The sequence below is a fragment of the Lolium perenne genome, chromosome 5 (genome assembly GCF_019359855.2).
Source record: "Lolium perenne isolate Kyuss_39 chromosome 5, Kyuss_2.0, whole genome shotgun sequence".
Lineage (NCBI taxonomy): Eukaryota > Viridiplantae > Streptophyta > Magnoliopsida > Poales > Poaceae > Lolium > Lolium perenne.
The window spans coordinates 211,178,617-211,322,795 of record NC_067248.2 but is presented as its reverse complement, the minus strand read 5'-3'; the positions used below and the strand labels follow the sequence as shown (position 1 = coordinate 211,322,795).

Genomic DNA, 144,179 nt, shown 5'->3' with positions numbered 1-144,179 from the left:
AGAGATGGCGTCCCCAATCAATTTTAACCAGTTCCTAGAGAAAGAAAAGCTTAAGAGCAACGGTAGCAACTTCACCGACTGGTTCCGTCATGTGAGGATCTTCCTCGCTGGCGGAAATCTGCAATATGTGCTTGATGCACCGCTAGGTGACCCTCCTGCAGAAAATGAAACCGAGGAAGTAAAGAATGTTTATGCAACTCGGAAAGCTCGGTACTCTCAAGTACAGTGTGCCATCCTGTGCAGTCTGGAATCCGATCTTCAAAAACGTTTTGAGCACCACGATCCTCATGAGTTGGTCAATGAGCTGAAAGCTATATTTGAGACTCATGCGGCCGTGGAATGCTATGAAGCATCGAAACATTTCTTCAGCTGTATGATGGAAGAAGGCAGCTCCGTTAGTGAGCACATGCTCGTTATGACCGGGCATGCGAAGAAACTCAGTGACTTGGGAATAGTGATTCCTAACAGACTGGGAATTAATCGTGTTCTTCAATCACTGCCACCAAGTTACAAGAACTTTGTGATGAACTACAATATGCAGAACATGAACAAGGAGTTACCTGAACTCTTTGGCATGCAAAAAGCTGCTGAGATTGAGATCAAGAAAGAGCACCAAGTGTTGATGGTCAACAAGACCACCAGTTTCAAGAAATAGGGCAAGTCTAAGGGAAAATTCAAGAAGGGTGGCAAGAAAGCTGCCACGCCTCCTATGAAACCTAAGAACGGCCCTAAGCCTGATGATGAGTGTTATTACTGCAAGGAGAAGGGACACTGGAAGCGTAATTGCTCCAAGTATCTGGCTGATCTGAAGAGCGGCCTTGTCAAGAAGAAGAAAGAAGGTATATCTGATATACATGTTATAGATGTTTATCTCACTGGTTCTCGTTCTAGTACCTGGGTATTTGATACTGGTTCGGTTGCTCATATTTGTAACTCGAAACAGGAACTAAAGAATAAACGAAGACAACTGAAAGATGAAGTGACGATGCGCGTTGGAAACGGATCCAAAGTCGATGTGATCGCTGTCGGCACACTTCCTCTACATCTACCTTCGGGATTAGTTTTAAGCCTAAATAATTTTTATTTTGTACCCGCGTTGAGCATGAACATTATATATGGATCTTGTTTAATGCAAGACGGTTATTCATTCAAGTCTGAGAATAATGGTTGTTCTATTTTTATGAATAATATCTTTTATGGTCGAGCACCTGAAAAGAATGGCTTATTTCTGTTAGATCTCGATAGTAGTGATACACATATACATAACATTGATGCTAAACGAATTAAATTGAATGATAATTCTACTTATATGTGGCACTCGCTGCCTTGGTCATATTGGAGTGAAACGCATGAAAAAACTCCATACCGATGGATTACTTGAATCACTTGACTTTGAGTCACTTGATAGATGCGAAGCATGTCTAATGGGAAAAATGACTAAGACTCCATTTTCTGGTATGATGGAGCGAGCAACTGACTTATTGGAAATCATACATACCGATGTGTGCAGACCAATGAGTGTAGCATCGCGCGGTGGTTATCGTTATGTTCTAACCTTCACAGATGATCTGAGTAGATATGGGTATATCTATTTCATGAAACATAAATCCGAAACTTTCGAGAAGTTTAAGGAATTCCAAAGTGAAGTAGAAAATCAACGTAACAAGAAGATTAAATTTCTACGATCTGATCGCGGAGGTGAATATCTGAGTTATGAGTTTGGCATGCATTTAAAGAAATGCGGAATACTTTCACAATTGACACCGCCGGGAACACCACAACGAAACGGTGTGTCCGAACGTCGTAATCGAACTCTCTTAGATATGGTTCGTTCTATGATGTCTCATCGATTTGCCGTTATCATTTTGGAGTTATGCATTAGAGACAGCCGCATTCACTTTAAATAGAGCACCATCAAAATCCGTAGAAACGACACCGTATGAATTATGGTTTAATAAGAAACCTAAGTTGTCGTTCCTTAAAGTTTGGGGTTGCGAAGCCTATGTAAAGAAGTTACAACCGGACAAGCTAGAACCCAAAGCGGAGAAATGCGTCTTCATAGGATACCCTAAGGAAACTATAGGGTACACTTTCTATCACATATCCGAAGGCAAAATCTTTGTTGCTAAGAACGGAACCTTTCTTGAGAAAGAATTTCTCACTAAAGAAGTGACTGGAAGAAAAGTAGAACTCGATGAGATTGATGAATCTTTACTCGTTGATCAGAGTAGCGCAGCATCGAAACTGTTCTGTACCGCCGCACCGGCAACAGAGGAAGCTAATGATAATGATCATGAAACTTCGAACGAGGAAACTACTGAACCTCGCAGATCGACAAGGGAACGTGCCACTCCTGATTGGTATGATCCTTGTCTAAATGTCATGATTGTGGACAACAATGATGAGGACCCTGCGACGTATGAAGAAGCGATGATGAGCCCAGATTCCAACAAATGGCAAGAAGCCATGAAATCCGAAATGGGATCCATGTATGATAACAAAGTGTGGACTTTGGTAGACTTACCTGATAGCTGCAAGGCTGTCGAGAATAAATGGATCTTCAAGAGAAAAACAGATGCTGATGGTAATATCACTGTCTATAAAGCTCGACTTGTCGCAAAGGGTTTTCGACAAATTCAAGGAGTTGACTACGATGAGACTTTCTCACCTGTAGCGAAGCTAAAATCTGTGAGGATTTTGTTAGCAATAGCTGCATTTTTTGATTATGAGATTTGGCAGATGGATGTCAAAACGGCGTTCCTTAATGGAGACATTGAGGAAGAGTTGTATATGGTAACCCCAAAGGTTTTGTCGATCCTAAAAATGCTGACAAAGTATGCAAACTTCAGCGTTCAATCTATGGACTGAAGCAAGCATCAAGAAGTTGGAACTGACGCTTTGATAAGGTGATCAAAGACTTCGGGTTTATACAGTGTCATGGAGAGGCCTGTATTTACAAGAAAGTGAGTGGGAGCTCTGTAGCATTCCTGATATTATATGTAGATGACATATTATTGATTGGGAATGATATAGAACTATTAAGCAAAGGTAAAAGGTTATTTGAATAATAGTTTTTCAATGAAAGACCTTGGTGAAGCATCGTATATATTAGGCATCAAGATTTATAGAGATAGATCAAGACGCCTAATAGGGCTATCACAGAGTACATACCTGGACAAGATTCTAAAGAAGTTTAGAATGGACGAAAGTAAGAAAGGGTTCTTACCTATGTTACCAGGCAAGGTCTTGAGTAAGACTCAAGGACCGGCTACGGCAGAAGAAAGAGAAAGGATGAGTAATATCCCCTATGCCCTCGGCAAGAGGATCTATCATGTATGCCATGCTATGTACTAGACCGGATATAGCACATGTTGTTAGTTTGACTAGCAGATATCAAAGTGATCCAGGAATGGAACACTGGACAGCGGTCAAGAATATCCTGAAGTACTTGAAAAGAACTAAGGATATGTTTCTTTGTTATGGAGGTGACCAAGAGCTCGTTGTAAGCAGTTACACCGATGCAAGTTGGAACACTGATCCTGATGACTCTAAGTCACAGTCTGGATACGTGTTTATATTGAATGGTGCTGCAGTAAGCTGGGCAAGCTCGAAGCAGTGCACGGTGGCGAAGTCTTCAACAGAATCAGAGTACATAGCGGCTTCAGAGGCTTCATCAGAAGCGGTATGGATGAAGAGGTTCATTGTAGAGCTCGGTGTGGTTCCTAGTGCATTGGACCCACTAGTCATATACTGTGACTGTAGGATAACGTTGCATAGAAAACAAAAATTTTCCTACCGCGAACACGCAATCCAAGCCAAGATGCAATCTAGAAGACGGTAGCAACGAGGGGGTATCGAGTCTCACCCTTGAAGAGATTCCAAAGCCTACAAGATGAGGCTCTTGTTGCTGCGGTAGACGATCACTTGCCGCTTGCAAAAGCGCGTAGAAGATCTTGATCACGATCGGTTCCGGCGCCACGAACGGGCAGCACCTCCGTACTCGGTCACACGTTCGGTTGTTGATGAAGACGACGTCCACCTCCCCGTTCCAGCGGGCAGCGGAAGTAGTAGCTCCTCTTGAATCCGACAGCACGACGGCGTGATGTCGGTGGCGGTGAAGAAGTCCGGCGGAGCTTCGCTAAGCTACGCGGGCAATATGGAGGAGAGGGGGGCGGCTAGGGTTTGGGAGGGGTGGCCGGCCACTCTATGGGGGGGCGGCCAGCTTGTGGTCTTGGGGTGGCCGGCCCCCTCCCTTGGCCCCTCATTATATAGGTGGATCCCAAGTGTTGGTGTCCAAGTCTTCGAATAAGACCCGAAACCAAAACCTTCCATAAGAGGGGGAAACCTAGCCCAACTAGGACTCCCACCCAAAAGTGGGATTTCCACCTCCCATGTGGGGGGTGGCCGGCCCCCTATGGTGGAGTCCACTTGGGACTCCACCCCATCTAGGGCTGGCCGGCCATGGAGGTGGAGTCCCATGTGGACTCCACCTTCCTTGGTGGTTTCTTCCGGACTTTTCTAGAACCTTCTAGAACCTTCCATAGAACCTTCCGCGACATTTTATTTCACATAAAATGACATCCTATATATGAATCTTATTCTCCGGACCATTCCGGAACTCCTCGTGATGTCCGGGATCTCATCCGGGACTCCGAACAAATATTCGAACTCCATTCCATATTCAAGTACTACCATTTCAACATCCAACTTTAAGTGTGTCACCCTACGGTTCGTGAACTATGCGGACATGGTTGAGTACTCACTCCGACCAATAACCAATAGCTGGATCTGGAGATCCATAATGGCTCCCACATATTCAACGATGACTTTAGTGATCGAATGAACCATTCACATATATTACCAATTCCCTTTGTCTCGCGATATTTTACTTGTCCGAGGTTTGATCTTCGGTATCACTCTATACCTTGTTCAACCTCGTCTCCTGACAAGTACTCTTTACTCGTACCGTGGTATGTGGTCTCTTATGAACTCATTCATATGCTTGCAAGACATTTAGACGACATTCCACCGAGAGGGCCCGTAGTATATCTATCCGTCATCGGGATGGACAAATCCCACTGTTGATCCATATGCCTCAACTCATACTTTCCGGATACTTAATCCCACCTTTATAGCCACCCATTTACGCAGTGGTGTTTGGTGTAATCAAAGTACCTTTCCGGTATAAGTGATTTACATGATCTCATGGTCATAAGGACTAGGTAACTATGTATCAAAAGCTTATAGCAAATAACTTAATGACGAGATCTTATGCTACGCTTAATTGGGTGTGTCCATTACATCATTCACACAATGACATAACCTTGTTATTAATAACATCCAATGTTCATGATTATGAAACTAATCATCCATTAATCAACAAGCTAGTTTAAGAGGCATACTAGGGACTTCTTGTTTGTCTACATATCACACATGTACTAATGTTTCGGTTAATACAATTCTAGCATGATATATAAACATTTATCATAAACATTAAGATATAAATAATAACCACTTTATTATTGCCTCTAGGGCATATCTCCTTCAGTCTCCCACTTGCACTAGAGTCAATAATCTAGATTACATTGTAATATACCTAACACCCATGGCATTCTCGGTGTTGGTCATGCTTTGCCCTAGGGAGAGCTTTAGTCAACGGATCTGCTACATTCATATCAGTGTGTACTTTGCAAATCTTTACTTCTCCATCTTCGATGTACTCGCGAATCGAGTGGTAACGCAGCTTGATATGCTTCAGCCTCTTGTGTGACCTAGGCTCTTGTGCATTGGCGATGGCACCCATGTTATCACAAGAATGATTAATGGGTCCAATGCACTAGGAACCACACCGAGCTCTACAATGAACCTCTTCATCCATACCGCTTCGATGAAGCCTCTGAAGCCGCTATGTACTCGATTCTGTTGAAGACTTCGCCACCGTGCAATCGCTTCGAGCTTGCCCAGCATCGCAAGACCATTCAATATAAACACGTACCCGCATTGTGACTTAGAGTCATCAGATCGTTGTTCCAACTTGCATCGGTGTAACCGTTTACAACGAGCTCTTGGTCACCTCCATAACAAAGAAACATATCCTTAGTTCTTTTCAAGTACTTCAGGATATTCTTGATCACTGTCCAGTTGTTCCATTCCCGGATCACTTTGATATCTCGCTAGTCAAACTAACAAAGATGTGCTATATCCGGTCTAGTACATAGCATGGCATACATGATAGATCCTATCGCCGAGGCATAGGGGATGTTACTCATCCTTTCTCTTTCTTCTGCCGTAGCTTCGGTCCTTGAGTCTTACTCAATACCTTGCCTGGTAACATAGGTAAGAACCCTTTCTTACTTTCGTCCATTCTAAACTTCTTTAGAATCTTGTCCAGATATGTACTGTGATAGCCCTATTAGGCGTCTTGATCTATCTCTATAAATCTTGATGCCTAATATATATGATGCTTCACCAAGGTCTTTCATTGAAAAACTATTATTCAAATAACCCTTAACATTGCTTAATAGTTCTATATCATTCCCGATCAATAATATGTCATCTACATATAATATCAGGAATGCTACAGAGCTCCCACTCACTTTCTTGTAAATACAGGCCTCTCCATGACATCGTATAAACCCGAAGTCTTTGATCACCTTATCAAAGCGTCGGTTCCAACTTCTTGATGCTTGCTTCAGTCCATAGATTGAACGCTGAAGTTTGCATACTTTGTCGCATTTTTAGGATCGACAAAACCTTTGGGTTGTACCATATACAACTCTTCCTCAATGTCTCCATTAAGGAACGCCGTTTTGACATCCATCTGCCAAATCTCATAATCGAAAAATGCAGCTATTGCTAACAAAATCCTCACAGATTTTAGCTTCGCTGTGTGAGAAAGTCTCATCGTAGTCAACTCCTTGAATTTGTCGGAAACCCTTTGCGACAAGTCGAGCTTTATAGACAGAATATTACCATCAGCATCTGTTTTTCTCTTGAAGATCCATTTATTCTCGACAGCCTTTCGGCTATCAGGTAAGTCTACCAAAGTCCATACTTTGTTATCATACATGGATCCCATTTCGGATTTCATGGCTTCTTGCCATTTGTTGGAATCTGGGCTCATCATCGCTTCTTCATACGTCGCAGGATCCTCATCATTGTTATCCACAATCATGACATTTAGACAAGGATCATACCAATCAGGAGTGGCACGTTCCCTTGTCGATCTGCGAGGTTCAGTAGTTTCCTCGTTCGAAGTTTCATGATCATTATCATTACCTTCCTCTGTTGCCGGTGTAGGCGGTACAGTACAACTTCCGATCAAGCGCTACTCTGATCAACGAGTATAGATTCATCAATCTCATCGAGTTCTACTTTTCTTCCAAATACTTCTTTAGTGAGAAATTCTTTCTCAAGAAAGGTTCCGTTCTTAGCAAACAAAGATTTTGCCTTCGGATCTGTGATAGAAAGTGTACCCTATAGTTTCCTTAGGGTATCCTATGAAGACGCATTTCTCCGCTTTGGGTTCTAGCTTGTCCGGTTGTAACTTCTTTACATAGGCTTCGCAACCCCAAACTTTCAGGAACGACAGCTTATGTTTCTTATTAAACCATAATTCATACGGTGTCGTTTCTACAGATTTTGATGGTGCTCTATTTAAAGTGAATGCGGCTGTCTCTAATGCATAACTCCAAAATGATAACGGCAAATCAGTAAGAGACATCATAGAACGAACCATATCTAAGAGAGTTCGATTACGACGTTCGGACACACCGTTACGTTGAGGTGTTCCCGGCGGTGTCAATTGTGAAAGTATTCCGCATTTCTTTAAATGCATGCCAAACTCATAACTCAGATATTCACCTCCACGATCAGATCGTAGAAATTTAATCTTCTTGTTACGTTGATTTTCTACTTCACTTTGAAATTCCTTAAACTTCTCAAAAGTTTCGGATTTATGTTTCATGAAATAGATATACCCATATCTACTCAGATCATCTGTGAAGGTTAGAACATAACGATAACCACCGCGCGATGCGACGCTCATTGGTCCACATACATCGGTATGTATGATTTCCCCTAAGTCAGGAGCTCGCGCCTTTATACCAGCAAAATGGAGTCTTTGTCATTTTTCCCATTAGACATGCTTCGCATCTATCAAGTGACTCAAAGTCAAGTGATTCAAGTAATCCATCAAGATGGAGTTTCTTCATGCGTTTCACTCCAATATGACCAAGACAGTGCCACATATAAGTAGAATTATCATTAAGTTTAATTCGCTTAGCATCAATGTTATGTATATGCGTATCAGTACTATCGAGATCTAACAGAAATAAGCCATTCTTTTGTGGTGCTCGACCATAAAAGATATTATTCATAAAAATAGAACAACCATTATTCTCAGACTTGAATGAATAACCGTCTTGCATTAAACAAGATCCAGATATAATGTTCATGCTCAACGCAGTACATAATAGCAATTATTTAGGCTTAAAACTAATCCCGAAGGTAGATGTAGAGGAAGTGTGCCGACTGCGATCACATTGACCTTGGATCCGTTTCCAACGCGCATCGTCACTTCATCTTTCAGCAGTTGTCGTTTATTCTTTAGTTCCTGATTCGAGTTACAAATATGAGCAACCGAACCCAGATCAAATACCCAGGTACTAGAACGAGAACCAGTTGAAATGAACATCTATAACATGTATATCAGATATACCTTCTTTCTTCTTCTTGACAAGGCCGCTCTTCAGATCAGCCGATACTTGGAGCAATTACGCTTCCAGGTGTCCCTTCTCCTTGCGTAATAGCACTCAGCATCGTGCTTAGGGCCGTTCTGAGGTTTCATAGGAGGCGTGGCAGCTTTCTTGCCACCCTTCTTGAATTTTCCCTTAGACTTGCCCTGTTTCTTGAAACTCGGTGGTCTTGTTGACCATCAACACTTGGTGCTCTTTCTTGATCTCAATCTCAGCAGCTTTTAGCATGCCAAAGAGTTCAGGTAACTCCTTGTTCATGTTCTCGCATATTGTAGTTCATCACAAAGTTCTTGTAACTTGGTGGCAGTGATTGAAGGACACGATTAATCCCCAGTCTGTTAGGAATCACTATTCCCAAGTCACTGAGTTTCTTCGCATGCCCGGTCATGGCGAGCATGTGCTCACTAACGGAGCTGCCTTCTTCCATCATGCAACTGAAGAATTGTTTCGATGCTTCATAGCATTCCACGGCCGCATGAGTCTCAAAAATAGCTTTCAGCTCTTTCATCAACTCATGAGGATCGTGGTGCTCAAAACGTTTTTGAAGATCGGATTCCAGACTGCATAGGATGGCACATCGAACTTGAGAGTACCTAATTTTCCGAGTCTCGTAAACAGCTTTTACTTCATCGGTTTCAGTTTCATAGGAGGGTCACCTAGCGGTGCATCAAGCACATATTGCAGATTTCCGCCAGAGAGGAAGATCCTCACATGACGGAACCAATCGGTGAAGTTGCTACCGTTGCTCTTAAGTTTCTCTTTCTCTAGGAACCGATTAAAATTGATTGGGGACGCCATCTCTACAACATATATTTGCAATAGTTTAGACTAAGTTTATGACAAATTGAGTTCAAATTTTAATTCAACATAATTAAAAACCTAAGTGAACTCCCACTCAAAACAATATCCCTCGCATTGTCTTAGTGATCACACGAACCAAATCCACCGCACCTAAACCCGATCATCACGAGAAAAGGTGTGATTTCAATGGCGAACACTCAAAATGTTCATCATATCAACCATATGATTCATGCTCTACCTTTCGGTATCTCGTGTTCCGAGACCATGTCTGTACATGCTAGGCTCGTCAAGGCCACCTTAGTATCCGCATGTGCAAAGCTGTCTTGCACCCGTCATATGTACTTATTGAATCTATCACACCCGATCATCACGAGGTGCTTCGAAACGACAAGACTTGGTAACGGTGCTACTAAGGTTGAACACTTTATTATCTTGAGATTTTAGTGAGGGATCATCTTATAATGCTACCGTCGCGATCTAAGCAAAATAAGATGCATAAAAAGGATTAACATCACATGCAGTTCATATGTGATATGATATGGCCCTTTTGTTCTTGCGCCTTTGATCTTCATCTCCAAAGCACGGACATGATCTCCATCATCTTCGGGCATGATCTCCATCATCGTCGGCGTAGCGTCAAGGTCAATGGCGCCGTCTTCATGATTGTCCTCCATGTAGCAACTATTACAACTACTTTGAAATACTACTCAACATGAAATTTAAAGACAACCATAAGGCTCCCGCCGGTTGCCACAATACAATAATGATCATCTCATACATATTCATCATCACATTATGGCCATATCACATCACCAAACCCTGCAAAAACAAGTTAGACGTCTCTAATTTGGTTTGCATATTTTACGTGGTTTAGGGTTTTCGAGAGAGATCTAATCTACCTACGAACATGAACCACAACGTTGATACTAATGTTTTCAATAGAAGAGTAAATTGAATCTTCACTATAGTAGGAGAGACAGACACCCGCAAAGCCTCTTATGCAATACATGTTGCATGTCGAACGAGGAACAAGTCTCATGAACGCGGTCATGTAAAGTTAGTCCGAGCCGCTTCATCCCACTATGCCACAAAGATGCAAAGTACTCAAACTAAAGATAACAAGAGCATCAACGCCCACAAACCATTGTGTTCTACTCGTGCAACCATCTATGCATAGACACGGCTCTGATACCACTGTAGGATAACGTTGCATAGAAAACAAAAATTTTCCTACCGCGAACACGCAATCCAAGCCAAGATGCAATCTAGAAGACGGTAGCAACGAGGGGGTATCGAGTCTCACCCTTGAAGAGATTCCAAAGCCTACAAGATGAGGCTCTTGTTGCTGCGGTAGACGATCACTTGCCGCTTGCAAAAGCGCGTAGAAGATCTTGATCACGATCGGTTCCGGCGCCACGAACGGGCAGCACCTCCGTACTCGGTCACACGTTCGGTTGTTGATGAAGACGACGTCCACCTCCCCGTTCCAGCGGGCAGCGGAAGTAGTAGCTCCTCTTGAATCCGACAGCACGACGGCGTGATGTCGGTGGCGGTGAAGAAGTCCGGCGGAGCTTCGCTAAGCTACGCGGGCAATATGGAGGAGGGGGGGGGGCGGCTAGCGTTTGGGAGGGGTGGCCGGCCACTCTATGGGGGGCGGCCAGCTTGTGGTCTTGGGGTGGCCGGCCCCCTCCCTTGGCCCCTCATTATATAGGTGGATCCCAAGTGTTGGTGTCCAAGTCTTCGAATAAGACCCGAAACCAAAACCTTCCATAAGAGGGGGAAACCTAGCCCAACTAGGACTCCCACCCAAAAGTGGGATTTCCACCTCCCATGTGGGGGGTGGCCGGCCCCCTATGGTGGAGTCCACTTGGGACTCCACCCCATCTAGGGCTGGCCGGCCATGGAGGTGGAGTCCCATGTGGACTCCACCTTCCTTGGTGGTTTCTTCCGGACTTTTCTAGAACCTTCTAGAACCTTCCATAGAACCTTCCGCGACATTTTATTTCACATAAAATGACATCCTATATATGAATCTTATTCTCCGGACCATTCCGGAACTCCTCGTGATGTCCGGGATCTCATCCGGGACTCCGAACAAATATTCGAACTCCATTCCATATTCAAGTACTACCATTTCAACATCCAACTTTAAGTGTGTCACCCTACGGTTCGTGAACTATGCGGACATGGTTGAGTACTCACTCCGACCAATAACCAATAGCGGGATCTGGAGATCCATAATGGCTCCCACATATTCAACGATGACTTTAGTAATCGAATGAACCATTCACATATATTACCAATTCCCTTTGTCTCGCGATATTTTACTTGTCCGAGGTTTGATCTTCGGTATCACTCTATACCTTGTTCAACCTCGTCTCCTGACAAGTACTCTTTACTCGTACCGTGGTATGTGGTCTCTTATGAACTCATTCATATGCTTGCAAGACATTTAGACGACATTCCACCGAGAGGGCCCAGAGTATATCTATCCGTCATCGAGATGGACAAATCCCACTGTTGATCCATATGCCTCAACTCATACTTTCCGGATACTTAATCCCACCTTTATAGCCACCCATTTACGCAGTGGTGTTTGGTGTAATCAAAGTACCTTTCCGGTATAAGTGATTTACATGATCTCATGGTCATAAGGACTAGGTAACTATGTATCAAAAGCTTATAGCAAATAACTTAATGACGAGATCTTATGCTACGCTTAATTGGGTGTGTCCATTACATCATTCACACAATGACATAACCTTGTTATTAATAACATCCAATGTTCATGATTATGAAACTAATCATCCATTAATCAACAAGCTAGTTTAAGAGGCATACTAGGGACTTCTTGTTTGTCTACATATCACACATGTACTAATGTTTCGGTTAATACAATTCTAGCATGATATATAAACATTTATCATAAACATTAAGATATAAATAATAACCACTTTATTATTGCCTCTAGGGCATATCTCCTTCAGTCTCCCACTTGCACTAGAGTCAATAATCTAGATTACATTGTAATATACCTAACACCCATGGCATTCTGTGTTGGTCATGCTTTGCCCTAGGGAGAGCTTTAGTCAACGGATCTGCTACATTCAGATCAGTGTGTACTTTGCAAATCTTTACTTCTCCATCTTCGATGTACTCGCGAATCGAGTGGTAACGTAGCTTGATATGCTTCAGCCTCTTGTGTGACCTAGGCTCTTGTGCATTGGCGATGGCACCCATGTTATCACAGTAAATGATTAATGGGTCCAATGCACTAGGAACCACACCGAGCTCTACAATGAACCTCTTCATCCATACCGCTTCCGATGAAGCCTCCGAAGCCGCTATGTACTCTGATTCTGTTGAAGACTTCGCCACCGTGCACCGCTTCGAGCTTGCCCAGCCATCGCAAAGACCATTCAATATAAACACGTACCCAGATTGTGACTTAGAGTCATCGGGATCGGTGTTCCAACTTGCATCGGTGTAACCGTTTACAACGAGCTCTTGGTCACCTCCATAACAAAGAAACATATCCTTAGTTCTTTTCAAGTACTTCAGATATTCTTGACCGCTGTCCAGTTGTTCCATTCCTGGATCACTTTGATATATGCTAGTCAAACTAACAGCATGTGCTATATCCGGTCTAGTACATAGCATGGCATACATGATAGATCCCATCGCCGAGGCATAGGGGATGTTACTCATCCTTTCTCTTTCTTCTGCCGTAGCCGGTCCTTGAGTCTTACTCAATACCTTGCCTGGTAACATAGGTAAGAACCCTTTCTTACTTTCGTCCATTCTAAACTTCTTTAGAATCTTGTCCAGATATGTACTCTGTGATAGCCCTATTAGGCGTCTTGATCTATCTCTATAAATCTTGATGCCTAATATATATGATGCTTCACCAAGGTCTTTCATTGAAAAACTATTATTCAAATAACCCTTAACAACTTTGCTTAATAGTTCTATATCATTCCCGATCAATAATATGTCATCTACATATAATATCGTGAATGCTACGAGCTCCCACTCACTTTCTTGTAAATACAGGCCTCTCCATGACATCGTATAAACCCGAAGTCTTTGATCACCTTATCAAAGCGTCGGTTCCAACTTCTTGATGCTTGCTTCAGTCCATAGATTGAACGCTGAAGTTTGCATACTTTGTCAGCATTTTTAGGATCGACAAAACCTTTGGGTTGTACCATATACAACTCTTCCTCAATGTCTCCATTAAGGAACGCCGTTTTGACATCCATCTGCCAAATCTCATAATCGAAAAATGCAGCTATTGCTAACAAAATCCTCACAGATTTTAGCTTCGCTACAGTGAGAAAGTCTCATCGTAGTCAACTCCTTGAATTTGTCGGAAACCCTTTGCGACAAGTCGAGCTTTATAGACAGTAATATTACCATCAAGATCTGTTTTTCTCTTGAAGATCCATTTATTCTCGACAGCCTTTCGGCTATCGTAAGTCTACCAAAGTCCATACTTTGTTATCATACATGGATCCCATTTCGGATTTCATGGCTTCTTGCCATTTGTTGGAATCTGGGCTCATCATCGCTTCTTCATACGTCGCAGGATCCTCATCATTGTTATCCACAATCATGACATTTAGACAAGGATCATACCAATCAGGAGTGGCACGTTCCCTTGTCGATCTGCGAGGTTCGATGGTTTCCTCGTTCGAAGTTTCATGATCATTATCATTAGCTTCCTCTCGTTGCCGGTGTAGGCGGTACAGTGCACAACTTCCGCATCGCGCTACTCGATCAACGAGTATAGATTCATCAATCTCATCGAGTTCTACTTTTCTTCCAGTCACTTCTTTAGTGAGAAATTCTTTCTCAAGAAAGGTTCCGTTCTTAGCAACAAAGATTTTGCCTTCGGATCTGTGATAGAAAGTGTACCCTATAGTTTCCTTAGGGTATCCTATGAAGACGCATTTCTCCGCTTTGGGTTCTAGCTTGTCCGGTTGTAACTTCTTTACATAGGCTTCGCAACCCCAAACTTTCAGGAACGATAGCTTAGGTTTCTTATTAAACCATAATTCATACGGTGTCGTTTCTACGGATTTTGATGGTGCTCTATTTAAAGTGAATGCGGCTGTCTCTAATGCATAACTCCAAAATGATAACGGCAAATCAGTAAGAGACATCATAGAACGAACCATATCTAAGAGAGTTCGATTACGACGTTCGGACACACCGTTACGTTGAGGTGTTCCCAGCGGTGTCAATTGTGAAAGTATTCCGCATTTCTTTAAATGCATGCCAAACTCATAACTCAGATATTCACCTCCACGATCAGATCGTAGAAATTTAATCTTCTTGTTACGTTGATTTTCTACTTCACTTTGAAATTCCTTAAACTTCTCAAAAGTTTCGGATTTATGTTTCATGAAATAGATATACCCATATCTACTCAGATCATCTGTGAAGGTTAGAACATAACGATAACCACCGCGCGATGCTACGCTCATTGGTCCACATACATCGGTATGTATGATTTCCAATAAGTCAGTAGCTCGCTCCATTATACCAGAAAATGGAGTCTTTGTCATTTTTCCCATTAGACATGCTTCGCATCTATCAAGTGACTCAAAGTCAAGTGATTCAAGTAATCCATCAGTATGGAGTTTCTTCATGCGTTTCACTCCAATATGACCAAGACGACAGTGCCACATATAAGTAGAATTATCATTAAGTTTAATTCGCTTAGCATCAATGTTATGTATATGCGTATCAGTACTATCGAGATCTAACCGAAATAAGCCATTCTTTTGTGGTGCTCGACCATAAAAGATATTATTCATAAAAATAGAACAACCATTATTCTCAGACTTGAATGAATAACCGTCTTGCATTAAACAAGATCCAGATATAATGTTCATGCTCAACGCAGGTACATAATAGCAATTATTTAGGCTTAAAACTAATCCCGAAGGTAGATGTAGAGGAAGTGTGCTGACTGCGATCACATTGACCTTGGATCCGTTTCCAACGCGCATCGTCACTTCATCTTTCAGCAGTTGTCGTTTATTCTTTAGTTCCTGTTTCGAGTTACAAATATGAGCAACCGAACCAAGATCAAATACCCTGTACTAGAACGAGAACCAGTGAAATGAACATCTATAACATGTATATCAGATATACCTTCTTTCTTCTTCTTGACAAGGCCGCTCTTCAGATCAGCCAGATACTTGGAGCAATTACGCTTCCAGTGTCCCTTCTCCTTGCAGTAATAGCACTCAAAGATCGTGCTTAGGGCCGTTCTTAGGTTTCATAGGAGGCGTGGCAGCTTTCTTGCCACCCTTCTTGAATTTTCCCTTAGACTTGCCCTGTTTCTTGAAACTGGTGGTCTTGTTGACCATCAACACTTGGTGCTCTTTCTTGATCTCAATCTCAGCAGCTTTTAGCATGCCAAAGAGTTCAGGTAACTCCTTGTTCATGTTCTGCATATTGTAGTTCATCACAAAGTTCTTGTAACTTGGTGGCAGTGATTGAAGGACACGATTAATCCCCCGTCTGTTAGGAATCACTATTCCCAAGTCACTGAGTTTCTTCGCATGCCCGGTCATGGCGAGCATGTGCTCACTAACGGAGCTGCCTTCTTCCATCATGCAACTGAAGAATTGTTTCGATGCTTCATAGCATTCCACGGCCGCATGAGTCTCAAAAATAGCTTTCAGCTCTTTCATCAACTCATGAGGATCGTGGTGCTCAAAACGTTTTTGAAGATCGGATTCCAGACTGCATAGGATGGCACACTGAACTTGAGAGTACCTAATTTTCCGAGTCTCGTAAACAGCTTTTACTTCATCGGTTTCAGTTTCTGCAGGAGGGTCACCTAGCGGTGCATCAAGCACATATTGCAGATTTCCGCCAGAGAGGAAGATCCTCACATGACGGAACCAGTCGGTGAAGTTGCTACCGTTGCTCTTAAGTTTCTCTTTCTCTAGGAACTGATTAAAATTGATTGGGGACGCCATCTCTACAACATATATTTGCAATAGTTTAGACTAAGTTTATGACAAATTGAGTTCAAATTTTAATTCAACATAATTAAAAACCTAAGTGAACTCCCACTCAAAACAATATCCCTCGCATTGTCTTAGTGATCACACGAACCAAATCCACCGCACCTAAACCCGATCATCACGAGAAAAGGTGTGATTTCAATGGCGAACACTCAAAATGTTCATCATATCAACCATATGATTCATGCTCTACCTTTCGGTATCTCGTGTTCCGAGACCATGTCTGTACATGCTAGGCTCGTCAAGGCCACCTTAGTATCCGCATGTGCAAAGCTGTCTTGCACCCGTCATATGTACTTATTGAATCTATCACACCCGATCATCACGAGGTGCTTCGAAACGACAAGACTTGGTAACGGTGCTACTAAGGTTGAACACTTTATTATCTTGAGATTTTAGTGAGGGATCATCTTATAATGCTACCGTCGCGATCTAAGCAAAATAAGATGCATAAAAAGGATTAACATCACATGCAGTTCATATGTGATATGATATGGCCCTTTTGTTCTTGCGCCTTTGATCTTCATCTCCAAAGCACGGACATGATCTCCATCATCTTCGGGCATGATCTCCATCATCGTCGGCGTAGCGTCAAGGTCAATGGCGTCGTCTTCATGATTGTCCTCCATGTAGCAACTATTACAACTACTTTGAAATACTACTCAACATGAAATTTAAAGACAACCATAAGGCTCCTGCCGGTTGCCACAATACAATAATGATCATCTCATACATATTCATCATCACATTATGGCCATATCACATCACCAAACCCTGCAAAAACAAGTTAGACGTCTCTAATTTGGTTTGCATATTTTACGTGGTTTAGGGTTTTCGAGAGAGATCTAATCTACCTACGAACATGAACCACAACGTTGATACTAATGTTTTCAATAGAAGAGTAAATTGAATCTTCACTATAGTAGGAGAGACAGACACCCGCAAAGCCTCTTATGCAATACATGTTGCATGTCGAACGAGGAACAAGTCTCATGAACGCGGTCATGTAAAGTTAGTCCGAGCCGCTTCATCCCACTATGCCACAAAGATGCAAAGTACTCAAACTAAAGATAACAAGAGCATCAACGCCCACAAACCATTGTGTTCTACTCGTGCAACCATCTATGCATAGACACAGCTCTGATACCACTGTAGGATAACGTTGCATAGAAAACAAAAATTTTCCTACCGCGAACACGCAATCCAAGCCAAGATGCAATCTAGAAGACGGTAGCAACGAGGGGGTATCGAGTCTCACCCTTGAAGAGATTCCAAAGCCTACAAGATGAGGCTCTTGTTGCTGCGGTAGACGATCACTTGCCGCTTGCAAAAGCGCGTAGAAGATCTTGATCACGATCGGTTCCGGCGCCACGAACGGGCAGGCACCTCCGTACTCGGTCACACGTTCGGTTGTTGATGAAGACGACGTCCACCTCCCCGTTCCAGCGGGCAGCGGAAGTAGTAGCTCCTCTTGAATCCGACAGCACGACGGCGTGATGTCGGTGGCGGTGAAGAAGTCCGGCGGAGCTTCGCTAAGCTACGCGGGCAATATGGAGGAGGGGGGGGGCGGCTAGGGTTTGGGAGGGGTGGCCGGCCACTCTATGGGGGGCGGCCAGCTTGTGGTCTTGGGGTGGCCGGCCCCCTCCCTTGGCCCCTCATTATATAGGTGGATCCCAAGTGTTGGTGTCCAAGTCTTCGAATAAGACCCGAAACCAAAACCTTCCATAAGAGGGGGAAACCTAGCCCAACTAGGACTCCCACCCAAAAGTGGGATTTCCACCTCCCATGTGGGGGGTGGCCGGCCCCCTATGGTGGAGTCCACTTGGGACTCCACCCCATCTAGGGCTGGCCGGCCATGGAGGTGGAGTCCCATGTGGACTCCACCTTCCTTGGTGGTTTCTTCTGGACTTTTCTAGAACCTTCTAGAACCTTCCATAGAACCTTCCGCGACATTTTATTTCACATAAAATGACATCCTATATATGAATCTTATTCTCCGGACCATTCCGGAACTCCTCGTGATGTCCGGGATCTCATCCGGGACTCCGAACAAATATTCGAACTCCATTCCATATTCAAGTACTACCATTTCAACATCCAACTTTAAGTGTGTCACCCTACGGTTCGTGAACTATGCGGACATGGTTGAGTACTCACTCCGACCAATAACCAATAGCGGGATCTGGAGATCCATAATGGCTCCCACATATTCAACGATGACTTTAGTGATCGAATGAACCATTCACATATATTACCAATTCCCTTTGTCTCGCGATATTTTACTTGTCCGAGGTTTGATCTTCGGTATCACTCTATACCTTGTTCAACCTCGTCTCCTGACAAGTACTCTTTACTAAATACCGTGGTATGTGGTCTCTTATGAACTCATTCATATGCTTGCAAGACATTTAGACGACATTCCACCGAGAGGGCCCAGAGTATATCTATCCGTCATCGGGATGGACAAATCCCACTGTTGATCCATATGCCTCAACTCATACTTTCCGGATACTTAATCCCACCTTTATAGCCACCCATTTACGTAGTGGTGTTTGGTGTAATCAAAGTACCTTTCCGGTATAAGTGATTTACATGATCTCATGGTCATAAGGACTAGGTAACTATGTATCAAAAGCTTATAGCAAATAACTTAATGACGAGATCTTATGCTACGCTTAATTGGGTGTGTCCATTACATCATTCACACAATGACATAACCTTGTTATTAATAACATCCAATGTTCATGATTATGAAACTAATCATCCATTAATCAACAAGCTAGTTTAAGAGGCATACTAGGGACTTCTTGTTTGTCTACATATCACACATGTACTAATGTTTCGGTTAATACAATTCTAGCATGATATATAAACATTTATCATAAACATTAAGATATAAATAATAACCACTTTATTATTGCCTCTAGGGCATATCTCCTTCAGTGACAACATGGGTGCCATCGCCAATGCACAAGAACCAAGGTCACACAAGAGGCTGAAGCATATCAAGCTGCGTTACTACTCGATTCGCGAGTACATCGAAGATGGAGAAGTAAAGATTTGCAAAGTACACACTGATCTGAATGTAGCAGATCCGTTGACTAAAGCTCTCCCTAGGGCAAAGCATGACCAACACCAGAATGCCATGGGTGTTAGGTATATTACAATGTAATCTAGATTATTGACTCTAGTGCAAGTGGGAGACTGAAGGAGATATGCCCAAGAGGCAATGATAAAAGTGGCTATTATATATCTTTATGTTTATGATAAATGTTTATATACCATGCTATAATTGTATTAACCGAAACATTGATACATGTGTGATATGTAAACAACAAAGAGTCCCTAGTATGCCTCTTCACTAGCTTGTTGATTAATGGATGATTAGTTTCATAATCATGAACATTGGATGTTATTAATAACAAGGTTATATCATTGTATGAATGATGTAATGGACACACCCAATTAAGTGCAGCATAAGATCACGTCATTAAGTTATTTGCTATAAGCTTTCGATACATAGTTACCTAGTCCTTATGACCATGAGATCATGTAAATCACTTATACCGGAAAGGTACTTTGATTACATCAAACGCCACTACGTAAATGGGTGGTTATAAAGGTGGGATTAAGTATCCGGAAAGTATGAGTTGAGTCATATGGATCAACAGTGGGATTTGTCCATCCCGATGACGGGTAGATATACTCTGGGCCCTCTCGGTGGAATGTCGTCTAATGTCTTGCAAGCATATGAATAAGTTCATAAGAGACCGCATACCACGGTACGAGTAAAGAGTACTTGTCAGGAGACGAGGTTGAACAAGGTATAGAGTGATACCGATGATCAAACCTCGGACAAGTAAAATATCGCATAACAAAGGGAATTGGTATCGTATGTGAATGGTTCATTCGATCACTAAAGTCATCGTTGAATATGTGGGAGCCATTATGGATCTCCAGATCCCACTATTGGTTATTGGTCGGAGAGAGTACTCAACCATGTCCGCATAGTTCACGAACCGTAGGGTGACACACTTAAGGTTTGATGTTGAAATGGTAGAACTTGAATATGGAATGGAGCTCGAAGATTTGTTCGAAGTCCCGGATGAGATCCCGGACATCACTCCTCCTTCTCTCCCGCACGCTTAGCGAAGCTCCGCCGGAGATCTCCACCACCACCGCCACCACGCCGTCGTGCTGCCGGATTCAAGAGGAGCTACTACTTCCGCTGCCCGCTGGAACGGGGAGGTGGACGTCGACTTCATCAACACCGAACGTGTGACCGAGTACGGAGGTGCTGCCCGTTCGTGGCGCCGTGATCAAGATCTTCTACACGCTTTTGCAAGCGGCAAGTGAACGTCTACCGCAGCAACAAGAGCCTCATCTTGTAGGCTTTGGAACTCTTCAAGGGTGAGTCTCGATCATCCCCTCGTTGCTACCGTCTTCTAGATTGCATCTTGGCTTGGATTGCGTGTTCGCGGTAGGAATTTTTTTGTTTTCTATGCAACGAATCCCTACACAACCCTGGCAGTCAAGGTTTTTGTAGCAATTTTAAGCAGGACTTGAAGTAGGAAAATAGGCCTAAACTTCTGTATTACTGATGCATCATCACTTTTTGGAATTATAGTAATAATCCCATAATTGATTTTGTTCAGGGAAACTTTATGTTGATGGAAATCAGTAAAGAATCTCATCATATCATTCTTTATGAGCTCCCAACAATTCTGGAAAAATTCAATGGGAAAATCATCAGCACCTGCAGCCTTATTTTTCTCCATCTGGAAAACAACCTCATTTGTTTCTTCTTCAGTGAAGGGTTTATCTAGCTCACTGTTCACTCAGTTCATCTCCATTGGACCACATATATTCCCTTAATCTAGTTCCAGCAGTTACCTGGGGCCCAAACAAATTCTTGTAGAAAGAAGTGGCATGTCTCAGGAGATCAGGGGTCCCTTGGATTGTTCTTGGTCGATCTTGTAGGGAGAAAATAGTTTTGTTCCTTTTGTGTCCATTAGCAATTCTATGAAAATAATCAGTGTTATTATATCCTTGCAACAACCAATTATCTATGGATCTTTGATGCCAGTAATCCTCCTCTTTTTCATATAAATGTAGGAGATCTTCCTGAATTTTGATTTTTCTCAGTAATTGTGCATGGAAGAGACTAGAGGATTCTTCAAGATTTTTCAAATCAAGCAATTCACTAGAAAGCTTAGCTTTCATTTTTATCCTTGCCTCTAAAGTTGGCTCCCCAGCCCTTCAAATCATTTTTGACTCTTTTCAATTTGATTTGAATTACCTCCAAACTATATTTAACAATAAATAGAAGAGACCAAATTTTGGGAACTCTTGCCAGAAAATCTTCCTCTTTCAGCCACCTCTTATCAAATCTTAACTCTCTATTGCTGGGGATGGAACCTTCTATTGTATCCAGGATGATGGGATTGTGATCAGAAATTTCTCTAGAAAGTTTATGGACTATGGTGAGAGGAAAAGGCAACTCCCAGTTCTAACTGACCAGGAATCTATCCAGTTTTTCCAAAGTGGGGAAATCATGGTTATTGGACCAAGTGAATTGGACGCCAGTCATCTCCAGTTCTCTCATATCATAGGTATTAATAATATAATTGAAGATACCATTCCATCTGATGTGTCTAATCGTTTTGTTTTTTGTCTGCAGGCCCTCTGAGTAGGTTGAAATCATCACCCACACTGAGAGATAAAGCTTGATTACTACATACAAGCCCCAGATCCAGCAGGAATTGTTCCTTGTCATCTTCCTGAGTAGCAGCATAAAAAAATAAAAAAGGCACCATTTCTTCTGAAATTTAATGTCAAGCACAACCACCTTAATGTAGAATCTGCTGACAAAAGTGTCAAATATATCAAATCTGGAAATCTTGAAGCCACCAAGGATTCCCCTCCCCCTACCGATAGAAGGCGACCACTTCCAGCAGAACTGATTGAAAGGATCAATTTTTCTGAAAAAAAGCAGGAGAGTAATCCTTCTTAATTATCTCTTGTAGAGCCACCAAATCCAGCCCCTGGTTCTTGATCAAATCTTGAAGGAAGACACTCATACCCTTCTTACCAACACCCCTGCAGTTCACGCTAGCACCTATCATTGATATCTAGAGTTTTGTTTCCTCACTCTGGATCCAGACACAATCCCACTCAAAGGGTGGTTATTGTGAACTTTCACCGAGGCAGCACTTGATTTTGCATGTGCTCCTCCAACATCAGCTCTAGATCTTTTTCCTGTCACACTTTTGGTTCTGGAAGCAGCTTTCATTCTCTTCCTTGATCTTTTTGAAACAACAGGAGTGAAATCATCATCATCAGAAGCTTCTTCATCAAATCCTAGCAGAAGAATCTCATTAACAATGTCATCATCTTTATTAGCATCAGGATTTTTTTTCTTTTATTTCAAGGTTGTGTCTGGCTATCTTCAGATCTTTCATGCAATCAATTTTTTCAAGTGAAAGGGAACTACCATCTATACCCATTTCAAGAGCTCTAGCAAATATATCATCATTATCAAGTAAAGCAAAAGAATTATGGGAATTGAGATTAGTACCTTCTAGATTCCTGGAAGCAACTCGGGCTTGAGCTATCTATTAACATTCATGTTGCGGATGGGCTGAATTGCCAAACGAGTACTGGCTTTGGCTTTCTGAGTTTTCACAGTATCTGCATTTCCATTGTATCTACCACCTGAGAGCAAACATCTTCCGGTGTGCCTTCAGCTTCTGGTTGGGATCCATCCATGGGGATAACTGACTGTGTACAACTGGCGCGTGGTTGAAGAGGGAGGAAATCCCTGTGTGGAAGCTTTTCGTTCCCCGGCAACGGTGCCAGAAAATAGCTTGATGTCTACTCACGCTTCTTTTCCTGTAGACAGTGTTGGGCCTCCAAGAGCAGAGGTTTGTAGAACAGCAGCAAGTTTTCCCTTAAGTGGATCACCCAAGGTTTATCGAACTCAGGGAGGAAGAGGTCAAAGATATCCCTCTCATGCAACCCTGCGATCACAATGCAAGAAGTCTCTTGTGTCCCCAACACACCCAATACACTTGTCAGATGTATAGGTGCACTAGTTCGGCGAAGAGATAGTGAAATACAGGTGGTATGAATGTATATGAGCAGTAGTAACGGTGCCAAAAAATAGCTTGCTGGTGTGCAGTTGACGTGGGAGATATTGCAGGAAGTAGAGATGCAGTAAAACAGTAAACAAGCAGTGATTGCAGTATTTGGAAACAAGGCCTAGGGATCATACTTTCACTAGTGGACACTCTCAACATTGATCACATAATGAAACCACTCTACACTCTCTTGTTGGATGATGAACACCATTAATTGTGTACGGCTACAAGAGCACCTCAATGCCGGAGTTAACAAGCTCCACAACATTCGATATTCAAATTTAAATAACCTTAGAGTGCATGATAGACCAACGCAATTATACCAAGTACTAACATAGCATGCACACTGTCACCATCATACTATGAAAGGAGGAATAGATCACATCAATACCATCATAGTAATAGTTAACTTCATAATCTACAAGAGATCACAATCATAAACTACGCCAAGTACTACATGATGCACACACTGAAGGAGATATGCCCTATAGGCAATAATAAAGTGATTATTATTTATATCTTTATGTTTATGATAAATGTTTATATATCATGCTATAATTGTATTAACCGAAACATTAGTACATGTGTGATATGTAGACAAACAAAGAAGTCCCTAGTATGCCTCTTAACTAGCTTGTTGATTAATGGATGATTAGTTTCATAATCATGAACATTGGATGTTATTAATAACAAGGTTATGTCATTGTATGAATGATGTAATGGACACACCCAATTAAGCGTAGCATAAGATCTCGTCATTAAGTTATTTGCTATAAGCTTTCGATACATAGTTACCTAGTCCTTATGACCATGAGATCATGTAAATCACTTATACCGGAAAGGTACTTTGATTACACCAAACACCACTGCGTAAATGGGTGGCTATAAAGGTGGGATTAAGTATCCGGAAAGTATGAGTTGAGGCATATGGATCAACAGTGGGATTTGTCCATCCCGATGACGGATAGATATACTCTGGGCCCTCTCGGTGGAATGTCGTCTAATGTCTTGCAAGCATATGAATGAGTTCATAAGAGACTACATACCACGGTACGAGTAAAGAGTACTTGTCAGGAGACGAGGTTGAACAAGGTATAGAGTGATACCGAAGATCAAACCTCGGACAAGTAAAATATCGCGAGACAAAGGGAATTGGTAATATATGTGAATGGTTCATTCGATCACTAAAGTCATCGTTGAATATGTGGGAGCCATTATGGATCTCCAGATCCCGCTATTGGTTATTGGTCGGAGTGAGTACTCAACCATGTCCGCATAGTTCTCGAACCGTAGGGTGACACACTTAAAGTTGGATGTTGAAATGGTAGTACTTGAATATGGAATGGAGTTCGAATATTTGTTCGGAGTCCCAGATGAGATCCCGGACATCACGAGGAGTTCCGGAATGGTCCGGAGAATAAGATTCATATATAGGATGTCATTTTATGTGAAATAAAATGTCGCGGAAGGTTCTATGGAAGGTTCTAGAAGGTTCTAGAAAAGTCCGGAAGAAACCACCAAGGAAGGTGGAGTCCACATGGGACTCCACCTCCATGGCCGGCCAGCCCTAGATGGGGAGGAGTCCCAAGTGGACTCCTCCATAGGGGGCCGGCCACCCCCCACATGGGAGGTGGAAATCCCACCTTTTGGTGGGAGTCCTAGTTGGGCTAGGTTTCCCCTCTTATGGAAGGTTTTTTGGTTCGGGTCTTATTCGAAGACTTGGACACCAACACTTGGGGATCCACCTATATAATGAGGGGCCAAGGGAGGGGGCCGGCCACCCCAAGACCACAAGCTGGCCGCCCCCCTTGAGTGGCCGGCCACCCCCTCCCAAACCCTAGCCGCCCCCTCTCCTCCATAACTCCCGCGTAGCTTTAGCGAAGCTCCGCCGGACTTCTCCACCACCACCGACACCACGCCGTCGTGCTGTCGGATTCAAGAGGAGCTACTACTTCCGCTGCCCGCTGGAACGGGGAGGTGGACGTCGTCTTCATCAACAACCGAACGTGTGACCGAATACGGAGGTGCTGCCCGTTCGTGGCGCCGGAACCGATCGTGATCAAGATCTTCTACGCGCTTTTGCAAGCGGCAAGTGATCGTCTACCGCAGCAACAAGAGCCTCATCTTGTAGGCTTTGGAATCTCTTCAAGGGTGAGACTCGATACCCCCTCGTTGCTACCGTCTTCTAGATTGCATCTTGGCTTGGATTGCGTGTTCGCGGTAGGAAAATTTTTGTTTTCTATGCAACGTTATCATACAGTGGTATCAGAGCCGTGTCTATGCATAGATGGTTGCACGAGTAGAACACAATGGTTTGTGGGCGTTGATGCTCTTGTTATCTTTAGTTTGAGTACTTTGCATCTTTGTGGCATAGTGGGATGAAGCGGCTCGGACTAACTTTACATGACCGCGTTCATGAGACTTGTTCCTCGTTCGACATGCAACTTGTATTGCATAAGAGGCTTTGCGGGTGTCTGTCTCTCCTACTATAGTGAAGATTCAACTTACTCTTCTATTGACAACACTAGTATCACCGTTGTGGTTCATGTTCGTAGGTAGATTAGATCTCACACGAAAACCCTAAACCACGTAAAATATGCAAACCAAATTAGAGACGTCTAACTTGTTTTTGCAGGGTTTGGTGATGTGATATGGCCATAATATGATGATGAATATGTATGAGATGATCATTATTGTATTGTGGCAACCGGCAGGAGCCTTATGGTTGTCTTTAATTTTCATGTTGAGTAGTATTTCAAAGTAGTTGTAATAGTTGATACATGAGGTGAACAACCATGAAGACGGCGCCATGAACCTTGACGCTACGCCGACGATGATGGAGATCATGCTCGTTGATGATGGAGATCATGTCCGTGCTTTGGAGATGAAGATCGAAGGCGCAAAGACAAAAGGGCCATATCATATCACATATGAACTGCATGTGATGTTAATCCTTTTATGCATCTTATTTTGCTTAGATCGCGACGGTAGCATTATAAGATGATCCCTCACATTAATATCAAGATAATAAAGTGTTCTTCCCTCGTATGCACCGTTGTAACAGTTAAATGCTTTGAAGCATCTCGTGATGATCGGATGTGATAGATTCAACGATTCACATACAACGGGTGTAAGCCATGTTGCACACGCGGAATACTTGGGTTTGCTTGACGAGCCTAGCATGTACAGACATGGCCTCGGGACAACGGAAACCGAAAGGTTGAACACGAGTCATATGGATGATATGATCAACATATTGATGTTCACCATTGAAGCTACATCATCTCACGTGATGATCGGTTTTTGGTGTAGTGAATTTGGATCGTGTACCACTTAACAACTATGAGGGATGTTGTATTAAGTGGGAGTTCATTAGTAATTAGATTAAAACATGAACTAATTATCATAAACATAGTCTGAGTAGTATTTTGAATTAATTTTGTAGTATTGGCATCCGTTTTCTACCATGCGCTAGTCTTGTAATTGAGATAGAAATCTTTGTTAAAATCTGACAAGAAACTTTACGGATTGGTACCGTATTGTTAAAGAATCAAGAATTGATTAAGTCCTATTGCAAACTTTTAGTAAACCTCACATTGTTGATTCAAAGAGCTATGGTTTCAATTAGTACCTAAAGTTATCTTGTCTCCGTGAAACTTGAAGTTCAAATCTGTTTGAAAAATAAGGAGCTGAAAATTTAGTTTTCAGAAATAATCAAGGTATGAGATATATGTGATATCTAAGACCTTATTGCAAGATGATAGAATAAAGTTTGGTGAGACTACATAAACTCATAAGTTTTATGGGAATGTACGAAGGTTGAAGACGCAAGGCGTCACAATCCTCCAACTATTGGGGCACTAACGATATTCGCATATCCATGAAGTGACCATCCTTAAATATGCACCGTTACTAAGACTCGTCGTTTCGAAGCATCACGTGATGATCGGGTGTGATAGATTCTACGTGTGCATAAAACGGGTGCAAGCTAGATTTGCACATGCAAATACCAAGGTTAAAACTTTACGAGCCTAGCATGTACAGACATGGTCTCGGAAAGTCGTCATGATATGATGGATAAAATTATGAGTGAAACTGTTCATCATATTACAAAGTTACTAATAGTGAAATCTGGAACACTTGTCATATGATGATCAACTTCAAAGTAAGAACCTCAAGGTTATTGGTATTTGACCAACAAACCTAGAAGTTAATGATGTTGATGTGTTTTTCTGAATAATGAGGAAAGCTAAAAGAGAAACTACAAAAGATTATTGGCATATAGATAGAAAAGACTAGAATGTCTAGCTCAGGTGTATATAAATGATATACATGTTATGGTTGTATTCCTAGTTAGGTCTCACAATGAAATTCTTGGGTATTTGTACCATATTGGTTGGTATGAAGTGTCATACAAAACAACGCAATACAAGAATACAATGGCCTAAGTGACTGACAAGGAATATGAATAGGAATGCACGTCAGGAACAAAAATAAAGTGTTATTATGTTCATCATTGGCATTCTATCTAGCCCTTAGAATTTATAATAAAGAGCTTAATAAATTGTTATTTTGCTCTGGTCAAATAAAAACAATGAGTTGTTTAAATTATGACATTACTCCATGTACGATGGATAAGTTATTATAAATCTTAATGGTGAGACACACATACATAACACTGACGCTAAAATGCCATAAGGCAAATGATTTGAATTCCACTTATTTGTGGAACCGCCATTTAGGTCATGTTAGAAAGGAACACATGAAGGAACTCCATGCAAATGGATTTCTGGAGTCATTTGATTTTTTGAATCATTTGGTGCTTGCAAATCTTTTCTAAAGAGAATGATTAAAATACCGTTCATAGGCCAAGAGTTGAATGGGCAACTAACTTAGTGAAAAATACATGATGATGTATGTGGTTCATCGGGCATAGTTGTGTGGAGATTCTTCTACTTCATGAAAACTTTCAACAATGAATTGAGTATATATATGTGGATATATTCAATAAGGAAGAAGTTTGAAACATTTGAATGGATTCAAATAAATTTCAGCATGAAGTAAAAATCATCGTAATAGAAAAGTTAAATATCTATGATAGGATCATGGTGGAAATATTTGAATTACGAGTTTTAGCGAACATCTAAGAGAGTTATGAAATTGTTCTACAACTCACGTTTCTTGGAGTATCATAGTGATGATAAAGTATCCGAGAGATGTATCCAAACCTTGTTGGATTAATGATGAGATAAAATATTATGACGCCATTATATTTTTGTGGATTATGCTTTAGTAACTACCGCTTTTACACTTAATAGAGCATCATCATGATCCGTTGAAATGACACCATACGAGTTATGGTATGGGTATGAATCCTAATAGTCTTTTCTTAAAATTTTGGTATGCATAGCATAAGTAAATAAGTTTACAACCAAAATCGGATGAATGTCTTTGTTGGTTATCCCAGAGAATTGATTGGGAATTCTTCCCACTATGTAGACAAAGACAAAAGTGTTTGTCAATGTTTCTTACTTCCAAGAAATTGTTTCTAGTGAAGTATTTGAGTGGGAGGACAATATAATTTGATGAGGTTTATGAACCTGAGCATAATGATCAGTGTAGCGCAGCATCGGAAATTGGTTCCGGAAGCGACCACGACGATCATGGCTCCCATGACTACAAAGTGTTTTAGCCATGGAGATCGAAGTACATATTGAACCTTGTAGGTATGGTTTACTTTGTGATCAAATAAATGATTTGTGGACAAAGGATTGATTATGAACAATGATAAACCAACTACAAACAAAGAAGCTATGATGGGCCCTGACTCCGTTAAAATGGCTATACGCCATGAAATCCAAGATAGATGAATACTTTTTTGAAAGTAAATGGATCTATAAAATTGATGGACTTGGATGAAATATCCTTGAAGAAGCTTGACTTGTCGAAAAGTTGTTTACGACAAAGTTCAAATAGTTGACTACAACAAGATTAGATCTTCCGTAGCAATGCTTATAGTCTATGTGGATTATTCTAGTAACCACTACATATTTCTTTTATGAGATATGTTAGTAGGATGGCAAAATACATTACTTATCAGAAGTGTGTATTAAAGGTGTACACAAGATACAACCAAGAGTTTTGCTGGTCCGTGGAATACTAGATAAGTATACGAACTTCAATTGGATGAAGTAAGTATCACGGAGTTAGAATCTTCACCAGATGAAATAGTCAAAGAGTTTTTTGATTTCATCAGAGATGATGAAGAGGCTTGCATTTGCAAGAAATTAAGTGGGAGCGCTAAGACATATTTATAATACTTTATGTAGGTGACATATAGTTGGTTATAAATGATGTAATTATATACTTGATTAAAAGGTTTCATTGAGAAATTAATTTCAATGAAAGGATATGGACTGAAACATATCTAGTGTGAAGGTCTATGAAGATAGATTGAAACACAAAATAAGTTTAAGTCAAAGTACATAGAATGGATATTGAAATAGTTCAATATAGAAATATTAAGAAAATGTTCTTGTCATGTGAAGTTTTAACAAGACTTGAGTGTATCTGATACTCAATGAGTAAAAACACATGAGTGATTATAGATCACGAATAATATGTACACAATCAGATATCCTATGCTCTAAGAGTGTTATGAGCATGATTCATGTGATGATCACTGAAAAACAGTAAGAATATTCTTGAGTACTTAAGAAGAACCAAGTATATATATATAGTTTTATATGGAGAAATGACAAACAAATCGCTGTAAGGTGATTACACCGATATTTGTTTTGTCACATATAAAAATAAAATTTCAATCTCAAATTAGACTAAGTGTTGTTTTAAAAGGTAGCACAATGAGCTAGAAGTTGTCTATGCTAGATTTAGAAGAGTTCTAAATATTATAACGGATTCTACAAAAGAAGGCAGAATATGTCATTGTTTTGACAATGACAAAGTATGTTAAGTCAAGAGGTTCTTTAAGAACTTGGTGTATTTCCGACAGAGTCAGAACTTTGAAACTATATTGTGTGTGACAATATTAGTGACATATTTCAGACCGCGGAATTAAGGTTCCACCAGAAGACCAAACATATTTAATGCCAACTCATTTGGAAATGAGTGATGCGTTGAGACGCAAATGAATTACAAAATACATAACTTTCTGAGCATGTCAGATCCGTTGACTAAAACCTCTCCCGTGAGCAATATATGATAAAGCACCAGAAGGCCAAGGTGTTATATCTTTACAAATGTAAACTAGATTATTGACTCTAGTGCAAGTGGGAGACTGAAGGAGATATGCCCTAGAGGCAATAATAAAGTGATTATTATTTATATCTTTATGTTTATGATAAATGTTTATATATCATGCTATAATTGTATTAACCGAAACATTAGTACATGTGTGATATGTAGACAAACAAAGAAGTCCCTAGTATGCCTCTTAACTAGCTTGTTGATTAATGGATGATTAGTTTCATAATCATGAACATTGGATGTTATTAATAACAAGGTTATGTCATTGTATGAATGATGTAATGGACACACCCAATTAAGCGTAGCATAAGATCTCGTCATTAAGTTATTTGCTATAAGCTTTCGATACATAGTTACCTAGTCCTTATGACCATGAGATCATGTAAATCACTTATACCGGAAAGGTACTTTGATTACACCAAACACCACTGCGTAAATGGGTGGCTATAAAGGTGGGATTAAGTATCCGGAAAGTATGAGTTGAGGCATATGGATCAACAGTGGGATTTGTCCATCCCGATGACGGATAGATATACTCTGGGCCCTCTCGGTGGAATGTCGTCTAATGTCTTGCAAGCATATGAATGAGTTCATAAGAGACTACATACCACGGTACGAGTAAAGAGTACTTGTCAGGAGACGAGGTTGAACAAGGTATAGAGTGATACCGAAGATCAAACCTCGGACAAGTAAAATATCGCGAGACAAAGGGAATTGGTAATATATGTGAATGGTTCATTCGATCACTAAAGTCATCGTTGAATATGTGGGAGCCATTATGGATCTCCAGATCCCGCTATTGGTTATTGGTCGGAGTGAGTACTCAACCATGTCCGCATAGTTCTCGAACCGTAGGGTGACACACTTAAAGTTGGATGTTGAAATGGTAGTACTTGAATATGGAATGGAGTTCGAATATTTGTTCGGAGTCCCAGATGAGATCCCGGACATCACGAGGAGTTCCGGAATGGTCCGGAGAATAAGATTCATATATAGGATGTCATTTTATGTGAAATAAAATGTCGCGAAAGGTTCTATGGAAGGTTCTAGAAGGTTCTAGAAAAGTCCGGAAGAAACCACCAAGGAAGGTGGAGTCCACATGGGACTCCACCTCCATGGCCGGCCAGCCCTAGATGGGGAGGAGTCCCAAGTGGACTCCTCCATAGGGGGCCGGCCAACCCCCCACATGGGAGGTGGAAATCCCACCTTTTGGTGGGAGTCCTAGTTGGGCTAGGTTTCCCCTCTTATGGAAGGTTTTTTGGTTCGGGTCTTATTCGAAGACTTGGACACCAACACTTGGGGATCCACCTATATAATGAGGGGCCAAGGGAGGGGGCCGGCCACCCCAAGACCACAAGCTGGCCGCCCCCCTTGAGTGGCCGGCCACCCCCTCCCAAACCCTAGCCGCCCCCCTCTCCTCCATAACTCCCGCGTAGCTTTAGCGAAGCTCCGCCGGACTTCTCCACCACCACCGACACCACGCCGTCGTGCTGTCGGATTCAAGAGGAGCTACTACTTCCGCTGCCCGCTGGAACGGGGAGGTGGACGTCGTCTTCATCAACAACCGAACGTGTGACCGAATACGGAGGTGCTGCCCGTTCGTGGCGCCGGAACCGATCGTGATCAAGATCTTCTACGCGCTTTTGCAAGCGGCAAGTGATCGTCTACCGCAGCAACAAGAGCCTCATCTTGTAGGCTTTGGAATCTCTTCAAGGGTGAGACTCGATACCCCCTCGTTGCTACCGTCTTCTAGATTGCATCTTGGCTTGGATTGCGTGTTCGCGGTAGGAAAATTTTTGTTTTCTATGCAACGTTATCATACACACACTGTCACCATTACATCATGGAGGAGGAATAGAGTACTTTAATAACATCACTAGAGTAGCACATAGATGCATAGTGATACAAAACTCATATGAATCTCAATCATGTAAGGAATCTCATGAGATCATTGTATTGAAGTACATGGGAGAGAGATTAACCACATAGCTACCGGTACAACCCTTAGCCTCGAGGAAGAACTACTCCCTCCTCATGGGAGATAGCAGCGGTGATGAAGATGGCGGTGGTGTCGATGGAGATGCCTTCCGGGGGCACTTCCCCATCCCGGCGGCGTGCCGGAACAGAGACTTCTGTCCCCCAGATCTTGGCTTCGCGATGGCCGGCGGCTCTGGAAGGTTTCTCGTACCGTGGCTCATTCGTATCGAAGATTTAGGTCAGGGGGCTTCTTATAGGCGAAGAGGCGGAGTCGGAGGGGGTCTGGGGCCACCACACAGTAGGGGGGCGCGCCTGGCTCCTTGGCCGCGCCGCCCACACGTGTGGTGGGCCTGTGGCTCTCCTCTGGTCCCTCTCGGGTGTTCTGGAAGCTTCGTGGAATTTTAAGATTCTGGGCGTTGATTTCGTCCAATTCCGAAAATATTTCCTTACTAGGATTTCTGAAACCAAAAACAGCAGAAAACAGGAACTGTCACTTCGGCATCTTGTCAATAGGTTAGTTCCGGAAAATGCATAAATATGACATAAAGTGTGAACAAAATATGTAGGTAATGTCATAAAACAAGTATGGAACATAAGAAATTATAGATACGTTGGAAACGTATCAACATCCCCAAGCTTAGTTCCTACTCGTCCCGAGTAGGTAAACGATAACAAAGATAATTTCTGGAGTGAAATCCTACCAACATAATCTTGATCCAATAATGATGTAAAGCATATGAACTAAGATCAAATCACTCAAAGAAAATGTCTATATTGATATAAGAGATGATAATGCAAGAGTTAAACAAGCTAGAAGTTTTCATGAACTATTGCTTCAAAGACATGAAACCGTACAAAGTTCATTAAAGATGTGTTAAGTATTCAGCGTAGAAGTTCTATCCTTCATTCCAAGCATCAAGTAAATTTTCACAACATAAGAAGGATTCAGTCAAGTAACCATAAACATGAACGTCATGAATCAACTGTTTCGAAGTCTACTCAACCGGTGAGCGCAAGCATTTGGTATTAGCACCAGGATGTTATGGCACGAAGAACGTTAATGGGGGTTTGGAAGGCCAAATGGAAGAAAGTCTTACAAAGCTATAAGTGATCATTAGACAAGAGGAAGCCTTATGATCGAAGCTATGCAAGGAGTAGTGATTGCCATGCAACGGATACACATAGAGCTATATGTGTATGAAAGCTCTCCAATGGAACTAGTGGGGGTGCATCCAACTTGGTTGCTCACGAAGACCTAGAGCACTTTTGAGAAGGCTCATCATTGGAATATACAACCCAAGTTCTATAGTGTAAATTCCCCACATAGTTATACTAGTAAAACATGAAAACTCTCTCATATGAAGTGTAGGTGCTAAACATGGGCACAAATGATGACTATGAATATGCAGGTGCTAAAACATGAGCACAAGTGTGGATAAAAGATAGTAATGCTGCCCCCTTTTTCTTTATTCCCTTTTTTTCTTTTTCTTTTTTCTTTTTCTATTTTTTCTTTCTTTTCTTTTTCTCTTTTTGATGGACTCCGTGGATCTTTTCACTTTTAGGGGCGACATCCTAATATGAAAACACACTTTTTGGTACAAATAACTCATAATGAATAAAACATGATGTATGAAACTGTATGCCTCTGCCAGTGTAGCAGGATGTGCAATGATCTAGCGTAACATGGGTAAACCACACATCAGCTGTATAGAATCATGCAAAGCAATATATAAATAATAAATGACAACATGTAATGTAAAATGGAAGTTGCATGGCAATATATCTCGGAACAGCTATGGAAATGATGTGGTAGGTAGGTATGGTGGCTGTTTTGAGGAGATGTATGAGCTTATGTGTAGGAGAACAAGAGAAAGTCCTCCCACGGGTTTGGATGTACCGGCGAAGTATGCACAATTCTCAATGTGAGCAAAAGGCAATGCACAGTACCGAAGAGGCTAGCAAATTTGAATGGTGGAAGTGCCAAAAACCATAGCTTAACATTAGTCAATAAGAACTCACAAGCTTATTGCAAACAACTAGCAGGTTCATCATTAAGAGCATGATTAAAATTTACTCCAAGGAGGGCCGTTCACGGTGGCACAAGTACCCCGCTAGCTCCCTCGACCTTCAGCGCAACTTAGTTATTACGATGAACTCTCAGACATGGAAAGCTATCAAGTCCAACTACACCTTCAACTATTTAAATAGAGTTTGTAGTACGGCACAAGCTTAAAGACAACAATCCACTACTAATTTTAACTTATTTATCCAGCAAGCCTTACCATCTAAATACCTCAAAACGTTTGCAAAGAATCAAGTTATCAAAGCTCAATGATCTACAAGATTATGCAAGTGTTTCATTATACCACTACCACATGTAGCATTTTCTGTTTCCAACCTTCGCCATGAACATTAAAAGTAAAGCTAAGAACACTAGTGTTCATATGAACCAGCGGAGCGTGTCTCTCTCCCACACAAGCATTTATTCAGAGAATGAAAATAACAAAAACAAAAATAAAAGCACACAGACGCTCCAAGTAAAGTACATAAGATGTGATGGAATAAAAATATAGTTTCAATAGAAGAAACCTGATAAATTGTTGATGAAGAAGGGGATGCCTTGGGCATCCCCAAGCTTAGACGCTTGAGTCTTCTTGAAATATGCAGGGATGAACCACGGGGGCATCCCCAAGCTTAGACTTTTCACTCTTCTTGATCATATATGATCCTCCTCTCTTGACCCTTGAAAACTTCCTCCACACCAAACTCAAAACAAACTCATTAGAGGGTTAGTGCATAATCAAAAATTCACATGTTCAGAGGTGACACAATCATTCTTAACACTTCTGGACATTGCTCAAAGCTACTGGAAGTTAATGGAACAAAGAAATCCATCCAACACAACAAAAGAGGCAATGCGAAATAAAAGGCAGAATCTGTCAAAACAGAACAGTCCGTAAAGACGAATTTTTTAGAGGCACCAGACTTGCTCAAATGAAAATTCTCAAACTGAATGAAAGTTGCGTACATATCTGAGGATCACGTAAATTGGCAGATTTTTCTGAGTTACCTACAAAGAACCCTACCCAAATTCGTGACAGCAAGAAATCTGTTTCTGCGCAGTAATCCAAATCTAGTATCATCTTTACTATCAAAGACTTTACTTGGCACAACAATGCAATAAAATAAAGATAAGGAGAGGTTGCTACAGTAGTAACAACTTCCAAGACACAAATATAAAACAAAATTACTGTAGTAAAATAAACACATGGGTTATCTCCCAAGAAGTGCTTTCTTTATAGCCATTAAGATGGGCTCAGTAATTTTAATGATGCACTCGCAAGAAATAAGAGTTGAAGCAAAAGAGAGCATCAAAAGGCAAATTCAAAACACATTTAAGTCTAACCCACTTCCTATGCATAGGAATCTTGTAAATAAACAAATTCATGAAGCATAATGCAACAAGCATATAAAGATAAAACAAGTGTACCTTCAAAAATTTCAGCATATAGAGAGGTGTTTTAGTAACATGAAAATTTCTACAACCATATTTTCCTCTCTCATAATAATATCCAGTAGCATCATGAGCAAACTCAACAATATAACTATCACATAAAGCATTCTTATCATGAGTCTCATGCATAAAATTATTACTACCCACATAAGCATAGTCATTCTTATTAATTGTAGTGGAGCAAATTCAACAAAGTAGCTATCATTATTATTCTCATCATCAAATATAGGAGGCATATTGTAATCATAATTAAATTTACTCTCCATAGTAGGCGGCACCAAAAGACCACTATCATTATAATCATCATAAATAGGAGGCAAAGTATCATCAAAGTAAATTTTCTCCTCAATGCTTGGGGGACTAAAAAGATCATGCTCATCAAAACTAGCTTCCCCAAGCTTAGAATTTTCCATATCATTAGCAACAATGGTGTTCAAAGTGTTCATACTAATATGTTCCGTGGGTTTTTTAATTTTCGCATCAAACCATCCATGTCTTAACTCAGGAAATAGATTAAAAAGCTCCATGTTGCTTTCCATTATGCCTAACTAGTGAAATAAAAACAAGAAACAAAAAGATGCAATTGCAGGATCTAAAGGAAATAGCTTCGAGCACTTACAATGGTACCAGAAAATAACTTAGTTACCTGGGACCGGAGTGTGAGTGCCTTTTACCTTTCCTCCCCGGCAACGGCGCCAGAAAATAGCTTAACTGTCTACAACTGACGCGTGGTTGACGAGGGAGGAAATCCCTGTGTGGAAGCTTTTCATTCCCCGGCAACGGCGCCAGAAAATAGCTTGATGTCTACTCACGCTTCTTTTCCTGTAGACAGTGTTGGGCCTCCAAGAGCAGAGGTTTGTAGAACAGCAGCAAGTTTTCCCTTAAGTGGATCACCCAAGGTTTATCGAACTCAGGGAGGAAGAGGTCAAAGATATCCCTCTCATGCAACCCTGCGATCACAATGCAAGAAGTCTCTTGTGTCCCCAACACACCCAATACACTTGTCAGATGTATAGGTGCACTAGTTCGGCGAAGAGATAGTAAAATACAGGTGGTATGAATGTATATGAGCAGTAGTAACGGTGCCAGAAAATAGCTTGCTGGCGTGCAGTTGACGTGGGAGATATTGCAGGAAGTAGAGATGCAGTAAAACAGTAAACAAGCACTGATTGCAGTATTTGGAAACAAGGCCTAGGGATCATACTTTCACTAGTGGACACTCTCAACATTGATCACATAATAAAACCACTCTACACTCTCTTGTTCGATGATGAACCCCATTAATTGTGTAGGGCTACAAGAGCACCTCAATGCCGGAGTTAACAAGCTCCACAACATTCGATATTCATATTTAAATAAACTTAGAGTGCATGATAGACCAACGCAATTATACCAAGTACTATGAAAGGAGGAATAGATCACATCAATACCATCATAGTAATAGTTAACTTCATAATCTACAAGAGATCACAATCATAAACTACGCCAAGTACTACATGATGCACACACTGTCACCATTACATCATGGAGGAGGAATAGAGTACTTTAATAACATCACTATAGTAGCACATAGATGAATAGTGATACAAAACTCATATGAATCTCAATCATGTAAGGCAGCTCATGAGATCATTGTATTGAAGTACATGGGAGAGAGATTGACCACATAGCTACCGGTACAGCCCTTAGCCTCGAGGAAGAACTACTCCCTCCTCATGGGAGACAGCAGCGGTGATGAAGATGGCGGTGGTGTCGATGGAGATGCCTTCCGGGGGCACTTCCCCATCCCGGCGGCGTGCCGGAACAGAGACTTCTGTCCCCCAGATCTTAGCTTCGCGATGGCGGCGGCTCTGGAAGGTTTCTCGTACCGTGGCTTATTCGTATCGAAGATTTAGGTCAGGGGGCTTCTTATAGGCGAAGAGGCGGAGTCGAAGGGGGTCTGGGGCCACCACACAGTAGGGGGCGCGCCTGGCTCCTTGGCCGCGCCGCCCACACGTGTGGTGGGCCTGTGGCTCTCCTCTGGTCCCTCTCGGGTGTTCTGGAAGCTTCGTGGAATTTTAAGATTCTGGGCGTTGATTTCGTCCAATTCCGAGAATATGTCCTTACTAGGATTTCTGAAACCAAAAACAGCAGAAAACAGGAACTGGCACTTCGGTATCTTGTCAATAGGTTAGTTCCGGAAAATGCATAAATATGACATAAAGTGTGAACAAAACATGTAGGTAATGTCATAAAACAAGCATGGAACATAAGAAATTATAGATACGTTGGAGACGTATCAATAACCACATCAGTGTGTTCATGTTCCAGTCAAGGAAAGGGCCATGATAACCATCCTAGAAATCCCACCTCCACCCATCCCTTGGCAAAGATTATCACTGTCAGAAGAGGAACTATCATAGTCAACTTTTTCCTCTGACATTTCATTGTCTTTAGGGTTTTCTTCAATGATGGGATCCATCAAGTGACTGTATTGTTTCTGCAGATGTATTGCTTTATCACTGCCAGATTTTGTGAGATCACAAACAAACTTGCGGAATGTAGGGTCATCCTGAGTGAGAGCAGGTTCAAAATCCAGTTTCTCAGGTGCAAGAACATGAGGAACATCACTGACCACATTCAGTATTGTTTTGTTCATAGTGTCAGCAGGAGAAACAGAGGAGGTAGATGCCTCACCATTAGACAGAGAGGAAATATGAGATGGAATGGAAACAGTTTCAGAGACTATCCTTTTCCCATAATCTTTGGTCAAATTGGAGCTTCCAGGTGGAGCAGTCATCCTTTGGGTGCCTTGTGCAGTATGTGAACTGATAGTAGTTTTTGTATGAGCTGATTGGGAGCCTATGTTATTGTCATCCCTACCAGTTCTCTGATGCTTTGGAGTACCTTGACCTACCTCTTCCATGTTGTTCTTGTCATTCACCACAATGGGGGTACCAGGTGTAGTGCTGGATTCAAATAGTTCCCTAGTGTATTGCAATTCATAGAATCCACCTTTTATTTCACCTATCCTTGTATTAGGAACAAGAGATAAGTCAAGAGATCCAATCTTAACCCTGACATAGCTGAAGTTTCTGAGGAAGTTTTTATCCAGAGCAAGATGCTTCCCCAACAGGACTGGCTGCATAAAAGGCAGTGGATTTGTTCCCGTATTTCATGGGGATACCCTTGATTTCGAACCAAGCTTCCTCCATGACTGCAAACGGTTCAATGTCTCCAGACCACTTCTCAATAGTAATGATAGCATGAGGTAACATTTTCATGAAAAACTTACCAAAGTGAGCAAGCTCTTCAATGGACTTGGCATTGGGAAATAAAGTTCTAAACTCAGCTGGAGACACCTCTCTTGCAAAGAACCTCCAGTTCATTGAATCAGCCCAAACATTAAATTCATGCTCAATATTCCTACAGTTCACCGTTCCTTTTTCCACTGTAATGTGAGCATAATTGGGTTGATCAAGAGGTTGAGTTTCTGTATCTGTGACAGGGATTGAGTAAAACACAGATCTAAAATCATCACTACCAAAGAAGGGGGGACGGTATTTCCACGAATCCCTTTTCTGACAGATATCTAAATTTGTGAGCCACCACATCTTTCACAGCTAGAACAAATTTGCTGAGGAGCATGTGTAGAAACCGCAACCATCGGAGGTACAAAGGACCCCGCCGGCTCCAGAATAGAAGATGAAGAAATTGCAGTTATCCCAGCTACTCTCCATGTTGTCGGTAGGCACTGAGCTAATCAGGGTGTTATGTGCAGGGATAGAGGGATTAGCTGTCATAGGTAAACTCGCCTCCATGGATCGAGTCGAATTCGCTGGAGCATGAGCCGGATCTGGTTGCGTCTCCGGTCGGTGCGCTCACCGGTCACGAGCACGGGCGGATTCTTCCTCCTTGCGCTTCCTTTCCGCCAGACCTCTCTCTCTGTCTCTCTCTCTCTTGCAAATCTCTTCGAGTTGCGCAGGGCTTCTCTGTGATGTTCATCATCCAGTCTGCGTCTCTCCTCGACGCGGCGACACTCCTCATCGTGCAATCTTCCTTGATCTGCCCTTCTCCTATCTTCTTCTCTCCTTATCTCCTCTTCTCGCTGCCATAATTCATCGCGACGCCTTTCTTCCTTCCATCTGCGCTACTCTTCACGCCTATCAGCATCAGATCCAACCCTAGGCCTATTCCCGAAATAGTTCCTGTGAGGAGATCTTCTTGGGGGAGATCGGCGGGAGCCACCGAAGCAGCGATCCATCACCGGCGGAGAGGTCAGAACCTGAGCGAAGGATCTGGTGTCGTCGGAGCGGACCCCATGCCAGATCTGAGGAGGAGTGGGCGGAGTGGGGGAAGAGGATTTCGGCGGAGTGGGATGAGGCACGAACAAGACCCTGGAGTAGTTAAGGTTGCATCGGATCGGCAATGTAGGGAATTTATCTGTGTCTCCGTTTGTCCCGAGCAGCCCATGATGAACAGTAGTGGGCTAGAGCCCAACAGCCACCATTGAACCACCTCTCGGTCCAGTTCGAATCACATCACACACGCGTGCGTAGGGCGGTGTGGGACGCGACGCAGCGACGCCATGATCACGAGCAATGGATCCAACAGCCGGCGGCCCAACCAAAACGCGGATTCCCGCCACAGAGATCCTCGCGCCCGATCTGATCTTGCCGCGGAAAGAAGAGGATCCAACCTCTGATGACGAAGCATCAAGCAGGCGGATCGACGAATTCTCCCACCAAATTGATCTCCTCCTCTTCGGATGAGAGATCCATCCTCTGTGATCGCACGAAACGATGCCCACCATCGAGTCGAGTCACGGGAGGTTGTTGGGAGCTTACTGTGTTTGCGGTGACGGCGAGAGGGGGGCGGCTTCGTGGCCCGGCGGCGTTGGCAGTCGGGGCGATGTTGGCGGCCGAGAGGGCCCGGGGCTGTCGCGCGCCACCGAACAAAATATTACTGAACGGCACACATTACCATGCAGTGCACACGAAATCTATAGAATCCATTTACTGCACAAACTTAGCTCGACTAGATAATTACTCCCTCTGTTCGGAAAAATAGTCGAAGGCTAGATTGAACAAACCAACAAACGCATACAATTTGCATAGGTGGAAGCTAAATAGCTTCCTCGACTTCACTGGCTCAACTCGAATCAAAAGTACGTAACACGGTTGCGTAGAAAGCTTAGGTTACTTATTACGACGACGATCCCTCATCCTGCCGCTGATGTTGCTGCTTGTTATTCATGGATCGGAATTAAGTAGTCCGCAAGACCGTGCGGAGTAGATGGATGCATGGATCAGGCTCTTATGCAAACGGACCTGTCGAAGACCCAGCTGAACCTTGCGAACTCGGGCTCTTTGGCGGCTTTGATCGCACGGTCGTGGGCCAGCTCCTCCATCCGGCGGATCTTCCGCGGCATCCCGCACACATAGTCCTGCGCGCGCCGTCCCTCGCCGGACAGCTGTCCCCCGGCGAGGTCAGCCACCTTCCACCTCCGCACGAAGTGCTCCACCATGTCTCCGTAGTCCCTCGCCGTGTACACCTCGGCGCGCTGCGCCACCGCCGAGAAGTGTGCAAAGAGGTCGGCGTCGCGTCCGTCGGTCATGAGCTGGCCGGGCATGGTGATCTTGTCGCGCAGGACGGCGGCCAGCGCGCGCACCATCCCGTCCGGGTCGAGCTCGAAGAGCTTGGCGGACATCTTGGTGTATGCCGTCTCGTGGCGCTTCTCGTCGGCGGCGACGACACCGCAGATCTTGGCGAGGCAGCGGTCGCCGTGGCGCGCGGCATGCCTGGCGGTGCGGGAGTGGGAGATGAAGGTGGCGCGCTCCTGGAAGGCGCCGTAGACGGCGTTGTGGTAGGGGCTGGACGGCCTGAGCATCTGCATGCCGTTGCGGAGGAGGTAGTGGACGGTCCTCTCCACCTGGCGCATGTCGACGCGGCCGGAGAGGTAGAGGTAGCGGTTGAGGAGGTCGCCGTGGCGGTTCTCCTCAGCCGTCCAGCCGCGGAGCCAGCGCGCCCAGGGGAGGTCGCTGCAGCCCGTCTCGTCGCAGAACCCCGCCACGCGGTTGCCCATGCACATGTACGTCGGCAGCGCCTCCTCCGTCACCATGTTGCCCACCAGGCACACCAACACGTCGTCCGGCACGTCGGCGGCTCGGGCCTGCAGCTCCTCTGTCGTCATCGTCATCGCCGGCTGCTGCTGGACGATAGAGCCTGCTGCTGCTGCTGCTGCAGAGAGGGAGAAGCAGGGGAGCAGGTCGCTGGGCTGCCACGCGTCCTCCACCGGGGTGAGGAGCGGCAGAAGCTGCTCCTCCACCCATCCTCCCAAGCCCAGACACCGCATCGTCTCCACCTGCTCAGGGGCCGGCGCCATCCCCGCCATGGTGCCCTCGAAACTAGTCGTCACGGTGGCTTTGCTGGCCCATCTCCCACCGCCTGATCTTCTCGCAACCCGGCTCCCATACCTGCATACATCACCTTGCTCATGAGTCATGACGACCTCGTCTACATGTGTGCGCGATGAATACAGCCGTGCGGACGTACCAGCTGCTTGGATGCGCCGGTGCCGGCATGGCCAGACCGTGCGGGAAACACTTGAGCGTGCTCATCTCTTTCAGAGATGCTGCAGACGCAAACGCTTCACTGAAGATGCAGTACTTGCAGGCAACGTGATGAACCCCAGCATATTTGCCTTGTATATATGCACCTACCTACCTGTTGGACTTGGCTGCGGACCAAATGGACATTGATCTACAGATCGGAAATGAAGCAGTATGCAGGCACGTGCCAAAGTGTGACCATGATGCCATGTTTCATGCGGAGAGTCGATGAAGAGGAAAACATTTTGTGTTGTAATCAAGATTGTCTTCAAACTTAAATTCATTACCTCGAATTATTACTTCTATGAATCTATAATGGTGGCCAACTTTTATGTTAGTTTAGGATTTTAAAAAAATGAAACCGTGTCTAGGAGGAACTAGACACTTTGTAATATAGTAGAAGCGGGACTTGTTGTGACAATTTCGAAATTCGTCCCTGATAGGAATCAAACTCCGGTCGTTGGGGTGCGCCACTGCGATCCCAATCACTGGGCTAAGCCCATGTAGCAACATAGATACTAAGCTACCTATGAGGTTATTCCGTATCCAATTAATATGCATGTTGTTTGATTTAAACATAAACTCCAGTTCCCCTAGGCTTACTCTACACGAAGAAACTAATGAATATAAATATACTGCATAGCCTTTTTTTTTTATCAGTTTGGACTTTTGGTTAAACTAGGAAACATACCCGTGTGTTGCATCGGGGAGAAAAATTACATGACACTTGAGGTCGAGAAATATTTCTGTTTCTCATACAGTCATTGAGTGCTGAAATAATATCGAGGAACTTACAAAACACACAACAATAAATAAATACTTCTCAGTTTAATTTATTTTTTCAATAATAGAAGAGAAATGAAAACCATGAGTAATGAAGAATGATATAAATCCGGATAAAAATGGATCCCTAGTTTTTTCAAAGACCTGCACAATCGTATTTGCTTCTTGCACATGTCGAAGAAGAGGCCCATCTCCAAACTGTTAGCATTATGATGGCCGGATGATGTGTCGAAAAGACTGTCTCTGGATCTTCTAATCCTAACCTTAAACTTGACAGAAACATAGCCGGCAGATAAGATACACGGAACTTTACGGGTGTGTCCAGGTACTTGATTGAAACACGGCATGAAAATTAGTCATGATAGATGATCGTATGTTCCTGTACTCGCGCATCTTGCTTTTAATCAGATACACGCCCTTGTGTTCTAACCTTTGCTTGGTAAATCTGCGGCAACAATCTGGGCGACAAAGATCTTCAAATAAGCTAAATATGTACGGTATAGATAAATTTAGACTCTTCTAGAACAACTCTCTCCTCGCATGCATGCGCTTGAAGAAAGTCCGTGGGCAGCCCCGTGCGCTTAGCACAACGATCGGCCTCTCGATTTCTGTTGTGTCGTGACATCGACACCGAAACCAGGCCCGGACCGCTGTCGCCCAAGTTCCTAGATTTTGAGTACACTGTACACGAGCACCGCTGCGCGGTCCATAGAAAAGTAGAGCCACACACGGTGCTTCTCTCGGGGGTGGCCTTTTTGGGTCTCGTCAACAGACGCTGCTCCGCGGAACCATGACGCCGAGCTCGCCGGACACGGTCTCGCTCGCCGGATGGGTCAATTGCTTGATTTCCACCACAGGGTCTCTGCTTCCTTCTTGTTTCCTTCTATCTGAGGATCATTACATAACCAATCGATCAATCCTCCAAAGAGAAATAGCTCTCAATCTATTCCCAAATCATCTAGCTTGCAGGCTAATGCGCTTCATCGACATACATGTACAACCCTACAGTTCGGCATGCAGGGATAATGGCGATCCGATGCTAGGTGAAACGGATGAGCGACACTACTCCGGAAGCCATGGGACGGCGCCCCCGACTATGCTAACACTGAAAATTTTGGTCGATCCCATTCCAATCTCTTTTCAATCATAATTTTCTATCGTGACATGTTTTCCGAAACTTTGGCTCCGGCTCCCTTTATTTAGAAACTTCAAAAGACATATCTATAGGTTTCAAAAGAATCCAAATGTATAGTCGATGCTGTATCCAGCGAGTATGTAAAATTGAAATTCTTTATATTGTAGGCCACATAAAAAATGAAAAATCCGATAAAGTTCAAAGTTTTGAAAATAAGCACCATTCACTATACTTAGATTCATACCCTTTACATTTTTGTGCATCTCGAAACACAAATTATTTTAACTTGTCATTTTAGAAGTTTGTAGGATATATCATTGGGTACTTCTAGATTTTTTTATATAATTTTGAAAAACTTATAAAGTCGATTTTCAAATTGTTTAAGATAAATGGATCACTAGAACTCCAGCAAGAAATCCCTACTCATATGTTTAAGATGGAACTGGAAGAGCATATGATGGAGGAAGAGATGAGACATGGGTGTCTATTGTTTGATTCAACAAGAAACCTTTCGATCAAATGCAACTTAAAATATTATTTTCTCGCATAGCACACATGAACTTCCCTACGACCGATCTTGCTGTTGTTAAATTGGTGGCATATATACAGATGCACATGATCTTTACATGTGCATCGCAGAAGAAACTCGAGGACCCGTAGCAACGCACGGGCATTCACCTATTTGGTTAAATTGGCTAGCGCAAATATCTTAACCCTTAATTTGAGAATTCTTCCTTTGTGGCAGAAATTTTTATTTCAACGAGGCAAAATACATGACATTTTTTTTACTAATTAAGAACATTTTTTATAACTTTTTAATACAATTTTTTAAAGCCATATAGTCATACAAAAGCATAATCTCCCGGTATCAAGTACCTCAAGTGTTCGCACGTGTCATCCCCAAACGTTGTTTCTTCCTTAATCTTGTTGACAGGTAGTAGTTGCCTTGGGAATAAATAATTTTCACCTTAGTTGTTTCACCCGAGCTTACTAAGAACTTGGGTCGGCAAAAGTCAAGCAAAGCAAGACAATACTACTCAAAAGTACTTTGTGGTCATGGAATGGTCAATGAGTCAAAGATGAAGAGAAGAAACAAAAGATAAAGTCAAAGATAGAGCCTGTGAAGGAATTCAATTAGGTGGAGGGGTTGCTTCACCATTGTCCATATTCTTATTGTATAGCGGCATTCGAAAATGAGGATGTTTCCACCAAGATCTAATTTTTATTTAATATCATTTTAAAAATCCGCATAGTTTTCCATATTTATTCCTTGAAAAAGGAAAAAAAATATGTAGTTAGTCCATGACATATGGCCACATATGTTGTATAGCCCGCCCCACATGTAAGGACATAAGTGATCTTTTAAAGTGCATGGATCTCTATACTTCCTCCTTTGCCACAATCTAAGTCGAATGCTCTAAAGTTCGACCAAGTATGTAGAAAAAATGAAGACATTTAAAGTACAAAAATAGATTCATCTCTAACTAGCTACATTTTTTTTCATATGATATATAGTTGCAATTGTAATAAACTTGATTAAAGTTTACATCGTTTGATTTTTGTAAAAACTTATATGCATTACAATATGGCGAGGAGGGAGTAGGTCTCCTAGTAGAGTGAAATTCCTTCACCAAGAGAACGCTATGTCCGTTCTTTGGTCGTGAGTCATGATCACATATCTATGGAAAATGAGAGATCATCATTATAGTTTCATGATTCTCGCGAATGTATTCAGGTAGGCATTGCATTCTGAAGCTCGAACACATTGCAATGTTTCATTTCAACACTTCGACTTCAAGTCCTGATCCTTCAATACAACGTCTGGCAGAACTACATTACTAGCAGCAGATGCTACTGTTTTTCCCGATCAAGAGCATCATGGCGGACTCAGCGATGGCATGTGGGTATGGTAAATGTTGCACATGCATACTATCTGTAGGCTGTAGCACGCCCTTTATTATCCCCTTGCTCCTAGCTACCAGCAATCCAGCATCGGCCGGGCCATTTTTATGCAAGTTCTTGAGTTCAATGTGGTGGCATATGCGTTGCGTGCAGCTGACAAGCCAAACATTGAATGTGTCGCACAATTGCTCTGCCAAGCATTGCTTTCTCTTCTTCTCTCTCAACTCATGTGCATTCTCTGTCCTGTTCCTACACTTACCCTGGAAGCGTAACGTGTCACGCTCCATTCATAGTTTGATACCACGACCTGCCCCAATGGTGGCAGCCAACATTTCTACTCCCTCCGAACCTCATAAAGTTTGTTTAAGATTTGTTAAAAGGGTATGTCTATGTCTGAGTTGACTGAGATTTTCATAAGTCTCAGTCACCTCAGAAAAATGCAACTGCAGTACAAAGAAAAGTGCATCTCACACATTTTCGACAGAAAAATACAATTGCACTTTTTTAACAAAAAAGTGCAACTCAAACACTTTTTTGTAAGTGACTTAGACTTAACAAAATCTCAGTTGACTGGGACATAGCAAAACCCTTATTAAAATTTGAATATATCTAAATGCTATTTAGTGTCTAGATACATCTAAATTTTAACAAATGTCACCTTTATGAAATGGAGGAAGCACTTTCATTTTACTTGGCCGAGGAACAATCTGGACGTACGGACAGGCGTGAACCCCAATAGTATGGGAAATCCAACTCGACTCACGTGTAATATAACCCCATTATGTGAAAACATATTTTAAAATGTTAAAAATTCTGAAATAAAATTTCACACATACATCTAGACATGCTTTTTTCAAAAAAAAAATTATATGTCCCGTGTAAAAAAAGAAAAACATTGATGCTCCAACACAAGTTATGTAGCACTTTTTTGTCTTTCTTATAAAAGCTAAATAAAATGTTCCTTTCTCACTAAATCTTGTATAGACCATGGAATGTATGGATATACATGCACACATTTTATTTCGATTTTTGTGACATTTTTAAATTTCGTTTTTAATTACTTTTTAATAATAGGTTCATATACACCTATCACCCAAGTCACCACCTCCTAGTAGTATGGGGATATGGGCTACTTTGTAATACTAGCCCAATTAGCTTGGCAGCTCCAGGGCTTAGGAAATACACGTCGATGAAGAATCTGCAGCTCAACAGAATGCCCTTGTTCAACTGGACACCTTATATAAAACAAAAGTAGTACAAAAGAGCATCTGGACTTTTTTTCTACTTAGACCTGAGATGTATAATTCCAAGTTTCAAACCCTGCAACTCAACGCATGATGCATTCAGAGCCAACAAACGGATTTTTTTGATGCTATGAGCATACGACTGTGCCTTCCGCATGCATGTTCACTATGTGAAGAATTGGTATGAGATCGAGTTCTCAGAGTTCACGTGCTCACTGGCCCAGCTGCAGACTTCAATGGCAAACCGGGAACATGAAGCTAGTACAATCAATCAGTACCAACACAAACAGTTTCTCTTAGACAAACGTAATGGTTGAATGATGAGATGTGCATGGGTGCCCACAACAAACAAGATGAAACGTAAAACACGGATTTATAATTCCAAAGCTTACAACTTTGACAAGGTTCATACTGGATAGTGCATACATACGTTTGTTAATAGTATCGGAAATTACATGAAGTAGAAACGCCATTATCACACTAACAGTCCTTGGACATTCAGGAACGAACAAACTTCACATTAGTACCTCACACACCCATGTCGAGAAGAGGAACAAGAGGGTTTCACAGCAGGATGGGTATTAACTTGTCTCCGTTTTCTCCAGTGCTGAAAATGAGCAAGTGCCACTATCAACTGACACGGTAAAGAAAGCAAACATAACTCAGAACGATCCATAACAGCATCTACTTACTGTTGTAGTTGAGCAACTTCTCGATAAGGTCAACATGGGTCATGAGCATACGCCGGCAGCAGTAGCGAACCAAGCCCAATGCATCCAGAGCATCCCTAACAACATAAATAACCATAAGAAAGAAGATGAATAAAATTAGATTTTGACACACGATTTAAACAGGATATGCAATGCAACACTTATCAAATAAACCATAAAGGACATTATTTTCACAATTGTACTCTCTAGAGATGTAGGTCTAGGTACGATAAAGAGGTTTTTCTATAGTGCCAACTGGAATGCATACCTCTTGCCATTTTATAAGTTTTAGGTATTGGTAAAAACATCGATACATATGTCCAGGTGTAGTGTCACATTGCATCGATTCCAGTATTTCAGAAGTCAAGTGTCTTGATCACACTCAACAGTAGGAACGGAACTATAGGTTGCATCATGTACGTTTGTCTTATCTTTACAGTGTCCATTTACAAGAAACGCAATATTATTCACTCCATCATATCATCAGTGTAAAACACCAGAGAGAATGGAAAGTAACTAACCTGATGACACTTGATTTTTTGCCAAGACTAGTATATGATATGTACCTCATTACTTCGGACACCAAGAAAATGTAATACAAATTTAAGTACTGCACCGTAAAAGGATTCAACAAAAGCAACCTTGTCCATATTCACCTGTTTTGTTTAAACAGTCGCATAACTCTTAACTACTCTGCATATCCCAGTTACAGTCATATCTCACTGAAATGCCACCAGTAGAAGACTTGCAAAGGTTCTTAAAGCGAGGAAACTGACACTAATACTACATCAACATAGCTCATCTCTCCACTATTCATCATGGATCAGGTCCGCTTCAGTGTTCACTGGTGTACCTTACTCACAATATATAGAGCATCGCTCTCACGTCCCTACTGTCCACAAGCTAAATTCTATAATACTCCCTCCGATTCATATTACTTGCCACTAGTATGGATGTACCTAGAACTAAAATATGTCTAGATACATCTATATTAGTGACAACTAATATGGATCGGAAGGAGTAGCTTATTCTACTCATTTGTCCGGGCATAATGTATCACAGTTGTTGACAACTTGACATGTACATTTGTACAACAGATCTGGTGTTCCTCACTTCCTCACATGGAGATGAGGAGCAACAACGCACATGATCTATGTGAATATGTTTCCTTCCAACGAAAAAAACAACCAAATGCAGGATGCCTCAACTCCCGCAACACGATCAAAGACAGAGCCTTACTACAATATGCACAATCAAACTACATAACAGTAAGCAGGATGCAAAAGGTGCACAAATTTTTACCCTTCCGTGTAATCGGCCTGGAGAAGATCGAGGTAGTGGTCCCACTTGTTACCGATCACCTGCGCAAGCAAGGAATATTAACTGTTCAGTTGATTTCTAATTCTTTTTCTCGCAAGGACCAGGAGTTATGTCGATGCATTAAAGCAACAGAAAAAATACAGCGTTATTACTTTACAAAATTTCAAATGGGAAAATTTGTCAGTTAATATCACCCTGGAACAATCGATGAGCCACACTATAAATAAACCCTGGTGTCAAATCTTGGTACAAAAAACTAGGGGACCATGGACAAGAAATAATTTGTTAATTTTTTGTGAGGATAGATGGGGAAACTCTCAGAAATCAACACAAACCTAGAACCAGAGTCTAGAGGCGGCGGATGCCCTAACAGACGGTGTGACCTAATCTGCAGCACGCGTCCATAGATGTCAGGACACTAACAACTCCTCCGTAAGTTAACTGACAATCAGACAGAACAGAGCGAAGGATGACAAACAATGATAGCAATGATGTCGAACATGGCATCGATCTTTACTCGTTTCGGTGCAATTGAGAGCACAGTCAACCGTTCATTCACCGCCGGTGACTCAAAGCCGCCCAATTTTGACTGCTCCACACCAAAGCCACCACCTTTCCCCAATCACAGAAATCTCCACACCAGCCCCAGCACCCAACAAAGCACCACCATTTCCTTCACACCTCGTCAAGCCGACAAGCAGAACAAAATTCGGTTACCAAGCCAACTACCACATCTTCAGCCATGGTCACCACAACAGATCCCATCCTCACAACCACTTCACCAATTACCTCCAACATGCCTTCATCTTCTACAAACCACCACTTCTCCCAAAACACCAATCCTATTTCATAGAGGGTCCTGACAATAGAGGGTGGCAGACTAGAGCAGGAGCCCCAGTACGGAAATTGACGAAACACCTAGCGACACGGAGCAGAATCGGCGACACCAGAGACACGGCGAACCCTAGAAGAAACGGCGGGGAGGAGGAGAAAGGCTAGCTGAGGGAGGGTGGATGATGGGTTTTACCTTGCCGCAGGTGAAACAGCGCACGGGGATGATCATCTTCGACGCTACGACTACGCCGCCGCCACTGGACAAAAAACACTAGAGTGTTAATTAAACGGAGCAATTCATTTGCAAAGCAGAACATCAGTACCAGCAACAAGCTTAGCAATGTACCGTCAATCTTTTTTCCATACAAGTTATCTTAAATCTGCACAAGTATCTAAAATGAATTTATTTTTCAAACAAGCATCACCACATCAGTACTACTTAGTAGCGGCAAGAATCGTCACAGCATCAATCACGAACACAACACCTTACAGCATCGCAGAACAGCATGTATAGCAGAAAGCAACCAACAGGAGCTGAACAAAAGAGGGACGCGAGGCTAACCTCTGCTTTGGGACGAGGTCGGCTGGGTAGGAGGTCGACCGAGGAGGAGGTTTGCCGGCGGGGACGGGGTCGGCACGGAGGTGAGCGGCCCGATTCGCCGCGGCCGATCTGGGAGGGCGGGAGCGGCGGCAGTCAGGCGAGGACAGTGGGAACCGGCCGGAGACGGGGGTTACCGGCGGAGGACGGTGGAGGCCGAGGTTTGCCGGCAGGAGTGGCGGAGCTGGCCTACTGCGTGGGTGGCGGCGGGGGCGATTTGGTCGAACCTCGTGTGGCTCGATGCGCAAAGAGAACATTGGGATATCGTGGGCCAGGAGAGAGATGGGCTGAATGCATCGACGGCCCGTCAGTTAACGTAAATGGGCTAGAAGAGACAGACCCATGCCCTAAAAGAATCTTTTCTTCACTACCGACGGTGAGCAAGCAGGAATCAAAGCTTTTTTTCGAACACACTACTATCACGGACGGTCACACATATGCAGTGGCGAGCAACGCAGAAAAAAACTGGAAGGGGTACACTTCCAAAAAAAAAATTGAGACCCCCATAATTGTGAAGCACGTTCGCCAAATAAAGATGGCTCTGTGTTGCCTATTCATATGGTCGGCACAGTGGTGGTCTTACCTCCATGAGCACACATCTTACCTCTGTAGGCACCTTTGAAAAATCGAGCCCAAGAAACTGTTTTAACAGGTCTGGAGCTTGACGAAATCACCATAGGCACCCGCTATCGATGGAAACATCACCTTCCACTAAATAATATCCACCTTTTAGAGAAATCAAAATGTAAAAACTATAATTTGATTTTTAATGGATTTGAATGCCACTACCCTCCTAACTATCATAGATTGGTTCTCTCAAGCAAGAATCCAGCAGGGAATGATGCGGGTGTAATTGGGCGTTTTGGTGTGGGTTTTGGATGTCCCGGTTTTAATTGGCGAACAAATTAAAAGAAAAGCGAGTGACCGAGCGGAACCTTCCGACAAGGCGAAGCAACCCTAGGGCAGAGGTGGCGCGTCGGTGATGAAGGCGTCGAACTCTGACAACCCTATCTTCCCATTGAGTGGCTACATATCTCTCATGCTCTCTGACGGAGATGCGGACGATGTCGTCCGGTGACAGGGGCAACTCCAGTGAAGATGGCGTGCTCCGGTGATTTATACGGATTCCAAAGACTCCAACCCCTTCACTTGGTATATTCTCCTCTGTCATTAGCCTCCCCCACCCCTTTGATTATCTTTTCTTTTCGTTAGCTTATTTTTTTCGATAAAGGGAATATATTAATATCAAGAAGATACCAATTACACCCAACCTCTGCAACAACGCACCACCCTAATGGCACTACGGATGCACACACAGCCAAAAACAAGAAAAGAAAACTAAGAAACAAAAGTCCCGCTACAGTATCTCGGGCCTAACAACAGCAATACATCCATCGCCAAGACAACACCTGAATTACAGACTCTCCAAAAACGACGCCTCCAAGAAGGGAACAGTGCTCAAACACCGTCGTCGCTCGATCAAAGATCTTAGGTTTTCACCCTGAAGATAGTCCCCGCTCTCAAAACAATGCCTCCACCAAGGACATTGCCAGGCACAACCAATTAAGGCCAGACCTTGGGTTTTCACCCTGAAAGGTAGGACTCTGCACTTCACCTGTGTTGTCGCCCCCACTTTCATACCGCTGCTGTGAAGCCCAGAACACCAAGCAAGTCCCTCAACAACGCAGAGACTTGAACCTCCCTTAGCTAGTCCTCCCCTCCGGCCTTCACGAAATTCTCTTCTTCCGACTTTCATCATGGATCCATTGTCACTTGATGTCAACAAAGAAAAAGAGCTTCGCGCCGCTCCCTCCATAACCAATCGGTCGGAATAAAAACATGGGTGCGCACGACCGAATACCTCCGATCCAACAAACTCCAGGCAAAAGCACGGTTACATTCATCGGCGGAGCCTTCCGGAACTCAACACTCCGGCCAGATCACGAGTCCAGGCCTCCGGTAGGTCCTCCTCTTCATGCAAGAGAGGCCCTAGGACCGCCGCCTTTATTCAGGTCGGACCCCCACGTCGGCGACCATCCTGGGCTGGCCACTCCAACCCTCCACCGGCGACACCATCGCCGGCTTCCAAGCTCCTCCATCTCGCCGCCGGAACGAGTAGGTTAGCGATAGTTGCTTGCCGATGCCTTCAACAAGATAACGGCGCAGACGCCGCCATCGCCCGCCATGACCGGAGTCGGCTCGGTTTTCACCGGCTACTATGCCTCCCCGTCTCGCTGCCGGCGCTGAAAGTGGGATCAAAAATCCAACACAGCCAGCCTGGCCGACTGCTTCGGTGGATGAAGTCAGCCACCACCACCATGCCCGGGCCGAAGACCCGGACGTCCTCAAGCCGCGAAGAAGACCCAGCGAAGCCTCCTCGTGCCATTGACGAGACGCAGCCGCGATGGATCGCGATACGAACCTCGGGCCCAGATCCGACCACACCACAGCCAACATCCGCCGCCGGCCGCCGGAGATCCGCCGGCCACCGCCATCCCGTTGCGTTCAGTCGACGGAGGAGGAGGGTGTAGGCCGCCGCCCCCACACGCTCCCGCAGGCCGCGCTGCGCTCTGCCGACGGAGGATCGAGCCGCCACCGCCGCCTCACCACAGAGGCTTTGCCCCGCGGCGTCCTCGGCGACGGCGGAGGAGGGGGGCCTGTAGGGGAGGGGAGGAGGGCGGTGTGGAGGAGAACTCCCCGGGGACGGCGGGCGGCGCCGCCGCCTCGAGGGAGAGAGGTTAGGTCAGATGCCCAACTACGCGGCAGGATTTTTTTTTTTTTGGAGTGGAGGGGAACTCCCCTACTCGTTAGCTTATAGGTGTGTGCGAACAAGAAAAAAACATAGCATGTTAAGTAGTTGAAATTAAGGGACAAATTAAAAATTATCTTGCCTATGTGTTATATGTTCGACAAATGCCACAAAGCACAGTGTGAGGTGCAATTTTCTCTGGATGTGGCCTTAGTTAAAGTTTGACGTGGGGTTTCCGCATATGTATCTGGCAAATGATTGTATCATCCGAGTAATCATCACCACGCTGTGATCACAAGAACGAAATTTGGGAGAAAACCGGCATCTACCGGCAGTCCTTGCTTGCACGATTTGGCACTGCCCGAGGCCCGAACAAAATCCAGGTGGATCAGCGCCCAAAAGCTCATACAAAGCCGCGCTGTGACCGAATCAAACCACACCTGCTGCCGCTCACTACGTCCTGGCTGGCTGGCTGTTGTGTGCGTGCACCTGCAGCCACGAGCATGTCTTCTCTCTGCCGGCACGTGCATGGGAGACACGAACAAAGCCGCAACAAACAAAGCGGAGCACTGCGTCAGGTATGTGCCGGCAAAAAAATTTTAAGGCACAAAAAAAAGTGCTGCATTTATTCCAGTCGAGGTAGATCTTTGCCGGCACTTTAGAAAAATGTCGTTAGTTGTATTCTCAGGCACTTCCAAAAATGCCGCTAGTTAGTATTGACGGTATTTTTAAAAAATGCCATGGAATCTTTTTACCGGTACTTTTTATAGATGCCACAGAATCTTTTTGCCGACACTTTTCAAAAATGCCACAAAATCTTTTTGCCGGCACTTTTAGTATGGCACAAACTCTTTTTGCCGACATTTCTAAAACTGCCTGTAATTCTTTTGTTGGTACATTTAATAATGCCTTTAAATTTTTTTGCCGCCACTATAATTAGATGCCTGACATAACAATTTGATGCAGTTTTATGTAGTGCGTCTAAATGCCTCGGATTTCATTTATAGGCACTATTTAGGACCGCCTCTTTTCAATTCCAAGGCTATATTTAGGACTAAACTGTAATTCACAACCAGCTCATGCAATTTCAGCATTTACAAAATAATTACTAAACAACAAACTTTAATCACAATCCAGTGCATGCAATTCCAGCACCTATATAACAATCAAGCATTTACAGAACTGAACTGTAAGTACTATCCCAGCAATCACATTCATCTAGAGCCAACTCACACGATCCTAGCATGCTAACTTACAGAATTTAACAACATTGTAGCTCAACATAAGCTTCCTCTTGCTCAACATTTCTTCGCATACTCTTGATGTCTGCATTAAGACACAATAGATTAAACTACATGCATAAAGAAAAGTACCAAGCTTACTCCTTATATGTTACTGCGTATATTTATGCAAAAGTAACAAGCATAGTAAACCCTCATGCATATACTCTAGAATTTTAATCAACTTACTGTTGAAGCACACCGCTTCCAGAAAGAATTAAACTAGGATACAATTTTAATCAACTTACTGCAGAAGCATACCTGGAAGCCTGTTATCTTCTTCAGATCAGACTTCATTTTCTTGATTCTTAAGTCTATCTGACTATTGTACTGGAGCTTCTTCTGTGTAAACACCAAGGAAACGAAACACTATAGGTTACTGCATATAGAGACCCACTGCATTTTAATGCTTTCTGGAGAGATTAGATTCACACAATGTGGTGCTTCGTTGAAATATTTTCAAAGTCTAGTAGATAGGCTATTACACCTTGTGGTACTTTTATTAGATAGACTACAGAAAAGCATTGACGTTTGACGGCGCACACCTTGTTGAAAGCATCAGGAATCACAAGTAAAAGATTTTGTTCCATCTGCCTTGTGGTTTGTCATGCGGTCACTAAAACAACTAGGAAAATTTTGTGTATCAGTGATTATATTTGTGTGCCTTACTGATGTTTTCAGACCTAGCTAAACTATTACTCTATGTACTCTCTCCTGATGCTTTATTTCAGTTTTGCACTAACCCTGCTTAAGTCTTGGCAACCTAACAGAGTACACGATACACCTGTTATTTGGTATCCTGTTCATGAGGCCGCTCATCCTCTTTGAAATGTGATGTGATACAGCTATGTTGCAAGTATTCTTTCGAGCGGAGACTAAACATTGTGCCAATAGTTTTTAGCTTGCAAGAACTTGAACAAAACCAGATACGGCTTAGTCAACAATAAGTTCTAAGAGTGAGCCATTTTGGAAGGTCACTTACCAGTTTAAATGCAAGCAACTTGTTCTCATCTTCTAGCATCTTACCCTGCAATTGACCAAGAAAGCAGTGGGTGAGAAGAACTGCATTATGACCAACAAAAATACTCCATCTGCACAAACTAGATCATACATTTTTCATGAGCCTGTCATAGTGCTCCATCTGCACAAAGAATAAAGAAACATCAGAAACTAAAAACATTTTAGTAGTGACAATGCTATAATGTCAACCAACAAGTCCAACTACATGTTTTTCATGCAGGCTTGTCAGTCCATTATCAAGTGCTTCCTCAATCATGATCAGCTCTTTGGGTTGCAGTGAGTTCAGATCTTCCCCTTTCAAGTGCCTCACTTCCTGTATACTATCATGATAGGTGGCTACAATCTCAGTAAACAAAATATTGAAGGAAAAAAGAAACGGGGGGATTCTCAGCTTGCTAATGAGCATACACAGGGGGATGAGCATACGCAGGGGGCAGTACCTTGTTTAACTAAAGAAGCCTGCAATGAAGATGACGCTCCCCATCGCCGGTTGGTTCAGCTACTGAACCCATGTCCATATTGGCAGCGCTAATGCTAGGTTTTGATTGAGTTGATTTACACAACTGAGATGCTCTGTGTGGGATTTTCTATCTTGGATATGGTCCAGTCACAATGGTGATTCACTTGATTTGTAGACATCCTTGATTAATAAAGACATCTTTGATACAGTCACACATAGTTAACTCCAGGATGCAGGGAGGATGGAGTAGAGCCAAGCAACATTTTTAATCAACACACTATGACACACCTTTGCAAGTTCATGCATTGCACTGTTTGCCAGATCGACTGATCTTTCTGCACTAGAAATTGAGCAGGGATCGGCTCACTTCCCTGATATCTTTGAAAACATCTTAGATAGCAGAAATTTAATTCAGATTAGAGCAGCACTGTCACTGCCCACTAAAGGGGTACTGAATTACCGGAATATAGATTCGATAATCATGTTTATCTCTGCAGATTGTGCTTCTATAAGTTTAATTATTCATATTGTACAGAAAAAATTATAAAGCAATTACAATGTTCATGAAAATTATTCTATTATACCAAAACAAGGTGACTGCAGCAAGGAAGTGTTTAATGGGTAGTAAAAATAAATGGGTGAAACAGAAGTTAATTCAGTAAAAAGGCACCTTAAGACGCATACCTCATTTGAGGCATAAGCATTTCATTACAGGAAAGATATTATGGCCCAATTCTCCATCTCCACTACAAGTAGGCAAACACAAGCATAAAAAGGAAGTCTCTAGTCACTAAATAAAAGGGATTTTCAGCATAAATCAAGACCTTTTTTTTGTTATAACCTAAATCTCCTGCAACTTCAAAAGGTAATAATGTTCATGGAGCGGCGGAGTTAATAAGGAAAATATTGTCGACACTTAATCTGTGTTGACAATGGTTAACCATTTATTTTACTAGCAAGGAAAGGCGCGGCGGCACGCCGCACCATTAAGGTAGTTAGGAGTTGAAGAATAAATGATAATTCCATGTTAAATTACAACGGTGATGATGACATGCTCGAGTCAGGAATTGAAGAACAAATGACGTTTCTATGTTAAGCTGTTACGAATGTGATAAAGACAATGAATAGGCAATGTTCTACGTTCAGAAATCAGTAGACTATTGTTTGCATTCGGAATTGGCCATTTAATTGTTGCAAGTACGCTCTACTTTACCATGAACCTAACAGAGTAACGGACACTGATCATATGAAATACAATAAGAAAAGGTTATATACATTACAGTGTGCAAGTTAAGCAGTATCTCACATGAGAACAAATATGGATCGTAAGTAAAATTTTAGATAAGAACAGAAATACCGTAAGTACAAAAAACTGTGAACACACGTGGAGCGCCATATATGGATGGCACTGCCATCTACAACACTTCCTAGAGTAGGCGTTGGCACAAGTCCTAAGTCTTGAGCCGTTTATTTCCTCCAGTAACATGAGCCTAACAGATAAGACCACATTTGAAGGCAATGGAATGAGGTACACTTAATTTAGATAAATCTACTACATTTTAAATGAAGGCAACCAAATAAGGAAATCACCGATAAATCACATCTAGTAGCTAAAACTCAAAGAAAACAACCAAATACTAAGTTAGGGTAAGTGCCTTCTTTTTTCCTTGGCCTAGGGATATCACCGATTGCCGACAGAGGGACCACGGGCTGGTGTGGCTCATATTCTCCCGGAGGGGGATCATGCCTCATCACCGTCGGTAAAACAATTACCATATCGCCCAAGGAGACTTTGATCGCCATCTGGTTGGCGTTGTAGAGAGCCTATGCCACTTCCCTGGCATGTTTGGACCAGATGGCCTCCTCGGTGATTCCCTTGATGTGTTCTATGACTCAAAAAAAGATCAAACTTGAAAGTTTGGACTAACAGTAGAGCTAATGCAGTATAGTGATTCAACGAAGAACTCACCAGTCTAATTAATAAATGTGCGATTTGCAATTAGAAACTTTAATTTTAACAATCTAGAACTATAGTGTAGTGTGATGGTTCAAGAAGATGGAACTTAGATGCTTGGACTGCATGGAGAACAAATTCAACATAAAGGACTTTTGCCATCTTTGTTTTGTTAGCCAAGTGGATGCAAGCACATGAAGAGCGAGTCAGGGCCACAGGACTATAGCAGCATGGCAAAGCCATCATGACCAAGAAAAGAAATCTTGGTGTGAAAAAATCAGCTCACTTTCTACCTAAAAATAGAAATATTTTTTCGGGAAATTTGGAAGATAGTGAAATATTAGAGAGCATACATCCAGAGGTAAATGTTTGCTAGGTATTAAATTCAAACCACACATAATATTTCAATACCTTATACAGTGCTTCTAATCTCTATTCAGCCTCGGTTGACCATTGGATCCTCAAAATGAAGCTTGATAAGCTACATCCTAAACAGTTCTGATAACACACTGTGCAAGGAGAACTTACTGAATTGATTCTCTATATGGTAACTTTATCACAAACATATTGAATAAATAGAAAGGAAAACTATGGGTTATGCAAAAACTCCAGTAGGCTAATTCCGGACTCCTTTTCAATGGAAGTGCACCTGACATGAGGGATGAGTGTTTCTGAACCTATTTGCATCAAGTAGGACAACATTTAATGAAATATCTTAACTACATGTGACAGCTTACAGGGATATATCAAACTCAACTATGAGACCATAACTCTCTCAATATAAACACATCATCAAGAACAAACTATTCCAAAGCGAGCCGCAACTGATTGTACAAGTGGTGCATTAATTAAATTATCTTAAAAGATCACATAAGTGAAGTTGAAATGCTAGAAAGGGTTTATTTCTTATATTCTGAAGTCATGCTCTACATGTATAGATAAATAAATAGAATAGTAGGTTCTCGCTCATATAATCAATCCAAAAATTAAGGACACTTCAGGTTATGCTTACTCCCAAATAAACCTGATGCGTAGATTAAGCTCGGGTTATGTTTAAACTTTTCTGCCATTCCACGCCAGAAGTTCAAGTGATATAATCAATCACATTATAGGAATCTAGAGAACTTCCAGGTGGAAAAAAATCCCAGGTCACCAAGGAGTTTGTTGGGTGGGACTCACAAAGCACCAATGCAATGCTAAGTTTGCGGAATATACAGATTGAATAGATAAGGGTGTTTCTTCAAATCTTCAAAATAGTATGACAGTTGAAGATTCAGAAGTGTGTGTTTCTTAAAAGTTATGAATTAACCAAATTGCAATAATTCAATATCATGGAGACAATAAAAACATGCATTTCTTCCAAAATATTTCACACATAATTTATAGCTGTTAAATGAGACGGGTTGATGACCAAATATATGCCAATAGCACCATGGTCACCTCAAGCTTTCCATGTGGCTTCATCATGCTAACCAGAACTTTCATCAGCCATCATCACTTCAGAAACGATGTGTATGGCTGATAACTCTTCCATGAAGCTAAGGATGATATCAAGAAAACCAAACCTGAAATATGTTGAGAAGAAGGTAAATGCAATTGCATTAATGTCCCTGTGTAGTGTGTACCAGGTTGTCAATTCGAAATTGAGAAACCGAGAAGTGTTAGAACGGTAATAGATGAAATGAGAAGCTATATTGGTTTCAAAAAATTGTAACCTCCTAGCCCTAAACATTAATAGCTTATTTGATAACTTAGCAGTACATAAGTAACTGAATAGAAGAAATAAAAGGATATAAGGCCAAAATTTTCAAGAAAGATAGTAGGCTGAACTGACTTAGCAATATATAAGGAACAGAACAGGAGAAAGAAATAATAAGACTAAAATGCTCAAGAAAGATAGTAGGCTTAAATTGCCGATCCAGCCTAATTTAGACTATTAGTCTATCAAAGGTTAATATAATTATTCGCTGTTATGGAAATGGTATGACGTAAAGAGAAAATATACTTAGTGATTTATACTACGACAATGGTTTGTCTAATTGTAAATACTAAATAGTACTACAAAGCACCAGAACACAGGTGTAGAAAAATAAATTGTCTCAATTTCTTTGTACTACTAAACTAATGTGTTCTTGTAGCAGTAAAAAACAAAATGCATTGTTGACAAACATAGGAAAGCCTTGTGGCTGGGCAACACGGATCCCACATATCCACTCGATACATGACTCCTTTTTTATACCTCTGATTTCGTAATGTGGAGTACAACAGGAGGAACCCGGCCTAATTCTATGGCTACAGTATAGTGTTTACCTGACGGTCCATCGCTTCTGAATTCCCAGATCCTGGTTCGCTGCACAAGTAATTTCCAGCAGTACAATCGGCAGGATACATCTTTCAGAAGGGTTACTCCATTGCCCTGTTTTTTCTCCAACATGCACAAATAAATGAGTGTTATACATTAGCCAATATAATTCCCAGTCAAACATGTTGCATGGGCTGACAAAAAAGCGGAGGAACACATGACGATCCAAACTTCGTAGCAAGAACACGGCTACCTCCAAATGTTTCATCAGTTGTGAAATGTCATCTTTAGAATCTGAATAAAAAAGGAAGTATATTACTTTTTAGAATAATATATCAACCAAAGTATACAAAATTGGCATGATAAATAGGATGCAAATGAGAATGGTAAATGCATGGACATCAGGGAAGTGGTAACTTTTGTAAAAGGAGGACCTTAACATGCACAAAGAAGTAAGATAGTTGAATATGTACATGAAAACAAAGGACAAAAGAAACAGATGGTGAGATTAATCAGTTACTAATACATGAGTTACCATTAAAGAAAGTCTGTTGTGAAAGGATGATTAGAATACATCAAAACAGAGTTGATCAAAAAGGTTTTTTTTTTTTGCATATTACATACTGGTAAATAAATATTTCTCGTGAATGAACAGAATGCACAACATACTTTTAACTGTACAAGAGTGATAAGAAAATTCATATTTAGAAGCAATGCCTTGTTGAGCCTATATTTAAATAAGGAACGGGTGCTTCTGAAAAACACCAAAGCATGCTCTGCTGCTAATCTATGCTAGAACAACAGAATGAGATAGACCATCTTAAGATACCAGGTGTTCTTGCGAGGTCCCTAGGCCACTACGGTCCTCATTGCCCTGCCTTGTCGTCTGTATCATGGTCGTCCCGGGTGGCGTCGTGGCCGTTTCTCGGTAATGCAACCTGATCCCGAGCAGGCGCAAGCATTGCTTGTCATTGAGCGCCCACCCAGCTGAACATGTGGCAGAGTCACCGTCCAGGTGAGCAGTTGCGGTGGGAAAACCTGAGTGGGGATGGCTGGAGCGTGTCAACGTCGACCATGACTTTGGACGACCTGACCCACACCATGCCGCCGGCCAGGAAAGAGCTTCACCGGCATGTCGTACAATCAACATACGAATTTAGAACTTGCAGATACCTACATAAAACCCAAAATTATCAGTAATTTAGCTACTCACTTTGTGATTGGAATTAAAATTCAGCAATAAAGTTGAACCAACAATGCTACGCCTGATAAAAATTACTATGCAAAGCTTGTCGTTTATGGCCTCCCATCCTAAAGTTAAGCAAGGAGAAGCCGTAATACCTTCAAAGAAACGCCTTGAAACTGAAAGAACTGATGTGTCATGTGTGTTGGACTAATGTCAGTACCTTAAGCAAATGCATGTTAATTTGAATATTAAGTTCCTGGAAAAGCAACAGAAAATATCAACCATCAATCATCATCAAAATTAACCATTAAATTTCTATAGGACTTGCCATGGACCTGGTCCGTGCTGAATAGTGCAGTGAGGAAAATCTATAGGAATAAACCCACTGTACATATTGCGAACCACTTGTTGCAAATAACATAAATAGTGCAGTGAGAAAAAAAGGATATGGAGAAAAATCTTCACGGCCCATTTGTTGCAAATAACCTAAATAGTGCAGTGAGAAAAAATGGAGAAAAATCTTCACGGCATCATACCTCGAACATCCAGTGCAGTCGTGAGGCCTAAATCTGCAATGCATATGCCAACGGTTGTCATCAAGAAAAAATACAGTTAAGATGATTGAATCATTCTATTGCGTCCATGCTGAGCTCCAACATCTAATTGCAGAATATGACAACCAAAAATTCAGATCATCGGACCACTCCCAGTAGCCATAAGATATCAAGGGTAGCAAGAAGAAATCTCAGATGCACTGCATGCTAAGCATATGGGTTATCAGTTGAATAAATTGCTTTAGCCCACAAAAACGAAATGAGAATCTGAAAATACACTGATTAAGTTCTTGTAGGAATAACGACAAACACTTCTTACGCACCGAAATCAAAAAGCAGAGCACCTAATCATCAGAAAATTTCCATCATCACCTACCTCCTTCCCACTTCCGGTCTGGCAGGGGCTCCCACGACAGCCAGCCAGAGAGAGAGAGAGAGAGGAGGGCGCCCATGCCATGAGAGGAGGCTGCAGCTCCGCCCCCACTCCAGTCCGTCCGCTCAACCGGCGACCATGCACATGTCCTCCACTTGAGAGAGATCATTGACCATGGGAATAACTGCACAATTCTAGAGCCTTGGTGGTACCGCCATGGCGACAACCTAGACATGGTGGATCTCATACATTGAAGAGCAAGGCAGCCTGTGGAGAGAGAGGAGGCCCTCAGTCTTGGAATGGGGAGGCGCCGCGCGGTCGCCTGACTCCTGCGACGGCCACCAACGCGTCCGCGCCGACTGCACCCCACCAGCAGAGGCCGACGTTCCCCTCTAGTGAAGCTTCGGCCGACGTCGACAGAGGCCGGTGTTCCCCGCCGCCTCTACCTCGTCGCCCAAGCAGCGAATGACATGGTCGAGGCGGGGTTCTAGGAGGTGGTCGTCGGGGTCGATGTAGTGGAGCTGGAGCTCTAGGAGGTCGAGGGGGAGGTGCAGGCGACATAGAGGAAGTCGAACTCGATGAGGAGGAGGAGTCGGAGGTGCGGTGGAAAAGGAAGCAGTGACGGCGATGGGCGACCAGCCCATGGCGCGGCTACGGTTCGCGGGCCCGCGCGATAGGGGCTCGGCAAAGCACTGTGGTCGGTGGGAAACAGAAGATGAGGAGGCGGCGGAGGAGCAGCGCTGTGCGGCGGGGCGGCGGACAATGAGATGAAAGAGAGATGGGAGATGTGAGGAGGGGGCAAAATGGCAGATCGCAGCGGTGAAAATTTGGCTGTTTCCAGTGTGGAAGGTGGGCACCGCTTTGACCAAGTACAAACACATTACAGCGACACCAAAACAAAGCACTACGCTAGGGAGGGAAAGAACATTGCATTCGTGTTGGTATTGAACAAACTCCTAGCTTCTCTAGAAATTCTTACAGAGCCCCTAAAGTGCACACATAAGAATAATCAGTTGATACAACACGTGAGGCAACCGTGCTAATTCCCAACCCTCTCCAAAACTCTAACAAAAAAGGATACACAACACGACGCGCACGTTTGGAACCCGGCTACGGGCGAGGTCGACATCTCACCCATCCATGATTGCTTTGCGATTAGTATCTAATATAGCAATTTGTTTATACGTTGATTTTCTCTGATTTAGCATTTTTTATACGCATGCTTATACATACCGCGTCGCGTATGCATGTGCGGGTGCTTTAAATGAAACTTGGCAGGGATTTTGGTGAATCAGTGTCAGAATTGTGTGGTTGTCCACTAGCTCATTACTACCCCATTAGTGCATGCATCAGCTTTACATGTAGGAGTACTAATATAATTCCTAGTAATAACTAATAACCATATTTCTGAAGCATTATTTAAATAATGGAAATTTCTGTTGGGGGCTAAAACAATTAACCAATGGTGGAGATAGTCAAAATGATCGGGTCAAAACATAAATTCCTAAACACATTTTTTTACCAATTATGCAGATATATAAAAAAATCCAAACAAAACATTTTGTCCTTATGGTGGACATAGTAAAAAAAATTGAGCCTGTACAAATCTAAAATGAACATCAAGATAAGATGTTGAATGTAAAAAGATGGCATTCTGTACTAATTCTAAAATGGACATTTTGTACGAATGATTTTGTGTTAAAAATATTTTTGAAACAATATTTTTAAAATATGGAAATATCCATTAGCAGTTCTTCCAAATTAATTAATGTTGAAAAAAACTGTTAACATTATTATTGGACCATTTTGATCGGAAGAAAAAGGACCATTTGGATCGGAAGAACAAACACACATTATTTAGTTACGGCCATTTGGATCAGAAGAAAAAATAACAAGATTGGAATGAGATCAAGGGAAATCGGTATAAATCCAACACAGCCGAGAGAAACCAAAAAAAAGAGGAAATTAAAGAAATCGAACACGCGGGGAAGTCGAGGGCATTGTCCGTGACGGTGATGCGCTTGAGGGAGAGGGAGCGGGCGAGGAGCTCAGCAGTACCAGCTCGCCGGCGCGGAGCTGCGCATCAACAGCAAGAACTCGCCGTGTCTGTGCCCCGCCGTCGGCTCAGCCGAGGTCTGCTCGTGCCATAGGTTTGGTCTGTACGTGAAGCGGCGACCCACACCAAACCTGCTCGAGCATCTTGGAGAAGTCAGGCCTAACACGGCGTCGGCTCTTACTGATTCGTAGTGACACGGCGGTTGGAGGAGCTTGGCTGTAGGAACTCGTTGCAGTCAGGGTCGCGCAGAATAGCTAGCACGGCAGCCAGAGGAGGTCGCTGAGATGGTGCTCCCTACGACTGTACCCAAGATCTGGGTCGAGGAGTACCTCTGCCAGAGGAACTCGCTATCTACGAGATTGGACGGAGGAGCTCGGTGCCATGAGACTCGGTGCAGGAGCACGGCGAAGGAGATGACGCTGACGAAGACGTCCGGCACGCCGTTGCCGAGCGAGAGGAGCATGACCCCGGCCACGGCCGGCGGGAGGCGTAGCGCGGCGGAGAAGTACTCGGACGCGGTGTCGCAAGAGCTCCTCTGGGCGAAGGTGGGCGCCGCCTCAACTCACCGTTGGCGGCCGCCGCGCCCCACCAATAAGCCCCCCTCCGCCGCCCGAGCTAGCACCGCGCACTCCCGTCGTGGTGGGGCATGACGGTCGGCCAGGAGATGCGCTGGAGCTCGAGCGCGCGCATATCGGCGAGCATCTAGACGGCCTGCTTGAAGGAGGCGCCGCCGACCTGGACGAAGGACGGCGAGGAAGAAGAGGTGGAGGAGCAGCAACTTCCATGGTTGTCTGGTTTGGGAAGGGAGGGCAGCGGGGAGGACAGGTTGGTGAGAGAGCTCGAGTTAATGTGAATGCATGTTGTCAGAATACGGTGAAATACGGATCATATACTAATGAAAATACATATACTGTCAAACACGTGGTGCTCCCTTATTGGTGTGTTTTCATCCTCGCGCGTTGCGAGGTTCCATTAGCTATTTTCGATACACAACATCAATAATTTATGTGATCTTATGAAACAGAGCTACTAAGCGGGAAAAATGTATATTTTAACTGTTCACATAATCATAGACATAGGAAGCATTATATAATAATATCTGCTTGTAAGTGCAACAAATCAAGAAAATTGGCAAAGCCTTGACATACTGCGTGTATAAAAAGGAGTTGAACACGCCAAACCAAATTGTTATAAATTATAAACAAACTGACAAGCTTAGAACATGCAGTCGTGAAGTTCTAAACGCTTAGCCCCCAGCAACCTAAAATGCAATGGAAGCACGAAATGCAATGGCTAGATAACATCTTACATCACTAAAGAATATAATCAGCAGGGCTTAGTTCAACGGAGCAATCAACTTGTAGTACAATACTTCTGTCCTATATGCTCAACTAATTCCAGCACCTATATTATAACAATCAAGCATTTACAGAACTGACTGATTAAACCACATGCATAAAGAAAAGTATCATGCTTACTCCTTACCAGATCTGTTACTGCGTATATTTATGCAAAAGTATCAGCTGACATCAGGTTTGTGTCAGATTAAGATTCCGGGGATAATATAAATTTCATGGTAGATTTCAAGAATATTAAAAAGTCCGATGAAGGGAAGGCACTCACATCACCAACGATGATTTTATCTGGTTTGGAGACATAATCTTCCAAATCAACCTCGTCACTCAAAATGTGTGCTTCTACTCAGGTAAATGCTAATTTGTGTAGAAAATCTACCACAAAGTCATACAAAAGTTGTCTAGATAATCATGTACAGTTTGTGAATTATGCGATCAACGCAAGTGAATAGCAAGCACAAGAGATACAAATGGAGTTATAGTCGGTGTAGAAGAAGGAAGCCGCAGGGGAGAGGCCGAAGGGTCGGGTTTCCTACCTGGAGCTTGAGTTTGGGCACTATCATCCATGCAGATGACGACAGGATCACCGGTACAGCGCCAGAAGCACTAGCACCACCCATTATTGATCCCTTTGACAGCATCATTACTGATCCGGATGGAGAGCACAACATGGCTCCTACTTGAAACATCGTTCAGGCCCGTGTGTGCAACTTTCCTCTCTGCACACCCATTTCAATAAATTGAGTAAACCTCCTGAAATTCTTCCAAGGATCGAACAGGGACCTTGAGCCATGAAAAAGCAGTAGTAAGTGCACTGCCAAAGCTACATTCAAGCAAACAGATTGACCAAGCCGAGTAGATTACCCATGCCAAGCCCTTGAGCTGCAGGTTACCATCTTTGTCATCCAAGGCCATGATCTTCTTTGCCTTGGGCTAGAGCAGGTCGTCAGATGGTTGATTAGCAGAAAAAAGGAAGAGAACAAAGGAAACATAACAAATCACCTTCATCGACCTGCGGGGAGGCAGCGGTCACCAGTAGCCCAAAACGGATCGATCAAGGTTCAGGGTACTAAAGGATCGATGATCACAGATGAAATGTGATATACAGATGTATCAGTTCTCAAATAACATAGCATTGCAACATTGGAAAACACATTGCATGTCCATGAATTGTCTGAAACACTAACATATAATTGGAATTTGTTTGAGTTGGTAATAGGAAGCGTAGGTTATAACAACAAACAATCAACACCAGATAAATTCACTTAACAGCGGCATATGATCTCATTTAACAACATCACATTAACACATCCTAAATTGGAACAAAAGAGGGGAAGAGGAAGGGGAAATTCACCATCACACGGCGACAGTAGCGGAGGAGATGTGGTGAGGGAGGCCGGAGGCGACGATGGAGCAGAGGCAGAGCACCACCGTGCCCACAACCGGCAACCATGCACAGGCGCGTGCTCCATGGGCAAGCGGCGTTCGCGGGGAAGCCGGGCAGGAGGCGATTTAGGGCAGCGCCACGTAGTTGACGTAGGATAGGAGGATGAGGCGGCCGCGCGGGAGGCTAGGAGGCGTGGAAGCCGCGCCGACGATCGTGGCGACTAGGGTTGCGGTGGTGGTCGCACAAGGAGACTGAATGGCGTCGCGGCCACGAGCTCCTAGTCTAGGAGCACGAATTCAACAACCTACGCCCCCGTGAGGCGGAGCGCAAGCACAACGGCGGCGTAGTGGTCCTCGACGGCGCGAGGAGATGGAGGAGGCGAGCGAGGCGGCGGAGGGAGGGGGCACGTCGGCGAGCTAGTCCCGCGCGTAGCCCGGGAGAGGAGGTCGTCGATGGAGAGTGCACAAAACTCGAAGGCGGGCGCAGGGAGCGCGGGGCGCCGCCGCGACGCGTGCCGGTGGTGGGGCTTCTCCCCGATCCTAAATTGGAGAATTTGATCGTGATGGTCTGGATTCTGAAACCACACTTTTCAATTTAGTCCTAGAACTATATTGTTTTAACGTATTGAACCTTGAATAGTTGTGTGGAAACAGTTCGGACCGCTTGATCTTTTGCGGCACATCGCGAAAGTGCCGTTAATTAGCGAAATCTTTTGCGGCAGTTTCGTTAGCTGCCGGTATTAGTGCAACCTTAGCGGCACTTTACTAGATTGCCGGTAATTTGCGCGTTATTAGCGGCATTAGTTGTAATATATGCCATCTAAATCTGCTATTAGCGGCGGATTTGAGAAGTGCCGGCACAAAAATGCCGCTAATCAATGTAAGTGAGGTAGTGGAGGGCCTATGCCTTTGTGGTACGCGCGCGTGTGCCGCGGCAGAGGTTCGCTGCCGCGGCAGGCTGGCGTCGGTAGACCTTATCGGCGGCACGGCGCTGCGGCAAGATCGTGTCTAGCCCCGCGCCAACGCGCTCACTCTACCACTTGGACGTCCGGTGTCTCCTGCGGTCGGAAGCGACGCTACTTTACAGCGACGCAGCGTCGTCAGCAGGATCGACCGGATCGGGGAGCTCGCTTTGGTGGTGGGGAGTGTGGCGAGCCAGCCAATGATCCCAGCTCCGATCGTCCGGCCGGAGCGGAGCACACGCGCTGCGCTCTACAGCGCCCAGACGTGCATGCGTACGTACGTGCCCCGTGATTTGACGTTATACGATCCGTACGGATCCCGGCATATCACGGACCATTCTCATCACCAGCATGCTCCTGATCGTTTACTTGGCTACAGTTTTTAGAACGATTCTTTTTAACCACGAACAGTCCCAAATGATCTAGGTGCTTCTTGTTTAAAACAACGGTGCGGACAAAGACATCCATAGTATATCGAACTATTACAAACTGGACCTTAACATATGTACAAAGGGTCTTGAATAAAAAGAGGAAAACGTAAGCAGGTACGCCGCAACGGCTGATTCGAATGGTGACCTTCACGCCGGAACCTGGAATGACACCACTTAGTTTCAGCGGAATACGGTGTGTCGCCGTAAGTTCTTGGAAGAGCCTACGATGGAGGTTGAAGGCCTCACGCCCGCAGCGCCAGGAGAGCTGGAGTAGCTGCCCTGCGACTTCTTGGGTAGGCGGCCAAATCAGGGCCACCGAGGTTGATCTTCAATACCATAGATTCCCTCCGATCCTCAGCTTTGACACCAACGACGCACGTTCACCTCCTCGTCCGACCACCATGGCAGCCCACAGGAACAAGACGAACCCCACAAGCAAAGAGAGATAATTCACCAATGACACGAACATGGATCTTATTGTTGACAGAAATGTCGGCGACACAACCCCTCGACATCACCGTCTCCTACCATCAGAGCATCGTGGGGAGGAGGTCCACCACCAAAAGCCGTCGAACTTGGCACCGAAGCCACGACAAAGCACTCCAAAGCGATGACATAACCCCATAAACTAGTACTAGACCAAACCCTAGAATACTACTATAGTACAAGGAGGGGACCCTCACCTACTCGCGCCGTCCACCCCCAGAGAGGGGAGAGGAGGGTCCAACCTCCCCTGGATCTTGGGGAGCTCAAGTGGAGCAAGAAAGGAGGAGCAAGAGGCTCTAGGGAGAATCTTGTATTATGTTCTCGCAGTTTGTATTCAGAATGAGTTGAAAAGGCAATCTCAAAGATAGTTAAGGATGCCAAGTATTTCTCTACAATCTTGTATTGTTCCTCGGATGTGAGCCATGAAGAAAAAATTACGCTAATTTTGTGTTGTGTCAACATGTCAACTAACATTCAGAGAGTGGCGGAGTTTTTCCTAAAGTTCTTAAAAATTGATAAAACAATAGGTTTGGGGATTTTTGATGTACTGATGGATAAACTAGATTCTCTTGATTTTTATATTGCTAATGCGAGGGCTCAAGGTTATGACAATGGTTCCAACATGTGGGTAAAATCAAAGTGTCCAGAATCGTTTGTTATAGCAAAATCTTGTGAACAAGCTATTTCATTCTTCAGTATCAACCAAGATACATATATTGTTTACACGTTCACTAAAACATGGAAGGTTGCTTCATAATATCCCAAAGGTGGGTGTCGAACCTCTTTTTAATACTGGTCAGGATATTTGAATATAGTATGTTCAACTTAAAAGTGGTGGAGCGTGTCGATCAAACTAGGTAGGGCCAATTTCATCAGCCAATGAGATAGAATGGACCAATATTGTAATATGTACATATATTTTGATTTTTTATGGCCCCAATCTAATGTTTGAAAGAGAAATTGAGTTAGGAAGACTGGGCCACAGCCAAGTATGGCCTCCATGACGTGCCGCCCCTGCCTATAAGGTACCAAACTCTACAGATAAGATCAACTCCGAAGGAACTGATGAATGTTTCTACTAGTGATCCAACTGCGTAAGTGATGCTCAATTGTTGGTTAGTGGCTTAGTGCACTTGAGAATTTGAAACTTAGAAGTTGTTTCGAAGCCAGGCTTTTTTTTCATGCGTAAGTGATGCTCAATTGTTGATACATGTATTCATTTCATTTATATTGTGATTCCAGAAATGAACACTTGTTTGGTTGCCACAGGAATTGCAAATGACATCAGAATTCAATATTGAATTTGTAAATGGCTTTCATAGAGAAACGCAAATGATAGGTCTCAACTCAGAATTGTGTTTACCCATGGCATCATTTTATTGGATTTCCTAAATGAAATGACAGCCCAATTCTGTGGCAACCAAACAGCCCACCTATGGAATTCCAAAATAAATTCCAGGATTCCAGACCCAAATAATGGATACCAAACGATTTCTTATAGTTTTTGCATGACATTCTTTTTCTGTAAATATGGCGAGAAATAGGTTACATTAAAAAAATGTTAGCGTTGTCGCGTTGATGCTACTATCAAACACATTCAAGGGGTCATATCATTTTTTTCAGAAGTCCAGATATTACGGCTTCTATACTAGTATTAAGAGTGCCAAAGCCTTTATATCATATATGGGATAGAGCCAAAAAATCGAAACGTCAAAGTAGAATGAAGAATATTTTTTATGAAATCATTGATGAAGAGGAAGAACTACAATGGTTAGTTGTTGTATCCTTCAGAGATAACTACTTTCTCATCGGTGTTGACGCTGCAATTTCTTCATTGACTAGTCAATCTGAGCGGTTGAAGGAATTTGAAAAGGTGTTAGATTTCTTAGTCAACTAAAAAAAATCTGAGGTCCATGGATAATAGTAGTTAACGAAAACCTGAATAGTGCCGCGGCCATCGGGCATCAGCTACGTCGATGAACCCCATCAGCAGCTGCGTGCTCCTGGGAGACCAGAATCATGGCGCACCTCAGGTGGGCTCCGACCATTATCTAGATGTAACAATATTGAATCTTGCTGGCAATAAACACCAAAGCAGACTGAAGCAGCATCCCGCTTTCCCTTTCCTAGGCACATCCGGATCCCTTCACTCGTGCACTGTTTTCTTTAGGCCATCCGTTGTGTTGGCCTTTGGGGCTTTGGGCTATGTCATTGGCGCTTCTTCTCTGTTAATTACAGCCTATGGCAAGAGCTAGCACATACAATTCTTGCAAGAATGCTCTTTAGCTCCTTAGACGGGAAAGGTAGAGCCAAAGTTTTTTCTCGTTCGTAGAGATATATCGGTGGGCACCGAAATAATAGGTTACCGGAAATACTGGTAATCCCTATCCAAATACCTACCAAGATACTTCAAACAAAATTTAAAATCCATCAAGAATTTATCGAAATTCTTCTAATGTTTGTAAATTACAAAACAAATTGGTAAATAGCAGCCGGTATTTCCTTATACTGGCAGGTACCGAGAAAACCGACTACCGGCAAGATACAAGAAATATCAGCCAAGAACCATGGGTTGCGATACAAGGATTTACATTTTTGTAAATATCCAATATTTTGTAATTGGGTCCGCCGCTATGGGCAGCCGGCGTCAAAACGGCATCTGCAATTCCGGACAGGTGGAGATACCCTGAAGATTTCGAGCATGTGGCTAGCCCACGCACAAAGGAAGATCCGGCGATCATTGGTTGTGCATGGATTACTGGCAGATTATTCAAGTTCTGGATCGCTGGAGGAGGCACAAATCCTCAAACAGCTCTGGTGGCGGCTGCGGGCTGCAGAAAATTCGCGAAAATTCGCGGTTAATGGAGTGACAGAACATAAGGGAGGCAAGTAACTGAAGAAATGGAACTGAACTTGGCAGGCATGCGTGCTGCTAGTACAAACAGCAGAATCTTCCTCGGATTCGAGCCAAGCAAAGCCGTCTAGAAAGCTGGCGGCGCCAACAAAAACAAAAAAACAACAGGTTCCTCCTGGAGAACTGCGTAGGCTACGAGTGAGTGGAGCACTGTGTAGTTTACGTGTTGTGTCGGGCCCGAAACGCACCAACATCATTGGCAGAGATAACCCGATCGCCTGGTAGAAGTCCAACCCGATGCTCTTGGAGGGCGTTTGCTTCAGTATAACCTCTCCCTTTAAATTTAGAGCAAACTCAGTTAAATTTAAACACGAGGACAGCTGAGATCGATACTTCTTCGTTATTAATATTAAATGGGTGTTCGTAGATCTATATAAAATCCATATGATCCAACTAAATTGTAGGAATATATAGCATACATATTTTTCAAAATAGATATAGCATACATATAGATACAGGTATGTACATACGCTGGCTCATTGACAGTAAATCTTCCGAGCGGTGGCGATCGTGGCCGGCGCGCGGGAAGGACGGCAAGGCGGTGCTGGCCGGCTACGAGGCACAATGAAATGACAATGGCCAATACGCCCCTCAGCAATGCCTCGCATGTGCGTGCCGGCAGGGTTGACATCGGCGTGCAGGCTGGGCGGCGGCGCGATGAGCGGCCGGACAATCCGGTGCATTGGGGGAGTAACGCGGTGCCCGCGCCAAACTGTCTTGCGATATTGCGCCAGACTATCTTGCGATGGCTGGACTGTCTTGTGGTACCCGTGCCAGACTGTCTTGCGGCGGTCGGACTGTCTTGTGACGAAGATGGATGTATACTCCCTCCGTCCACAAATAAATGTACAGGCGGGATTTTCAAGATAAATTATGAAATGAAGTGAAAAACGCGTTGGGAAGATGCATATCTCCTCTTTAATTATTTTACCTCCAATGAGCTAAGTGGTTGTAGAAAACAAGGAAAATATATGTTCAATATTATTGGGTTTAATTTCCGTGCGATGAGAGAGAAGCAATTAAAATGTATTGGAAAGATTTTAGATATGGATTTGGACATGGACTTGCCTTAGACTGGCCATAGTGCTAGTATCATAGGTAGTATCATGCATCCTAGGCCCACAAAAATGATGATGTGGCATCTATTTAATGAGGAGAGATAGGATTAGAGTAACATAGGTAGATACTGTATCATAGCGTACGTTACCAGAAAAGTAAATGCCAAATAAATCTTGTACATAGATTTACATTAAGATTCTACAAAATAATAAATTTACAAGTTTATGATACTACACTATAATACCACCCACTATAGAGCTAGTATCATAGACAAATATCATATGCATGATAATAGTATATGATACTATGCACTATGACCAGCCTTAGTGTGAGGAGAGGCGGGTTGTACTCGACGTACACGTGTAGTAGTACGGCTCTACGCTAGGACCAAGGTTCTCTAATCTTTACCATGTTAGACGGGTAAAAAAGTGCATTAGAGCTATGCCATTCTTTGATACTTCTACCCGCCATATTTTTGTGCAAAATGTGGCCGCCCTCTAAGATATAAATCGTCCGCGCCTTGACAGCTTCACCTTAAAGTTTAATGAGAGGCCTCTGCGTATGCAGCTGATAAATGATCGCTTCATCCAACCAAGTAATCATCGCCACGCTCTGATCAGAAGAAGGAAATTTCGGAGCAAACTGGCATTGCCGACAGTCCTCGCTTGCACGGTTTGGCGCATGCTGCCGGAGTGCCCCAACAAGATCCAGGTGGATTCGCGCCCGAAAGCTCGTACAAAGCCGAGCTGTGAACCCAATCAAACCACACCTGGTGCCTCTTGATATTTTTTGGCGACTGAGGGCAGGGCAGAGGCTTTGGCCTCTCATGAATCTCTCTCGCCTTTGAGGTAGCGCGCGCGGCAGAGGCAGGCTGGAGCCCGTAGGCCAAAATACGGTGTCTCCCGGCGTCGGAAGCGCTTTACAGCGGCGCTGCGCCGTGGTCGGGATCGACCGGATCACGCCGGTGGCTTTGCCGCTGGGCGTGTGGAGGGCCAAGGATCCCGAAATTTTGGCAAAAGAGACCACCTGCACCAACGAATTGGCAAAAAGGACCACCTGTAAATCAAATTGACAAAAAAGACCACCTTCTCAGTGGCGGCAGCGCCCCCAGCTGACACGTGGACACGTGCCGTCGATGTAGATGGCGGCAGGGCCTGCCGTCGCCAAGGGTGGCGGCACGTTTGCCGGCCAACGCCAGCCATCAGTCGCCGTTAGACGGTGTGGGACCTGCCGCCACAGGACCTGGCGGCAAGGCCACGTGGAGCATGCCGCCACTAGCCTTGGCGGCAGCACCCATCTCCACTAGTCACGTCGCCCATCATCTGATTAAAAATGTGTAGCTGCTGCCAGTCTCAGCTGCCACGCCACTTCTACATGCATGATTAGGAATGAATAATACTACTACCATCGATAGATGCATGTACTGCTACAACTGCACCTAGCTAACTACTTCTAGCTAGGTTGATGAATCGATGTGGTTAACTACTCCAACTTTTTTTCTTATTTTCTTCTTGCATGCAAAGATTAACCTTATTTAAAAACAAGAAATTAGCCAAAATAAAACTCATTAGAAGCTAAATATTTTCTAACTCGAATTATTTCATAACTCAAAACTTGGGTCATCACACTAACAGCCGAAGTGGCACCTAACCGAAAGCTAAACAGGCTTTCGAGGAGCAAATATAGGAACCTGGCCCCAAAAATCCTTCCCCCGACCCCTCCTCAACCCTCCATGACGTTAATTGGCCTTTCAAGTCTCTGGTCGTTCGCCCTTCCGACCCCTCCCCAACCCCTCCTCTCCCGACCCCTCCTCAACCCTAACCGCCGTCGTCACCGCCGGTAGCGCCGCCGGGGCAAAGACCCTTGGGGCGTGGCGGCGGCGGGGTCTCTCCTCGCCGACGTGGGGGACGGCGGACGGGCTCTCCCCTCCTCGACGCATGCGGCGGCAACCGGCGCGGATGGTGATGGGCGGCGACTCTTGCGCTGCAGTTTTCCCCCTCCCCTCCCGTAGGCTTCCTCCCGCGGCACACCGGCCGGGGCTGGTGGTGGGCGGTGGCCAGGCCCTTGGTCCGTGCCATGCCCTCCCCCTCGCCTCTCGTCAGTGCGTGGAGGCGATCTCGGGCTTCTTCCGCGTCACGAGGGCGCCCGGGGCAGCAGCCTTGGGTTCGATGGAGGAGGTGGCTCTCTTCTACGCCGGAGAGGGTCGGCCTGCGGTTGGTGGTGGTGGATCTTTTGATCTATCACCGCGATCCGGCGGCGAGATGGAGGGGCATGGAAGCCGGCGATGGTGTCGCCGGTGGAGGGTTGGATTGGCCAGCCCGGGATGGTCGCCGACGTGGGGGTCCGACATGTATAAAGCCGCCGGTCGCCGTCGCCTATTCGCGGCGCCTTTCGGGACCGCGACGCGCCTCGTGGCCGTAGATCCATCTCTCCCGACATCCCACCGCCGGTGGCACCGCACGGCCAGTACCACGGCATGCGGCAGCAGCAGTGGGAGACCCGGGTGACCGAAATCATCGGAACACTGCCGCTGTCGGTGATTTCGGTCATCCAGGTCCCCCACTGCCGCTTCCGCACGCCGTGTACTGGTCGTGCGGTGCCGTCGACGGTGGGAGGTCGGGAGAGATGGATCTACGGCCATGAGGCACGTCGCGGCCTCGAAAGGCGCCGCAGATAGGCGACGGCGACCGGATCCGACCATCTCCTACAGGTTTGGGTGGAAGGAGGGGCAGTGGGGAGCAGAACAACAGCGGGAGAGTGAGCGGCGGACGAGAGGGTTTTTTTTCTCATCAGCCTCGTGGCCGAGAAAACATAGGAGAGTTGGAGAGGGGGGAGGATTTTTGGGGCCAGATTCCTATATTTGCTCCTCCAAAGCCATTTTAGCTTTCGGTTAGGTGCCACTTCAGCCATTAGTGTGATAACCCAAGCTTTGAGTTATGAAATAATTCGAGTTAGAAAATATTTAGCTTGTAATGAATTTTATTCTGGCTAATTTCTTGTTTTTAAATGAGGTTAATCTTTGCATGCAAGAAGAAAATAAGAAAAATGTTGGAGTAGTTAACCACATCGATTCATCAATCGTTGGAGAGCTAGCTAGAAGTAGTTAGCTAGGTGTAGTTGTAGCAGTACATACATCTATTGATGGTAGCAGTAGTATTCATTCCTAATCGTGCATGTATAGATGGCAGCAGCTAGACATTTTTAATAAGATGACGGGCGACGCGGGACTGAGTGGAGAAGGGTGCTGCCGCCAAAGCTAGTGGCGGCATGCTCCACGTGGCCTGGCCGCCAGCTCCTGTGGCGGCAGGTCCCACACCGTCTAACGGCGACTGATGGCTAGCGTTGGCCGGCAAACGTGCCGCCACCCTTGGCGACGGCAGGCTCTGCCACCATCTACATCGGCGGCACGTGTCCACGTGTCACCGGGGCGGCCGCCACATCGGAGAGTGGTCTTTTTTCACATTTGATTCATACGCGCCCTTTTTGCCAATTCGTTGACGCAGGTGGTCTCTTTTGCCAAAATTTCCAAGGATCCCAGCTCCAATCGCCCGGCCGGAGCAGATCGAGCACCGGCCCAGACGTGCGTCGCCTACCTACGTGCCCGTGATTCGACGTGATACGATCCGTATTACCTAGTCGACGATCACGGTCGTTGGTTGGGGGAATCCGAATATTGCACGGTGAGACCGAGGATGCTTCCTCACGCACCAGCATCAGTAGTAGCTCCCTGCTTTAGTGAACGTTGCCACCAAAACTGCATTAATAATCGCACGAGCTCACGGCTGTACATACGTACGTACTCGATTCGTCGATTTGCACCTCAGGATGCTTTTAACACACGAGGGAGTGCCAATTAGTGCACTCCTCGAGCAGGTGTGTGTTGACACATGCTAGTAGGTTGCAAACAGCTGGTGACTGTCTGTGGTCCAGGGACTCAAAACATGACGGCTAACACTCGTACGTACAACCTTAAAGAAATCATACCTACTCCCTCCGTCCACTAATAAGTGTAGTTCTAACTTTTGTACTAAGTCAAACATTTTAAGTTTTGATCAACTGTGAGAAAAAATGTAGCAACATATATGATGAGATTTTGGTATAATTTGAAACTACATTCAAGACGAATCTCAGGATACTAAATTAGTGTCATAAATGCTACTACTTTTCTCTATATACTATTTAGTTAAAGTTTAAAGAGTTTAACTAAACACAAAATCTAGATGTACACTTATTCACGAACGGAGGGAGTACGTACTATCTGATGCACTTTCAAGTGTAACGTACGAGATGCATTTTTGGGCGTGTGCTCCCTCGTGGCAAAGCGAGCCAGGTTGCGACCTACTTCTCGCAATGCTTTTTTTCTTTCACAGGTATACGTCTCACAACGCTAAACAGCAAGGAGCCAAGGACCACGCCGAGGATTGAACCAGATCCTCTAACGTGAAATAGCCAAGTCAGAGAAGCTACAGTGTTATCTAGTGTAAACTAAAGAAACCAAAGTTAGGAAAGTGTAGCAAACACCGTAGAATCTGTCTTAAAGCAAATTACTGTATATAATTACTGTTCGCATAAATTTTCTAAATTAAAATTTTGTCAGCCATAATTTTTATTGTCAGTAATTATTGTAAATGGATAGCACATATATATTGTGCAAGTTAATTTGAATCAAATTGGTCTTAATAATATGATTGTGAAGAAGGAAAGTTAGTGGAATATATAACTACTATATTAAAGATGAACAACTTCCTTTTTTGTGAGATTTTTGGGCTATTTCAAGGAACCATGGCATGGTGAAACGTGTTCTTCTAAGTGATTGATTTCCCCAGTTTTTCCCTTGTGTGCATTCTCGGTGACTTGCAGGAATTAAGTATGGATGATTATTGCTGTGTTGTTTTTTACACTGGTGGCTTTCCGTGTGCGTGTAGCAATTTCGCTGCCTTGGTATCTCACATGTTGTTTTTGACATCACCGCTTTGACTGCTCATTTGGTTCCCTTTCCTTACGCGTGGCCTTTTCCTGAATACTCTGTCTCCATCTTTTTTCCACGTCCTATTTTTTCCCAGCTCGCATTTTCTGGCATCTCATCTCATCTCCCGTGGATGAGCTCAAACTACATCGCACCTCCCCGCCTACCCATGCCGCCGCCGGCGGTCTAGATTTCCCAGCCGTCGCACCAACCCCGCCCCTAATCGCGACGCCATGCTGGATGTCTGGAACCCTAGCGCTGGCGTCCCTCGGCCGTTGGCCTGCCTCTGTCCGCTCCCGCTCGCCGGCGCTAAGGTCCGTCAAGACTCGGCCGCGGAGATGGTCAGGGGATATGCGCCTGGGCATGGTCGGCTTGGTGGTCATCCAGGAGAAAGCAGAGGAAAGGCGACATCTACAAGTGTTCCCGGCGCGGCGCGGCGTGGCCATCCGCCACACGAGGCGGATATGCATATCCACCGGCCTCCCCCGCCCCCGCATGACCTCCTCTCTGCTCGAACACCCTCCGCCCGTGCTCTCCCCGGCCGAACCCTCCCCTACTGCGAAATCCCCTTGCCGAGCTCCTCCATCTGCGGTGGCTATGGTGGGGACCGGTCCTGCTCCAGTGTTACGGCCACCTCCGAGGTGCTTCGGCTCCCCAGATACAACTCCTCACCTGGACTTGTGGCCTTTCGCACGGCTCTTCCCGGCCGCGCGCGCTGCAGCAAGCCGCCGGCCCGGTTCTGGCGCTCGACGACGCAGACGTCATATGGGGCGTAGGAGGCGCGGTGGCGTCCTCACTGGTTGACATGTACGTGCGCGCTCTGTCCACGTCCACGTCCACGCCCGCCTCCAGGGCTCTAAGGCGTGTGCCACTACAGGCCTACAGCAAACGAGGCTGCAGGTGACGTTGGCAGATTGGCCCAACATCCTTCGCCTGTAGTACGGCGGGGGCAGAGCCGGTGCGGGGCGGTGGCCGGCAGCCGGAACGCGTATGGTAGATGCAATACCTACCGTGAGTCAGTGAGGCCAAGATTCAGCACAGATAAAGAACTGTAGAGACAATCATGGTAAGGATAGCAAGAATTTTTTACCAAATTAATAATGCTTAACATTTCCTTCAGTTTGTAGTTTTTGCTTGGACATTGGGTAGCTGTTGAGAAAATCTTCTGATACGTTGAATCAATAAGTATCCATTTATGCCTGAATTAATAGGCATTGCTCCATGCCCCGTAAATAGGGTGAAGGTCATAATGCATACAGTTTGGGGGAAAAAACTCTTGGATTTGGTTGAGAAATGTCATCATTTAACATAATTCCAAAAGATGGGATTCAGTAATCTGTAGCTTAATCATTTGCTTATTCTTGGTTGTGTTTTCTTCTCAGATTTCATATACAGGCAAATTTGGTTTCACATAACCGGCTTTATCTTATAGACCTTTTCTTGCTGTTGAGATATGCTAATGTGTTCCATACCAATCATAGCTACTGAAGAATTTTCTTTGCTCAGAGAATAAATTTTCATGTGAAGAGATGTCTTGCCGCCACAAAAAGTGAACTGCTAATGATTTGTTTCTCAGATTTGCATCTTACATTTTTATAGACCTGTGTCATTATATCCTCCCTATTTAATTTGCATCCTAGATTTTCATACCTAAAAGAAAATCAAAAGTTTCTCAGATTTGAGGCCGTCGTATAGATGCTCGGAGGTGTAGTGGTATGGTTTCCGAGTCACCTTCTTCTAAGCTCCGCTCGACGACACGGCATTCTCGGGTCACTGTACATTTCCATAGATTGATATACGCCGTGATTTACATGATCGTGATTTGGTTGTTTAAGCACAACAAGTGGTATGGCATATACACTCTCACTGACCATACATTAACCAACCAAATCGTGATTATCCTCACAACAAGTGGTATGCCATATACTTCCTCACCTTCAGAATATTGTACCATTTTGTGGGTTCAGTCCACTTACAATTGATATTCCAATGGAATTCCCATACGCGTATGGTAGATGCAATACCATTTTGTGGGTTCAGTCCACCTACATTTTTCTATAATAAAAAGAGGTATGCATCAATTCCAATGGTGTTCCCAAAATTCTGATACAGTATCTATTGTACTGTAGGTTTACAGTACACATATTTTTAGAAGCATCTACCTCAAGGAACAATTGCTGACTTGGGTGACAGAATCATGACTGAACTAGAGCTCTCACCATGTTTGAGTCAATACAGGAAACCTCAAGCTACCTTCTATCAAGACCTGAAAATGCAGTGCTGAAAATGGTAAGCATAACCAAAAGACCAAAATAGATCATGGGTGCAGCTAAGATAGAACTTTATGGGATACCATCAAATAAATAGCACCTGTAAGGTGAGAAAGTTTGAAATCAGCCCAAACTGAAGCAGCAACATAATTGCATACAAAAAAGGACCACTGTTTCTTCCATGGATACCAATCCAGCTTATTGTTATTACAAGCACTAATTTTGCCACAAGTACTGCCTGCTTATTATATTGAATATTAATAGGTCATTGTGGAGGAGGTAACTTCAAATCTACCATGTTTGCCTTTCTGATTGATTCTTAATATGTTGAGCTCTGAAGTTTAGCATGCTAGGCATAGTGCAATGTTCGTTAACACATACTATATGGAGAATTTCTAGGTAGTCATGCCCTAGATTGTAGTTTGCATAATTCCTTAGGAAGTTTGAAATAATTGTGTAGTTGCATGGTCTTAATGAAGAGTATTTTCAAGTTACAGAGTAAGATGGCCAATTGTCGTATCTATCACAAATACTTGCTAGATGCTTCCACTTATATGCCTTGCTTACTTTCGATATATTTGATAGTTCAATAGTTGTTTTGCTTTTCACAAATCCATTGAACTGTTATTATAGAAGTGGGTTAACTCGCTAGCCTTTTCCTAATTATAGCTATAGCTTTATATTGTAATCTAAGTTTAATGCTTAGTCCAGAATCGTCTTTCCCTGTGTTAGATTGCTAGCTTCTGAAGTTCAAAGTAATAGCCAGGTTTTGGTTTCTGTTTACACCGTGCATATTCATATAAGTGGGCTATATCACCTACCAGTGGGAAAGAGCAAGACGGAATCATGTCTGCTTCATTTGATCTGTTATCATACAATGAATGGCTCTCCATGTATAAAATGTCACCTCCTGCCGATTCAGCTTTTGATTCCTTATACATCCCTGATTTGATGCAGCAAGAGTGAAAGCCTATGTAAATCAAGCTTATTTTAGAGGATCATTTCGAATTTGTGCCTTATCCCCTTGTGTTGGTCATATGTATGTTCCGATGTCAGACATACTTTCGGGTATGGTCTTTATGGCACTGAACATTATACTGCATCAAGTCTTAGTGTATCCCGTGGGTTCTTCATAATACTCTGTACAGGTGACGCCATTGTGCAACCAAACATATATGGGCTATTTTGAATAGCATGCTCTGTACAGTTTTGCTAGGATTAACATTTAACATCTAAACATATATTGGTTATTTCAAATAGCATGATTTCTACTGTTTGCTAGGAATTAGCACTTTATTACCTCGGAGAGTGATTTTTTGCCAAAAAATATTGATGTGGTTTTCCTAGATTTTTTTTTCCTTCTATAAAAGAATGCATATAGTTCTATTACACATGCTGATGCAGCGCCACAGTTTTATTTCTCCATTGCTACTTTGGTTAGGTCCTTAATTAGGGGTGCTAGGGGAAAAATTATGATTCAAATTCTGAAATGGTGTGAATATATTATGGAGAAATGTGCACCTAAGTGATTCTTGAATTTAATAGTTCAAAAGACTAAATTGAACTAGAGCCCTGACACTTATTATGGATTGGAGGAAGTAACTTTTATTTTTTTGTCGTTTTGCAGGGAGCTACAGGTGGTTCACGTTTCTGCTATATTATTTCTTTTGCAGTGAGCTGGCTCTGTGTTCCCTTTGGTAGCTCAAGGAGGCTCCTTTCAACGTTTGCATGGTTTGTTCAGTTTCTGTCCATTTTGTGTTCCGATTTCGGTGGCCTCTTAATTTTCTATTTCTCGGTCTTGTTTTTATGTATATTTTTCAGCTTTGCATGGGAATTCTTTTAGTATTCCTGGGTCTTTATGTTGATCAGTTCATTCACACGGTTTATCTACAGATTCGCCCTTTGCGGCCTTGTGGGTGATGGTTCCTCTAGGAAACCGATTAATCTTCACTTAGTTTGTGCCATTTGTTTTTTCTAATCTATATTGTTTTCTGTGGGATACACCTTAACTATAGGACTTGCTTCTGCTCTAAGAGGTAGAACATGCAGATCAAATTGCAGAAATTCTACAACCATGACAAATTATTAATTTAACTTGCTTGACATGGGCACATGACATATACCATGGCATTGAAGGTTGAGTGGTGTCAATGCCTTGGCATCTACCTGTTGTATCAGTCTAAGCTGAGATAACCGGTCCTATGTCAGGCGTAATTGAGCTGCTAGAGTTACTAAAACATGAAGGTACTATTTTTCCTTTTCCTAATGGTTTAACACAATTGTTTATAGCATGTTTCACAAATTATTTGCATGAAGTGCAAAACTTGGGTGCCCAACCAGGTTGATCGGTCCCTTAGCTCACTGCCTGATTCTTCTGTTGGATCAGAAGAATCAACGATCATTGCCAAATTTTCAGAATCAAGTTGAACCACTTTCAAAGAAAATTATGAGTCAGGTCCTGCCAAGAGAAGTTCAGGAACTGGCCCTTCACATTGCAGCATCGGCATTATCCAGTTTGTCATGGGCTCATGGCTATTAATAAAAGTCAGAGCCAGGCACTTAATAGGGTGGGCGTCTACCTGCCAAAGCTGGCTTTTTCGCATGGCCAGTTTTATGTTGTGATCTCAAGAGTGACATGACGAGAGAAGGATTGGAAGTGCTTGCGCTTGATGAGTCTGGGATACCAACGTGTAGACAAGAAATATATTGAACCGGGGAGTAGTCGGTTATCTCTAGACATTGCTGCTTATACATGTATGTCTTTCAACAAGTAACTATTTTTCTATGTTCTTGCACTCTATGTATATGTATCCTTCGTGTCTAGATGGTTAACGTTTCCATCTTCGTGGTTACCCAGATTGTTCCATTTGCTTTTGTGAAAAGCATACTACAGTTAAAATGACAGCTCATCAGATCTTGGTGATACAGTGCAAATAATTGATTATGTGCTAGCTCCATTTGCTTTTGTGAAAAAAGCAGCCCATCATATCTTGGTGATACAGTCACTGCTCATAAGTGTAGACGTGTAGTGCATGGTCTGTTAGTATTGAAGCTATACCAGACATTGTGCAAGTTAAGGTCTCGCAATCACATCTGGCTGATTTGGCCCAAATCTATCCAAATAGCAAGTGCAAGCGTCCAGTGCTCAATTTGCTTATATATGATGGTGATGTCTTAGATGGAACCCTGCATGTCTGAACATTGCTATGGTAAGCTCCAGATGCTACTTTACTTACTTCTTTCAAAATGTATGGAGAGAATATTGACAGCATAAAAACGATTGCAGGATCAGGATCAAAGATCGTGTTCACCTTCTCAGTTCTCAAGCTATCTATGAGACAGCTCACTCGCAGCCATAATAGACTTAGTGTTTAGCTACGAGGACTAGGTACTAGGTAGGTACTTCTTATTTTCTTATGCATTTTTCTCCAGTGTGCTAAGACTTCCTTAACTGCTTTGTTTGTAATGTGTGTTATTCTACGTATCTACAATGGACGAACATATAAAAAAATGGCCCTTCCGCTTCCTGTTTTTATGCTGTTTTTTTATTTGTTACTGCAAATGTGTTTCAGCTCTTACCAACAGCTACCTCAAACGAATTGTACAGTGCAGAATAACGTACCAGTTGCTGTCAGTTTGATCTTTCTACATTCCCTTGGCCTTCGACGCCTCTTTTCTTCAGTCCCCCCAGCCAGGAGAAGACGAAGACACTGAAAGCTGACCAGTTAAGTATGAGGCGGAGCGACTATTTTGCTAACCTAGCCAGCACACATGTCCTAGATTTACTACAGCGTCCCGTTAGATCTATTCCTTTCCATATTCTGAGGTAGATTCTGTGTGACAAACGTAAAGATAATGTCACACATTACAGTATCAAGATTAAACACATGGGGTAGATTTACTACAGCGTCCCGTTAACTCATTATTTTTCACACATTATCTTTACATTTTCCTTCCACTAAACTGCCTACATTGCTAAAAATTACCACCAGTCACTCAGTATATGGCGCGGCGTGCCGCCGCGCCCTTTCATTGCTAGTAACTACTATATTAAACGTGAACAACTTCGTTTTTTCTTAGAGTTTTGAGTTTTCTTTTGGATCAACACGGTTGTTTACTTGTTAGTTTGATCTACACGGATTCTTTTCTGGGTACAGCTGGGTGCTCTGTAGTATTTTTATTTGTACTTTGGAGTTGGTGCATTGGTGATGAGCTGTTGTGGTGCATTGCTGGTGTGCACATAGCAGCGACATGACAGGGACAGTGGCATGTCCAAGACGTCATGGTTTGCACGATTTGTCAGGCGTTCGTGTCGTTTGCTAATGTAGGTTTGGTTTGGCTAGGTGGCAACTTTTTAGGAGGTCACCGCTTAAGATATGGTCCTGAAAGTGTCTGGTCAAGTCCCACCACCGAACGCGTGCTCTCTGTCATTATCACTTCTCTCTCTAAATCATTTATGTCAAAAAAAATCTCTCTCTAAATCATCATCAGGGACACGGGAGATCGACGTGGAGTAGGCGCATCGCAGGAAGGGAGCCAGATCCTCTAACGTGTAGTAGCAAAGTCAGGTAATCTACAGCACACTGACTTTCCTTCTTCATATCTATATGATTATGATTAATTTGATCTAAATTAACATGCACAATATAAATAGGTGGTATCTATTGAAAGTAATTACTTACAATCAAAATTATGACCTGCTATTTTTTTTGTTTAGATGAGCTATGTGAACAGTAACTACCCACAGTAATTTGCTACAGTGTCATATGTACAGTGTTTCCTACAGTACCCTGACTTTGCTTCTTCAATTTACACTACCTCAACACTGTAGCAGCCTGACTTTGCTCTTTCACGTTAGAGGATCCGGTTACCGCAGGAAGGCCAGGCCGCCGCCGGCGAGCGCTTCGCGGGAGGTTCCGCCAGGATGCGTCCGATGAGCGCGAAGAGGCGTCTCGCATCGCGGGAGGCTCCGCTAGGCCTCCGCCGACGACGAGCACGGTGAGGCCCGTCGGTGGAGGCTCCGCCGGGACGCCTCCGTTGAGCACGATGGGGCACGTCACGGGGAGGACGCCGCCAGGCCGCCGTCGAATCAGCCACCTCGCCACCAACGACCATGAGCCGTGAGGAGGAGGCGGGTCGCTGGGAGGACTCGGACAGTAGGCCGTCGACTCCGCCACACCTGCCGCACCACACCTGCCGCAGACGAGCTCAGAGGAGGAGCGGAGTAGGCTCCCGTGATGATTTGCTGGCGCCAGTCGGAGCAAAAAGAATTGGGATTCTTCAATGGTGAGATCTCTACTCTGTCGCTGGCGGTGGATCCCGTTTCCTACATCCCCAAATTAGAACAGGAAGACTCTTTATATGTGCAGCTGGCTCGCTCCACCTCTCCTAATCTTTTTCTCCCCAATTGATCCTCTCGTGATTTTTTTGCAGCTCCATACTGCGCCATTGTCTAAAGCACCAACATAAATGGGAACGCCACAGATGCACAACCAAAGGTGCTACTCCCTCGCTGGTGTAGCTGCAATGAACATGTTTGATAGAATGCCTCACAGGTGCTAACGTCCATTTTTTTTGGTTGCTATTTTCCTCTATTCCTGTTGTAGTTAAACTACTTATCTCTAGGCTGAATAGGCACACGAGTGTAGCTGCAGCTGGCAAGATTAATGGTCTGCTTGCTGCAAAAAGAGTGGAATTAATATCACCGGGGAAATAGTGTTTCTGAGAGCAGCAGCAGCGTGCCCATGTTGTACCTGTGTGATGTCTCTATCTCTCTGCCTTTTCTTTCATTTCTTTTAAGTCATGTGTTAAGCATCATTTACTTGCTGTGGATTAGAATTTTGTGATGGATATGCGAGGGCTTTGATTTTTGTGTGTGATAGGTGTATGTACAGTTTAATGTTGTTCTGAAGAACAGTGATTTATAGTTCTGCCCGAGAATTTGATAACGCAATGACACAATGGTAAGAACTAATGTTTCACAATTATATCATACTATGCTCGAGCTTGTGCTTCGATACATTAGATTTTTCTAATGCTGGCCATTTCATTGATATTTTGTTGTACCGTTTGTGTGTGCATTCTGTAGCTTCACTACCTTCCTGCTATGGTTTTTCATACAAAGTGTTGATGCATTTGTTGTACTCGATTGCAGGACAAGTTCAGGCAGAAAGAATGTTTCTCGAAATTTGGAATTTCGTTTACCTGACTTTGTTCAGGTAATGCACTATCTTCTTACTTTTGTGATACTTTTCGAGCTTAAGCGTTTTGGTGTGAAGTCGTATAGTGGTACTTGCTATATTTCCTTTTTACAAAACAATGTTTAGTTTATGTATGGTCCACTTAACATGACACTTGCAAATGACAGCATAGCAACTGGAAATTAGGCGTGCCAATGTTCTGTTGAAACGAAAATGCACCAGAAACAATGCAACGGATTCTAGCTGTATAACGAAAAAATGCAAGAAATTGCTTGGTACAAACAACTTAGAGGTGCAATGAAAAAATATAAGAAATTTCTTGGTACAAACAACTTAGATTTGGGGCAACCAAAGAAACCCTGGAATCTAATATATGTAAAAGAGGTGTGGAGATTCTTACAGTGCCATGGAGGATATAAGAAGTTATGTCATGCTGCAACCATACAACATAGGATAGTACAAAGGCGAGAAAGAGCCCCATAATATATACAGGTTCGTGATCATGAACAAATGAAATAACCTTGATTAGCCCACCAACATGAGAAAATGGCCTTGGTGATAACTGGCAAACATGAATATCGAAATCACATGATGTTGAGATAACTAGAAATACAAACAGGGAAATTAAAAGGAGAACTCATATATTCAGCCATTATTTTAGTGAGATGATCACCTAAGAAGAAACATGAATTCATCGAAAACAACTATTGCAAGAAGAAGAATGGCCCATGAGGGTGGTTAACTCACCTCTAGGAATAGATAATCCACGTGAATATTGTGCACTGCAGCCTTGGTTATTGGCTTCACAGAAGAAGAAAAATGATAGGGAATATGCAAGAACACATATCAGTGAGAGATTTCTTTCCGTTGTTATTAGCTCCACTAATTCTTACTTTGCTTTATATGTTCCACATGCGAGAATTAAGAGAATTTTCCATAATATGTTCAATTACAGGATTTCTTTACACTTTTTGATTGTGATGACTCCAATTACTTATATCGCCGCTGCGTCTGCCGCCTTCGAGCTGGGTGACCGTGGCCTTGCTGTCGCCGCACTTGCCCGCCATTCATGCCGTGTGTGAGCGAGGTCCCCCCAAACTTTGGTTATTTGTTTGTACTTTATTGGGGACATATATGGTACAGATCTTTTCATTCATACTTTCACAAATTTTCTCTCCATCTTAATATATAACCATTTCTACGATACACGGACTGCAATTTTAAATTATTTAGGCCGTTCGGTTCCATACATGTTTGCACTAACTGCCGGCCTACTATACAATGGTATGAAATTATAGCTATGCAAATAAGAAGTTTGTTAATCAATAGGTTAGTATTAACAGTACATACAGAATTACCCAGGGTCCGTCGCATAATTCTCCCAGCCTCCCTTACGTGCAAACCCATCTTTCACGACACATGGCTTAGAATGTTGATTAGTTCTCATGACTTTTCATATTATTATATCATCACCAGGAAGGCCTTCTAGCATTGTTTGGGTCTCCTAGCGAACAGTTATATTTTGTTCCATAAGGCCTCCTAGCAAACAGTTAGAGGCTAAAAACTTTGAGATACAAGTCTTAAGTTTCATAAAAAACATGCATGCATTTTCTTCCCATCACCCTTCTGTTATGTCATAAAGTCCTTATTCTTCTTTCTATTATTCTTCCATTGAATTCCTTTGTGAGCATGGCTTTTACGCTCAGAATTGTATATTTTGCAATTTGCAAATAGTGACATTGCTATTTCATTCTATATATGGTATATGATCATATAGTCTGCTATCTGGTTATGCTCCTCTATGCTTATTTATACAAGTACTTAGATCATGCACCTCTGTAGGAACATATCTCACTCTCACTTTTCTAGGTCATTTTGATGATCTCACAAAGGGAGATGTAGTCATTTAATGGCACTATATTTAGACCCTTGCTGATTTCACATATATGTATTGTGTATTTGCTCTCCATGGTAACAGAGGAGTTTAACGTTCTGGTCTGACAAGTAATAGATGAAACCTTAGCTTAATTTTATCTCTAACATTTAGGAGCATAAAGACACTGTGCTGAAGTAAGTGTTCTTATTATATAGCAACGGTTTTGCAGGTGCTATAATTGTGGTGTCATTATCTGTGGGTCTTTTGAGGTAACTCCACCATTCATTTAAGTACACTGGGTTTCTCCATGAATTTTTTCCAAGAGCTTTTGCCAGATTGGCCTTAACAGTGAAGATCCAAACAAGTGAGTTAAAACACACAGTTATGTAACTCTGTGTTATTATTTATTTCACTTTAAAGTTTAATTTTTTTACTCTCAGCAAGATAAAAATGGAGCCTTAAGCAAGACTCATTTCAAAAATTTCAACAATACATTTCTGACTTTTTAACGACTCATCAATATTTTCAAGAACATATTTATGGCAATATCACCAATCTATATATGTTATAATAACATTTGAGATTCAGTGGACCACTTGAATACAAATTCGTCAAGTCTGTCTTCCGAAGTTGCGATTGGCTACAGGAGAGCAAATTTGGCTCCCGAACGATCAACAAGTAGAGGACCAATCCTTTTAATGCCAGTGTTGTTGCGAGACTGGTACGACTAAACTGAGAAGTGCTTTTAGTTCTGTTGCTAGACTGGCATGGCTAAACTGAGAAGTGCTTTTGTTGATAGCTGGATCCTTTCAAAGTAGGTGGTTCATTTTAGTTCCTGCCGTATTTTTTAAAGATGAAATTCAGGTTGTAAAGACATATACTCTATTTGAATCAACACACAGACTGTTGATTTTTTCCATTCGGTGTAAGTGACATTAATCATGTATGTTTACTAGGTAACTAAAAAAAAAGTATCATGTGCCTGTGTATCCTATTATTTTCATCTAGGTATTGTTCTGCCTGTGTAAAATATGAGTCAATTATATCCTTATATAATAAAACCTGCTGGAAGCATGTCACTAATTACAGAAGTACTATGCAATGCCATTTGGGCTGGAATACCTCTTTCGAAAGTGGTTGGAATACGCGCCAGAAAGGATTTGGGTTCTCTAAGGTTAAAAAGAATTGACCAATCACTATTACTGTTTTATGTAAAATGGGTTTAACAATGCCGACATTGATAACATACACGGGTGTGCCAGACCGCCTTTGTACTTTTAAAATGTTTGAACTATGCCAGATCAATATTTTCTTTGCTACTTTGATGTCCTTTCCCTCAAATTAGTAATTCAATCTATTTTAAGGATATGACCATTCGTTTGTGTACTAGATGCAAATATCATAGATGCACTAGGAGAGCCAAGGAGGATTTCTTTGATTTCTTTTTTTGCATCATTGGGTGTGTCTATCAGCTCTCAATATGATACACTAATGTATCTAAGAAGTGCTCATCACATCACTAAATAAGTACACTGTGCACCAAGTGAACAGCTCACCATCCTCTCCCCCAACCATGAACACGCCGAGCACTGACAACTCAAATACATGGGAACACCGACATGACCCATTGCACCGTGCTACTTTAGCATCTCAGCTTAGCTTTTCTCGCTAGAAAAGTGATGTCGAATTTACGGTCCATGTATTTTATGCAAGACAATTCCATGAACTATAGAATTGAGTTCCAAGTATATATTAATACGACAGGCTAACTTCTGTTTTATAACTCGATTTTCCCTATTAAGTGTTACCATTAAGCTACAAAAAAACTCATTATAACCACCAATGCATCCTCACTGTACCAGTTATTCTTAGCAGACTTAATTTCTCCCTTTTTTGATGCTGCTTATTTACTTGGTTCTCATGATCAGTTTTTTGTGTACATAATTTCAATTTATGGTGTATCAAATTTCGTTATCACCCACCTTGAAACACATTGTGTAAACAACAAAATATTCATCATTTTTATCAATTCAAGTGTGATCTTAAAATTATTAACACCATCAAATTACACGGTTAGCGCGGCGTGCCGCCGCGCCCATTCATGCTAGTACTATACTAAACGTGAACAGGTTTGATTTTTCTCAGATTTTTGGATTTTTTTTGAGTTCACATCGTGAAGACACGTAGGTGTTTAATTGCACATTGTGTTTTGGTGTGCAGATGTTTTGGTGCGTGTGAGATTATTATGGGAGCCATGGATTCATTTATTTATTACTAACGCGTGTGTCGATTCCGTTGATATGCTGCTTCTGAGTTCAGCTTGTTTTGATGTTCACGCTGTGTGACTTTGGCATTATACCAGCCTCTGCGTTGTCCAGTTGTTGTCGGCAGATTTATTGCCTACACGTAGCACCACAACTTTGCATGTTATCTTCACAGGTGGTCTCTCTTGAGAACTCCAGATTTCCCCTCTCTCTTTATTCATCCTCACAACGCCCGAAGCAAATTCCTCCTCCCTCTCTCAGTCCATTGCCTCCCCGATTATCCCCGTGCTCCTGCTGCAATCGATGGAGGACCGACTGGTGGGGAGGTTCCTCCTGCTGGTCGCCGTCGCCGTGGTGGGCGACTTGCCCGTGGGCGGATGCTCCCTGCTCCGTTTCTGCCGCCGGCCGGCGGTGCCTCTCCCCATTACACCCAAATCCTCGGCTGCCGCCACCGTCGCCCCTTCAGCCGACCTTGATGCGCCTCTGCTCCAAGCTCGCCGCGCTGCTCCGGAGGTCCCGCCCCTTCGCCGCCACCGCCGCCGCCGCCAACGGGACGGAGGAGGCCGCAGCGGGCACGCTGCGCACGCGCGTCTGCATCATCGGCAGCGGGCCGGCCGCGCACACGGCACCGAGCTCAGGCCCGTGCTCTTCGAGGGCTGGTTCGCCAACGACATTGCCGCGGGAGGGCAGCTCACCACCGCCACCGATGTCGAGAACTTCCCGGGCTTCCCCGACGGCATCCTCGGCATCGACCTCATGGACCGCTGTCGTGCCCAGTCCGTGAGCTTCGGGACCAACTTCTTCTCCAAGACCATCACCTCCATCGACTTCTCCGCCTGCCCCTTCCGCGTCTCCTCCGACGACACCGTCGTCCACGCCGACTCCGTCGTCGTCGCCACGGGCGCCATCGCGCGCCGCCTCCATTTCGCCGGCTCCGACGCGTTCTGGAACCAAGGGATCTCCGCCTGCGCGTGGGCGACGGCGCCGCGCCCATCTTCCGGAACAAGCTCATCGCCGTCGTCGGCGGCGGGGACTCAGCCATGGAGGAGGCCAACTTTCTCACCAAGTACGGCTCGCGCGTCTACATCATCCACCGCCACGACGCCTTCCACGCCTCCAAGATCATGCAGGCCCACGCTCTCTCCAACCCCAAAATCCAGGTCATCTGGTACTCCGAGGTCGTCGAGGCCTACGGCGGCTCGAACGGTGGCCCCTTGGCGGGCGTCAAGGTGAAGAACCTGGTCAGCGGCGAGGTGTCCGACTTCCAGGTGGCAGGGCTCTTCTTCGCCATCGGGCACGAGCCAGCGACCAAGTTTCTCGGTTCACAGCTCGAGCTCGAGTCCGAGGGCTACGTGGCCACCAAGCCGGGCTCCACGCACAACAGTGTCAAGGGGGTCTTCGCTGCCGGGGACGTTCAGGACAAGAAGTACCGCCAGGCCACATCGTCGCTGGATCAGGTATGTACTAAGCTATATTGAACCCTTAGCTTCTGTTTTTGTTGATCAGAAATCAGGCCTTTATTATGTCTAAGTTGCCTTGATGATACTGCATTATAATTACGACTAGAAATCAGTGCCAATCATGGGTGTGCCATTTGGTTAAAATTTAGAATTAAGCTCTTTGCTGCATCATGTTTTTCCCCATTTGTACAGTGAGCTCCAGCAGTATACAATCATGATACTGAATTAGTTGTTGTTGTATATTCTACAGAGCAAGACCGACAGAGACTAAAGATGGTTTTGTCGTAGGTTGACAGAGTGTTGATTTTGTAAATCGGTGTGCTCTTAATTTACATGATTAGGCCACCCAATGTGCATACGAATTGATGTTCAGACAATTCTTAGAATTCATCTCCTCCACAAGTCAAGACCCATCTAATAATGCCACTATTCACAAGCCTTGATGTGGCCACGATTCTCCAACATTGAAAAGAATAATGCACAAATGTCTCACCAGAGGCCCCTTTCTCAACTTCACTATGCAGATTTCAGTTTGAGTTTTTGAAAGAGAAGTACCTATTAGTGTTTATTGTGGAATTTAATTTTCTTACTGTGGAATGGGATATTTGGATGACAGAGTACGCTTCCAAAAGATTTTTTTTGCTTCTTCACAAAATTTATAAGTTAGAAATTGAGATGCCTGCAGTATTTTTTAACAAGATAAATGAAGGGCATACGATGGAACCAAGAATTTATGCATTTTCAGTGCTGATAACAGTAGGATTGTTATGGACCCGCTGACACGGCTGCTGCCAACTGTCAGACGCGGAAGCTCATGGAAAAGCATCACGATGGTGTTAAAAGAGATATTGTTCTCCATGCCATACCACATGTTTTTCTGCTGAAGATGAAATGTGAGGAGGTTTGCTGCCACAGTACACATCTACATGGTTGTTATTGAGCAAATATACCGTCTTTGTTGATAAATCTGAATATCTCCATGCGATAACTACAAGGCATGAATATGACAGTGCACTGTTTCATTTACAAGCCATATAGTTCATCTAGCTGAGTGCTACATCTCACCCAAGTTCTTCAATGTGGCAGCCAATTATTTATTGGCAGCTTTTTTTTGCTTGCCGAGCCTGATACCTACTTTGTATCTCTCTCGGATATATGTAGGTCTGTTGAAGAAAATATGCACATTTCGTGTGCATGTCAACCTAAAAGTACTAGAGCACTCCTGTTGTTCTTTGATCAGCACCAGATGTTCATGTCCCTACATGCCCCGTTATCTATCTATTTCTTTTAGAGAATGGATACATAAGAGAGACTTGCAACTCACATACCTACGGTTCAGTTCGGTTGTGTTGTCTACCAGGCAGTGCATCTGAAAATAAAAGGTCTACCTATGAACACTTATATTTTAATCGATCTTCTTTGCCCATTGAAACTATGCTCGAATTATAGCTTAGCAGTATTAGTTATCTATGTGCTAGAAAAGCTTAAATATTTTTTAATCCCATTGTCATTAGTCTATAATACCTTTTATGTCATTTCCATGTGCGTTGAAGGTATAATATTATGTAGTAGAATCATGGAGGAGTTGGTTGTTTATGACTGGTGTGACAATCTCCCAAGGAGCACTGGGTAATAATGATATGGTGTTCGTGTACATAGACCATGTTTGTATGGATAATAAGTAAAATATATGTCAATATATGTCTTTCCTTAATCTAGAGTAATCTCATAATTCTGCAGAAAACAAAATGGTGTTAATGTATTATGGTTCCTAAATTAGTCTGTCTTTGGTCCGAAGGTTAAGAGGACAAGCCCAATGTAGTACTCTGCATGTCCAGCGAATGACATTGTGCTACCATGGTCCATATTTGGTGTTCCTGGCAGTGCGATCTATATTAGTCATTACACCAAAGCTCTGATTTTATGGTATGATCTTATATATTCATAATATTCTTTTCAGTGGCAATGCAAGAAGATTGGTGTTGACTGTAACTGCGTTGGAAAAAAACTCATCCCCGTGTTGATGCTTATAAGTGCCCTAGGAGTTCATATATATCAGACGAGCTAAGGTAACCTTATTTTAAAAATTGATCTTTTCCATGAGGTTAACCAATTGATGATTGTGCTTTTATTTAAAGGTCCATGGTGCTTGGTTTGACATTATGTCTGTTATTATGGTAAAACATCTGCTGGAAGAGTTAGCTGCCATATTTGGATTGTACATCAATCAAGGTAGGTAGTTTGTTATTCCATCTCAACGGTAATTACGGCACAATCAATTTTAAAGAATAAAAATTAGTTAGAATCTTAACAGTAATAACTTATTCTCCTCACATCTACCACAATGATGTACTTCCTAATTTCAATGTTCTCTGATGGTACGTAATTTTCAGTTGCTCCACAAGTTAACTTTCAAAATTAATATATATTTTCTTATAATAATGTTGCCGATAGAGGAGTAGGGTTGACGCAACAGTTACTGTGATTTCAGTTTTTTCTTGGAAGTGAGCTTTTGTTTTGGTTGGAGTTTCTCTTTTATGTCATGGTTTTAAGCATAATGAGTCTCCTTTTACGATTCAGATATGTAGGTGTTACAAAAATATGATCTGTCGATATGTCCCATCGTCCAAGGATGAATGTCCAGGGTGAGCACCACGGCAGCGCCATTCCCTGCTGGTAGGCCCAGAAACAGTAGCATGTCCTGGCGAGGACGAAGAGCATGTCAGTGCCCACAGCTGAGCCTTCTCCTTCTCCGATTCATTTCTAGGTACAGATCCCTGCGACGAATATGGAGGACCCTTTGATTTAGAGATGATATCCCCAAAATTTATAGCAGAACATATCCCTGTAACAATTGCCAGTAATCATCTCATTAAAGGGCCTTTTGCTTTAGAGATGAGATCACCAAAATTTCTGTGAAATATCTTTTTTACCCCCGAATTTCTGAATTCAAAGAAACTCTTAATAGTTATGTATAAAATTATAATACTTTTGTTCTTTGCGAAGTCGCAATGTCTGTTGGTGATCTGTTATTGCTAAAGCTTAATTCAAGAGGGCGTTATCTCGCCATTTTTTCACATCATTGCTTTCTCAAGGAACTACATATATGCATAGTCTTTATTGCGGGTGTGAGATCAGGAGATCATCCGAGGCAACACACCTAGCATGGATGACCTCAAATGGTTTTGATTATATTATGGCTTAATTAGTTCCATGTAAATATTAACCTTAAATGTTTTTTGGTGCAGATATTGCTCATACAGATACATGTGCATTACCTATCATGAGACAAACAGAGAATTGCCAATATCTATGTGTCATGATATCCATTTTGTTTAATAATTTTACTGCCAAACGGTATGCGCCATCATATGTAAGTGTTTAGTAGGCAACCTTTCAATATCTGTCATAGCATAGTCTTCTTATATATCTTTTCGTAATAGTGTGATTTTAGAGAGCTTTTTGCATAAAGGTTGAACTTAAATCTGTGCAAATCATATGTCTTCAGAGGGCAGTAAAGAGTGCTCTTGACTGTCATTTTCAGTTCTTTATATTTTTTATTTCTCTCTAACATACAAACTATCTAGAAATTATTTGATGTTCTTAGTCATGTATAGTAGTATTTAGATTTGAATGAAAGGAAGAATTGTGTTTTTTTATCATGGGTTGTTGGCCTCCATGAAAAGACTCGGTACTGAAAAGGTTAATCCTGGGGTTAGTTTTCCAGGGGATTTTACATGTGTCTGCTGTATATGCTGGGAAAAATTGCTTGAACTTAAGCGATCTGAAGTCATAGAAGTTGCACTTCTGTTCTTTCTACATAATTGCCTGCTATTGACTTGCTAAATGAACAATGCAGTTTGAACCTATTTGAGCTTCCAGTAGTCAGCTATATATATAGTTCTCTGGGGACTTTGAGCTTCCAGTAGTCAGCTCCAGATTTATGTTAGATTTTTGAGTTTTGAAATATGTTTCATGTGTTCTTAAAATTCAAAGAATTAGTGGAACTTCATCCTTACGTGACCATCAGGTTGTTCAGTCCTGCATGCATTGCATTATCTAGGGTACTGGACACATCTTTTCAGTTGCTTATCTAGATGCAATCAGGCAACCTAGATCAGGTTCGCCAAAGACGTCTCACAACAATCGATATGACACTACGAGTGTATTACTTACAACAATCGACATGACAGTATGACAGGTCGGCGCGGCGTGCCGCCGCGCCCATTTCTGCTAGTGTAGCTTACCTGACTTTGCACCTCAAAGTTAGAGGATGACCTTGGAATAAGAAGCAAGTAGTATTAATGCGAATTGTCGATTGCTGGACTTGGAATTCGGACGTGGCAGGTTTAGATTAGATTAAGAGCACTCAGATTAACGCGACAATCCTCGTTCCATCCGGCACACTAGTTGGGGCTAGAGGCCATCTGTAGGTGCGTTCTTTTTTTCTTTGCGGAGAGGCCAAGAGATTATGGACAGAGTAATACGTTCTGATTTTGTCTGTGGAAAGGCGCCACACGGACTTTATATAGTAGGAGCCTACAAATCCCATGGCACATTTAAGTGTATCGTGTCGAGTGGCGGGAACTTTCGTCGTAAAGGCTAATGAGCTCAGATTCAGATCAAATTTTCGACTGTCGACCCTTGGCATAACCTGAGGACACCTTCGAGATAAGGTCGTAACCTCGAACGTATGGTTTTTTGGGGTGAAATTTCGCACGCAGGTGAACAGAACATGCTCTACACCTAGATTTTTTTTGGATTTTTTTAAAAACAACCTTAAAAACACCATTATATATTTTTTATTAGAAAAAACAGCTACATGCAGTTCGGTCTATATTTGTGGTTCTCCTTTGAAATACGAATTTACATTCAAAATACTAGAACAATCATGGGTGCATCATAATCTACTCCTCTAAAAAATCAGCAATTATGCAAGTTTTTTGAAAACAAAGATTTGTGGAAAATGGGAACGCTAAAATGTACGTTGTGAGGTGTATACTACATCAAGTCGTGTGTGTGTGTGTGTGTGTGTGGGGGGGGGGGGGGGGGGCACTGGCCCCCTAGTTTATATTTCTTTTTGCGTATAATTGTACTGCCTAGGTTATAGTGGTTGCTCAAATTGCAGCAAGCAGCGTTGTATAGAAGTTGCACAAGGAATTGAATTATGCAGTGAAATATCTAGTGGAAGGTTTTAGAAACAGCTACTTGGTTGTCTGTCTCCCTCCTGCACATTCTTTCCATGCGTTGAGGTGAAAAGTTCGCCGGTATAATTAGCGAAGAAATCGAGTGTGCCAAATCGGAATGTTTCTACAAGGATGGAGACGTTGCTGCTGGTCTTTTCGATGTTGAAGTTGTCCATCTAAGCATGTGCATGTATATCCAATCGCCTTCCCCTACCTTGAACACCAACTGATGTGGTATTTTTATGTCGGTAGATTTGTTGTTCGCCGGAGGCAAAATCTCGGCATTAGATGGTAGCACACAAGAGACATAGGTTCATAAAGGTTTAGCACCCAGGAAACACCGTCCGGAAAGACCTTACTGAAGGGGTTCGCAGCAGAAAACAAAATAAAATTCAAACTAGCGTACACTGACTGCCTAGATCTATCTAGGAGTAATGCTGTAACGGGGAGATTTCGGTGACGTATCCTCATAGAGCGAAAACAGTTAACGTTCCGCTAGAACGAGGATAATCTAGTCGTACTTCGTCGTTGACCTCGGGGTCGTGATGATCCTCATACAACGACAGACACCACAAATAGCAGCACCTCCGTGGTTTCGCACATGTACTATTCGCTTTGTTACTTCGATACTAGTCTTGTTCGAGATATGGTCATCGGTATCATCATATTGCTGTCTACTGTTGGCTTCTTTTCCTGTAGACAGTGTTGGGCCTCCAAGAGCAGAGGTTTGTAGAACAGCAGCAAGTTTTCCCTTAACTGGATCACCCAAAGTTTTATCGAACTCAGGGAGGAAGAGGTCAAAGATATCTCTCTCAAGCAACCCTGCAATCACGATACACGAAGTCTCTTGTGTCCCCAACACACCTAATACACTTGTAAGATGTATAGGTGCACTAGTTCGGCGAAGAGATAGTGAAATACAAGTAATATGGATGGATATGAGTGATAATAGCAATCTGAATAAAATATGGCAGCAAGCAAACATGTAGCAGAACTTGTTGGAAACGGTGTTTCAATGCTTAGAAACAAGGCCTAGGGATCATACTTTCACTAGTGGACACTCTCAACATTGCAATCATAATGGAATATAAATAAGCACTTCACTATGCTATTCTGAATTACTCTCTGGCAAGATAACGAACACTAATTCATCATGTAGGCAAGCCTTAAAGATGTATTCCCAAGTACTAATAAACACCCCACGCTGCCACTGTGAGCATTCATAGGAGGTACTAACACACCACAATTTCATAGAGACATCCAACTCAAATCATAACTCAGTGAATAAGTATTCTGTGAAATATAGCCTAAGAGACCCACACGGTGCACACACTGTCACCTTTACACACGTGGGACAAGGAGTCTCCGGAGATCACATAAGTAAAATCCACTTGAATAGCATAACGACATCTAGATTACAAAGCTCGTCATATGGATCTCAATCATGTAAGGCAGCTCATGAGATCATTGTATTGAAGTACATGGGAGAGAGAGATTAACCACATAGCTACCGTTACAGCCCTTAGCATCGATGGAGAACTACTCCCTCCTCATGGGAGACAGCAGTGGTGATGAAGATGCCGGTGGTGTCGATGGAGATGCCTTCCGGGGGCACTTACCCGTCCCGGCGGCGTGCCGGAACAGAGACTCCTGTCCCCCAGATCTTGGCTTCCCGATGGCGGCGGCTCTGGAAGGTTTCTCGTACCGTGGCTTATTCGTCTCGAAGATTTAGGTCAGGAATGCTTTTATAGGAGAAGAGTCGGAGTCGGAAGGGCTACGGGGGAGCCACACACCAGGGGGTGCCCCCCCCCCCTTGGCCGCGCCGCCACCATGTGTGGGGCCCACCTGGCTCTCCTCTGGCCCCTCTTCGGTGCTCTGGAAGCTTCCTTGAAATATAAGATACTGGGCGTTGATTTCGTCCAATTCCGAGAATATTTCCTTACTAGAATTTCTGAAACCAAAAACAACAGAAAATAGGAACTGGCACTTCGGCATCTCGTTAATAGGTTAGTTCCGGAAAATGCGTAAAAATGACATAAAGTGTGTATAAAACATGTAGGTATTGTCATAAAACAAGCATGGAACATCAGAAATTATAGATACGTTGGAGACGTATCAGCATCCCCAAGCTTAGTTCCTACTCGTCCTCGAGTAGGTAAACGATAACAAAGATAATTTCTGAAGTGACATGCTACCAACATAATCTTGATCCAATAATGATGTAAAGCATATGAACTGAGATCAAATCACTCAAAGCAAATGTCTATATTGATATAAGAGATGATAATGCAAGAGTTAAACAAGCTAGAAGTTTTCATGAACTATTGCTTTAAAGACATGAAACCGCACAAAGTTCATTAAAGATGTGTTAAGTATCCAGCATGGAAGTTCTATCCTTCATTCCAAGCATCAAGTAAATTTTCACAACATAAGAAGGATTCAGTCAAGTAAACATAAACATAACGTTATGAATCAACTGTTTCGAAGTCTACTCAACCAGTGAGCGCAAGGATTTGGCATTGGCACCAGGATGTTATGGCATAAAGAACGTTAATGGGGGTTTGGAAGGCCAAATGGAAGAAAGTCTTACAAAGATATAAGTGATCATTAGACAAGAGGAAGTCTTATGATCGAAGCTATGCAAGGAGTAGTGATTGCCATGCAACGGATGCACATAGAGCTATATGTGTATGAAAGCTCTCCAATGGAACTAGTGGGGGTGCATCCAACTTGGTTGCTCACGAAGACCTAGAGCACTTTTGAGGAGGCTCATCATTGGAATATACAACCCAAGTTCTATAGTGTAAATTCCCCACATAGTTATACTAGTAAAACATGAAAACTCTCTTATATGGAGCGTAGGTGCTAAACATGAGCACAAATGATGACTATGAATAATGCAGGTGCTAAAACATGAGCACAAGTGTGGATAAAAGATAGTAATGTTGCCCCCTTTTTCTTTATTCTCTTTTTTTTCTTTTTATTTTTCTTTTCTATTTTTTTCTTTATTTCCTTTTTCTCTTTTTGATGGCCTCCATGGCTCTTTCACTTTTAGGGGCAACATCCTAATATGACAACACACTTTTTGGTACAAATAACTCATAATGAATAAAACATGGTGTATAAAACTGTATGCCTCTGCTAGTGTAGCAGGATGTGCAATGATCTAGCGTAACATGGGTAAACCACACATCAACTGTATAGAATCATGCAAAGCAATATATAAATTATAAATGACAACATGTAATGTAAAATGGAAGTTGCATGGCAATATATCTCGGAACAGCTATGGAAATGCTGTGGTAGGTAGGTATGGTGACTGTTTTGAGGAGTGATGACCCACAAGTATAGGGGGTGTATCGTAGTATCTTCGATAAGTAAGAATGTCGATCCCAACGAGGAGCAGAAGGTGTTGACAAGCAGTTTCGATGAAGGATTCACTGTAAATGCTCACAGACAAGTATTCAGGGGGTTTTGATGTAACAGATGAATAAAGTACGAGTAAGTAAAGTGCGAGAGTAACAATTGCAGCGAGTAGCCCAATCCTTTTTAGCACAAAGGACAAGCCGGTTTGTTTACTTATAATGACCAAACGTTCTCGAGGACACACGGGATTTTAGTCTAGTGCTTTCGCTACATACGGCTAATTAATCTTCATTGTTTTGATAAGTGTTGTGTGGGTGAACCTATGCTAATGTACCGCCCTTCCTAGGACTAATACATACTTGTGATTATACCCCTTGCAAGCATCCGCAACTACAAGAAAGTAATTAAGATAAATCTAACCACAGCCTTAAACTCTGAGATCCTGCTATCCCTCCTGCATCAATATACCAACGAGGGCTTAGGTTTCTGTCACTCCGGCAACCCCGCAATTGGCAAACGAGTACAAGATGCATTCTCCTAGGCCCATAAAGGTGAAGTGTCGTGTAGTCGACGTTCACACGACACCACTAGAAGAATAACACCACAACTTAAATATCATAACATTGAATATTACTCAACCATACTTCACTACTAACATTTAGACTTCACCCATGTCCTCAAGAACTAAACGAACTACTCACGAGACATCATATGGAACATGATCAGAGGTGATATGATGATGAATAACAATCTGAACATAAACCTTGGTTCAACGGTTTCACTCAATAGCATCAATAACAAGTAGAAATCAATACCGGGAGAGTTTCCCTTATCAAACAATCAAGATCAAACCCAAATTGCTACGACGGTGACGATGTCCAGCGGTGGAGACGGCGGTGATGATGGTGAAGATGATGATGATGGTGATGGAGATGATGTCCAGCTCGATGACGGTGACGATGGCGTCGATTTCCCCCTCCCGGAGGGAATTTCCCCGGCGGATCTCAGCCCGCCGGAGAGCTCTTTTCTCTCTGGTGTTCTCCGCCCCGCAGAGGCGGTTGTAACTCTTCGTGAGGTACCCTCTGGAGCTTAGGTTTTCGGGACGAAGGAGTTCGCAAAGAAAAGGAGGCGAGAGGGGTTGTGGGCCCCCCTCCTCATAGGGCGGCGCGGCCAGGCCTTGGGCCGCGCCGGCCTATGGGGTGAGCCCACCTCGGGTCCCCTCAGCTCCCCCTTCTGGCTCACTTCGTCATCTGGAAAAATAGGATTTTTGGTATAATTTCCGTCAACTGTTGATCTTCCGAAATATTGCATTCTGACGGTGCTTTTTCCAGCAGAATCCTGGCTCCGGTGCTCGATCCTCTAATAATCATGAAACATGCAAAATAGATGAAATAACATAAGTATTATGTCCAAATATGAAATATATCAATGAATAGCAGAAAATTATGATATAAAATAGTGATGCAAATTGGACGTATCAACTCCCCCCAAGCTTAGACTTCGCTTGTCCCCAAGCGAAACTGAACTCGGTAAACAGGACCACATGTTTATGGAGTGAAGAGTCGATAAATAAAATACGGACAAGAAGCATCATATTCATACACACAAGACATTCTAGTAAACAACTCCTTCATATAATTCAACTTGAAACAAGTATAAGGTAATCACAAATAAAAGGTGCATAAGAAATCATAGTTGGTGATGGAAAACTTCGTTCTTGGTCAGAGAACAATTAACAATTATACTTATCTTATTGAGCAGCGCTCTCATGTTAAAGTTTATATGGCACAACTTGCATACTCAATCATAATGGTCTCCTCATGATCATTGATAACGTGCAAAGCTATATTCATTCAGATAAAACTTGTATTAAACAAGGAAGAATAAAAGACATGATGAAGTAAATCACAATATAATGGTTTGATCACAACAACCCAAATGCTTGCTTAAGATGGAGGGAAATAGGTTTACTGACTCAACATAAAGTAAAAGACAGGCCCTTCGCAGAGGGAAGCAGGGATTAAATCATGTGCTAGAGCTTTTTCAGTTTTGAAATCATATAAAGAGAATAAAAGTAATATTTTGAGAGGTGTTTGTTGTTGTCAACGACTGGTAGCGGGTACTCTAACCCCCTTGCCAGACAAACCTTCAAAGAGCGGCTCCCATTTTATTTTTATTTTGTATGGCACTCCTTCCAACCTTTCTTTCACAAACCATGGCTAACCGAATCCTCGGGTGCCTGCCAACAATCTCATACCATGAAGGAGTGCCTTTTTATTTTAGTTTTATTATGATGACACTCCCCCCAACCTTTGCTTACACAAGCCATGGCTAACCGAATCCTTCGGGTGCCGTCCATCAATCACATACCATGGAGGAGTGTCTATTTAGATTAATTAATTTGGGACTGGGAATCCCATTGCCACTCTTTTGCAAAATTATTGGATAAGCGGATGAAGCCACTAGTCCATTGGTGAAAGTTGCCCAACAAGATTGAAAGATAAAACACCACATACTTCCTCATGAGCTATAAAACATTGACACAAATGAGAGATAGTAAATTTTGAATTGTTTAAAGGTAGCACACGAAGTATTTACTTGGAATGGCAGGAAATATCATGTAGTAGGTAGATATGGTGGACACAAATGGCATAGGTTTGGGTTTAGGTTTGGATGCACGAGAAGTATTCCCTCTCAGTACATGTCTTTGGCTAGCAAGGTTAATTAGCAAGCATAAGAGTTGAAGGAAACAAACAAATATACATGTGATAGGAATAATCATGCATCTTCCTTGTAAGCACAAACAATTTTAACTTCAGAATAATAAGCTATGAGCTAACAAGAAAGAAAGACAATGAAACAACTACATGTATTTCTCTTTTCTACTTAAACCTCAAAGTGTTGTTGCTATTGACCAATGCTAAATTTGCCAAAACCAAATAGATTTATTTAATGCTCCCAAAGTGATACCGATACTAATAACAAGATCAATCATATAGTAGAGATTGCAAACTAAAATAAGATGTGCAATATGTAAATGATAAGACTTCTCATTAATATTCCATAACGATAACTCACACCAAGGGATACATAGACAACCAACTAAAGGAGAGATACTTCCAAACTGCAACCCATCTTATATGATAACTTCCCTACTCATGATATGACACTACTTGACAGTAAAAAGTAAAAGGTAGTGATAATGTGATACCGCGGCACTCCCCCAAGCTTGGAACAAACCAAGGGGATGCCAATACCGATGATGAATTACTCCTTCGGCGATGGTGGTGATGAATTCCCGCGCTTCTTACAGATCTCCTTCAGCTTCAGTTTCTCAGTTTGGCAATTCTGCACTAAGACTCGAAGAGATTCATTGTTATCCGAAGTTGGCGGTGGCGACCTTGTGATGGGAATCGAGTAATATTCCAGCATTCTACGGAGACGGTAATTCTCCTCCTGGAGTATCTCCACTTCTCTTCTTAGAGCCCGGTATTGATCACAAAACTCATCGGTAGTCCGTAGAGCCTCTTCCAACATGGGGAAAGAGTCGAGGCTAAGAGCGGGTGGTAAGGGTCCCTGCAAGTTATGAGAAAAAGAACGTCGAGTGTCAACAGATCCCACCAAGATTTGCTTACTCCCAACGGCTTGCTGCTCTTGTTTTGATGACACCCTTTTCCCTTCTTCCTCCGAAAGCCCCTTGCCTTTGTTGTTGGAGGCCATGGTGCTTCTAGATTGAAAACAAATCCTGGCAGAAACAGCTCGAAACAAAACACGTCGAGAAAACGATATACGGACCTCCAGGGGTCCGGGGGATTATATAGCAAAAAATTTCACGACAAAAGGAAAGTACCAGGTCGAACCAGAGTCGGAAAGAGGCGACGAGGCGGCCAGCTCATAGGGCGGCGCGGCCTGGCTGGGGCCCGCGCCGGCCTATGGGGGCACGCCCTCGTGCGTCTCCTCCACTCCGTTTCGATCTCGTAATTTTTCATATTTTCCAAAACAGCAAAAATATTGTTCGGAAAGTAAATTGCGAACTTTTCATTACCAGTACTGTTACCTATTCAAAGTCGAGTTCTGGCGGACTGTCAATTTGTCCTTTGATGAAAGCCTCTGGTGTTTCCACTCGAATAACGTCAACATCTATATTATAAGAATCACCTGAGATATAATGCTTGAATCTTTGTCCATTCACCACTTGCGTGGCATTGCCTTGGAGAGAGCTAATTTTAATTGCTCCTGAACGATACACCTCCTCGACAACATATGGTCCTTCCCATTTTGAGAGTAATTTCCCTGCAAAGAATCTGAGATGAGACCGATACAATAGGACTTTATCCCCAATATTAAATTCTCTTTTGATAATCCTTCTATCATGCCATTTTTTAACTTTCTCTTTAAAGAGTTTAGCATTTTCATAAGCTTCACTTCTCCATTCATCTAGAGAACTCAATTGTAACAGCCTCTTATTACCGGCAAGTTTAGGATCTTTATTTAATTCCCTAACCGCCCAATAAGCTTTGTGCTCTAGTTCTAAAGGTAAATGACAAGCTTTTCCATAAACCATTTTATAAGGTGACATTCCCATGGGGTTTTTATAAGCAGTTCTATAAGCCCATAGTGCATCCTTTAATTTACTAGCCCAATTCTTTCTAGTTTTATTAACAGTCTTTTGCAATATAGATTTAATTTCTCTATTTGATAATTCTACTTGCCCACTGGTTTGAGGATGATAAGCGGAAGCAATTCTATGATTAATACCATATTTAGCAAGAGTTTTTCTAAAACCACCATGAATAAAATGAGAACCTCCATCAGTCATAATATATCTAGGAACTCCAAATCTAGGAAAAATAATATCTAAAAGCATTCTTAAAGAGGTCTCACCATCAGGACTTTTTGTAGGTATGGCTTCCACCCATTTAGTAACATAATCAACAGCAACAAATATATGAGTGTTACCTTCTGAAGAGGGAAAAGGTCCCATGAAGTCAAATCCCCAACAATCGAACGGTTCAATAACAAGAGTGTAATTCATGGGCATTTCATTGCGTCTGGAGATATTACCAACCCTTTGACATTCATCACAAGATAAAATAAACTTTCTCGCATCTTTGAAGAGAGTCGGCCAATAAAAACCTGATTGTAAAACCTTTTGCGCGGTTCTATCTCCGGCGTGATGTCCTCCATAAGCACTACCATGACATTTACTCAATATCTCTTGTTGTTCATATTCGGGGACACATCTTCGCAGAATACCATCCACTCCTTCTTTATATAAGTGTGGGTCATCCCAGAAATAATGCCTCAAGTCATAAAAGAATTTCCTCCTTTGCCGAGCTGAAAAGGTTGGAGGCAAGTACTTGGAAACAATAAAGTTAGCATAATCAGCATACCAAGGACTGTCTCGCGAGCTCACCTTTATTACAGCCAATTGTTCATTTGGAAAACTATCATTAACAGGAACCGGATCATAAGCAATATTTTCCAATCTAGATAAATTATCAGCAACAGGATTATCAGCACCTTTCCTATCTACAATATGTAAATCAAATTCTTGCAACAGAAGTACCCATCTAATAAGCCTTGGCTTAGCATCTTTCTTTTGCATAAGGTATCTGATTGCAGCATGATCAGTATGTATAGTAACTTTTGAATCAACAATATAAGATCTAAACTTATCACAGGCAAAGACTACAACTAACAATTCTTTTTCAGTAGTAGCATAATTTCTCTGAGCAGCATCAAGAGTTTTACTAGCATAATGAATAACATTCAATTTTTTATTTACTCGCTGTCCAAGAACAGCGCCTACAGCAAAATCACTAGCATCACACATAATTTCAAACGGTAAGTTCCAATCAGAAGGTTCAACTATAGGAGCAGTTGTTAAGGCTTTCTTTAGAGTTTCAAAAGCTTCCTTACAATCATCATCAAAAACAAAAGGTACATCTTTTTGAAGAAGATTAGTAAGAGGTTTTGAAATCTTGAAGAAGTCTTTAATAAACCTCCTATAAAACCCAGCATGACCAAGAACACTACGAATACCTTTAACATCCCTAGGATAGGGCATCTTCTCAATTGCTTCAACTTTAGCTCTGTCAACTTCAATACCTCTCTCGGAAATTTTATGTCCCAATACAATTCCTTCATTAACCATAAAGTGGCATTTCTCCCAATGAAGAACAAGGTTAATTTCTTCACATCTCTGCAAAACTTTATCAAGGTTCCGCAAGCAATTATCAAAAGAATTCCCATAGACAGAAAAATCATCCATGAATACCTCTACAATACTCTCGCAAAAGCCATGAAAAATAGCAGACATGCATCTTTGAAAAGTAGCAGGAGCATTACATAAACCAAAAGGCATACGTTTATAAGAAGTAAATGGCACTGGGGGTCACACAACTTGTCCCGCATGTGCACTTAAGTCACAGAAGTTGCGAAATGTGCAAATGAGTCACATAACTTTACTTCTGTGTGCATGTCAGGTCACAAACCGGTATGCTGTTTGGTTTTGCAAAAATACCGCCCAAAAATTTGTAGAAACACCCTTACTATATATACTAGTTGAATGCCCGTGCGTTGCTACGGCTTCTACTTTTTTCACACAATATGTTTATACAATAGATGCAGAAAATTACATGCATCAAAAAGATAACCACAAGATATTCTAAAAGCTCATAAAATTCTACCAATCTGAAGTATGTTTTGACAACCACTATAATTGAGATCGTTTAAATATGAAATAAGTGCTCGACTAATTATTTTATATTTTAAAACCTACTTTTCAATACTTCTTAGATACCATCATACAATATTAGGAATATTTTTTCTCCAAGCGTACCAAAAGAAGAAAATTCCTGAGCTCGAAACCATCCTGCACAAAGACTTGTCATCAGCATTTACTTCTCGTGAAAAAAATATGAAAAGTGCAACGTAGATACCCACCATGCATATTAATTAGATAAACCACTTTTTACCGTTCCACATGATCATAATAATGTAAAAAGGTAAAATAACCAAACACATTCCGCATCCCACACTCCGTACCTCCTGGACATACATTATTGCTTTAAGATTGGTGCATCCACTTTAGAATATTGGAAAAGACATGCTCTCCTATTTATACAAGGATGCATAGATTTGTTTAAATTCAGATCTATCAATACACTAAAGAGTGTTTAGAACTCTAGATACATCTAAATTTAGACAAACTTGCAATGTTGTATGGCATTTCTAATCATTCTTCAATAGTGGCCACTGAACGCTTCACATGCACTTCGATCCGCATCCCTATGAAAGCTGACCCCGCAACTAACACTCACTGAAGGCCTAGATCTCAACGATGTCATCCTTCTTGTACCCGGGCTGGGTAATGAAGTAGCTCCTCTTATTTATCTTCTTTCCCTACAGTTGCTCCTCTTCGGCCAGCAGAGGCGGCCGTGGCCTCAAGGCTTCTCCCTAGGTATGATGGCGGTGTCGAGCTCCTTAGTGCTAAGTATACACATGAAACATGTGCAATTAAACAAGATGGAAACATTAGTATCCTGCTTGACCTAGCTAATGATTTATGAGAAGGTTTATCTATCATAACTAAGTCGACCAAGAGTATCAAGCAACAAGATTTTTAGGTGGTATGTTAAAAAACTCATTCACAAATAAAATCCATAGTGGTGATATCTATTATGGAGGTATCTGTCAAGTGGTCATGTTGAACATGTAAGTCAAGACAACGGTCAAATAGTGAAAGAGTATGAAGTGTGTTGTCATAATGTAGAAGTTCAAAGTAGAGTAAGATGTAGGAAAGATAGTAATGCAGGGAAGGGTGACATGGAACTAATACTTCCTGAGATATTTTCCTAATTGAAGAAAAAAAGGACACTACTAACTGATGGAACTAAACAAGCACCAAATCAGTCTTAGAACAAATTCATTAAAGAAAAATATGTATGCCATACTACATTGTCACAAGCGCAGAGTCCAGTTAACACAAGAAAAAGCTCATTAGGAAACATTAAATAATGATTCCATGAATCAATCCATCAATTCACTCTAGCCAAGACTGACTTCATCAGACAATACACAAACACTGGCAATTCATCTCCACTCCAGTCTTTCATAATTCATATCATCACTTGGATGCAGCCTTAGAAAGAAATAATATGTTAAAAAGATCCTCTACACCTTAATTTGCATATCCTCTACGACATTTCTCCTTATTTCCAACAATGTTTCAAAACATGCCATACCCCTCCAAAATTTTAGAGATATCTTACAAGTAAATTGATGTTCTTCAGTACCGACACTTCTTGTTATCCTTCTGGCATAGATTGCAGTGGCATTCCAAGAACAATAAGATGAAATCAAGCAAAAGACATGTTGTCTATTCACTTTACCTAAGACAATATTGAACTTATGAACATCATATATAATTTGTCATATGACACCAGATTAATTATTGTTGCTACCAATTCAAGAACCCACTTATGAAGGATGCCACAGATTTTATCAACCAAGCAAGCAAAGGATTACCAGTTTAGAAAATGCATGTCTGATTAATTTATGAAACTGTTTCCCTATTTTTTCTTATTTTGATCTCACATAGTTCAAGTCTGAGCATCTCAGGTATTGAACTCACTGAGTCCTTTAAAGATAACATTTGGTGCTTGGTCAAAAAAATAAATAGGATCGACAATGACTCTTGTAGTTATTTCCTTTCAGCTACGGGTTACCCAAGTGCTGCTTGTAGTCATTTCCTTTCAGCTAAGGTTAGAGATTGGACAATGTGAATAAGGGCAGGTTCTTACAAGGAATATTGAGCAATAAGTTTGGCAAGTAGTAAGCATAAACCAAGACCACGTTATCTATTCTTGATTCAAAGAAGGAAAGTTCAGAACACCTGCTGTGGGGATTGTCATCATCCTTTGCCAAATTTTAGCTCCTGAAAATAATATATTCATGTTGAATGAAGGGACATCGTACATGTGAATCAAAGTCACGAATTAGCCTCCACCTCTAATTATTTATAGTTTCTCGCAATTATAATCGTAATTAACTAACCATATATTACTCACAACATATTGAAAAGGAGAACCATTAGGTTTAAAATATGAGTCAATATTTCTACACCTCGCGCAAACACATGTGCTGCTCTAGTTGACCCATACTGTGTGTCCATAGATCGTGAGAAAAATAATAAAGCATATTTTCATGGTTCATAGGTTTAGAAGCTAAAAGAGAAAGAGAAAAAACGGCACTTAACACTGGTATCAAAGAGAGCACATGGCAGACCTGACCTGAATAATCACATGCATTTGTGCAACCAGATCAATCAATAAGCAACCAAATGATGGATTCATTTGTCAGTAACAGTCCAAAATGTACATATAATCAGAGCATAAGAAAGTCTTCTAAATGGCGCAACCTCGAAATTATTTACCTTTTTCCCAGGGATAGCCTTTTTACCGCCTGGTTTGCCCAACACAGATGTCTGAATAAATGGTCAGACCATTGCCAAAAGTGTGTGTTTGGGATGTCTCTATCTGACTTCAAAACATCAGCCTATGGCTAGTTTTCACTTTTTCTTGGCCCCCTGTTTGCTAGGCTCTTCAACAACATTGTCACTATAACAAGCCATGAGAGGTTTTTTTTTATCAAACAACAACGAACAATGAGAAAATCATTGAATATGAAAGCCAAACATTGATACATCATCTTAACATACTTATGTTATGGTTTCCTTGCCAGCTTGCTAATCGGGGCCAACTTCAGAAAAACACCTTAACATGCATAATAATAACTATGAAAGCCCTTTAAATTTGGATTCCATAGTCATCTCATCAGTCATCCCTACAAAGAGGAAAATATAATTTTTCATAACTTTGTTGCATCAAATCATTCCCCAAAAAAACCATTATATTAATTGATGCGAAGAATTTCTTCTCTTCCAAAGTTGGACAGACATACAGTCTCATTGCGTCCTTGGCTATCTACCTACCTCTGCCGCTTGGTTGGAGGACCTTCTTCACGCAGGGCTCGCAAACTGATTCACCATTAGCTGTTGTTTCTCCTGAACCATAGTTCCAAGTTCCTACCATGATAAAAGGAAGCTAAAAACCCTGTTTGAGCTAGTAAAGGAGTTACCCGATTCCTATGGGGTACCAAACCGAAGATATGGTCTCACTTTGGAGATATACAGATAAAAGATTTACTGCCGTACAGTTTTCTTCTACAGCTGCTCACAAGGGTCAGAATCTGCAACCATGCACCATCTGAAATTAAACATCAATGTTTGTAATTACAGTGTGCTCACAGCAAGTGTCGTCTGCCATTGGAAAACACATGCAGCGTTAAGAGCTAAATAGCATGTCAATTTTAGAACATTTTCTATCTTTAGCCAGATTTCTTTGATCTGAATTGGTAAGAATGCACGCTTAGATTTCTTTGATCCTTCTCTACAACTTGAGTCAACCCATAAAGCTTACAAGTTTGTTTGTCAAGCCTCACATAAACATAGTAATACTCAAAAAAGTAGTGTAGAACACTGAAGTTATTGACATTGAACAAAATTAAATAGCAGTTTTGTATATGTAGACATGGTAAAGTACACAACGGGGACATCCCTTGATGTGAGAAATCAAGCTGAACCTGAACTTGTTACTGCGGGATGAGCTCCTCTCGCAAGTCCTGTCCGTGGCATAGGGTACGGCGCGACCTCAAGTCAGCGGCTGCGAACACAGTCCGGCCGCTGGGTATCGTGCGGGAGGAGCTCCTGTCGTAGGTCCCATTCGTGGCGGAGAGGTACCGATTTCCCTCGAGGCGGCAGCCAGGATGAGACCGGCGGGGACCTCAATTCGGACAACTGCGGGCTCGATTTCGGTGGTAACATCGATTCCTGTGGCCTCGCTACGAGATCGCACGACCTGAAGGTCACCACCCTTCTCCGACCATGTCTTGAGTGGGGCATCGAAGGACAACGGAGAACAGAGGCGCCTGGTGGTGCGCTGGGAGGAGGCTGGAGAAACCGGAGGAGGTCGGGTAGGGAATGTGCAAAGGTAGAGTTGGAGGAAGAGGTGCGCATCGGCGGCGCTTTGAGCCCGCGTAGACCCTTCTTGTTTCTGCCATCGTCTTCCTCCTAGCGCGATACTACCGCACAGAAGTTGGCGAAGATCCCAGCGTCGACATCATGGCAGCGGGAGGGTGGCTGGGGCGGGTAGGATGAGGGAGACGGGAGCGGCGGCGACGGGATTGTGTGCTAGGGTTTCATGGGAGGAGGTTGGGGGATTTTTTCACGGAAGGAGGTTGGGGGATGATGGTTCGAGGCGTTGGCTGTGGTGTTCCAACCGGTGTTTTCACTTGTCGGTGGCAGAGAAGCGTAATTAGCTAAACTAAGATTACTACGACCTATCGTGACCGTCGGATGTAGATTGATCGGTTCAGATTCTTCCAATGACGACCACCAAACGCGTTTAGTGTCAAACGACCAACTCGAATATAATAGTAAAGATTCCTAATGAAGTACAGGTGGGTCCCACATGTCAGGCGTGTAGAAAATAACTAAAATGGAAATGGGCGCAGGAATGGGGATTCGACCTTGAGACCTGCTAGATACATGCGGGCGCGTAGAACCAACAAACCACCTGATCGCTTGGGTACATTCGGTGGATTATAACTTATTATACAACATATTACTCTGGAGAATTAGCATATTTTAAAATTTGAAATTTAAAAATAAAAAGTTTATTTCGAAAATACATATACATTGTTATTATGTACGTGATAAGTTGCGTTAAAAAATCTTTATGATCTGGGTTGTTGAAAATAATAATTCATAAAGTATATATATGAGTATTTTTGTCAGAAATTTGTATTTTTTATTTCCAAAAACACAACGTATTTTCAAAAGAAAATTTTGTCGTCCAATCTTTGACATATATATATGGCTAAGTATTTTTAGCATATTATTTTGAGACTGAAAGGTGGATGTTTCGAAAATTTCAGCAAGCTAAAAAAATGTCGTTCTCAATGTATATGTATTTTCGATATTTTTTTTCTACAGCCCAAATCATAAACGATTTTTTTACCGCATCTTCGCACGTACATAATAACAATGTATATGTATTTTCGAATTAATATTTGTAGTTTTAACTCAAATTTAATTTTTTAAAATATTCTAATTCTCCACAGGAATATATATTATAATAAGGCGTAATCCACATCTTTTACTGAAGTGAACTAGTGGTGTCCTGGTTCTGGGAATCTGGGCGCAAGCCTGGACCAACAGGTCTCAAGTTCGACTCCCCACGTTGCTCCTATTTTGATTCTATTTTCTTTCCTACGCGCCTGACAGGTGGGACCCGCACGGACAGGCTGGTCACTCTGGGGTTGACTTATTCAGGATATAGAGATAGTAAGGGTTGTTTCTGCAAAAATTTTGAGCGGTATTTTTGCGAAACCAGGCAGCTGACCGGTTTGTGACCTAGCGTGCACACGGAAGTAAAGTTATGTGACTCATTTGCATATTTTGCAACTTCCGTGACTTAAGTGCACATGCGGGACAAGTTGTGTGACTGCCAGTGCCATTTACTCCGTCTATAAGCATAAGTTCCATAGGGACAAGTGAAAGTGGTTTTCTCTTGATCCTTAGTTTTAACAGCAATTTGTGAAAACCCAGAATAACCATCAAGAAAAAAAAATGAGTATTTTTAGATAACCTTTCTAACATTTGATCAATAAAAGGCAAAGGGTAATGATCTTTTTTAGTAACCTTATTAACTTTTCGATAATCAATGCACATTCTATACCCTGCAACTACTCTTTGAGGTATGAGCTCTGATACGTCTTCGACGTATCGATAATTTCTTATGTTCCATGCCACATTATTGACGATTTCTACATGTTTTATGCACACTTTATGTCATATTCGTGCATTTTCTGGAACTAACCTATTAACAAGATGCCGAAGTGCCAGTTCCTGTTTTCTGCTATTTTTGGTTTCAGAAATCCTAGTAACGAAATATTCTCGGAATCGGACGAAATCAACGCCCAAGTTCCTATTTTCACCGGAAGCATCCAGAACACCCGGGAAGGACCAGAGGGGGGGCACTGGGCCCCCAGACCCTAGGCCGGCGCGGCCCACCCCCTGGCCGCGCCGCCCTATGGTGTCGTCGCCCCTTCGACCCTCCTGCGCCGCCTCTTCGCCTATATAAAGCCCCTGGATCGAAAACCCTGATACGTTCGACGAAAACCACAGAAACCTTCCAGAGCCGCCGCCATCGCGAGGCCAAGATCTGGGGGACATGAGTCTCTGTTCCGGCACCCTGCCGGAGCGGGGAAGTGCCCCCGGAAGGCTTCTCCATCGACATCGCTGCCTCCATGATGAGGAGGGAGTAATCCACCCCCGAGGCTGAGGGCTTCGCTGTAGCTATGTGGTTAATCTCTCTCCATGTACTTCAATACAATGATCTCATGAGCTGCTTTACATGATTGAGATTCATATGAGTTTTGTATCACAATTCATCTATGTGCTACTCTAGTGATGTTATTAAAGTATTCTATTCCTCCTGCATGGTGTAAAGGTGACTAGTGTGTGCCCCATGTGGTTCTTGTCGTAGGCTATGATCATGATCTCTTGTGGATTGTGAAGTTAACTATTACTACGATGGTATTGATGTGATCTATTTGGTTATGTTGATCTATCTTACACTATAAGGTTACTAAAATATGAACATTAATTGTGGAGCTTGTTAACTCCGGCATTGAGGGTTCGTGTAATCCTACGCAATGTGTTCATCATCCAACAAAAGTGTAGAGTATGCATTTATCTATTCTGTTATGTGATCAATATTGAGAGTGTCCACTAGTGAAAGTGTAATCCCTAGGCCTTGTTCCTAAATACTGCTATCGCTGCTTGTTTACTGTTTTACTGTGTTACTACTGCTGCAATACTACCACCATCAACTACACGCCAGCAAGCTATTTTCTGGCACCGTTGCTCCTGCTCATACTTATTCATACCACCTGTATTTCACTATCTCTTCGCCGAACTAGTGCACCTATTAGGTGTGTTGGGGACACAAGAGACTTCTTGCTTTGTGGTTGCAGGGTTGCATGAGAGGGATATCTTTGATCTCTTCCTCCCTGAGTTCGATAAACCTTGGGTGATCCACTTAAGGGAAAACTTGCTGCTGTTCTACAAACCTCTGCTCTTGGAGGCCCAACACTGTCTACAGGAAAAGGAGGGGGAAGTAGACATCAAGCTATTTTCTGGCGCCGTTGCCGGGGAGGAAAGGTAAAAGGTACTCACACTCCGGATCTCGGCTACTAAGCTATTTTCCGGCGCTGTAAGTACTCGAAGCTATTTCCTTTAGATCCTGCAATTGCAACTTTTTGTTTCTTGTTTACACTAGTTTGGCATAATGGACAAGAATGAGCTTCTTATGATATTTCCTGATTTAAAACATGGATTGTTTGATGCGAAAATTAAAAAACCTATGGAATCTTATTTGCATGCTGGTAGTAATATTAGTATGAACGCTTTGAACACCATTGTTGATAATAATATAGAAAGTTCTAAGCTTGGGGAAGCTGGTTTTCATGATCTTTTTAGTCCCCCAAGCATTGAGGAGAAAATTTTCTTTGATGATACTTTGCCTCCTATTTATGATGATTATAATGATAGTGGTCTTTTGGTGCCACCTACTATGGAGAGTAAATTTTGTTGTGATTATACTATGCCTCCTACACTTGATGAGAATAATAATGATAGCTACTTTGTTGAATTTGCTCCCGCTAGTACTAATAAAATTGATTATGCTTATGTGGAGAGTAATAATTTTATGCATGAGACTCATGATAAGAATGCTTTATGTGATAGTTATATTGTTGAGTTTGCTCATGATGCTACTGGACATTATTATGAGAGAGGAAAATATGGTTGTAGAAATTTTCATGTTACTAAAACACCTCTCTATGTGCTGAAATTTTTGAAGCTACACTTGTTTTATCTTCCTATGCTTGTTACTTTGCTCTTCATGAACTTGTTTATTTACAAGATTCCTATGCATAGGAAGCATGTTAGACTTAAATGTGTTTTGTATTTGCCTCTTGATGCTCTCTTTTGCTTCAAATACTATTTCTTGCGAGTGCATCATTAAAACTGCTGAGCCCATCTGTTGTGGATATACTTCATAGGTATACCATCGACATGGTTCGATTCCGGCAAACCCGGGTGGCTCACAGATGGTGGTGATAGTGGCCCACCGAGCAGCCCAGTTGTTGTTGATCGAGATGGAAGATGTCCAACCCAGGAACAAGGAGCCGGATCTGAACCGCCCTACGAAGGTAGCCGGATCCGAACCGCCCTACGAAGGTAGCCGGATCCGAACCGCCCTACAGAGGTACCCGGATCCGAACCGCCCTACGAAGGTAGCCGGATCCGAACCGCCTTACAGAGGTACCCGGATCCGAACCGACCTACAGAGGTACCCGGATCCGAAGAGGTCTATGCCAGGAGTCGGATCCGTGAAGGCCCATAAGGAACCCGGATCCAGTACGACGTAGATGGAAGGCGGATCCTTGACGTACACGGCAAGACATTGTACCTAGTTAGGCAACCTGTAATCCGGCTAGGACTCTCCATGTAAACCCTAGATCCGTGCGCCTATATAAGCCGGATCCCGGGAGCCCTGAGGGCAGATCTCGAGTTAGAAGCGAGACAATCACAACTCATTGTAACAACGCGAAAGCGCCCAGATAATTCCAGACAAGCAGCAGTAGGCCCTGTCATCGTGCAGGTGTTCCGAAGCTGGGTAAATCGCGTACCACCGTCCCGTGTGCACTCCGCCCTATGGCCCCTACTTCTTCTCCCCCTCGTGAGGATCCCTCCTCCGAGGTACCGTCGATTAGGCAACGACAGTTGGCGCCCACCGTGGGGCCTGCGGCGTCTGGAGGCCGGAACCGGGCGGGTTCCACATCTTCATCTGCGAGACCGTTGATTTCGACGGAAACGCACTAGTAAGTAATGTAGCTACGACCGCCGCCGAGCAGGACGCAGCTGCAAAGATTCGATCTGAGTTGCTGGACCTTCCTAAGGAAGACTCCACCTTAGATCTGAAAATTTCAAATTCTGGTTTCGGTAGCCGGATCCGCGCCTACGTTTTTGGTTGTCGGATCCGCACCTATGTTTTTGGTTGCCGGATCCGCGCCTACGTTTTTGGTAGTCGGATCCGCACCTATGTTTTTGGTTGCCGGATCCGCGCCTACGTTTTTGGTAGTCGGATCCGCACCTATGTTTTTGGTTGCCGGATCCGCGCCTACGTTTTTGGTAGTTGGATCCGCACCTATGTTTTTGGTTGCCGGATCCGCGCCTACGTTTTTGGTACTCGGATCCGCATCTATGTTTTTGGTTGCCGGATCCGCGCCTACGTTTTTGGTACTCGGATCCGCACCTATGTTTTTGGTTGCCGGATCCGCACCTACGTTTTTTGTAGACGGATCCGCACCTATGTTTTTGGTTGCCGGATCCGCGCCTACGTTTTTGGTACTCGGATCCGCACCTATATTTTTGGGTAACCGGATCTGCACCTCAATTTTTGGGTAGCCGGATCCGCACCTCAATTTTTGGTAGTCGGATCCATACCTATTTTGGTAGTCGGATCCGCACCTATATTTTTGTAGCCGGATCCATACCAAAATTTTGGTATGTGGATCCGCACCTAAATTTTTGGAAGTCGGATCCACACCTAAATTTTGGTAGGTGGATCTGCACCACTGCGACAATCAATCTCGCACCGGCTCGACGGAACGCTGAAGAAAAACCATCACGACCGACGTTGACTCCGCTCCAAACAGCTAAGTGCCTATTTATATTTAATATTTTAAAATTTTATGATCATGAGATTAAGATTGGTTCACTCATATCCTGAGTCTTTTACCGCTTTCACTGTTGGTCATATCTTTCCCACGATTTGCCTCGCGCTCGTGAAAAACTTTGTACTGTTTTTGCCGCTTACGGCTCCAGTACGCTGCAAAATTTCCGCCTTCGGGCGTTAGCTTGAGTTTTCTGGCCTACACGTTTTCTGTTGTTTATATGTGGATTCCTTAGTAGTGACATTTCGGTACTTAAAACCGGCCTCTGTTTCTGAGGTTCTTGATTGTTTCGCTGTTAAGCGCTATCGCCTCAGCAGATGTTCTGTGTTTAAAGTTTGCCGTCTCGCGAAAAGTCAAGCATATAAACCAGAAGAACGGATAAACCAGCACTTGCTTAAAACATATAAATTACATTAACTGTTCAAGATAGTCGAGTTTTTTCCGCCTTGACAGTTTTATGTTGTTCAACTGCTGCATAGTTTCAGCTTCAAAACATTTGTTCAAAGGCCGTTTTTGTTCCGCCTTACATTTGTTTGTTGAACATGGTCAAAGAAACAATTTAATACAAATGTGTTTTTGTGTTTATATATCAGGTACATGATGCTTGGACCTTCAACGGTCCTCGAACTAAGGTGTTTTGAAGCAGACCTAGCAATCGCAAGAAGCCCAGGGGAAGCTAGCCGGATCCATATGAGATAAGGTTAGGCGGATCCGTAGCATGCACAGCTGGAAAAGCAACTTGAGTCTTGATTCCGCTATGCTTAGCCGGAACCAACCCTCGGGGGCTGCGATTTTGATCTTAAATGAAAAGTGTGTTTTCTTTCGAGTATTAGTGCTGGAAATTTCCGCCTAGATGCTTGAGATTTATACTATTCCTTGGTCACATATAAAGATAAAGCTACTCTAAGAGCTCCAAGCCGGATTTTCAAGTAAATTCACCTTGGCGCTCGGGGGCTACATCGATGAAGTTCTCTTTGGAGCAACTAACCGAAAAATTTCCACCTTGACGCTTGGGGGCTAAGTTTCTGAGCATCGAGTCTCCTTGGAGCAAGCCGACTCAATGCTCGGGGGCTACATACATATGGTTATGTCAAGAAAATTTCAAAGATGGCGAAAATCTGGCTAACTAGTCGGATCCGGACCTAATTTTTGGTAGCCGGATCCGCACCTATATATTTAGTAGCCGGATCCGCAACTAATTTTTGGTAGCCGGATCCGCACCTAATTTTTGGTAGCCGGATCCGCACTTATATATTTGGTAGCCGGATCCGCAACTATTTTTTGGTAGCCGGATCCGCACCTAATTTTTGGTAGTCGGATCCGCACCTCAATTTTTGGTAGCCGGATCCGCACTTAATTTTTTGTTAGTCGGATCCGCACCTAAATTTTGGTAGTCGGATCCACCCCTATATTTTGGCTAGTCAGATCCGAACCTACATTTGGCTAGTCGGATCCATACCGAAGATTACGTTGGATGGTGTCTCCGAAGAATCTGACCATTGGATCATGAAGTTTCCGACCAATACTTGGTTGGAGATATGAAGTTTGGAGTCCTTCAAGATTCTCTATTATACGTTCCAGCCAAAGGGTGAAGATACATGCGCAAGCTGAGCTGGATGGAAGAACGGTGAATCTTGGAGAACTCCGGGGGCTACTGTTGTGGATATACTTCATAGGTATACCATCGACATGGTTCGATTCCGGCAAACCCGGGTGGCTCACAGATGGTGGTGATAGTGGCCCACCGAGCAGCCCAGTTGTTGTTGATCGAGATGGAAGATGTCCAACCCAGGAACAAGGAGCCGGATCTGAACCGCCCTACGAAGGTAGCCGGATCCGAACCGCCCTACGAAGGTAGCCGGATCCGAACCGCCCTACGAAGGTAGCCGGATCCGAACCGCCCTACAGAGGTACCCGGATCCTAACCGCTCTAGGAAGGTAGCCGGATCCGAACCGCCTTACAGAGGTACCCGGATCCGAACCGACCTACAGAGGTACCCGGATCCGAAGAGGTCTATGCCAGGAGTCGGATCCGTGAAGGCCCATAAGGAACCCGGATCCAGTACGACGTAGATGGAAGGCGGATCCTTGACGTACACGGCAAGACATTGTACCTAGTTAGGCAACCTGTAATCCGGCTAGGACTCTCCATGTAAACCCTAGATCCGTGCGCCTATATAAGCCGGATCCCGGGAGCCCTGAGGGCAGATCTCGAGTTAGAAGCGAGACAATCACAACTCATTGTAACAACGCGAAAGCGCCCAGATAATTCCAGACAAGCAGCAGTAGGCCCTGTCATCGTGCAGGTGTTCCGAAGCTGGGTAAATCGCGTACCACCGTCCCGTGTGCACTCCGCCCTATGGCCCCTACTTCTTCTCCCCCTCGTGAGGATCCCTCCTCCGAGGTACCGTCGATTAGGCAACGACACCATCTTAATGGCTATAAAGAAAGAACTTCTTGGGAGATAACCCATGTGTTATTTTGCTACAGTACTTTGTTTTATATTTGTGTCTTGGAAGTTGTTTACTACTGTAGCAACCTCTCCTTATCTTAGTTTTGTGTTTTGTTGTGCCAAGTGAAGCCTCTAATCGAAGGTTGATACTAGATTTGGATTTCTGCGCAGAAACAGATTTCTATCTGTCACGAATCTGGGCTGTTTTCTCTGTAGAAAAATCAGAAAAATATACCAATTTACGTGCGTGTTCCTCAGATATGTACGCAACTATCATTAGTTATGAGTTTTCTGATCTGAGCAACGGAAGTATTTATTAAAAATTCGTCTTTACGGACTGTTCTGTTTTGACAGATTCTGCCTTTTATTTCGCATTGCTTCTTTCGCTGTGTTGGGTGGATTTCTTTGTTCCATTACCTTCCAGTAGCTTTGAGCAATGTCCAGAAGTGTTAAGAATGATTGTGTCACCTCTGAACATGTGAGTTTTTGATTATGTACTAACCCCTCTAATGAAGTTTATGAGAAGTTTGGTGTGAAGGAAGTTTTCAAGGGTCAAGAGAGGAGGATGATATACTATGATCAAGAAGAGTGAAAGCTCTAAGCTTGGGGATGCCCCGGTGGTTCACCCCTGCATATTCTAAGAAGACTCAAGCGTCTAAGCTTGGGGATGCCCAAGGCATCCCCTTCTTCATCGACAACATTATCAGGTTCCTCCCCTGAAACTATATTTTTATTCCATCACATCTTATGTGCTTTGCTTGGAGCGTCGGTTTGTTTTTGTTTTTGTTTTGTTTGAATAAAATGGATCCTAGCATTCACTTTATGGGAGAGAGACACGCTCCGCTGTAGCATATGGACAAGTATGTCCTTAGTTTCTACTCATAGTATTCATGGCGAAGTTTCTTCTTCGTTAAATTGTTATATGGTTGGAATTGGAAAATGATACATGTAGTAATTGCTATAATGTCTTGGGTAATGTGATACTTGGCAATTGTTGTGCTCGTGTTTAAGCTCTTGCATCATATACTTTGCACCTATTAATGAAGAAATACATAGAGGATGCTAAAATTTGGTTTGCATATTTGGTCTCTCTAAGGTCTAGATAATTTCTAGTATTGAGTTTGAACAACAAGGAAGACGGTGTAGAGTCTTATAATGTTTTCAATATGTCTTTTATGTGAGTTTTGCTGCACCGGTTCATCCTTGTGTTTGTTTCAAATAACCTTGCTAGCCTAAACCTTGTATCGAGAGGGAATACTTCTCATGCATCCAAAATACTTGAGCCAACCACTATGCCATTTGTGTCCACCATACCTACCTACTACATGGTATTTCTCCGCCATTCCAAAGTAAATTGCTTGAGTGCTACCTTTAAACAATTCAAAATTTATCACCTCTGATTTGTGTCAATGTTTTATAGCTCATGAGGAAGTATGTGGTGTTTATCTTTCAATCTTGTTGGGCAACTTTCACCAATGGACTAGTGGCTTCATCCGCTTATCCAATAATTTTGCAAAAAGAGCTGGCAATGGGATTCCCAGTCCCAAATTAATTAACAAAAATAGACACTCCTCCATGGTATGTGATTGTTGGATGGTACCCGAAGGATTCGGTTAGCCATGGCTTGTGTAAGCAAAGGTTGGGAGGAGTGTCATCATAATAAAACTAAAAATAAAAAGGCACTCCTTCATGGTATGAGATTGTTGGCACGCACCCGAGGATTCGGTTAGCCATGGTTTGTGAAAGAAAGGTTGGAAGGAGTGCCATCCAAAAATAAAATAAAATGGGAGCCGCTCTTTGAAGGTTTGTCTGGCAAGGGGGTTAGAGTACCCGCTACCATTCGTTGACAACAACATACACCTCTCAAAACTTTATTTTTATGCTCTCTTTATGTTTTCAAAATAGAAGCTCTAGCACAAATATAGCAATCGATGCTTTTCCTCTATGGAGGACCATTCTTTTACTTTCATTGTTGAGTCAGTTCACCTATTTCTCTCCACCTCAAGAAGCAAACACTTGTGTGAACTGTGCATTGATTCCTACATACTTGCATATTGCACTTGTTATATTACTTTGCATTGACAACTATCCATGAGATATACATGTTACAAGTTGAAAGCAACCGCTGAAACTTAATCTTCCATTGTGTTGCTTCAATGTCTCTACTATGAATTATTGCTTTATGAGTTAACTCTTATGCAAGACTTATTGATGCTTGTCTTGAAGTGCTATTCATGAAAAGTCTTTGCTTTATGATTCACTTGTTTACTCATGTCATATACATTGTTTTGATCGCTGCATTCGCTACATATGCTTTACAAATAGTATGATCAAGGTTATGATGGCATGTCACTCCAGAAATTATCTTTGTTATCGTTTTACCTGCTCGGGACGAGCAGAACTAAGCTTGGGGATGCTGATACGTCTCCGACGTATCGATAATTTCTTATGTTCCATGCCACATTATTGACGATTTCTACATGTTTTATGCACACTTTATGTCATATTCGTGCATTTTCTGGAACTAACCTATTAACAAGATGCCGAAGTGCCAGTTCCTGTTTTCTGCTGTTTTTGGTTTCAGAAATCCTAGTAACAAAATATTCTCGGAATCGGACGAAATCAACGCCCAAGTTCCTATTTTCACCGGAAGCATCCAGAACACCCGGGAAGGACCAGAGGGGGGGCACTGGGCCCCCAGACCCTAGGCCGGCGCGGCCCACCCCCTGGCCGCGCCGCCCTATGGTGTCATCGCCCCTTCGACCCTCCTGCGCCGCCTCTTCGCCTATATAAAGCCCCTGGATCGAAAACCCTGATACGTTCGACGAAAACCACAGAAACCTTCCAGAGCCGCCGCCATCGCGAGGCCAAGATCTGGGGGATAGGAGTCTCTGTTCCGGCACCCTGCCGGAGCGGGGAAGTGCCCCCGGAAGGCTTCTCCATCGACATCGCTGCCTCCATGATGAGGAGGGAGTAATCCACCCCCGAGGCTGAGGGCTTCGCTGTAGCTATGTGGTTAATCTCTCTCCATGTACTTCAATACAATGATCTCATGAGCTGCTTTACATGATTGAGATTCATATGAGTTTTGTATCACAATTCATCTATGTGCTACTCTAGTGATGTTATTAAAGTATTCTATTCCTCCTGCATGGTGTAAAGGTGACTAGTGTGTGCCCCATGTGGTTCTTGTCGTAGGCTATGATCATGATCTCTTGTGGATTGTGAAGTTAACTATTACTATGATGGTATTGATGTGATCTATTTGGTTATGTTGATCTATCTTACACTATAAGGTTACTAAAATATGAACATTAATTGTGGAGCTTGTTAACTCCGGCATTGAGGGTTCGTGTAATCCTACGCAATGTGTTCATCATCCAACAAAAGTGTAGAGTATGCATTTATCTATTCTGTTATGTGATCAATGTTGAGAGTGTCCACTAGTGAAAGTGTAATCCCTAGGCCTTGTTCCTAAATACTGCTATCGCTGCTTGTTTCTTGTTTCTTTGTGTTACTACTGCTGCAATACTACCACCATCAACTACACGCCAGCAAGCTATTTTCTGGCACCGTTGCTACTGCTCATACTTATTCATACCACCTGTATTTCACTATCTCTTCGCCGAACTAGTGCACCTATTAGGTGTGTTGGGGACACAAGAGACTTCTTGCTTTGTGGTTGCAGGGTTGCATGAGAGGGATATCTTTGACCTCTTCCTCCCTGAGTTCGATAAACCTTGGGTGATCCACTTAAGGGAAAACTTGCTGCTGTTCTACAAACCTCTGCTCTTGGAGGCCCAACACTGTCTACAGGAAAAGGAGGGGGAAGTAGACATCAAGCTCATCATTATCATTAGGCACAACAGTCATTCCACCTTTCTTAGGAACACAATGCACAGGACTAACCCATCTACTATCAGCAATAGGATATATAATACCAGCTTCAAGAAGTCTTAATACCTTATTTCTTACCACATCCTTCATCTTAGGAATTAGACGACGCTGAGGTTCAACAACAGGCTTCGCATCATCTTCCATATTAATGGCGTGTTGGCAAATAGAGGGAGAAATCCCCTTCAAGTCATCAAGAGTGTAGCCAATAGCACCTCGGTGTTTCTTCAATATTTCCAATAGCCTTTCTTCTTCAAACTCTGAAAGTTTAGAACTAATAATAACAGGATATATTTTCTTATCATCAATATGAGCATATTTAAGATTATCAGGCAATGGTTTTAAATCAAAGACAGGATCTTCCTTTGGTGGCGGTGTTGTACCCAGATCTTCCACCGGTAAATCATGCTTAAGAATAGGTTGGCGAAGAAAAATTTCATCAAGCTCATCTCTTTCTTTCCTAAAAACTTCACTCTCGCTATTCTCCAAATATTGCTGCAAAGGATTATTAGGAACAAGAACAATAGATGCACACTGTTCCATTTTAAAATCATCATTAGGCGGATCAATTTTATAAGGAGTTTTGGTAAGTTTAGAAAATTTAAACTCATAAGATTCACCAGCAAATTTAGTCAAAATTTTCTCTTTCTTGCAATCTATAATAGCTCCACAAGTATTTAGAAAAGGTCTACCAAAAATGATAGGACAATATTCACTAGCAGCAGAACCAAGTACCAAAAAGTCAGCAGGATATTTAATCTTACCACATAGAACTTCCACATCTCGAACAATACCAATTGGAGAGATAGTTTCTCTATTAGCCAGCTGAATAACCACATCAATATCTTCAAGTTCACAAGAACCAATTTCGTGCATAAGCTCCGTGTAAAGCTCATAAGGAATAGCACTAATACTTGCACCCATATCACATAAACCATAATAACAATGATCACCAATTCTAACAGATAGCATAGGAACACTAGCTTGTTTGGATTTATTAGGATGTGAAACAATATTGGAAGCATCTTCACAGAAAATAATATGACCATCCTCCACATTTTCAGTCACAAGATCTTTAACTATTGCAACAGCAGGTTCAACTTTTATTTGTTCTTCAGGTTCTATAGGTTTCTTTTCACTTTTATGAACCGCACTATTTATAACAGAGTACTCCTTCATTTTAGCAGGGAAAGGAGTTTTTTCAATATAAGCTTCAGGAATAACATGATCAACAGTTTCAACTACAACGCATTTATTAATAGATGAATCAATTTTATCTTTATACGGTTCATGATACTTATCAAAATTCTTCTTAGGCAATTCATAATGAGAGGCAAAAGCTTTATAAAGATTTGCAGCAACTTGAGAATCAAGACCATAAGTAGCACTCATATTACGAAATTTATCAGTATCCATAAAAGCTTCAATGCATTTATAATCATAATTTATACCCGATTCTCTATCTTTGTCGATCTCCCATCCTTCAGTATTTTCCTGGATCCGATTGAGAAGGTCCCTTTTAAACTCTTCTTTGTTGCGCGTGAATGATCCAGAACAAGAAGTATCCAGCAAGGTCTTGTCTTCAAAAGAAAGTCTTGCATAGAAATTATCAATAATAACATTACCAGGAAGCTCATGAATGGGGCATTTGAGCATTAAAGACTTCAATCTCCCCCATGCTTGGGCAATACTCTCTCCATCATGAGGCCAAAAATTATATATGCGGTTCCGATCCTTGTGAATTTCACTTGGAGGATAGAACTTAGAATAAAACCGGGGCACAATATCATTCCATTCAAGAGAATCCCCATTATCCAAGAATTTATACCAATGCGCCGCTTTACTAGACGATATAGAGAATAGTTTCTTCCTCACTTCATCCATAGCAATACCTGCACACTTGAATAAACCGCATAATTCATGTAAGAACAGTAAATGATCTCCAGGGTGGACAGTTCCATCCCCTGTATAACGGTTACCCACTACGCGTTCAATAAATTTCATAGGTATTTTGTATGGTATCTCTTCCTTACCTGGCGCCTCATCCACTACCTTTGCAGTAGTAGCAGATTTCCTAAATAAACATTCAAAAGGAGATCTCTCCATAATGAATTATGGCAGCAAGCAGAAATAAAATCAGCACAAACAGTAGAAGTTTCCCTTACCAATTCCACTTACCAATAGCGCTTCACTCCCCGGCAACGGCGCCAAAAAATAGTCTTGATGACCCACAAGTATAGGGGGTGTATCGTAGTATCTTCGATAAGTAAGAATGTCGATCCCAACGAGGAGCAGAAGGTGTTGACAAGCAGTTTCGATGAAGGATTCACTGTAAATGCTCACAGACAAGTATTCAGGGGGTTTTGATGTAACAGATGAATAAAGTATGAGTAAGTAAAGTGCGAGAGTAACAATTGCAGCGAGTGGCCCAATCCTTTTTAGCACAAAGGACAAGCCGGTTTGTTTACTTATAATGACCAAACGTTCTCGAGGACACACGGGATTTTAGTCTAGTGCTTTCGCTACATACGGCTAATTAATATTCATTGTTTTGATAAGTGTTGTGTGGGTGAACCTATGCTAATGTACCGCCCTTCCTAGGACTAAAACATACTTGTGATTATACCCCTTGCAAGCATCCGCAACTACAAGAAAGTAATTAAGATAAATCTAACCACAGCCTTAAACTCCAAGATCCTGCTATCCCTCCTGCATCGATATACCAACGGGGGCTTAGGTTTCTGTCACTCCGGCAACCCCGCAATTGGCAAACGAGTACAAGATGCATTCCCCTAGGCCCATAAAGGTGAAGTGTCGTGTAGTCGACGTTCACACGACACCACTAGAAGAATAACACCACAACTTAAATATCATAACATTGAATATTACTCAACCATACTTCACTACTAACATTTAGACTTCACCCATGTCCTCAAGAACTAAACGAACTACTCACGAGACATCATATGGAACATGATCAGAGGTGATATGATGATGAATAATAATCTGAACATAAACCTTGGTTCAACGGTTTCACTCAATAGCATCAATAACAAGTAGAAATCAATACCGGGAGAGTTTCCCTTATCAAACAATCAAGATCAAACCCAAATTGCTACGACGGTGACGATGTCCAGCGGTGGAGACGGCGGTGATGATGGTGAAGATGATGATGATGGTGATGGAGATGATGTCCAGCTCGATGACGGTGACGATGGCGTCGATTTCCCCCTCCCGGAGGGAATTTCCCCGGCGGATCTCAGCCCGCCGGAGAGCTCTTTTCTCTCTGGTGTTCTCCGCCCCGCAGAGGCGGCTGTAACTCTTCGTGAGGTACCCTCTGGAGCTTAGGTTTTCGGGACGAAGGAGTTCGCGAAGAAAAGGAGGCGAGAGGGGCTGTGGGCCCCCCTCCTCATAGGGCGGCGCGGCCAGGCCTTGGGCCGCACCGGCCTATGGGGTGGGCCCACCTCGGGTCCCCTCAGCTCCCCCTTCTGGCTCACTTCGTCATCTGGAAAAATAGGATTTTTGGTATAATTTCCGTCAACTGTTGATCTTCCGAAATATTGCATTCTGACGGTGCTTTTTCCAGCAGAATCCTGGCTCCGGTGCTCGATCCTCTAATAATCATGAAACATGCAAAATAGATGAAATAACATAAGTATTATGTCCAAATATGAAATATATCAATGAATAGGAGCAAATTATGATATAAAATAGTGATGCAAATTGGACGTATCAAGGAGATGTATGGGCTTATGTGTAGGAGAACAAGAGAAAGTCCTCCCACGGGTTTGGATGTACTGGCGAAGTATGCACAATTCTCAATGTGAGCAAAAGGCAATGCACAGTACCGAAGAGGCTAGCAAATTTGGATGGTGGAAGTGCCAAAAACCGTAGCTTAACATTAGTCAAAAAGAACTCACAAGCTTATTGCAAACAACTAGCAGGTTCATCATTAAGAGCATGATTAAAATTTACTCCAAGGAGGGCCGTTCACGGTAGCACAAGTACCCCGCTAGCTCCCTCGACCTTCAGCACAACTTAGTTATTACGATGAACTCTCAGACATGGAAAGCTATCAACTTCAACTACACCTTCAACCATTTAAGTAGAGCTTGTAGTACGGCACAAGCTTAAAGACAACAATCCACTACTAATTTTAAATTATTTATCCAGCAAGCTTTACCATCTAAATACCTCAAAACGCTTGCAAAGAATCAAGTTATCAAAGCTCAATGATCTACAAGATTATGCAAGTATTTCATTATACCACTACCACATGCAACATTTTCTGTTTCCAACCTTCGCCATGAACATTAAAAGCTAAAAACACATGTGTTCATATGAACCAGCAGAGAGTGTCTCTCTCCCACACAAGCATTTATTCAGAGAATGAAAATAACAAAACTAAAATAAAAGCACACAGACGCTCCAAGTAAAGTACATAAGATGTGACGGAATAAAAATATAGTTTCAATAGAAGAAACCTGATAAATTGATGATGAAGAAGGGGATGCCTTGGGCATCCCCAAGCTTAGACGCTTGAGTCTTCTTGAAATATGCAGGGATGAACCACGGGGGCATCCCCAAGCTTAGACTTTTCACTCTTCTTGATCATATATCATCCTCCTCTCTTGACCCTTGAAAACTTCCTCCACACCAAACTCAAAACAAACTCATTAGAGGGTTAGTGCATAGTCAAAAATTCACATGTTCAGAGGTGACACAATCATTCTTAACACTTCTGGACATTGCCCAAAGCTACTGGAAGTTAATGGAACAAAGAAATCCATCCAACACAGCAAAAGGGGCAATGTGAAATAAAAGGCAGAATCTGTCAAAACAGAACAGTCCGTAAAGACGAATTTTTCTGGGGCACTAAACTTGCTCAGATGAGAAAACTCAAAACTAATGAAAGTTGCGTACATATCTGAGGATCACTCAGGTAAATTGGCAGATTTTTCTGAGTTACCTACAGAGAACCCTGCCCAAATTCGTGACAGCAAGAAATCTGTTTCTGCGCAGAAATCCAAATCTAGTATCAACCTTCTACTAGAGACTTCACTTGGCACAACAATGCAATAAAATAAAGATAAGGAGAGGTTGCTACAATAGTAACAACTTCCAAGACACAACAAAACAGTAGCAAAATAAAAACATGGGTTATCTCCCAAGAAGTGCTTTCTTTATAGCCATTAAGATGGGCTCAGCAATTTTAATGATGCACTCGCAAGAAATAAGAGTTGAAGCAAAAGAGAGCATCAAGAAGCAAATTCAAAACAAATTTAAGCCTAACCCACTTCCTATGAAAAGGAATCTTGTAAATAAACAAATTCATGAAGCATAATGCAACAAGCATAGAAAGATAAAACAAGTGTAACTTCAAAAATTTCAGCATATAGAGAGGTGTTTTAGTAACATGAAAATTTCTACAACCATATTTTCCTCTCTCATAAAGATTTTCAGAAGCATCATGAACAAACTCAATAATATAACTATCAAATGAAACATTCTTATCATGAGTCTCATGCATAAAATTATTACTACTCCCAACATATGCATAGTCATTACTATTAATTGTAGTGGGAGCAAATTCAATAAAGTACCTATCATCAAATATAGGAGGCATATTGTATTCATAATTAAATTTATCCTCCATAGTAGGTGGCACCAAAAGACCACTATCATTATAATCATCATAAATGGGAGACAAAGTATCATCAAAGAAAATTTTCTCCTCCATGCTTGGGGGACTAAAAATATCATGCTCATCAAAACCAGCTTCCCCAAGCTTAGAACTTTCTATATCATTAGCAACAATGGTGTTCAAAGTGTTCATACTAATATCATTGCTACTATCATGCAAATAAGGTTCCATAGGTTTTTTAATTTTCGCATCAAACAATCCATGTCTTAGCTCAGGAAATAGCTTAAAAAGCTCACTGTTACTTTTCATTATGCCAAGCTAGTGAAATAAAAACAAGAAACAAAAAGAGGCAATTGCAGGATCTAAAGGAAATAGCTTCGAGCACTTACAATGGCGCCAGAAAATAACTTAGTTACCTGGGACCGGAATGTGAGTGCCTTTTACCTTTCCTCCCCGGCAACGACGCCAGAAAATAGCTTGATGTCTACTGTTGGCTTCTTTTCCTGTAGACAGTGTTGGGCCTCCAAGAGCAGAGGTTTGTAGAACATCAGCAAGTTTTCCCTTAAGTGGATCACCCAAGGTTTTATCGAACTCAGGGAGGAAGAGGTCAAAGATATCCCTCTCAAGCAACCCTGCAATCACGATACAAGAAGTCGCTTGTGTCCCCAACACACCTAATACACTTGTCAGATGTATAGGTGCACTAGCACGGCGAAGAGATAGTGAAATACAAGTAATATGGATGGATATGAGTGGTAATAGCAATCTGAATAAAATATGGCAGCAAGCAAACATGTAGCAGAACTTGTTGGAAACGGTATTTCAATGCTTAGAAACAAGGCCTAGGGATCATACTTTCACTAGTGGACACTCTCAACATTGCAATCATAATGGAATATAAATAAGCACTTCACTATGCTATTCTGAATTACTCTCTGGCAAGATAACGAACACTAATTCATCATGTAAGCAAGCCTTAAAGATGTATTCCCAAGTACTAATAAACACCCCACTCTGTCACTGTGAGCATTCATAGGAGGTACTAACACACCACAATTTCATAGAGACATCCAACTCAAATCATAACTCAGTGAATAAGTATTCTGTGAAATATAGCCTAAGAGACCCACACGGTGCACACACTGTCACCTTTACACACGTGGGACAAGGAGTCTCCGGAGATCACATAAGTAAAATCCACTTGAATAGCATAACGACATCTAGATTACAAAGCTCATCATATGGACCTCAATCATGTAAGGCAGCTCATGAGATCATTGTATTGAAGTACATGAGAGAGAGAGATTAACCACATAGCTACCGGTACAGCCCTTAGCCTCGATGGAGAACTACTCCCTCCTCATGGGAGACAGCAGCGGTGATGAAGATGGCGGTGGTGTCGATGGAGATGCCTTCCGGGGGCACTTCCCCGTCCCGGCGGCGTGCCAGAACAGAGACTCCTGTCCCCCAGATTTTGGCTTCGCGATGGCGGCGGCTCTGACGGTTTCTCGTACCGTGGCTTATTCGTCTCGAAGATTTAGGTCAGGGAGGCTTTTATAGGCGAAGAGTCGGAGTCGAAAGGGCTACGGGGGAGCCACACACCAGGGGGCGCCCCCTCCTTGGCCGCGCCGCCACCATGTGTGGGGCCCACCTGGATCTCCTCTGGCCCCTCTTCGGTGCTCTGGAAGCTTCCTTGAAATATAATATACTGGGCGTTGATTTTATCCAATTCCGAGAATATTTCCTTACTAGGATTTCTGAAACCAAAAACAGCAGAAAACAGGAACTGACACTTCGGCATCTCGTTAATAGGTTAGTTCCGGAAAATGCGTAAAAATGACATAAAGTGTGTATAAAACATGTAGGTATTGTCATAAAACAAGCATGAAACATCATAAATTATAGATACGTTGGAGACGTATCACATATCAAGTTCAATCTCGTTACCGATAAGGCTATTGAACTTGTTCCCGTGATATTCTATCCTCATGCATGACCTAGTCATATATTGCGCAGCTTAATGAATGTAATGTCACTGAGTGGGTTAGAGTATATTTCTATCATGCGATTGCGGTGTGATGGTTGATGCAGTCAAGGCAGCCTTCGGTGGCATCGATTAGATATGATCTCACGGCCTAAGGATTATGTTACTACATTTTCATGATTATCGCAACGATGAACGGTGTTACTTGATAGCGTTGCAATACTTGTTATTGGTTATGTTCACCCAACAATACGATCCCATTATCAATTACTACCTCCATTCAAGGAATAAGGCGCACGCGTATTTCAAGATAAACTTTGTTCTAAAAATTGAGCAACAAAATCTTGATTATATTATATGTAATTAGTATCGTTGGATTCGTATTGAAAACCACTTTTTAATAATATTAATTTCATACAAATAATATTTATCTATTTGAAGTAATTCTTGGTCAAAAAAAAAACACGTAAATCGAGAACATCTTATTCCTTGAATCGAAGAAGGTAGTAATATAAATTTCCATGATTGGAAAACCTCGATCATTGGATAACCAATGAGGTAGTTTGATAAAGACTTACTAAGCACTTTGGGTTAAAGTGTGATGTGGGGCCTCTCCCGTATGCAGCTGATAAATGGTTTGCATCATCCAACCAAGTAAATCATCACCACGCCCGGATCACACGAACGAAATTTCGGAGGAAACGGGCGTCGACCGGCAGTTCTCGCTTGCACGGGTTGGCATTGCCGGAGTGCCCAACAAAATCCTCCAGGTAGATCCGCGCCCAAAAGCTCCTACAAAGCCGCGCTGGGACTGAAACAAACCACACCTGCTGCCGCTCCTTTGCTTCCGCGCGCCGGCTTGTAGTAGCACCTGCAGCCACGAGCGCCCTCATGATTTGCCGCTGCCAATAGCCCAATACGCCCTCAGATCATGGCGCTCGCTTTGTGCCGGGCGTGTGGCGAGCGAAGGATCCCAGCTCGATCGCTTGGCCGGAGCGGAGCACGCACCGCGCTTTACAGCGCCCGGACGTGCGTGCGTAGCCTACTTGCCCGGTTATACGATCCGTACTACCTAGTGGACGATCACGGTCGTTCGTTGGGAGAATCCGAATATTGTTTGCAGCTGCCGGCACGGTGACCTGGTTGCGTCTGTCCGGCCGAGGATGCTTCCCTTCACGCACGCTCCAAACATCACATCGATCTGGGCTCTTTGATTACTACTAACAGTGGACGCTGCCAGTATTAACAAGTGCCGCATGGTGTACGGCCGTGATACAGGAATACCATATCGTCCGTTGCTGCAGTTCATTCCTCACCATCCCCATCGGGTGGCGCCTGGCACAGGTCATGCAACGCGAGCTCGCGGCTTTGCACCTCGGATGCTTGTCACACACGAGGGCGCGAATTAATGCAGGTTGAGTCTTGACACACATGCCAAGTTGCAAACAGCTGGTGACCGCGCGTGGTCCAGGGAAACAAAATATGACGGCTATAACTCGTACGTACTCATACGTACGTACAACCTTGGATATACTATCTGATACACTTTCCAGTGTAACCAACGATGCTCCCTGTACTTAATTTAAACTGTGTTACAGCCATCGTCTTCTTACTGTAGCGTTTCCGAGACTCGGAGTGTGAGTGAGAAAACCAAGTTGTATGAACATTGACAACTGTCCATGCATGTACGTCTTCCTCCGAGACGATTAGTGTACTGTCGTTGCCTATTCGACGGTACCTCGGAGAAGGGAACCTCACGAGGGGAAGAAGAAGTAAAGGTCATCGGGCGGAGAGTCATTGGGATGGTGGTACGCGATTTACCTAGATTCGGAACACCTGCACGATGATAGAGCCTACTGCTGCTTGTCTGGAATTATCTGGACGCTTTCGCGTTGTTACAATGAGTTGTGGTTGTGCCTCTAGGGCTCCCGGGATTCGGCTTATAAAGGCGTCAGGATCTAGGGTTTACACGGAGAGTCCTAGCCGAAATACAAGTTGCGTAACTACGGAATATTACATTGCCGTGCACATCAAGGATCCGCCTTTCCTTATACGCCGTACTGGATCCGGCCACCCCTGATGGGCCTGGTCGGATCCGACTTCCTGGGCTGGTCGGTGGATCCGGCTCCTTGTTCATGAACTGGACTTCATCCATCTTGATCTACAGCAACTGGGCCGTCCGGTGGGCCATACGCCACCATCACCGTCTATGGGTCACCCGGACTTGCTGGATCTAGCCACCGTCGATGGTACACCCATGAAATATACCCACAACATGTACAGTGTCAGAAGTGAAGTACGTACGACTTTGTGATAAGAAAAGATGGTAGTATTGTATTACAAAGCTTGTCGATAACTGGACTTGGAATTCGTGGCATCCTACGCGGTTGTTCGTGTGCGCTGTGCGATCTACCATACGCCCAACATGATGACACCGCTGCGGGCGGCGAAGGCAGGCAGATCCCTGCAGGAGATGACGCCCAGGGCGTCTTGTTGGTATCGATGCCCCCACTGCTTCAGCCAGATACTTGCACAACAATTTTCCTAAGTGGCGTGTGCGGGCACCGGATCAACAACTGTGGTAGACAGAGTGATTTTTCCTACTCTATTTTCGCCACGGGAGTGCCGTCGTCAATGGCAATGACAATGGCGATGTGTTGATCCATGTTCCTATGGCTGGCAGCAATCAAGGTGGTTGTCTTGGGTTCTTTTTTTTGCGAAGATGAAGAACTTTCTAATGCCGATCGTTCTTGATCTAGCCAGAGTGATGAGTTCCGGAAGGCTCCGACGCGAATGGAACAGTGCATCTTTTATCTGGAGTTTGCTGGATCAAGTGGTATTCGGTCGCGCGCACCCATGATTTTATTCCGACCGTTTGGTTCTGGAGGGAGCGGCGCAAAGCTCTGTTCTGTGTCGACATCAAGTGACATTTTGATCCATGGTGAAGTCAGAAGAAGAGAATATCATGAAGGCTGGATTCGAGGACTAGCTAAGGGAGGTTCAAGTCTCCACGATGTTGAGGGACTGGCTTGGTGTTCCGGGCTTCGCAGCAGTCGTATGAAAGTGGAGGCGGCAGCACAGATGAAATTCAGAGTCCTACCTTTCAGGGTGAAAACTTAAGGTCTAACCTTAACTGGTTGTGTCTGGCAATGACCTTGTTGGAGGCATTGTTTTGAGAGCGGAGACTAGAAAACCTAAGATCTTTGGTCGAACGAAGACGGTGCTGGTGCACCGTTCTCTCCACCTTTTGGAGAGTCTGTATTTCAGGTGTTGTCTTGGTGGTGGATGTATTGATGTTGCTAGACCTAGGATGTTGTAGCGAGACTTTTGTTTCTTACTTTATTTTCTCCTTTTTAGCCGTGTGCATCCGTACTGCCATTAGAGTATTTCGTTGTTGCAGAGGCTAGGTGTAATTGGTATCTTTCGATATTTTATTATATTTTCCTTTTATCGAAAAAGATTACAATATCATTCCTCCTTGGATCCAACAGTGGTTGCGGCTACGTACAACCCGTAGCTGCGTTCTTTTTTCCTTTGCGGCGACGCCAAGAGCTTCGGTACGACAGGCTAATACGTCCCGATTTTGTCTGCGCAAAGGTGCACGGACTTTATAGTAGAATCCTACTAATCCCATGGCCCAATTAAGTTTGGTGGCAAGTGGTGGGAACTTTCCTCACAAGTATTTGGACGAATGATATCACTCCGGATAACTACTAGACTGTCCATCCTTGCATAAATAACATGTCGACACCTTTGGGATAAGGTGGTAACTCCACTTGTAAGGTATTTCGGGCTGAATTTTCGCATATAGGGGAACACAACATTGTCTGCAGTATATACATCATAATCTACTTCTCTTAAAATTCAGCATTTCTGCAAGTTTTTATTTAAAAGAACTTCCGTGCAAAATGGGAACGCTAAAATGTATGTCCTTAGACATATAATTAATATATCACTCCCATAAAAACGTTAGATGGGTGGGTGGTGGGGGCAGTGGCCCCCTAGCTTATTGTAAGATTCGCCTCTAATTATACTGCCTAAGTTGGAGTGGTTGCTCAAATCCCAGCAAGCAGCATTGTAGGAGTTGCACAAGGAATTCAATTATGCAGTGAAAGACCTACTAGAAGGTTTTAGATGCAACGTCATCAGGATCCGCATCCATATCATGTGCGGCTTCAAGGGGAACGAGATCGGTGTTGAGGTGACGAAGTCCGGCAGTATAGTTTGTGAAGAAATCAACTGTACCAAATCGGAATGCTTGTACAAAATGGAGGTGTTGTCAACGTTGTTGTTGGCCATCTAAGCATGTTGAAGTAGATCCGAGCATGCCTTCCCCAATCTTGCACTCCAATTGTTGTGGTATTTTTCCGTCGGTAGATTTGTTATTCCGCGGGGGTGACATCTTGGCGGGATTAGATGGGAGCACAAAAGAGACATTGGCTTATAAAGGTTCGTGATGAGCGCACAAAGCAACATGTTTTATAGCACCTAAATGCTTATGTAGTGTTAGGATTTTCGTATTTTACCACGTTGGCGCGCAGCTATTCTATTTGTTGCATAGTATCTTGGAAATAAAGAGGAGGATTTACAACCAATGCAAAAGAGATCATATATTGACGAAATAATGATGATTTGGAGCATTAAAGACCTTTCAAAAATAACCCACACCAAGTCAAGGCAATAATTCGTGAAGTTGCGTTCATAGAAGACATAACAACATGTGGTATGGTCAGACCCACCCGCACCACATAATCGTACCACGCGTCGTTGACACCGCCTCGTCAAATATATTCAGCCCATGAAGATGGATCTGAGAAGCGAGACATAGAGACACCTGAAAAACACCAAAACCTGACCTCCTGGAGGGATCCAGAGGGGGAACTCGCCGAAGAGGGTCCATCATTACCACTGCTTGGATCATCGGAGGCTAAGTTATCGATCTTCATCTTCATCATCTTCATCATCATCATCAACATCATCATCATCATCATCAACAACATAGGTCATCTCATTGTAATCCTTAACATTGAGTAGGATTCATATTTGTATTCATTAGATTCTCCATTTTTTATCCATAGATTCATGGTGATATTATTTGCCTCCTTGTGTGAGAAGATCTGTTTGTTCTTGGGAAGAAGGAGAAACCCTAGCCAAATTATAAAACGGAATACATTTTGTTGATTGTCTAATAATGATGAAGTATGTTGGTTAAATGATGTTGTGTGTTGTCGATCACATAATATTTTTCTAAGGGATGTTGGTAATAATCATCATTGCATATGGTTAACGGTACGTGGGGTGTACATGTGACAACAATCCAACGCCTCTATCAATCACGTGAGGATAACAATAACGAGCACGTACGACCATGACCATGGTGAGACCCTTAATTACTAGACGTGCGCGGCACGCGATGGGTAACGCAGTGGTCATGGATGATGTGAAACAGTGCATCTGGTAGCATCCACATAACGAACATTGCCACACACATGCATATCTAAAAGACAAAATCAATATTGCTAATCGCCATACCTAGGCTAGTGGTTGATCCGCCGAGAACACTTTACCCCATATAATTTCATTTACTTTACGATCATTCGTACCGTCTCATTTATTTTATTTACTTTATTTACAACTTCTTAAAATAATTACTTTCTACTTTGCTTTGGGTTTAAAGACAACTTGCAGGTACCTTTAAGTGAAGGTAACAAGAGGCTCCGAAAAATTTAATACGCTATGCGAGATATAAAGAACTGCTTAACATTTAAAAGTTTTAAACAATGTGGATTCCATAGGTTCCAAAGAAATGCTCCGGGGAATTCAAAGCCACACTAAGATTTGAAACATTTAAAGGGAAAACGTAACGCTGCACGTAGGCTACTTTGGTAAGAGCATCTCCAGTCGCGTCCCCCAAATCGTCCCCCAAACCGCGCCGGATCGAGCGTTTGGGGGACGTGTTTCGTTCGTGCCGCGTTTGGGGGACGTTGCTCCCCAGCCGCGTCCCCCAATCAGAAATTCAAGTAGATGCATTCAAAAGAGATCGTTCCCGCCGATTCGTCGCGATGAGAGTAGCGGCGATCGATCAAAGTACTGGGCGCGCGATCATATTACAGACCGGTGGTGCATGCAAATTAAAAGAAGGGGAAGGGGTTGGGCGACAAGTTAGGCGTCACGCACCCGGGAGTGGCGGAGGGGCCGTCGTTGTAGAAGGCGGCTTGCGACGGAGAGATCACTCCCGGAACGTACACCGGCACGGAGGTACTCCATGGGCTCGCGTTGGTGGCGGCGATACACCCGGCCATTACGTCTTTGGTGTGGCGCGCACCGAGCCTTCTTCTCCAGCTCCGCCGCCCTCCGTCCTTTCCGCTCCGCCGTCGATAGCTTCCGGCGCAGGCAATCTTGCTGCCATTGATCGTCGGTCCATCCTTCAGGCTTCTTCTTCGCAGCCGGCGCCTTCCGCGGCTTCGCGAACGGCGCTGTCGCCCCTTTCGTCCCATTGCCCGGCGGCTTCTTGGCCACTTTCTTCGCCATCTTTTTGGGGGCTGTCGGCGGCGCCATGTAGAGAGGGTAGCGGCGGCGGGTGGACGGCGGGAGGGAGAAAGAAATCGGCGGGATAGGAGAAATGAATCGGCGGCGGGATATGTTTTGGGAGGCCTGTGCGCGGCGGTATAGGCGCGATTTGGCGGGAGCGGCGGGATTTGGCGGGAGTGTGAGACGAATTTTCCCTGTGCCGCTGACGGGTCGGCCCCGCGTCGGTTCGCCTCGCTTTTCGTTGTGTCCGGCGTCCCCGGAGCGTCCCCTCTGGGACGGGGACGGGCTCGGGGCGCCGGACACCGTATCGGGCCGCCGGACAAAAATGGGCTTTGGGGGACCTTGGTGGGCAACTTTTTGTCCGTGTGCCAAATCCCTTTGGAGGACGCTTTGGGGGACGCGACTGGAGATGCTCTAAAGATTGCATGTGAAAGTATGGAACCATGAAAATGGCTGTGTCCCTCTTTTGCCTGAACTCGGCAGCACCAGCAACGAAGGACCACATCTGCGCGCAGGTTCGTGCGCTCACACACAGACACGGGCATGCATGCATGCACGGGTGGGCGCCGAACCGCGACGCCAGCGGCTTTTTAGTTTACCTGCTCCGGCGGTGATCACGCCGGCGCATTAAAAGCGCACCACCCTCGGCCGCGCGCGCGCAGAACTCGAGTGGCCAATCGATCGAGCTCAAAGTTATCCATGGTTCACAGGCAAAGCGAGAGCGTCCGGATGGTGCCATCGAAGACGCCAGCCTTGTTCACGTACGGTACCAGGCGTCGATCATCACGGGGTACGTACGTACGTTTACAGCGGCAGCAAGCACACGGGCTACCCGCGCGGGCGTGTGCAACTTGGTAGTACACCGGCCACCAGCGAAGACACGGGACAAAGCCTTCCTTTTGGGTGGGCACACCGTGGCAAAGGGGTGGGCGTGCGTGCCATGCATGCATAGAGGGGCACGGCCAATTGTTTTTATTCCCTAACAATCCTCCTCCAATGCTAGTTCCTTTCAATCTTCAACAACAGTAAAAAAGTCTTAGTAGTAACAAAAATTACACACGAGTCCTTTGAACCACCTAGAGATGATTACAACCACACGAACGAGCCAAGAGCGCGCCACCGTCCCCGCCTCTTCATCATTGGAGCCGGGCAAAGGTTGTCATAGTAGGGCTTGATGTCGTAGACACATAGAAACTCTCGATCCTTAAGGATCAACGCACAAAAGCAGCAACCATCCCAGAAGAAGAGAAGCATAGATCAAGAGGAACACCGAGCAAATCCATCGAGAACCCACCATCGAGACGGATGCAAGACGGGGAGAACTTTAGTCCATCTTCAAGGGCCACCACCGCCTAGCCTCCCTAAGTAGGACAAACACGGGGATCCACCTCGGCTTCATGGCACGAAAACCAAAGGAGGTGAGGAAGATCAGAACATCATCGACTGACAAGGTATTGACTTGTCAATGCCTATGGATTATAGGCTAGGGTTTAGTTAGAAGTAGAGGGCAAGTAGATCTCGAAGGTTTCAGCCGAAAAGTACTCGACGACTATGAAAACTAGGGTTTGCAGACAATGATTCGATTGATTCTTTGTCCCTCGACTCCCCCTTATATATGAGGTGGAGCCGAGGGATTCGTGCTATACAAGTTTACAGAGCCCGGGACGGTTTCTAACTCATCCCGCCAGATTACAAACAACACTTCCTATTACAACTCTATCTTTCCTTAGTAAATCTTGGGCTCCCGAATCTTCTTATTCTTCGGGTATTGGGCTTCTAGTAAACCCCGGGTACCATCTTCGGCAGGCCCATTTGGGATGCCTATGTCATCGACGCCGGGGGAAGGGAACTTATCGCTAGTCTCCCAAGATTTGGACGAAGGGGTATCGTGTGTTCCGCGCGCTCCTACCCCAACGTCCCTTTACTTCTGATTAAGAAAGTTTGTGTGAGCTAGAAGTGAACCGGATTAGTAACTCTTAATCAGTCTCTTGCGCTACGCAAATGGCGCATGTTCTTGCTTGGCTCCCAGAGAAAGAGAAGGAATAGCAGAGAGAATGTTGTGCGTAGACAGACTAATTTGGATGCAAATGTGCATTTGCTGAACACTCAAGGAAAGAATGCATGCAAGCACGGGAGTACCTTCATTCTGCTGTGTGTAAAGCGTAGGACAAACTCTTGGAAGTTGGTCAACTAATGCAAAGGCCAAATTAAGGGGGTGATCATGGGACTAAACTAATGCGATGGATTACAGACGTTGTGAAGCATTCGTAATCTTCTGATCCCGGTTTTCGTTTGCGTTTGGATGGGATTGAAGTTTCGAATGATCTGGTTAATACATGAAGATAATGTGGATTAACCACTAATTAAGTCAGAAGCAGCAACGTCGGCAGCCACCCGCCGTGGCTGGTAAAGATTCGGCGCAGCTAACGGTATCCAACACATGGACACAAGAAAAAGATATCCATGGAGGAGGAACAGGGAATTGAGGAAGATGGCCAGTGTTAATTTCTGGGACATTGTTTCCTTGCAATGAACGGTACGACATGCACGTGAACACGGATTAATTTACTTGCGTATCCATGCACACGAACATGGGCCAGTTTACTTTTCCTCGCTAGCATTCACAAGTGTTGTTTAATCCCTCCTTCGAGGGGACAAACCAAAAAAAAAATCTAATTAACTGGCGACGCCGCGCCGGTGAGATCGATCAGGATTCAGGACCTGGCCACCGCGCGCGCGAGGCGCCGGACCTTGGCGGCGATCTCGGGCGGCACCCGCACGGCGTTCCGGTGCGGCTCCTTGCAGCGCCGGAGGTCGAGCCCGAGCGCGTCCGACACGTCCTCGGAGCTCCACCCGGCCCGCCTGAGCGAGTCCGAGCACCGGTCCGTCCTCAGCAGCAGCGTGTCCAGCACGACCTCCGCGTCGGCGGCCGGCGGCGCGTCCTCGCCGTCGAACATCCCGGAGGCGGCCACCTCCACCATCTCGTCCACCTCCCGGTCCCTCCACCCGCCTTGCTTCAGCACCGACCCCAGCCTGTCGAGGTACGTGTCGACCCAGCGAGGAGTCGACCTCCGCGGTGGCGAGGAGGAGGAGTAGGAGGAGGAGGTGGAGGCCGTGGAGGCTTCCGAGGATGACGAGTCGCGGCGGCGCCGGTCGGAGGCCGCGTCGCTCCAGAACTCGATCCAGCGCGGGGCCTGCCCGCCGCAGGCCGCGTCGAGGCTGCGGCGCGTGCACGGCGTGCCGGAACCGGAAGTGGGGTTCGCCACCAGCGGCGAGGAGATGTCCATCGGCAGGAAGGAGGACTCGCGGGTGAAGAAGTGGACGACGTCGAGGCCGCAGCAGAGGACGCGGTCGTCGGTGACGAAGAAGACCGGGTTGCCGGCCAGGAAGGGGCGGCAGGGCAGGTAGCAGCGGTCGAAGAGCGGCACGAGCAGCGGCGCGCGGCGGATGGCGGAGCGCGCGAGCCGCCGGGCGCGGTCCGGGTCGGCGGGCCTCGGGCCCCAGCACCGCGGCCACAGCGCGCCCCGCGCGATCTGCAGGGACGCGGCGGCCACGGGCAGGTCGAACGCCGCGCGGAGGCCCGCGCGGGAGCGCCAGTCCGGGAACCCCGGGCCGGAGGGCAGCCCGAGCGCCAGCACGGCGCGGAGGTCCGGCGGGAAGGTGAAGCCCATCTCGGCCTCGGCGCGGGCCAGCTCCGCGTCCGAGAGGCCCGGCAGGATGGTCACCCCCGACGACCGGAGGTGGGAGAGCACCGACGAGGCGACGGCGGTGAAGGAGTAGAGCCCGTGGCGCGGAGACGCTGACGCCGAGGAGGGGCCAGCTGCCGCGCGTGTGGACAGGCGGCGCAGGCCGGCCGCGTGCGCTGCCGGGGCTAGACCCGCCATCCGGTGGTCCACGTCCACCATTGTAGTCGTCTGATGAATCGCCTTCGCAAAGCTCGCTGCTTTCCCTTCTCTCTGCGTCTGGATGTGGAAGGAAACGGCTGCTGCGTTGCGCGGCGTGAAGGAGGCGGGTGGACAGGGCTGTAACGGAAGGGAAGAAGACGTTATATAGCGGGAAGCCGTGGCCGTGCGGGTTGAAGGAGAGCGAACGACAGGGGTGGGCCCTATAGCCATGGGGGTGACCCCACTTTGGAGATCTGATGTCCTGGCGCTCGATGTTGTCCGGGGGTGTGATCGAGTGTGTTTGTGTCGCCATTTTTTTTTTTAAATTTGGTTCCTCAAATTGTTTTTTAAGTACATCAAAAGCGTGTAGAAGGTAGATGTTTAAGTAGAAGAAACTACCACCCGCTGCAAGCACAAATCTTAGAAGAGCTTGACCTAAGCTAGGCGACAAAGCCGCGTCTCAACCAACATCGGACTTCTCCGAAGAACAAAGCCTCCAAAAAGGATACTCCTAATCGACTCACCATCTAAATAAGATAGACGGCGGGACTCCAACGAACCCGAGGAAGCATGGTCATGGACTCGCCGATGATGGCGTTCATAGCGTCCTGAAGAACAACTTTGGGCAGCGGCGAGCACCGGAGGCGCGCAACCTAGGACCTCCGAGCCGTGTCTCCAAACGCGATACTCCCAACAGAGGAACAGCGCCGAGAACGCCGCTATCACGCCGATCCAACTCGGAATCTAGGCTTTCGCCCGAAGACAACACCACGTAAGTGCGTGATCATCGATCTCTCAGTTGCTAAAAGGCATTTACTCTTGTAAGAATTGTTGGAATCTTGAAGATTACATCGATCACAAGACCCAAGTGAGTTTCCGACCTCGCCGATCAACACCACCCTCAGCGGCCCTGAGGCATTGAAGGTGTGATGAATCATAGCTTCTCAATGGTGTGAGTTTTGTTCTTGTTTAATTTTTTAGTGTGTTTTCTATAAATAATGAGCTGACAATTACATTCTAAAGTTGGAATGTGGCTCCCTTAGCTAGGGATGGAGCCAACATCCACTCAAGATTGTTAAATGAACATGATTAGTTATGTAAATTTCACGAGGAAGGCAGATTTGACTAGATCACCAACGAATAAGAGTTCTGGTGGCTAGTATTCCTTAGAGCAACCCTAGCACCTTTAAA

At 43.5% G+C, this 144,179-nt stretch overlaps 3 protein-coding genes, 4 long non-coding RNA genes and 1 pseudogene across 12 annotated transcripts; 3 read left to right on the top strand and 5 right to left on the bottom strand.

The window, feature by feature from the left end:
- Window positions 1-41,535: 41,535 nt before the first annotated feature.
- Window positions 41,536-43,216, bottom strand: LOC127301835 (acyl-[acyl-carrier-protein] desaturase 4, chloroplastic). The gene is made up of 2 exons (XM_051332114.2): window positions 43,034-43,216; window positions 41,536-42,954 (listed from the first exon to the last, which is right to left on the bottom strand). The coding sequence occupies exons 1-2, from the start codon at window positions 43,096-43,098 to the stop codon at window positions 41,787-41,789; spliced, it is 1,233 nt and encodes a 410-aa protein (XP_051188074.1). The 5' UTR covers window positions 43,099-43,216; the 3' UTR covers window positions 41,536-41,786.
- A 5,291-nt stretch (window positions 43,217-48,507) lies between these two features.
- Window positions 48,508-51,858, bottom strand: LOC127301834 (DNA-directed RNA polymerases I, II, and III subunit RPABC5). The gene is made up of 5 exons (XM_051332113.2): window positions 51,580-51,858; window positions 51,211-51,274; window positions 50,166-50,224; window positions 48,846-48,940; window positions 48,508-48,760 (listed from the first exon to the last, which is right to left on the bottom strand). The coding sequence occupies exons 2-5, from the start codon at window positions 51,244-51,246 to the stop codon at window positions 48,735-48,737; spliced, it is 216 nt and encodes a 71-aa protein (XP_051188073.1). The 5' UTR covers window positions 51,247-51,274; window positions 51,580-51,858; the 3' UTR covers window positions 48,508-48,734.
- Window positions 51,859-56,348: 4,490 nt separating this feature from the next.
- LOC127301832 (uncharacterized) lies at window positions 56,349-68,862 on the bottom strand. 5 transcript variants are annotated; one of them, XR_007852485.1, is made up of 8 exons: window positions 67,907-68,861; window positions 67,769-67,837; window positions 67,441-67,687; window positions 57,809-57,870; window positions 57,105-57,514; window positions 56,870-56,984; window positions 56,756-56,785; window positions 56,349-56,671 (listed from the first exon to the last, which is right to left on the bottom strand). It is a non-coding gene; the product is annotated as an uncharacterized lncRNA (long non-coding RNA). The 5 variants fall into 5 exon arrangements; XR_007852486.1 differs by having other exon boundaries at window positions 57,105-57,495; XR_007852480.2 differs by having other exon boundaries at window positions 57,105-57,870; window positions 67,907-68,862.
- LOC139831355 (uncharacterized) lies at window positions 60,349-63,813 on the bottom strand. 2 transcript variants are annotated; one of them, XR_011746066.1, is made up of 6 exons: window positions 63,497-63,813; window positions 63,103-63,135; window positions 62,722-62,822; window positions 61,634-62,553; window positions 61,389-61,494; window positions 60,349-60,643 (listed from the first exon to the last, which is right to left on the bottom strand). It is a non-coding gene; the product is annotated as an uncharacterized lncRNA (long non-coding RNA). The 2 variants fall into 2 exon arrangements; XR_011746065.1 differs by having other exon boundaries at window positions 63,103-63,813.
- A 12,039-nt stretch (window positions 68,863-80,901) lies between the features above and the next one.
- On the top strand, window positions 80,902-84,319 carry LOC127301830 (uncharacterized). Its single transcript, XR_007852478.2, has 3 exons — window positions 80,902-81,397; window positions 83,006-84,132; window positions 84,236-84,319. It is a non-coding gene; the product is annotated as an uncharacterized lncRNA (long non-coding RNA).
- Window positions 84,320-84,452: 133 nt separating this feature from the next.
- On the top strand, window positions 84,453-85,364 carry LOC127301831 (uncharacterized). Its single transcript, XR_007852479.2, has 3 exons — window positions 84,453-84,587; window positions 84,665-84,766; window positions 84,986-85,364. It is a non-coding gene; the product is annotated as an uncharacterized lncRNA (long non-coding RNA).
- A 6,829-nt stretch (window positions 85,365-92,193) lies between these two features.
- LOC127298206 (thioredoxin reductase NTRA-like) lies at window positions 92,194-93,449 on the top strand (annotated as a pseudogene).
- A 48,156-nt stretch (window positions 93,450-141,605) lies between these two features.
- LOC127301828 (uncharacterized) lies at window positions 141,606-143,121 on the bottom strand. Its single transcript, XM_051332110.2, has one exon. It carries the CDS (start codon window positions 143,007-143,009, stop codon window positions 141,819-141,821), a length of 1,191 nt encoding a protein of 396 aa, XP_051188070.1. The 5' UTR covers window positions 143,010-143,121; the 3' UTR covers window positions 141,606-141,818.
- Between the last annotated feature and the right edge of the window lie 1,058 nt (window positions 143,122-144,179).

Bases quoted from the DNA above. Each gene is read 5' to 3' on its own strand.
- LOC127301835 (XM_051332114.2), bottom strand. From the start codon at position 43,098: ATGAGCACGCTCAAGTGTTTCCCGCACGGTCTGGCCATGCCGGCACCG. The intron at 42,955-43,033 runs GTACGTCCGCAC...TGATGTATGCAG, and splicing joins CCGGCGCATCCAAGCAGCTG to GTATGGGAGCCGGGTTGCGA.
- LOC127301828 (XM_051332110.2), bottom strand. From the start codon at position 143,009: ATGGTGGACGTGGACCACCGGATGGCGGGTCTAGCCCCGGCAGCGCAC.
- LOC127301834 (XM_051332113.2), bottom strand. From the start codon at position 51,246: ATGATCATCCCCGTGCGCTGTTTCACCTGCGGCAAG. The intron at 48,941-50,165 runs GTAAAAATTTGT...TTATGTTGTTAG, and splicing joins CAGGCCGATTACACGGAAGG to GGATGCTCTGGATGCATTGG. The intron at 48,761-48,845 runs GTAAGTAGATGC...GCTCATTTTCAG, and splicing joins GAAGTTGCTCAACTACAACA to CACTGGAGAAAACGGAGACA.